Genomic DNA, 129,020 nt, shown 5'->3' on the forward strand with positions numbered 1-129,020 from the left:
GTCTAATAGACATGTTGATGGTTTGGATGAAGTAAACAAATGAAAATAACTCAGACAGAACAATCTGAGAGAAAGAGTCTAACCAAATACCGGCATCACTGAAAGCAGCCAAAGATAACGATACATCTTTGGGATGGTTATGAGTAATTTTTTCTCTAATAGTTAAAATTTTATTAGCAAAGAAAGTCATGAAGTCATTACTAGTTAAAGTTAAAGGAATACTCTGCTCAATAGAGCTCTGACTCTTTGTCAGCCTGGCTACAGTGCTGAAAAGAAACCCTGGGGTTGTTCTTATTTTCTTCAATTAGTGATGAGTAGTAAGATGTCCTAGCTTTACCGGAGGGCTTTTTTTTTATAGAGCAACAGACTCTTTTTCCAGGCTAAGTGAAGATCTTCTAAATTAGTGAGACGCCATTTCCTCTCCAATTTACGGGTTATCTGCTTTTAAGCTGCGAGTTTGTGAGTTATACCCACGGAGTCAGGCACTTCTGATTTAAAGCTCTCTTTTTCAGAGGAGCTACAGCATCCAAAGTTGTCTTCAATGAGGATGTAAAACTATTGACGAGATACTCTATCTCACTTACAGAGTTTAGGTAGCTACTCTGCACTGTGTTGGTATATGGCATTAGAGAACATAAAGAAGGAATCATATCCTTAAACCTAGTTACAGCGCTTTCTGAAAGACTTTAGTGTAATGAAACTTATTCCCCACTGCTGGGTAGTCCATCAGAGTAATGTAAATGTTATTAAGAAATGATCAGACAGAGGGGAGTTTTCAGGGAATACTGTTAAGTCTTCAATTTCCATACCATAAGTCAGAACAAGATCTAAGATATGATTAAAGTGGTGGGTGGACTCATTTACATTTTGAGCAAAGCCAATTGAGTCTAATAATAGATTAAATGCAGTGTTGAGGCTGTCATTCTCAGCATCTGTGTGGATGTTAAAATCGCCCACTATAATTATCTTATCTGAGCTAAGCACTAAGTCAGACAAAAGTTCTGAAAATTCACAGAGAAACTCACAGTAACGACCAGGAGGACGATAGATAACAACAAATAAAACTGGTTTTTGGGACTTCCAATTTGGATGGACAAGACTAAGAGTCAAGCTTTCAAATGAATTAAAGCTCTGTCTGGGTTTTTGATTAATTAATAAGCTGGAATGGAAGATTGCTGCTAATCCTCCGCCTCGGCCCGTGCTACGAGCGTTCTGGCAGCTAGTGTGACTCGGGGTGTTGACTCATTTAAACTAACATATTCATCCTGCTGTAACCAGGTTTCTGTAAGGCAGAATAAATCAATATGTTGATCAATTATTATATCGTTTACTAACAGGGACTTAGAAGAGAGAGACCTAATGTTTAATAGACCACGTTTAACTGTTTAGTCTGTGGTGCAGTTGAAGGTGCTATATTATTTTTTCTTTTTGAATTTTTATGCTTAAATAGATTTTTGCTGGTTATTGGTGGTCTGGGAGCAGGCACCGTTTCTACGGGGATGGGGTAATGAGGGGATGGCAGAGAGGTGTGTAAGACTACAACTCTGCTTCCTGGTCCTAACCCTGGATAGTCACAGTTTGGAGGATTTAAGAAAATTGGCCAGATTTCTAGAAATGAGAGCTGCTCCATCCAAAGTGGGATGGATGCCGTCTCTCCTAACAAGACCAGGTTTTCCCCAGAAGCTTTGCCAATTATCTATGAAGCCCACCTCATTTTTTGGACACCACTCAGACAGCCAGCAATTCAAGGAGAACATGCGGCTAAACATGTCACTCCTGGTCCGATTTGGGAGGGGCCCAGAGAAAACTACAGAGTCCGACATTGTTTTTGCAAAGTTACACACTGATTCAATGTTAATTTTAGTGACCTCCGATTGGCGTAACCGGGTGTCATTACTGCCGACGTGAATTACAATCTTACCAAATTTACGCTTAGCCTTAGCCAGCAATTTCAAATTTCCTTCAATGTCGCCTGCTCTGGCCCCCGGAAGACAATTGACTACGATTGCTGGTGTCACTAACTTCACATTTCTCAAAACAGAGTCGCCAATAATCAGAGTTTGTTCCTCGGCGGGTGTGTCGCCGAGTGGAGAAAAACGGTTAGAAATGTGAATGGGTTGGCGGTGTACACGGGGCTTCTGTTTAGAGCTACGCTTCCTCCTCACAGTCACCCAGTCGGCCTGCTTTCCTGGCTGCTCGGGATCTGCCAGAGGGAAACTAACGGCAGCTAAGCTACCTTGGTCCGCACCGACTACAGGGGCCTGGCTAGCTGTAGAATTTTCCACGGTGCGGAGCCGAGTCTCCAATTCGCCCAGCCTGGCCTCCAAAGCTACGAATAAGCTACACTTATTACAAGTACCATTACTGCTAAAGGAGGCTGAGGAATAACTAAACATTTCACACCCAGAGCAGAAAAGTGCGGGAGAGACAGGAGAAGCCGCCATGCTAAACCGGCTAAGAGCTAGTAGCTGCGCTAAGCTAGCGGATTCCTAAAAACACACAAAGTGAATAATGTGTAAATAATTTAGAGGTGATTCAACAGAGGGAGTGCTTTAGTTAAGGCACGTGAAGATTACACTGTGAAACAAATCGTTATCTAGGTAACTGGATCAATCTAACTGCGCAGATTAAACAGCTAACAGATACAGCAAAACACCGCTGTGCTCCGGAACAGGAAGTGATACAATACCGCAGTGAGAGCCAACCACCAGTAGAGGCATCAAATAAACCAGTTAATTATGAAGATAAGCTTCATTTTAAACATTATTATTATTATTATTATTATTTATTTTGTCAGTGTACATGACAACAAAAAGAGGTGCCAGCTGCTAGAAATTTTTTGTAAAAATACACACTCTTGCAGGCACACAAAAAAGGTCAGATTCAGTCACTTCAGCTAGTAATGTGAACACAGCATAATAATGGAGCGTTTGAAGCAGGAGGGGACCTCACATAGCTCCAGAGATCAGTTGAAGATCCGGGTGAAAATGGGTGCCACCTGATCAGCAAAGGCTTTCAGACATGAGGGGGGAGACACCGAATTCTCCTCTCCAGTACTCTGGAATAGACCTTACCGGGGAGGACTAAGGGCAGCTCCGAACCTCCATGACCAGTGAAAGATCAAGGACCGAGACGTCGCCCAGTATGGCGGAGCCGGGGTCCCACCCTGGAGCCAGGCCTGGGGTTGGGGCTTGCGCACGAGCGCCTGGTGGTCGGGCCTTAGCCCATGGGGCCCGGCCGGGCTCAGCCCGAAGGAGCAACGTGGGCCCGCCCGCCTGTGGGTTCACCACCTGCAGAGGGGGCCATGGGGGTCGGGTGCAGAGAGGATTGGGTGGCGGTCGAGGACGGGTGGCCCAGCGGCCCGGTCCATGCTCACACACAGGCCACTCCCCTTTTATTATATGGACCTTTTCATTGGATAGCCTGTAATTCTAAGATAGATGTCGACTAAATGATTAAATTTCTCTGTTCAAATACTGAGCATTACTTCAGAAACATGACATGCTATAATTCTTTTGATAAGCCAAATCAACATGCATGTGCCTTGACGGAGCTAAATCTTCCGCTCAAAGTTCACGCTTCCCCACTTTAGCAAAAAAGCATAGAAGCTGCATTAATGGAGTACGTGATGAATTTATGTCTTGCAATCAAAGTTAAATTAGCAGCTTTAAACAGTGTTAAAGCAGCAGGTCCACATTGTTCCATGGATGGGATGTGTGGGCTGCAAAAGTGGAGGTTATAAAGTTTCTTTTTTCTGTGGTGTATTCTGTGGTAAAATATGTGCAAACATGCAGGAAATGGCAACTAAAAAAATAAAAAATTCTAGGGGAGCATTCCCCAAGACTTACACCTTACTAGTTCACAAGTCCACCCCCCCCCCTGTCCCCTTTACAAATTCTTGATCCGCCCCTGCTGCTGTTAAGCAAGGCCACAGTTGGTTTGAATTTACTCACACGCTCGGAACGAACAGTGTCACATTATGCCCTGTAGATGGCAGTGTAACACTTGCTATTGCAGTTCATGGCTCTTTCCAACATCATTTTTCCTTCACCAGCAGATTCAGCAGAACCACAGTTATCACGTGATGCAGTCTCGGTCTCCTGTCCCTGAGATGATGGATGAATGGGACTCTGTCCAACAGATTCTACAGTAGTTCTTTTTGTTTTGGTGCAGTCTGTCAGCTTAGATACACCATAATATGAACATGTTCTTTTCTCTATCTTTTATCATTGCATATAATAGGGATTTTGTGTTTAACACCCTAAAAAGTCATCAAATTCTTTGACTGTACATGGATTGTCGAGACACCTCTGTTTTAAGTTGTATTTATGTTGTGAAGCAAGAAAGTATTTGACATCAATCTAACTTAAATTAAAAACAATGTCCAAAATGATGGCGATTGTATTACCCACTCATTAATCAAATTCAGTTTTACAGATATACAAAATAAAATTGCCCTACCCAAGTAAAAATAGTATGAGAAAAAGATGCTCTCACTTGCAGTTGTAAGAAATGCAACAAGACATTTCTTAGTTTTTTATTTGTTAAATAGTTTTAAATTTGTTAAATCTTAAAAAAAAAAAAAAACTTTTTCACATTGTCATTATGGGATATTGTGTGTAGAATTTTGAGGAAAAAAAAATGAATGTCATCCATTTTGGAATAAGGCTGTAAGATAACGAAATGTGGAAAAAGTGAAATGATGTGAATACTTTCCTCATCTACTGTATAGTGGGGCAGCATGGCGGCTTAAGCGGTTAGCACTGTTGTGTCACAGCGAGTAGGTCATGGTGTTGCTTCCCTCCTGCTCATTTCTGTGCGGAGTGTACATGTTCTCCCAGTGTTTGTGTGGGTTCCCCTCCAGGTGCCCCGGCTTCTTCCCACATCCAAAGACATGCAGCTTAGTGAACCCGAAGCACTGACTGTACGTAGATGTGAATGAGTTTGTCTGTCTAAATGTGGCCTTGTGATGGACTGGTGTCCTGTCCAAGGTGTATCCTGCCTCTCACCCGACCCGGCTCCAGCCCCCCCCCCCACTTGACCCTGAATACAGAATGAATGAATGAATACTATATGAAATGATGCAAGCCATAGTAAGTTGCAAATAATATCTAAAAGTAGTCACACATGCATTTTTTTTTGCATGTGTGCATATTATAAAAGATGGAGATCAAAGCACCCCCCCCCCCAACACACATACAGAAGCTGTGTACGCCCCTGAGTTTTGTGAGGCTTTGTTGTGTTCAATTAAAATATTCAGCACAAGATCTCAGGGTTTGATTTTGGGTGAGCCGACATGTGTGACAAGTTCATTTTTACTGATGATGATGATGAATGAAACTACGTTGTATCCGGCTGCAGATGCGGAGGAGAATTCCTCTGCACGCGCTGTCACAGACCACGTGACAGGACAATTCAGTGAGGCTCGTCTTCAGACCGGTTCGGCTCAGCTCCTCCTCCTGGACTCCTGGACGCCGAACACGGGGCAGGTGTGAATGTAACCTCTGTTTTCTCCTCCTTCATTGCTGTCTCCTGCTCTCTCCACATGGCTTGGCCGTGCATCAGCAGAGTGTGCTGTCTGGCTCGCTTCTGGAACCAGTTCGACAAATCGGACCTCTCGGTCCCGCTGACTATCCAGAACTACTCGGACATCTCGGAGCAGGAGGTGAGGTCCGTCACCAAGCAGGTCACCTCCTCCTCAGAAGGAGCACCTGGGAATTACTCCTCGAACCCAAACCTGCGGACCGGCGGCTCTCCTCCTTCTCCTCCTGCGCCCGGTGATGGCCCGGGCACCCGGGGGTCTGTCCGGGGCCGGAGAGAGAGCCATTATAAACCCCGGGAGGACTCCCAGCCGCCCGGGGTGCCTTTCCCCGGTGTCACCCAGTACAAGCAGGATTTCAAACCTTGGCCCATTCCCAGGAAGGAGAACTTCCCGTGGATTAATAACGGAGGGGGCAGAGGACAAAGTGTTTCGGACATTCCGGGTCACAATGTCATCCACGGACAGCCGGGGGTCAGGGATCAGAGGTGGGGAGGACAGCAGGGGACCGGGGACGGCAAAACCAGCTCCTACAGGTAGGACACGTCGTCCTGTTAGACTTCAGCACCAGTCGCTGTCCACCCTGTCCCCACAGGGACTAAAACTGCACTCAGACTTCATTAGATGCGGGTATTAAAGGGGTCATAGTTCCTGTTGGTTATGGCTGGGGTTTTATGTTAAAGCTACAGTGTGTGAGGTTTAGTGTCATCTACTGGCAAGGTTGCAGATTGCACTGTGCCATCGTCATTTACAATTTTGCTTTCCTTCACATTTTTGCTTCTTTGGTGACAGAGGTTCACACTCCCTCGCCTTCTCTTGCAATATGCAATATTTATGATCATCCATTTGATTAAAAATTAGGTTTCTCAAGCTTGTTAGCTGCGCTAGCAACCGGTAAACAGGAGAATTCAAGGATCCGGAACATGACACCGCATAGCGCACTTTTGGAGATGGTGTCACTCCATCATGTTAATGAATTCACAACAAATCTATATATTTAAAAACCAAGTGGCTTCTGTGTGCATATATGCGTGCATGCACATTTGTATGGCTTTGATCATGGAGAAACTGGGGAGAGCTGACATTTTACCGTTTGGTATGCTTATGTGTTTTGGGTCAAGGATGAACGCGGCAAAAATGGAATGTTGCTAGGACTAATATTTTTGGAGAAACTATGGATATTAGCTAACAACAGTGAACAATGGACATTGATATTTACATTCTGGACTCAAACACAATTCCAGCAGGGGGCAATAAATAGTCTTTCTAGTTAAAGCAAAGTGGCATCTGTGTACATGTATGTGTGCGTGCATGACTTCATTTAGTAAGTTCAATGTAAGTGCATAATATGCATGTAAATATGTTCAAAATACATGGATGACACAAGAAAGTGAAAACACTTATATCCATTGTGGTCCATTTAAAAATCAAATGACAAAATAGAAGTAAAAATAAAATAATAATGATAACATTAAATAATATTATTAATAATAATAATATAATAATAGTGTATATATGATAACAAGTGCCTAAACAACTTATAAATACTTTAAAGCAGTAAATTAACATAAAGACATTATGTAATTAACAGGAAATAAAAGTGTTGAGTTCTTCGTCTATAAACTGTTGAGGTCTAAGGTTCTAAAAACATTCTGGACTCACACACCATTCCAACTCATTATAGAAACTTTGAATAATTTATTAACACCCTTGAAAAATGTCAGCTACCTATTTTATAAACACTACCCAATCTAGAGCCCATGGATCCCCACGGGCAATACGCTAGTTAATTATATGAAGGGACAACATTTGGACAGAAAATGTACCTTTGATGAAGCGATTGGTCAGAAGTCGCGCTCCTTTGCTGTCTGGCTCCCATTGTTTTTCCTACTGGGTCCATCCTGTTCTTTTCTCCTTGTAAAAATCCTTTGGAATTCTGTGAAACCTCTGGCCCATTTGCTTGTCTGTATGCATATTTGTTCATAAATGATGCATTCCTTCCTCACTGCCCGCTTCAAGGTTGAACACTAAAATGCTAAAGGGTGATTCTTAGACTACAGGCACTTATTATGTCCTTTGATCATATTGTATTAAAAACAGAAAAAAGGGGAAATTTCACACTTTTATAGTTATCTTTACAATGAAAGTGTTTTAAGAAATTTGTTCTAGTAGTCTATGATGACTTTTTCACCTTTTTTCAGCATCATTATATGCAAATATTGCCGTTTTGTGCTTGTCCCACACCCAGACTTTTGATCTTCAATGATAAAAATGAATGGTAAAAAAAGAGTTTTTTCTAATGTTTTAAATGATCTCTGAATAAAATATCAGTAAAATAATCAAAACATAATTGGGGTATTCAATGTCATACAACTGTTGTGATTTTTTTTAAACAAAATGTAGTTGTCCCACACTATTGCCGTAATTTCCACCACAACACTGTAATGTCCCTTTAAACAGTTTGTATGAAAGATTGTTTGGGTAGTTTCTATGGAGATAAACAGTGACATCAGAGCACATGTATATAGCGCCAAATCACAACAAACAGTTGCCCCAAGGCGCTTTATATTGTAAGGCAGTGGTGTGGTGGAAATTACATTTACAAGGCCAATAGTGCCCATAGTTAAAGAATCACCTTAAAATATTGTGTAAACACTATGGAGTATGGCGGCCACACGCTGGCTGACATTGCGCCAGATTTTCCTTTCGGGGAACAACCACTGCATCTTTTTTTCCCCCCGAGTCTTCCACTCACAATACAAAATGCAAAAGATATAGTAAGTATGTCCCTTTCGGGCTACTGTATTAACATGGTGGAGCAGCATGGCAGCCTCCTTGATGGGACCCATTCCCATGTAGATATGACAGGTTCATTCTAACCTTATGAAAACACATTGGTTCAATGTTGCAGGTGATTCTTCACTAATGAACCAATGGTTATGAATGCTGTATTCCATTTCTATTATTTTGTAGCTTTAAACATCCCACTGGTCCTACAGTTTTATGCTAATTTACATCGAAAATGGATTGTTTAAATGACATGTCATAGAACCCCATATCTGGACTCCTGCCTGCGTTTTGTGTGACATGTTCACAAGGTGTGTGGGAAAGGCAAGATACAGTATCTCCTGTCCAAAGGTAGATGGTGTAAAGTGCACCATCTCCTTTACATTTAAAGAAAAAACAGGGCATTTCCTACAGATGTGGAAAATTAGACATTGTCCATATCTGTAATATATAAACACCATGTCACAGTTTACATCAAAACCTTTGCCCTGGATGCCTCCCTCTTCTCTGCAGAAGCCTATTTATGGATTTTTCTTCCTGTAGACAAGCGTATCAACCATGGACAGGAGCAAGACCAGCTAAAAGTGGAAGAAAAAATGTTCCAACTCAGCATACCAGTCCAGGTACAGAGGCCACCCACATTCCTCCTGAAACAAGCTACCAGGCTGCCTACAGCGGAGAGATCCACAGATCTGTAGATGTACACCACGGCGAGCAGATGATTCCCTCCACCCCTAATGTACACCCTGCCTTGGTCCCCCAATCTGTCCCAGCTTCCCTGCAAGCCAGCGGCTCCTACAGCACCAACCTCCAGGTAAGCACATGAATCTTGATGTTAGTGTATTTGTGATTTTTAGGCTGAAATTAACTGTAATTACATTTGCCAATTTACCTGTCTTAGTTTGGTCACATTAGTTTTGTTATGCAAACCTAATGAACTGACTCTGGTGATGCCTAGAAGGGATTGGGTGACATGGGCCAAGACAGTGAGGAAGTCCTATGTAGACCTGAAGCCTATTAGTGCTTGTCCTCCGGATTCCGTAGTGTGATGTGGATAAGACTCTATGACTCCCCCCTAAACAGAAGGCAGTCCATCAAAGGTTCCATCTCCAGGCAAGGCTGGTACCCATTTACAGCTGGTGGACTGGGACAATGCTGATGAATTGGGTGCACAAGTTCAAATTTATTTGGGTTCTTCTCTAATCCACACAGGGTCATATATTATCATATATGAGTATCACTTGCATTGTGAGGGAGCATCAGCTATGATGTTTTCGCCATGTGACGCTTTTCTCTATGCATGATCCACGACATAGATGCCTAAATGTGAGGACCCCAGGAGCTGGAGAAGGTAAAAGAGATGCCCATGCTTGATCTGGCTGCAGCAGATAGATGTTATTGGATCCTGGTGGTTGCCATCCAGGACATTTCCCTTCAGTGGTAGCTTGACTTGACTTGAATATAAAGCAGATGGACCTCCACCCTCTACCCAAAGCACCCCGCCATCCAGTAATGCACATTTCAAATATCCAAAAGCTCCAATATAGACTGCAAATGGGTGCACGTTCCCAGCCAATCATACATGTGACATCGATGTGGCAGAGAGAAATATGTTTTCAGACAGGAGTGGTCCACTGGAGTGGACTAAGGATTGAAATCATTTTGGCCTTGATGGAGATATGCACACTACCAAGTGCCCGTGGAGTTTTCTGAGCTCTTCACTCTCTTGCAGACTGTAGCCTTAATCCATATTTCATACCAGGTTCCAGAATTCACAGGTGCTGCAAACAGCCATTGTGACTTATTCAGCTGGAGGACTGCCTACGTTACAGAAAGCACTGCAGCGATCCCCACCTGAACGTCAGCTTTACTCATCAGCTTTCGGCTGAGCAAAGTGAGACAGCATTCTGTCCCAAAGCAGCTGGAAGTGACCCAGCGATTAAACCAGGACAAGCGCTGGATTTAGCAAGTCTGATGGTGCACTCCTTTCTCTGACCTCAATACAGCAGGATTGATGGATTTCTAAGAACACGTGCACAGATAACACAACATTTGTTTTGGAAGAAGAAAATATCCAAACATAAAATATTTTTAATGTCCCTCCTGACAGTAGAATTTGTAAAGCATAAGTGTAACTCATAAAATGAATGGCTTCAATCCTGCTAAGTGTCTAAGTGCGCTGACAGAAAGCATGTGCACGTCAGGCCTGTGCACCACAATGACCTAAATGGAATGCAGCTATTATTAAAGTTAATCATGACACCTGTGATGCTCATGCTGCGTGACACCTCAAAATACCCACAACTAGAAGCACTCAGAGAGTTCAAACCTCCGCCAAGGCCATGGGGTCACTGACGCCATAACATCTACACGCCGTGGAATCATTGAACCTAAAAAAGTCTAACAATGATGTTTGCTCAGTAGTAAAAAAAGTTTCATCTGCTGTGACTGGATAGCATGTATCCTTAGCGCTTGGCATCACAGTTTCTTGCAACTTTATTGCACCTTTCCCAGAAGCTACTGTCATCTGAACACTGATATTGATAACTGCATGTGCTTTTAGACAAAAACAAATAAGAGACAAAATTCAATTTATTATTCAACTAAACTGCAAATATATGAATTTTTTACCATTTATGAAACACTTCTCTAAACAAGGCCATAGGGTCATTGACCCTAAAGAGATTCCCTCCTTGGCACAGTGATCTATTTCTTTTTGTCTCTTTCTCTAAAATTATATAATAATCATTAGATTATTAATATATAAACAAAAATAAATTTAAGAAATATTACAATTTGAAAATAACCTCCTTGGCGGAGGTAACAAATGCACCCGAACATGATGACAGCTGCAACTGCTTAATGCTAACTTTTAACACTGAAAATGCCATAGACATGCTAACGCATTAGCATCGGGATCCGGATCGTGATCCGGATCACCACTAAAATTTAATCACTTGTTCCTCTTGTCATTTCCAACCACTCCACAAAATTTAATCAAAATCCGTTCAAAGTTTTTTGAGTTATCTTGCTGACAGACAGACAAACAAACACGACCGAGAACATAACCTCTTGGTGGAGGTAATTTTATATATATATATATATATATATATATATATATATATATATATAAATATATATAGTAACAGAGGTAGAACAGTTCATCACCACCCATCAACTCATGTTTGCTGCCACGTACCTTCATCCTAGATATTCGTAATTTCACATTAATGCATGCTTCAGTATATTGGGCCTTAATAGTATTGTCCAAGTAGGTTGAAGGGAAAATATGTAGAAAAAATATACCTCAAATAACTAGAACTGGCATTCAGTACCATCATATATGGTTCTGTGTGGCCTTGCCAGGTGATCAGTTGACTTTATCCTTGGTTAACATTTACCTCTTTAAGCCAGATTGGCTCCAAATTGTTTGAGTTAAACCATCTGAGCCATGAGTTTGATCTTTCAAGGTCACCCAATCTCACAGTTCATGTGACCAACAGAAAGGTGATGGAGTATGAGGGTAGGCTGAAAAGTTCTAAGGCTCACTATAATGCAGTTAATGCATTACTCCTTCATGGGGAGCCTTAGAACTTTTCAGCCTACCCTCGTACTTCATATTTGTGTTTCTTAATAACCACAGGTGTATCTTTGAGTCATTTGTCGTAATAGCCATTCTAAATATCACCCATATGTAAGCACTGGGCCAAAGGTTTGACCTTGGGTTGTGACCTTGACTTTTAACCAATTTTTTTCAAAATCAGATAATTTTGTCCTTGGCCTCCCCTCATGCATTCCACCATTTTTGGTCAAAATTGAAAACACAGTTATTTTGTTCAGTACAAGATGGATTGAAGGACACACACAGGACTGAAAATAAAACCTTCACTAAGACAACAAAAAGAGCACGTAGGTTAAGAACCAATTTTATTTAATTTACATACATTAAATTGCAAGCACTTTCTCAAAACCACCTATGATATGAGACCACAAGGCAAATAGTTGACAGATGGACATTCTTACATTTTGTCCCAGAATTAAGCAAGACAAAAACACACGGCTGCACACAGAGACAGATGTGTAGCTCTGCTGAAACTGAGAGACAAACAAAATCTGCCGTGAGAAGATTTGTTCTCATAGCTGGAAGCCCATCAAGGTTGTTTGAGATTACAGTCAGGCCAAACCGGCCGCCGTCACCCAGGCCAGCTGCTGTGTGACAGTCAGCAAAAACACTTTTTTTATGGGGAATCTCCAGAGTTTTAGCCTCACCCACATAATTTGGTACCATCTCACAGTCTGTTTCCTCTGGGACGAGCTAAAGTACCAACAGCTTGACCGGTTCAATCTAACACCAAAAGACATCTGGGAACATGTTCGTCATCGTTTCTGCAACTTTAATCGGCTTAAACAGTGAAAGAGAACGATTGGATTTTTGAATAATTTAATTAAAATTGCATAGCTGCATGACACCATGAATAGTAATTAGTGAGGGCGTCATGAAGGATGGTGGTGGTGGAGGTCGAAATGAGTGAGGTCAAAGGCAGGTCACAGGCTCTATGAATATCTCTGTTCCAGTTTGAGTTCACTACACTGTAACAGTTAGTTTGTGGCACAGCACGCTGCACATCACCCACGTCCTCAGCGTTCAGTCTGACAGCCGTTTAGATGTTCCCCTCCACTCCGTATGTCATTATGGAATCATCTATTATTCTCCAGTTTGGCATAAAACTCATTTGTACAATTTTTAAAACAATGAATATCTCAGGAAGACACTGTCCAGTGTTCTGTCTGCTTATTCTAAATGACACACAAATTCAAAAGGATCGCTTCGTAAATTCACTTTTTTTTTTAAATGTGATGAGGTCATTAAAGTGCATTCAGGGAATCGGCGGGTAAGTTAAAGTCAGGCCGAGTTTGGGAGCCTGCACAGGTCCCAAGCAGTGCCGGTTCCACCACACTGTGGACCCTCTCCGGGTCCTGCCATCCATCTGTTACAGCTGTGTCAAACGTGGGCATCCCATCAGACTCCTCAACATTGACGCACCTACGTGCTGGATCACACGCAGCGAAACGCACCGCTTAGACAGAATGTCATAGATGATGTTCCCTCAAGATGCAAGTGATACTCCTCATCCGAGTCTCCTTAAGTAACTGTTTGCTTGACACAAAGTCATTCCAGTAGTAATGACCCTCCAAAGAGACCTAGTATCAAAGACATGGTGACAGGAAGTGCCAGGACGCTAAAGGCCTTCAGACTCTTGCAAACATTTCAGCATCACCGGACATCTCTTTCCAGTGACCTCAAGACTTCATAAGCTCTTCCCAGGTGATCTCAAAGACCAAGCATCCAGAGACATGAACATCACTGCTGGGATAAGAGAATGCCTCTACAAAATCAACACCTTGACTGCATACAAATACACTTGAGATTGCAGAGTCCAGGTAGAATTGAAAGACTGGATCTTAGTCTTCACATCAAAATCACAAACTCACATACTCTCTGACTACTCACTAAGTTTCTCAATTAGCGTGTTCATTGATTCAGCAAAGACCACAGAATCATCAACAAAGCCAATATCAGTGAACGCTTTCTCACCAACAAAGCTACCTCAGCCACTGGACTCCACAGGTCTACCCCAACACCCAGTCAGTGACAGTACTAAACAGTGCAGGAGCCAGAACCTATCCCTGAGGAATGCCAAAATTCACAGAGAAAGAAAAAAAAAAAAAAAAATCAGAGATTCTGACTCTGTTCTACAAAGCAAGTGCCCACAGATCCATCGGACTACTCTGTGAGCCATCCTGGGAATTTGTGGGACCCTATACACCGGTACTGTGAGCGCTCTGCAGAGTGGGAGTAGAATCTCAAAGTTTGTTTTAGGGTCAGCCTGATTCCATTAGCAGCATAGGGGTTGTTGTTTCATCATTTACTGGAACAACAATTCCGATGAAACACATTTGGCAACCAAAGTGCCACAAGACAAGAATAACCGGTAGGTGGTAAAGGTCTGGGTACGTATTTGACCCATTGCACATGCCTAACCAGAAAGGTTCAGAAGAACAGCAGGACATGACTTAAGGCAAGTCAGCAGCGCCTTTAAACAAATGGACTGATTCTTACAAAACTCTGTAATTGCAACCATTAATGTTTGTGGCTGTAAAAACAGGTGGAGCCAAGAAATGTACAACATCTAAATGTCAATACAGGTCATATCAAATCAAACTAATTAATCTGTATAAGACATGGTGAAAAGTTTGGGAATTGAAACCTTAAAATATCTTTAAAAGAGGGAAACATTTGGTTGCTTCTGTCCCTGGGACCTCTGGACTTTTCCCATGCTGCCTCTGGGAATACAAGAGGAGCATCCTTTGCCAAGTTGGCAGGGAGGAGAGGAGGGGTTGACAACAGATACACTGACACAGAGGAATGAGGATGAAGAGGAGGGGGCAAGCATGAAGAGAGAGCAGAGGACTGAGTGACAGGGGATGGATCACGGGGGGCGGGGCTAATGAGCAGCATTTGCTGGATTATCTGTTAAAGCGTGATGTTGTGAAGAGCTGCACCCTTCTTTGGCACTGCTGTAATTTGGGACAGAGGCAGAGCTGGCTGTTGGGCAGAACAGAAAAATGTTTGGGAAGGGGGAGGAGGTGAATGTAAATGCAAGCGCACAACAATCTGACTGCTCCAACATTTACCGCCCACCCGCGGGGCTGCATTACCACATTCAAAGTGCTGCCGGGTAGCGAGTGCTGTGAAGTCCTCTCCTGCGGCTGTCACACTTTGGCAATTGTGCCGCCTATTTTTAGTGCTCCAGGCCGTGTATGCGGCACAATCCAGACAGATTTTTGGTGAAAAGTCGAGAGTCCAGTCCAAATCAAGGCACTCTGGCTGCAGATGTTAACTGCACGGGTCGACCTGCCTCCTCTCATTTCACAGGTTCCAGGCTGCACTTTCTGATCACAATAGTCAAACCCACATGTCTCTTATCTTTGTGTCTCTCAGGAACAGCTGGTGAGGACGAAGCTCACACCAAACCCTTCTGCTGTTTTTCAAAGTGGACCACGAGTCTTCAACATCTGACAGCTGCGTTCTGTTCGAGTTGTTTCAGTGGTAGGAGTGATCGGGAGCTTGGTGGGACAGAGAGGTGTCAGTCCATTCCCCAACACAAGAATCTATGCAAAGGAGCTCGTTGCTCTGTCTGTCCAATGGGCAGGTCTGTGGAGCTGCAGTATTGGATCCCGTGCTGACAGAACAACAATAATCCTGTGTGGATGCTCTCCTCTACTGCTTTTTCTCCAAATGGTGATCGGAATGAATATGCATGAAACTCACTAGTTCTATTTGTTTTTGTAGTTTCAGAACCACTAGAACCACTGTTCCATGTGACTCCGTCAGCACCGGCTGGTTTGTCCTTTGTTATTCTCCTCCGGCTCAGTCCGTTATTTGGTTTGTTTTCTATAAGCAAATATGGTGTTGCTCGATTTATTGACCGAAAAGCGAAACAGGCTTTCTTCCCTCAGTATTTGCTTACGCTGTTGAAAGTTTTCATGCTTTTATTTGTACGTTAAAAATAAAGAGCAACTGTATAATTGACACAAAACTACAATAAAATGGCAGTAGGATCTTAACACGTTCAAATGTCATTTTATACTTTTCCGATGTGTTTTTAGTCAGAACTGTGGATGTTGTTAGCATTTTCACTTTTGGATGAACAGATCACAATTAACATCACCTCTGACTATATTAGAGCTCTGTATATGGAAGTAAATCTGTGCCATCAATTTGAATTTTTAAGGTTGAATGTTTTAGCATCAAAATCAGTTTGAAGTTGAATTTCTCTATGGTTGAATTTGTTTAGCATCAAAATATTCAGACTTAAAAAAATCAACCTCAATAAAATTCAACCTAAAAAATTCAACCTTAAAAACATTCAACCTCAAAAAATAGAAAAGCAGGGAGAAGCAATCGATCCCTGTCTCAATCATCCAACATCACAGATTTACTTCCATAAACGTTGGATGATTGAGCCAAAGATCGATTGCTTCTCCCTCCTTTTCTATTTTTTGAGGTTGAGTTTTTTTTTAGGTTGAAGTTTTTGAGGCTGAATATTTTGATGCTAAACAAATTCAGCCTTAGAAATTCAACTTCAAACTCTGATTTTGATGCTAAAAACATTCAACCTTAAAAATTCAAATTTTGATGGCACAGATTTACTTCCATATCTGTATCAATTTTTATATGCACACCAGTAGGAACTTGACATGTGTTCAAGGTAATTACAGTCATCAGCCACTTTATTAGGTACACCTGTTATATTGCTTGTTAACACAAATAACTAATCACCCAATCACATGGCAGTAGTAACTCAATGCGTTTATACAACCCCTGGCAAAAATTATGGAATCACCGGCCTCGGAGGATGTTCATTCAGTTGTTTAATTTTGTAGAAAAAAAGCAGATCACAGACATGACACAAAACTAAAGTCATTTCAAATGACAACTTTTTGGCTTTAAGAAACACTATAAGAAATCAGGAAAAAAATTGTGGCAGTCAGTAACGGTTACTTTTTAGACCAAGCAGAGGGGGAAAAAAAAATGGAATCACTCAATTCTGAGGAAAAAATTATGGACTCATGAAAAACAAAAGAACGCTCCAACACATCACTAAGTATTTTGTTGCACCACCTCTGGCTTTTATAGCAGCTTGCAGTCTCTGAGGCATGGACTTAATGAGTGACAAACAGTACTCTTCATCAATCTGGCTCCAACTTTCTCTGATTGCTGTTGCCAGATCAGCTTTGCAGGTTGGAGCCTTGTCATGGACCATTTTCTTCAACTTCCACCAAAGATTTTCAATTGGATTAAGATCCGGACTATTTGCAGGCCATGACATTGACCCTATGTGTCTTTTTGCAAGGAATGTTTTCACAGTTTTTGCTCTATGGCAAGATGCATTATCATCTTGAAAAATGATTTCATCATCCCCAAACATCCTTTCAATTGATGGGATAAGAAAAGTGTCCAAAATATCAATGTAAACTTGTGCATTTATTGATGATGTAATGACAGCCATCTCCCCAGTGCCTTTACCTGACGCCCCATATCATCAATGACTGTGGAAATTTACATGTCATCTTTATCTAATTGGAACGGCACCAAACAAAAGTTCCAGCATCATCACCTTGCCCAATGCAGAGTCGAGATTCATCACTGAATATGACTTTCATCCAGTCATCCACAGTCCACGATTGCTTTTCCTTAGCCCATTGTAACCTTGTTTTTTTCTGTTTAGGTGTTAATGATGGCTTTCGTTTAGCTTTTCTGTATGTAAATCCCATTTCCTTTAGCCGGTTTCTTACAGTTCGGTCACAGATGTTGACTCCAGTTTCCTCCCATTCTTTCCTCGTTTTGTTGTGCATTTTCGATTTTTGAGACATATTGCGTTAAGTTTTCTGTCTTGACACTTTGTCTTCCTTGATCTACCAATATGTTTGCCTTTAACAACCTTCCCATGCTGTTTGTATTTGGTCCAGAGTTTAGACACAGTTGACTGTGAACAACCAACATCTTTTGCAACATTGCGTGATGATTTACCCTCTTTTAAGAGTTTGATAATCCTCTCCTTTGTTTCAATTGACATCTCTCGTGTTGGAGCCATGATTCATGTCAGTCCACTTGGTGCAACAGCTCTCCAAGGTGTGATCACTCCTTTTTAGATGCAGACTAACGAGCAGATCTGATTTGATGCAGGTGTTAGTTTTGGGGATGAAAATTTAAAGGGTGATTCCATAATTTATTCCTCAGAATTGAGTGAGTCAATATTTTTTTCCCTCTGCTTGGTCTAAAAAAGTAACCGTTACTGACTGCCACAATTATTTTTCCTGATTTCTTATAGTGTTTGTTAAAGCCAGAAAGTTGCCATTTGAAATGACTTTAGTTTTGTTTCATGTCTGTGATCTGCTTTTTTTCTACAAAATTAAACAACTGAATGAACATCCTCCGAGGCCGGTGATTCCATAATTATTGCCAGGGGTTGTACATCTAGATGTGGTGAAGACAACCTGCTGAATTCAAACCGAGCATCAGAATGGGGAAGAAAGGGGATTTAAGTGACTATGTACGTGGTATGGTTGTTGGTGCCAGATGGTCTGGTCTGAGAATTTCATAAACTGCTGATCCACGGGATTTTCACACATAACTATCTCTAGGGATTACAGAGAATGGGCAGAGTGCTTTAATGGGCAACTGTGTGATGCCATCATGTCAGTATGAACATCTCTGAAGACTTTTTCCAACACTGTGTTAAATCTATGCCAGAAAGAATTAAGGCAATTCTGAACAAAAAAAGGGGGCCCAACCCAGTACTAGCAAGGTGTACCTAATAAAGTGGCCCGTGAATGTTGATAGGTCATGCATCAATGGTGTTAATCAAAAATAAATCATTACCCCTCCAAAAAAGAAAAATAATAACCCCAAAGAAAAACACTTCACAAATGTATCCTTAATTAGACTTTATTACAAGAGTATCAATGATATTTTTGGTTTGCACTGAAACATAGAAATTTGTTTGGGTTTCTCCTAAAAGCATCACAACCACGCGCAGCACTCATCCGACACACACATTAAGAAAAAGCAAAAGCTGGATTACAGCGGACTTGATCGGAAACACACATCTACTGTCCGACGCATTACTGTGCAAGATGATGACGTCCACATAACAACACAGACACACACTTTACTGGTGCAGAATTACACTTTAGGAGTCCACATCAGATAAAAAAAAAAAAACAGGACTACTTGGTCATAATGTACATATTATGTGCATAATTACATGACGGTTGTTAAAAACAGCTCTTAAAAACAGTTGACCTACTTTCTTCAAGAAGAAGAAATTTCTAGAATTCAGTGTCAGTTATATTTTATTTACTTGTGAAATTTCTCAACAGATTAGTTCAATATCTTACCAGAATACGTACTCTACATCAGTTATCTCTTCTATATGAACGTTCGATAACAGCAGCCGTTTTTGGTTTGTTTTTTCTTTTCTCATCAACATGTTGGCTGTCGGACACTTTCGGAAAGTATCTGTGTAACACTGACACAATCTTGATCATTTCCACTTCAAACTTGGATTCAGACTGATGTGTGTTGATGAACAGACTGCGCTCTCCTCAACTGTGCAGAAGAGGAGGCAGCGAGATTAAGCGTGGTGGCGGGGACAGGTGTCTGATGTGATTACTTACGCCTGGAAGTCATTCTGGGTACATTCCCCCAAATACTGGCTGTCAGTCTGACAGGAACCACTTCATCATTACAATAATCTTGTTATGAGGTACACCAGGGCACAACAGCCCCTTCAAAAAAACAAAAAACAAAACCATCTAATAACACAAGTCTCTTACTCTTTTCCTGTAGCAGCAATCCAGAGTCCTCGCCCCTCTGTCGGTTGGTGTCAGTCAGTGCTGTTGGGTCAGTTGCCTTTAGCCATGTAACCCATGTGTGCGTTGGTGAAGAAGTCACAGGTGGGGATGCTGCTGACCGCCTGGTGGATGTTCATGGCTGTGATCTCTCTCGGAGCCCTGCGAACGCCATGTCAACAGCTTTAGGACTCAGTGTGAATAAACAGCTTTGAATACGTATCACATGTGATCTGTTCAGTCCTCAGATGAGTATTTAGCTTATTAATTAACGGCACTTAGAGACTGTTTCAGCACAACTGTGTGGTCCGAACTCTGTGACCCTCACAAGGAGGACATAAACGCCATGACAGAATGCATCACAGACTACATCAACTTTTGCTTTGAAAACACCGTACCTACCCGGACAGTGCGGTGTTTTTCAAACAACAAACCATGGATTAACCCTGACATAAAGACTCTGCTGAAGGAGAAGAAGAGAGCCTTTAAGTCAGGGAACCGAAAGGCCCTGAAGAATATACAAAGAGAACTGAGGAGGGAAATTCGCAAGGCTCAGACCACCTACAAGAGGAAGTTGGAGGAGCAGCTTGAAGACCATCTCTGGGTTCAAACCCCCTACCAAACAGGTGGAAGGTGACCATCAATGGGCAAATGACCTCAACAAGCACTTCCTGAGGTTCGACACAACCCCTCCTCCTCCTCCTCCCCCTGCTCTGTCTTCTGTGCCTCTCCCCAGGATCCCCCCTCCCCCTCACACCGCTGCCAGACTGTTTCATTCCCAATACACATCCTGGCACCAGCCAGACCTCCTCCCCCTCCTCCACCCCTACCTTCCCCCCCACCTGCTCTCTACTCTTCACGGCAGATCAGGTCAGGATTCAGCTGAAGAGACAGGCCCAGACCAGATTAGCCCAAGGCTCCTCAAATCCTGCGCAGATGAGCTGTGTGGGGTCATGGAGCGGGTCTTCAACCTGAGCCTGAAGCTTAGGACAGTGCCACACCTCTGGAAAACGTCACTGTGGTCCCAGTGCCCAAAACACCGCATGCCAAGGACCTCAACAGCTTCAGGCCAGTGGCACTTACATCCCACCTGATGAAGACGCTAGAGCGCCTCGTCCTGTGTCACCTCCGCTCCACGGTGAGCTCTGCTATGGACCCACAGCAGTTTGCTTACCGGCCTGGCATCGGAGTGGAGGATGCCATCATCTCCCTGCTGCACCACTCGCTGTCCCACCTGGAGAGGCCCACCAGCGCTGTGAGGATTCTTTTCTTTGACTTCTCCAGCGCTTTCAACACCATCCAGCCGCGGCTCCTGAGGGACAAACTGGTGATTGCAGGAGTGGACGAGGATCTGGCTGAGTGGGTCCTGGACTACCTCACAAACTGGCCCCAGTTTGTGAGGCCCAAGAACAGCGTCTGACCTCCTGACCTGCAGTGTGGGGGCCCCCAGGGGACGGTCCTCGCGCCCTTCCTCTTCACTCTTTACACTGCAGACTTCAGACACAACACAGACAGCTGTGTCCTGCAGAAGTTCTCCGACGACTCCGCCGTCACAGGACTTATTATGGACGACGATGACGCGGAGTACAGAGGACTAACGCAGGACTTTGTGGACTGGTGTCAGAGGAATCACCTCCTCATCAATGCGGAGAAGACCAAGAAGATGGTGGTGGAATTCAGACGCCGCCCCACTACACTCCCCCCAGTGAACATCCAGGGAAGGGACATTGAGAGAGTGGACTCGTAAGTACCTGGGTGTTCATCTGAACAACAAACTGGACTGGACTCACAACATGGACACACTTTGCAGGAAGGGTCAGAGCTGCCTCTACCTCCTGAGGAGGCTGAGGTCTTTTGGAGTGAGGGGGCCACTCCTGAGGACCTTCTATGACTCTGTGGTGGCTTCAGCCATCCTGTACGGTGTGGTCTACTGAAGCAGCAGCATCACAAAGAGGGACAGGAAAAGACTGGATAAGATCATCAGGAAATCCTGCTCTGTCCTGGGCTGTCCTCTGGACTCTGTGCAGGAGGTGGGGGACAGGAGGGTCCTGGCTAAACTTAAATCTATGCTGGACCACCCCCTGTAGGACGTTCTGTCTGCTCTGGAGAGCAGTTTCAGTGACAGACTCATCCACCCTCGCTGTGTGAGGGAGAGATTCCGCAGATCATTTCTCCCGGCTGCTGTGAGACTGTACAATGAACAATGCTAGTACTGTGGTAACCGTAGTAACCAGGACAATAATCATGTCATTACCTGCTGTATTTATTAGGTGCAATAATTTAACTTATGGTGCAAACTCAAGTCACTTTACCTACTATATTTTAACCTGTCCATATTGTAAATATCAGAGTAACTTATCGTACATATCACGCTGAAGTCACTTTATCTGATCACTTTTACATCCCGACAGTGTACATCATCCCGGCAGTGCAGCATTGAACTGAACAATGGTAGCCTTAGCGTTACCCAGCACTCAATGCTTTTTTTAGTTCTTGTTTTTTAGGGGATACTTGTCTGTTTTATTGCATGCCCTTCTGTCTATTCCTACTGTTCTATGCTGCGATGTGACACTGAAATTTCCCCAATGAGGGATGAATAAAGGCTTTTCTTATTGAAATATATTCGGCTTTATAAATAGTTGCGGGTCAGCAGCAGGTTGCTGTGTTATACACTATCAAGTGCCAAAACGTATTCTGCAGACACTGAAGGTGAAAAGGTCACCACAAACATCACCTAGAGAGAGCAATGTGTTTACAAGTAGAATTTTACGAGACCTTTTAGGACATTAGGACTTTGAATAGTTGGTGATCTAATGCTGGGGCACCCAGGGACGTGTGTTGGTTCTATTTTGACCTTTCAAGTCAAAAAATAAATATCACAACATCCATGGAAACTTTTCAGACTGCTCAGGCAGTATCTGCTGCTGCCTCTTAACATTTAACAATGTTAAAAAACATTCTATACTCTATGTATATATATTCTAAACTGCACCTTGATTTACATTAACATTAAAATGAGCCTGCTCTTGGTGATGACGCTTGTTTGGCTAGAAGACAGAAAACAAGTTTTCTGGCACAAAAACACTTTTTGGTGTGTTAATATATATGCAAAATGTAAAGTAAATGCTTCTCGTGATATCCGTTATTTTATTTGGAGAAAGAAATAAATCTGTGAGAGAATGGTAGAATTATGTGGGCCTTCTCTTGTCCGCCCTCAACCAATCTCTGTGTCCTAAGATTGGATAGGAACCTACCACCTGTCATTTAACAAATTTTTGTGGGAGTGATGCATAACAGCTCAAGAAAACACAATCGTAGATACGGTCTGAAAACTATTATACAGATTTTTGCCAATGTACAGGAAAACACATAAAATGTGGAAATAAAATACACTTAAGCTGAAAATTTTCCCAATATACACAGACTCATTCAAATAGTGGTCTGTGAAGATTTGGAAAATGGAAGGCCACGCTAGGTTGAGCAGCTCCAGTCCTATTCAATGATCGCTTCGCACCATTTCAGCAATTTTGAACAACAGACAGAAAGACAAGCGGAGGCCATTGGGCTGTCCTCCTTTTCCACTCTATGTTGGGACATAATTGTCTATACTTAAAGGTTTTGTTGTAAATAAATAAGAATCTTCTTGAGTATCCAGCTGGTAGTCTGGTCACATCCTACACACGACAAGTGAAGTGAAACAACAAAAAATAACAAATATGCGCCATGTTATGAGGAGGCTGTTTGTCTCACCTGTTCTGGGATGATTTGGTGTAAGCTCCAGCCAGAGCTTCTCTCAGGATGTCACTGGCTAACTGTTCTGTAGCCTGCAGAACACACACAAACACACACACACACACACACACACACACACACACACACACACACACACACACACACACACACACACACACACACACACACACACACACACACACACACACACACACACACAATCAGTCATAAAGAAACTCATTCTATAAATGGCACAAGTTGAATCTTAGAACATTAACCATTCTAGTCAAGAGGATGTGGGGCAAGGATGACACAGTATTTTTTTTTTTATTTAAATTTGGCCTTGGCCCATATAGCAACCGACCTTCAGAATCATGGCTTCAACCACCGAACTGAATACATTCTTCTCCACTTCCACCGGTTGGAAGGTCACCCCGATCTGAGTGAAAGAGATGTAAGTGAAAGGAGGAGTCATGGTGTAAAAGTCGACTTCTAACTGCTATTTGATGCAAACAGTAAAAGACAATCAGCCTCCTGTCAACAGAACACAAATACTACTAGTAACGTGAACATTGTAGTTGAGCTCCATCCCATCTCACAAAACCCAGAGGAGGTCCTGACCTGCTGAGCTGTTTCACTGACAAACTGAGCGGACAGGCAGGGGCAGAGGAAGAACTTGGGCTCAGAATCAGAGTCTTGCTCCTCCTCTTTGAGCTTTAGCTTCTGGCAGGCTGGAGTCACAGTGGTGATGTCCACAATTTCATTGTCTGTATCTTCTGGTTCGGTCTTCAGCAGGGTTTGCACCTGCTCCAGCCGCAGCACCAGCTCCTCACAGCCACTCAGGGTGGACGGGCACTCTGTGGAGAGAGACTCACATCAGCATTTATCGCATCATTACACACACAGCAGCAGCAGCAGTGATGACAAAACTGCAACTGCTTTGGTGCTTCACTCAGATCACAGCCACCTGAGCTGTAGGATTAAAGGAAGGAACAACAACAAGAGCTGATTGAATCTGTCAAACAAGAGGCATGTCCTGCTAAGTTACAGGGTTCCTCGTGCACGTACATAGCATACAGACCAGCGACTGCAGCCTTTCAAAATAAATTCCAAAAACAGTGTGATCACAGTTCACTCACTTGCGTTTTAATCTTTAAACACCTAATCACCTGTAACATTCTGAAGCATTCGTGTTGAGTCAGTCTCCATTCAACACATCTCATGACATCTTTGTTTTAACATGGACTCAAGGACATTTTTTTAATGTGGTTTTCAAGATACTATGGGCCAAACTTTCAAGTTAGCCGTCACTAATTTGTGGAAGTAATGAAATGTTTGGTACTATTCCGAGTCACACACTCAGACAACAGCTGCTTGTAATTTCCCACAATCCACCCAGAATCTTCTAACCACCCAGCAGATGGCAGAGACATCTATGAGATATTACGCAGGCAAAACAAAGCATTTTTGATTGATCTGGTTCATCAAGGTTCACTAGATTCAGCGTGCATGTTCTTTTAATGTGGTGACTGAAAAGATGAAAGCATTTACTGTTTTTGAGTTATTGCCTACAAACCACAAACTAACTCGTCTACATTTTTGCTGTACAAGAACTACACTGTTACCAGTCCAGGGAAAATCAGTCTTTTAATTTGTACATTTTCCCCATCTTTATTTGTGGATTTGCACTGTGCAGTGAGCTCCTTCAGACCTGCAGAATGCTGTCAGTTCAATAAGTACGAGCCGCTGAAGTACTCCACCAGAGGAAAAGGTACACTGAGCCAAACGACAAAGGAGTTAGAAGACAGACAGAAATGTATATGTTTGGCAAATGGGTTGAAGGCCTGATTGAGGACCACTAATACTCTTCAAGCTCTATGTAGGTGCTGAACATGAGTGTACCAGAGGGTACATTGCTCGAGATACAGATTCAGCACATAAAACTATAAAATGAGTATTTAACCAATATTTAAGTATTAATATAAGATCCTTTACAGAGACTAAAGGTTGGTTCATGTCCCCCAGACAGAGAAACACAGCCAAAATACACAACACACACCCTGCTTTTGACACTGAAAGTAGGGATCAGGTTCCAGTTTTGGTTTGGTAAGCTATTTTTTGTTTTTGTTTTTTACATCAGAATCAGAATAGCTTTTACTCACCAAGTAGCCACAGAATACAAGGATTTTTTTGACTTCGGTTTGTGCTTATGTTTGTGTTTATACATGCTGCACTCTCTCTGTACAGCATGTATAAATATACACTCAACACTGAATAATTCACAGTAATAAAGTGTGCAAATGAAATGTGCAAGTAAAATAAAATGTGCAATAAGAGGGAAAAAAACAGACAAAAAGATTGAAGTTAAGTTGTACACAGGGTTGGGTATTGAAAACTGGTTCTTTTTGAGAATCATTAAGAAATTATTCGATCCACTGGTATCAATAGCCTTTTTAATTAACAATTCCCTTATCGGGCCTTCAAAGCGGCCGTTGTTTTTGAGGGTGTTTATCGGGAAAATGATCATTTCATCAACCGCTTTTGCAGCAGCTCTACTTGAAGCTTGAAGAAACGAAGCAGTGCTCCGACTCGCTGCTTCGTTTGTTCTTTGCTTCGCTGCTTTTCAGAAGCGGCAAGTCCGCTCCTTAACCCCTCTCAAAGCCATTTAAGGATGTCAATTGTGAGTCACTTTTGTGACGATTAAAGTCACTAACTGGGACTCTTGTCTTGTTGTGGGCAAGAAACGAGAATCGTCCTCTGTTCTGTTCACACTGCTCCAAACGATGCGCCGCTCTCTGTGCCGAGTCAAGTTAGAAAGATAGCGTCCGGCCGGAATTAATAACTTCAAAGCAAAACACCGTTTTAAATGAAATGACACCTCTTTCCAAACACTGTAACACAGACAACAAACTACAACAGACTGAAACGTTTTTTTTTTTCCTCCCAAAATGAAACATCCTGCATTCTTTATGAATTACATTGATTTTGACTTGCAGTGCAGCCACCTGAGCTCAGCTCAGATGGAGTCTCATTAATGTCTGAAAGGAAATGCTTTTGACAAAAACTACAGATTTTGTTTATTTTATGTCCAGAGATCAAGGACCCAGTGACGAATTTTATATTTATTTACTTTAAGACTCAATAAAATGTTGTCGACATAGAAAACCTGTAAAGCCTACTTTTAATACACAGAAAATTTACAGAAGGTATCGATAACGGAATCAATAACGAATCGGCTCGATAAGCGGAATCGACATCGATAAAATCTTATCAATACCCATCCCTAGTTGTACATGAGGTATATCTCCATGTTTTATTGTGAAGGACACTGAGGAACTGCTGACATTGCAAACATCTCACAAATACTACTTAAAAGTTCCAACATCTGCACAATTGTCCACATATACAGTGGTGAAGCAGCACAACTGTATGTTTATATTTCAGTTAAGGACCAACTTTGTTTGGTTTAGTTAATCCTGCAAGTACCCAACAAACAGATAGACAGGCAAACACCTTATCTCTATGGTGGAGGCAGCAATAACAATGTCAAAACACACATTCACACACACAAAAAAAAAGAAACTTGAGAAAATCACAGACAAGAAAAGCAGATTTTACACGGTGTGGCTCCAGGAAGCTCTGGCTGCTTTACGATGCACATCGAATAGCAAACACACCGAGACCAACTAGTACCTGCAGAAACACTTAAACCCACACTGACGGGAAACTATTGATCTGCTTTTAGCTGCTAAGAAAAGAGCCACACCACGACTTCACAAACCACAGCAAATTATCTTCCTGTAAAAGCTATATGCACTAAAGCGAGCACATGCACGCGCATACACAAACTCACCAGGCTCGTTGTCTATCTGTGTGAGGATGTCCTCGATGGACTCGTCATCATTTTTCCGTTGGGGCTCTGGGTCAGGTGGGGTGTAGCCTCTCTGCCGGCACCACTGCACCACCTCTCTTGTCTTTGGAGGAGAGAGGGCCTGCAGGCGGGGCGAGCGGTCCAAAACATCTTGGATAACCCGCTTTACTGCAACGGCTCGCTGAAGCTACATGGAGACATTATAATGTCCATTATAATGTTACGTTAAAGTGCAAATTAGGCCACAAAGCTTTGAGATCATCTGATTAGCATTTTGTGACTGCACAGCTCTGACAGGGATCAATACGTTCCGACCCAGTAAGAGATACTTCCCAGCCTACTCATCTTTCTCTTAATACCATCCATCCATCCATAAATCCATCCATTTTCTTCCGCTTTATCCGGTTGGGTCGCGGGGGCAGCAGCTCAAGCAAAGCCGCCCAGCCCTCCCGATCCACACACACCTCCCCCAGCTCCTCCTCTCTTAATACTCTACAAGTAAATTAGTGATGTGTAGATATAAATATCCACGTCTGACCAAAACCTTTTAAGCCATACAAAAAGAGAACAGGGAAAAAAAACACAGGTTGGTCTGTATGAGCCACCGATGAACCCATTAGGAACAACTGCAAAGAGACAACCAGGCTGAGATGCACATCTGATGGGAAGACATGAGGTGAGCAGAAACTGGACTGAGTCAGGGGTCCAGAGACAGATTACAAAGACAACCAAATTGCAAACAATATAAATTATTACTGACAACACAAACACCCTAGACCTGGATTATTAAAGACATGAGTGCAGCCACTCTGACATCATGACGGATTTAAGAATCAGCCTTTACTTGAAGAAATCAGTCTGAATGCTCCCAAAAAAAGGTGTAAATGTAGAGCTGCAACTCTTGATTTTTTTTTTTTTGCCACTAATTAATCTGTGGATTAATTTTTGGATTAATCAATTCATCAAACGCATATTCTACTATTAATTCATGATTAGTTGGATAATCATTTGGGCAATTCCACCATGACGTTACATTTGTAAGGAGTCTGAGCCATTTCAACCAGTCTCAGTCTTTAACCAGTTGAAGCCATAAATCCCTAATCTTGCATGCGGGTATAGTTAAGATCTTGAGGTATTTAGACAAGAAAGAAAAGATATTCAGTCACCTCAAAAACTGATATCTAAGAAAGTAAAAAACAAACAAACAAACAAAAAAAAAGACTTGTTTAAAGAAAATTTGACTTAATTTTTTGTCTAAATAGAAAAATAATCTTGTCAAACATTTTTTTTTACCTAAGAACAAATGTCTTATTTTTAAGTTTTTTCCAGCCAAAATCAAGCTGTATTTAACTAGTAACAAGGAAAGGCAATTGAAATTTGAATTCAAATCAACCAGGCAAAGGAACAAGATTGTTTTCCTTATTTAAGACAGAGGCTAATCTTAAAATAAGAATTCTGTCCAGTTTTAAGGCACATTGTGATTATTCGGTGCCTAGACAGTTTGCTAGTTTTGAGAAATCTACCAAGTAAATTTTTCTTACCCCACTAGCAGATTTTTTATTTATTTATTTCTGAAAAATTCCATGTGATAGATGTTACAAGATGGACGTTACAGCTGATTCATTAGCATGACTTGTAGATAAAAAGATGTATTCTGAAACATTTTACTGCTTTGCTTATACCCCCATCATATTAGAGGCCAAGTGGTGTCCAAATGAAAGTTTAGCGCACATTCCGGAAGTGTTGAGGTGCATTCGAGGACATCGGACAGCATTATGAGAGCAGTCTAAACAGTCGGGCAGATTCCTGCCACTGCCCTGAATGTTTTGCACATGTGCAAAACAGTCGAGGTGCAGTCAAGTTGGAAAAATATCGAACGCTGGTCGGACTGCAGACTGACCGCAATCTAAATAATCGTACGGCATGAAAACGGTCTTCGAAGCATTCTGACCATGTTCAAGGGGCGGTTCAAAATTGATCGGCCATTTCGAATCCTGGCCAAATGTCCTGTGCCTGAACGCACCACGAACGCATCTCCAGTGCTCCTGGATTATTTTCTCCACCTGCAATCGGACCGCACTCGTACGGCAATGTGAGTGCATTCGTCATATTCTCACTGCATTCTGACAGCTGTCTGGGTAATCCTAATGTGTTCCACCTACATTTATACTGCGTTCAGGAGCTTAATGTGCATGGTGTGTGCACGAATCATTTGGGGCGGGTCGCAGCGCAGTCTGTGTAGTCGGACGGCTGTCTATCACAATTCGTATTCCCTCGCAGATGTGGCACGAATTATGGCTTTTTTGACATTCCGCCTGGGTCGGTTTGATTCGTGCTAAGTGTGACAGGGCCCTTAAGAAAAGATTAGATAATCCAATTATTGACGATTTTACATCAAGTTACACCCTTTCCTGCATTTCTGGGTTTAAAAAGGTTTTAGAAAATCTGAACAAACGGTTTCCACTCCCCCTACATGCCTGACCTTTCATGAAATGCATTTTATAACATATCTCAAATCAAAAAATCAACCATAAACAAATTAGCAAAAATTGATAACCAACTAATTTAACTAATTATTTAACAGTCAAAATTCATGTGGGAAATGGATATTTCCTAATGAATTCAACTTGTATTGTAAAGTTGAGAAAAAGCCTTTATTTTACAATAACTAAATAAATAAATAAATAACAACATTAAACACAATATAAAGTGCCACAAATTAAAAAGGCATCTATGAAAAGAAAGAAAGAAACAAACAAACTTGAAACGAACAACCTCACAAACAGCTTTGCCTCTTCCCAAGAGGCTAAAATAAAATAAAATCAGTGACATTTTTACATGAACTCTATGACTGACAGAATTGTGGCGTATTTTATTTTTTGCCAAAGGCAGACGACATGCTAATGACAAACTTATCATGATGATATGCAAATGCCAGAAAATGGTGTTGTTGTGCAGTACAGATAACCGTTAACAGGTGTTTAGAGGGAAATATGTTGTGTGCAAAATGTATGTTTTCTCTAAAAGGAAACTATAAGGTCAGAATTTGGATTTAAGGGTGTAATTTGAGTAAAGCACTTAATTTTTGAAGAAAATGAACATACTGGTGAAAAATGGTGATAATTTGGGTTTTGCAGGAGGGGAAAATGTCCATGACAACAGGCCTGATGACCCAGAGTTGAACTCTCAGGCCTGGTGATTTTCCATGAAGTGTCTCCTCACATCTGCATAATGCTGGACAAATGATATCATTTTTATTCGTGTACGATTTGCTAATTTTGGAAAGTCCACCCACTTGGGGTGGAGGCACTGACCCCTGAACTGTTTAAAAGTGGCTGTCTTTTCGAAGTCTCCATCATAGAATAATTTCAAATTTACCTCATCACAAAAATTAAGGTCTAATTAGCAAAACAGTTGATTACTGTTGTGACCAATGTCAGACAGACTGGGGGTGTTTGTTGTTTATCTGCAAATCAAAAAAAAAAAAAAAAATTGTTGACATTGTTGTACAGCATAATGGGAAAGGAAATCCAATATCTGGTCCATTAGTATTTGGGCAGTAAGATGATTTTTATAACTTTGCCTCTGTACACCAACACAATGAATTTGAAATAAAACAATCCATATGAGCTTGTAGTGAAGACTTTAGGCTTTAATTCAAGGCCTTGAACAGAAAATATTGCATGAACCATTTAGGAATTACAGTCATTTTAATACTTGTAGCCTCCATCTACAGAGCCATTAAGTAATTGGATAAAAAAAATATACTGATTACCCTGTGATAGATGGGTGTCCTGTCCATTGTGTACCCTGCCTCACGCCCTATGACTGTTGTGATAGGCTCCATTTCTAGCGCCCCCCAACCCTTAATTGGAGTAAGCAGGTATAGAAAATAGATGGAAATATAAGGATTATTTTTAATCCAAGTCATTTTTTTTATAACCAGTTTTCTTTAGACAAGTCATGGGACAGATATATCAACATTTCCAAGTCTACGTATAACTCTAACACTAAATGCAACAGTATGTCACACCCCATAACTTAGGCGACAAGCTGTAAAGCCTAGCAGATGCTTGTGATGCAGATAAAGTCATGCTATGAGAAGCTTGGAGATGGCCATGGAGTCATACAGCAGAAATGTGCCTTGCTGTGAAGCTCTCTTCTGACCAACGGAATGTCGACCTCCCACATTTAGCTCTGCTGGCTACTGTCATTACACAGCTACAGGAGGTAATCCAAACCTCGACTGAAAATATTCTGGCTGTTAGAATTCGCAATAAACTGCATGCATGTTCATCTAAAATGAGAACTTTGCACACCACAAAATGGCAACATTTTTAAAAGGATGAGCCAGAACTTGGCTGAAATTGCTAATAGGTTGCCTGGCGTGAAGCGTAGGGCCTTGTCGTTTCAAGACATGAGACTGACTTGACAGGGATTTTGTCACAGTGAGAGTTTATCAGGTTGCACTTTTACAGTGCTTTGGTAGTCTCATTATTCATGACCACATAGAAAAGACACAAAACACAACCCCGTTACCTCTGACGCTCTGCGCTTTCCAATGTTCCAGGAATAATACTGCTCTGTGGAAGAGGCACAGAACGGATGGGAGTCTTCAGCTAAAAGAGAAAGAATTAAACCATTTAACTCATGCCAGATTGACAGGGATGTTTGGTTTTTTATATAAGGTGTTTGTCTTTTTACTGCTTGCTTACTCTTATTTGGCACAATCAGAGGGAACTTCTTCACCACAGCTGTCAGCAGCTGCATCATGGTCTCTATGTGCTCAGTACTAATGGGAATGCAATCACAAAGATAAGGATTAACACCACCAAAAATAAAAAACAAAAACAACTGCTATGTGATAGCTTTAATAAAATAGCTTTACTGATCTTCATGGTGGACACATTAATCATAACATCGTAATATAAATTATGCAATGATGCTGGAGTACGCTGATAACTAGCTGCAAAGACTTGCCAAATGCCAAAACAGACTTCCTGAAAACAAAATCATCACTCCTGTTGTCCTTACTTGATGAGGTCATGTGTTGAATTATCCAGCCCTTGCTCTTGCTTGACAGCAGTCATGGTTGAGGCACCGTGTACAATGCTGAGAGCAGAAGCGGTCACCGGTGGCACCAGGCCAGCTGTGCCAGCACCTGGCTCCATCTTTACTGTTAAAGATACACATCACAACAAATGAAAAATTTGATTAAAACATGTATTTTGTCTCATGTGCAGAGAGAATGTGCAATGATGGATTTTTTTTTTTTTTTTGCAAGAATACATTGCAGCTAGAGCCACAAAGCAAACCTCAGTACATTTTGCACTACTTGACTGCACATTTAAAGTGCACACATTACACATGCATATATCAAATATTAATTTATATAGTATAACATAGTATAACTAGTTTAGGCCAGTGGTTCTCAAACTGCAGTACAAATGCCACCAGTGTTTCATCAAACACTGCAGTACAAAACCAAATCTGTCAGGAAATGTCTGCAGGGAGAATAAGACGAACTGAAACAGAATGACACCCAAGCTTACCTTTGGCAGTTTGGAGGAAAATTATAAACTGGGAATGAAGAAGGATAGCTGAATGAAGAGAGGAGAGTAAAGTGTGGATGGACCTGTCTCACCTTGTGCCAAAGACACAGCAAGTGAGGTGGCAGCCTGGCCACCAGGACCTGGAGAGGCTCCGGCTCCACCTGCTCCTGGGGTGGTGCTGACAGATGAAGGAGTACTGGAGACTGGGCCTTTAGACACAACTATATACAACAGAGTACACGATGGGTCACTGTCCCAATAGGCAAACAGGTTTACCAGGTGATATGTAAATAAAATACAAGTAGCAGCTTGCTAGCAAGAAAGGAAATAATACACAAACCAACAGAAAATATAGCATGTGCCATACTTAACAGAGCATTTCTAATTGATTCATTTAAGTTTTTCTTCAAAAATCGTCTTCACTAAAAATTCTTCTGTTTAACTGACAAGTTATCTACATAATTGCCACATTGCTAGCTCAACGTGTAATTTACATTGCTCAGTATTGCTCAGTAAGTTTATATGTAGACTGCAGGGGTCCCGGAATAATCTCATTATGCAGTTGACCAATCCCAGGTGCAGTTCTGTTAGATACCAATCCCATGTGTGGAAACACTGGTATTTGTGCCTTTTATAGAATGTGTATGCACTTTTTTAATGGCATTTTTTACTGCTTCTATTTATTAGATGCCTTTTTATTGAATTTGCATAAGCACTTTTTTATGTATGTATGTATTTATGTGTGTGTACATGTGTGTGTGTGTATGTATGTATGTATATATGTATATGTATATATATACGTATATGTGTGTGTATGTGTATATATATTTATTTATTTGGGGTTTTTTTTTATATTATGTGATAAAACACCTTTTCTTATACTATATATTTGCTTTATGTTTTGTATGTGATGGTATGTCTATTTGGACGTTGGAGTCTGCAATAAAGTTTGACTATAGCCAGCTAGTGCGTTTTAAAGTCAGGTAACTACCTTTTCCAACAGGCATGAGAATGGTCTGCAGCCCTCCGGACCCAGCACTGACACCCAGCTGTTTGAGCTGGTTGGCAGGAATTGTCAAGACTGTCTGCTGGGAGCTGGAGCCCCCAGAGTGGATCTTCAGCATACCTGAAGAAAACATGATGCATTTAAGACACAGGAAGGATAAGTATTTAAATGCAGGCGGACACATAAGATTATTTACCTGAGAGAGTGGCAGCCGTCTTTCCGCCTCCTGCTGCCATACCGCTGACTAGAGAAGCTGCTGTGACCAATGACGTATTGGCACTTTTAGGCACACCCCCCACATTCCCCGTCCCTCCTCCTTTAGACATACTGATGCCTGGCATGCTGGTGACACCTTTTGCAACTGTTACTATACTCCCAGTTGAACCGGCAGCACCTTTGGTCAACGTGGCAGAGCTGCCCGCACTCTTGATTAAAGTTGCCATAACACCCTTTGACAGGTTGCTGCCAGCAGCAGCACTGGCACTCTTGGCTGCATTGATAACTGCTGCTTGGTTGGCTGCCACCAAGAGTGATGGGTGCTGAGAAGCAGACTTCCCTCCGTCAGCAACCTGTTAAGAGAGTGGGAAAAAAAGACAGCTGACAATGAGAAAATGTAGAGCGATGTACAAATAAATACAAGTCCTCTTTCTGTATGTAACTGTAATGTCGACACATATTGAGCAGGTCTTATGTGAACGTTAGCTGACAAAGCAAAACTGAAAAGACTACAGTTATACACCGGAGGACTAGCTTTGAGATGGTAGATGGTTTTAAAATTCACTTTAGACAGAGTAAAACTGTTAGGACCTTCTTTAACTTCCCTCATATGAATATGATAGATTTCCTCAGGACTTTATGTCAGCGTTTTGTTCATTTTGTGATATGACAGTGGGCCTGACGTGGCAACATGAATTCTGTGCTGCAGTCTGATGCACAGGGATGTTCCTGCTTTGGACACTGACTGCAATATATATGTGCTGCAACTTATTTTGTATCAAAGTGTAGGATAAAAGTATTTTCAACTTAGCTAAATACTGCATGAAGATGGCATCCCATCGTGGAAGAAGGCCCCATCTTGAGCCTCTAGAGACTTTTGTTTATGGGTCAGCAAAATCCCCCCCGCCAACAAATAATATTTTGAAGTACCCTTGTATGTGCATGTTCAAGTCAGCCTCGAAGATCAAAAATGACACTGACTGCTTCTTTTGTGCTCTGTTCTCTTTGCTGTGGAGTTCAGTGCAGCTCCCAGAGTGAGCCGTGCTGATCAGGTCACTGGTTAAATGGAATTTTAAAAGACAAAGGAGTTCATTTCTCTTTAGTTGAGTCTCCACAACTGATCCTATATCCCTTCATGTGCAAGGTTTTTGTTGAGGTCTGGTCCTGACAATGAAGCTGTATTCAAAGACAAAGAAGACTGTGATACTGGCCTGTTGCTGACTCCCTGCTGTGGCCGCGCTGACGGAACTTGCTGTGGAGTTAGCGCCAGTGACGAGTCCTGATGCCATCCTCAATGTGGTTGCTCCAGACTTGGATAAGTGACCCGCTGTTGCTGCAGTTACTGCCTTAACAGAGCCGTCGGACAACTTCACCTGTGCACTTGAGTTTCCTGCCATCTATCAATGAAATAAAGATGACAAAATCCAACAAAGAATCATCTGCCTAGGTGGCACAACATTTAGCAAGTGTGTTGAGCTGTTCATGTCAGCCAGTGTCACGGTTAGCCAGTAAAGTGAGCTGTCCCAGCTTATGGAGATACTGTTTTTACTTGTAATTGGGGGTAGGGAGCACAGTATACTACACATATTAAGTGCACTGACAGACAGCAGATACACCTCTCAGTGGACATCATCCATATACTGCTGTAATGTATAAAAGTCCCTTTGGCTGAATGAAAAATACTTGGTCGAATACTTGATTATGAACGTAAGCAAAAGATGCAACCTTAAAACAGTACTGTCAGTGTTGTGAGGATTCTTACTGAAAGAAAGACTGGTAAGTTAGCATGAGACACTCCATGTAACTCTGAAGTCTTTAAAGGTCTGAAACAGGTTCCACACACTGACCTGAGCCAGAATGGCTGCCTTCTGTCCAGGCGTCACTCGGATGGCCTGTTGGGTAACACTCGCTGAAGATGATGTATGACCTGTTGAACTGGAGCCACCCTGCTTCCCTGAACTCTGTCCTGGCTGGCCAACCAGAAATGTGCCCTGATGGGGGGAAAGGACAATTGGTTTGTGGGTTAGCAATATAGCCCTAAATCAGTATTAATATTATTTAATTAAAAGTGCATCATAAGTCCAGTTCTCAAAGTTCTGTTCCCATTTCCAAAACCCCATCTTAAGGATAAGACAATCATGAAATTCATATTATACACTGTACAGCAGAGGTGGGACGAAGTCACCATCAAGTCACTCTCAAGTCATCAATCAGCAAGCCCCAAGTCAAGTCTCAAGTCATAATGACCACCAATTGTTTGCAAACTGACTTGAGACTTGCAGACTGATAACTTGAGAGTGACTTGATGGTGACTTCGTCCCACCTCTGCTGTATGGTAGAGTAGGTTACATATCAGGTTCATAATGTAGCAACTGTGATGACTCTAAGCAAGTAAACAATTATTTGTTAGAATAGTTTCTTACACTTTTAGTACTGTGCGAAGGATTTAGGCACTTCAGAAATTGGATAAAAAAAATTATAATTCCCCCTTCCTAAGTGTGTAAAATATATATATATATATATATATATATATATATATATATATAATCGAAATATTAAAACATTTGTCCTACTCCAGCCAAAACATTTAATGCGAGATTTTCTTTTGTATTTCAATAAAGAAATAACTCAATTATCAAGTTGAATGAATGAATGAAAACTGTTTATTTCGAACATTTGATACAACAACAATTACAAGATAGATCAGTAAAGACAACAACAAAAAAGTTCCTACTGTGTACCCAACATGTCCGAAAAGGGGTAGGGTGAAGCATCAGCTTATTTATCTCTACCCCTTCTTCCCCACAACCAGTAATACCCTTTGCCACATATACACATAGATTCCTACACACCTAAACCGATAGCTATATCTATATATCTATATCTATATATCTATCTATATATATATCAACATACATACACACATATATACATATATATATAAATATACACATATATATACACAAACATAAATATACACCTACACATACCTACTTACATACAAAATACTATATATTTACAAGCCGAAGCAAAAAACAAAAACACCCTAACCCTCATTACCCTTCCTCCTCCCTATACCTAGAAAAAAAACATATTTTTGTACCGCTGTTTGAACTGGTTCATGCTTGGACATTGCTTGAGCCCCACTCCCAATCTGTTCCACATCCTCACCCCACAGACAGAAATACAGAAACCTTTTAATGTTGTTCGTGCCCACTGATGCTTTAAATTAAATTTCCCCCTCAGACTGCAATCCCCTGATCTGTTAAAAAACAGATCAGGGGATTGCAGTTACTCACCTTATCCACCAAAAAGCAAAGCCTGGCCAATATAGATTTGTTTGGAACCGATACAGATATTGGGGAACTTTACCTGCCCATATACACAGAAAAAAGGGCAATGATTCTTAAAATTTCATTATCAAACCATCATGACAAAGAAATGCAACTGAGGCTTTATGTTTTACAGTTTAAACATGATTATTAGAAATAGTAATAATATCAATATAACCAACAGCCAACCAATGTACATCACGCTACCTTCATTTGGATTGGCAGTCGCTGTGTCACACTGCTCAGCATTTACATAAAACAGAATTGTCTATTTTGGTGCCACCAGCCTCGCGGCATAGCGACAACTTGTTTCTTGTCGCTGCAAAATGCCCACTCTGATTGAAAAAGTACATTAAGTGATTGCTTTGTCTCTGTCTCTTGTTACTCATGTGATCAAGGGGGGTGATGGGGGTCCCACCCATTCTTGACAGCATTTTAAATAATGGAAGTGGACAAGCTACATAATGACAATAATTTCAACAGCCAAAGTGTTTTTCTGTATTGTTTATTTTATTTATTGTTTTCATATCTGCAAAAAATAAAAGTGCTGATACAGGTATGTTTATGAAGGACTCGTATCGGCCGATATTATCAGCCAACCAATATCTCAATTGTACTCTACCAAAAAGGAAACATCATACACTTTTGCACATAGAACCTCTGAGTTGATACGAAGTACAGTCTGACTGGTGAATGAATAATGATCTACTTGGCCAGAAAAACAAGGTGAAAGTCCCTAATGTTCAATACATTCATTGTTGTCCATCACAACATGTAAGAACCTCTGAGTTGATACGAAGTACAGTCTGACTGGTGAATGAATAATGATCTACTTGGCCAGAAAAACAAGGTGAAAGTCCCTAATGTTCAATACATTCATTGTTGTCCATCACAACATGTATCAATGACATCAAATTGATAAACACCTCTTAGCCTTACCTCATAACTGACCAAGTTATTCTATTATCCCAGAAATAGTAGGTCATTGTGACCAATCTTCAGGATGCTTCTGGTGCATCTTAAGCTGCATCACTGACATCAAAATGATGAACATCTCTTAGCCCATTAAAGAAATAATGTGTTTGCATCGAGACACACACACACAAAAAATGATGACAACACTCCTTTGTTGCCAGAGAAGTGGTTAAAACCAATTTTTGTTCCATTATATTTCAACTTCAGAATAGTTTCAAATGGATTCTTCAACCATTTAACACCACAAACAATATTAAAATGCTCCAAAAAACAACATGCTTTGTGATTCAGATTGTTTCGAGAGATACATAATAAACATACTTCACCACCCAATCACCTCAATGATTACTCAAATGTGCTGGCTGATGTGATGGGTCAGGTGTGGACATTATTCATGTACAGCTCCTTGAAGTGACTTATGATTTGGTGCAGTAAATTGAACTGAAATATTCAGAAACAACCAACACTGACAGTTCATTGAAACATCAAGAGAGCTTTAGTAACACAGGAGAAGTACAGTGTATTTAGCAAACACTGATTCCACATCAGAAACATGGCAGTTTCTCTGAGTTTTTGGACAAATTACACAGCAAACAAAGTGAAAATGCAAAGAAAAAGTGACGATGAGGTGGAAAGCGGACTTGTGTCGTGGTCTGTTTATGACCTGGAGCACAAACATATCGAGGCAGTTGTGAAGGCGAGAGAATGGAGCTACTCTGTCAAGGTGTGTAGAATAAAACTTACAGACACCACCTCTCCCATTTGCCTCGTCTTCCCTTCTCCACTGGGAACCGAAAAAACTGCACTCTTTGCAACTGCTTTGGTGATTGCAGCCGAAAACAAAACAGTACATCATTCTTCTGTTAGAAGTAATGCTGTTTGTATTGTGCAACGGCAGGCTGTCCCCTGAAATGGTCAAATCCTGCGATATCACACGGGGGCTCAAACGAGACTGCGCTGCCCTATTAAGTATAAGTATAATGGATAAAGCTTGAGTTTTCTTACAATTCTATGAGAATGTTTGGTAAAGTGCTCAAATCATGTCATATTTAATCATTAGTGATTGATCTCTGCTCCCCTCCACAGCATGTCTTTTTCCTGCTTCTCTCCCTCAGCCCCAACCAGTCCCAGCAGAAGACTGCCCCTCCCTGAGCCTGGTTCTGCTGGAGGTTTCTTCCTGTTAAAAGGGAGTTTTTCCTTCCCACTGTCGCCAAGTGCTTGCTCACAGGGGGTCGTTTTGACCGTTGGGGTTTTTACGTAATTATTGTATGGCCTTGCCTTACAATATAAAGCGCCTTGGGGCAACTGTTTGTTGTGATTTGGCGCTATATAAATAAAATTGATTGATTGATTGATTGATTTAGAGAAGAATGTCTAAGGGAGTTTTTCCTTACCACTATTGCCAGTGTGCTTGTTTAGGGGGGTGGGTAAGGTTATACCTTACATTTGTGAAACGCCTTGGGGTGATGTATAACGTGAGTTGGTGCTATATAAATAAAATGAATTTAACTGAAAGAAGAATTAGAACAATTAAGTCCTATATAGTTCCTGAGGCCCACTGCTGCCAGTCAGAGAGAGGTTACTTCCCCAGCCATCACCAGTACCCGTTTACAGCTGGGTCAACTGGGACAAGGCAGATGAATGTCCAAGGTCAAAGACAGGCAGCATGAATGGGATTTGAAGCCAACTTCTGCATACTGTCATGGCAGCTCCTTATCTACTGAGCTACCTGCTCTACAATAATTACAGACCAAAGTGAGGTAAGAAAAAAACGTTTAGAAAAAAGGCACATCTGTAATGTTTGTACGACATTATGTATGCGTTTTGAGTTACCTGGGGGGTCTGTTTAAGGATATAGGATGTGTAGGAGAGATTAGAAGGCTGACTGCTTGACGAGGAAGAGGAGCTGGTAGTCTGAGAGCCTCCGGTACCTGCCGATGAGCTGCTCTGGGAATGCTGACCTAACACACAGACAGCCAGACACATTTGATTCTACACAGTTGTTTTCTGCATCCAAATGACAACACAATTAATCAAGCCTTAATCTTGAGTAATTTCAAAAACCTAAGGCACATTCTTCCTAAATTGCATTTGAAGCAGAAAGTGCCGGCAAGTATCTTACTACAATAATTTTTCTGTTCAAGATGTCACAGAAGGATTTTGAAAAGCAATATTATCAGAAATTTATATTATTCAGGAACTGGATTTGAAATGTGGAAAAAGTGTTAACATTTTCTCAAAAAAAAAAAAAAGTAAATAAACACCAAATAAAGTGAACATTTGAGGTTCTGTTCTGTTGTTGAGGTTCTGGCTTTTAATAGTTGACATGTCGATACGTGTAGAATGAAGAAGGGAAAGTACTACAAAACACTATTATTTTGTGACTGTAATAAGAATTATGCAAGATTAAAAATGCCTGACCTGCACTGGAGGCTCGGAGGATAGCACCCTGTGGGATGAGGAGTAGCTTTCCCTTCCCCGATGGGCTCTTACTGTTGGTGGTCAGATAGAGCTTGGTGCCCGGAGGCAAACTGGCCAGATTAGCCAGGTTGTTGGCTGGCAGCTGAAGGGTAGCCATCACTAAGGACAAATACACGCAAACAAACACACAAAAATTCTTAATTTTAGCAATTTTGAAAACAAGTAGTTGTTCTTCTGCAACTCAATGAATCTAAATTTAATTGATTTTAATTAGCATTCTGGTTGAAGTAAAGACCTGAGCATGCTCATTCAACCAATTTACACGTGGCATTAAAATGCATTTTTAGTGATCGGTTTGAAATCGGTTCGTGCTTGGCCACATGAACTGACAGGTGTCAGTACAACCACAACACACTGAGGATGGACTGGGTTCCGATCAACTAAACCACCTCCGGAGGTGGTCAAGGACACAATGTGACCACAATGAACAGCAGTGTAAAACACTCAATCAATCAACATTTATTTTTATAGTCCTTTCCAGCAGCCAGTCGGTGTCCAAAGTGTTTTACAGTAAAATCAAGGAACAAGAATTCACAAAAATAAAAGAAAAAACATACAATAGAATTAAAGAGGCACATCAAAACAAAAAAGTCACAGCACCACTAGGTATTAAACACCAGTTTAAATTAATAAGTCTTGAGCCTTGATTTAAAAGTGCTGGGTGAGAAATATTGTTAAAATCAGCAGGTAACTTGTTTCACAGTCTGGGGCCAGCTACCAAAAAAGCACGATCACCCCAGAGTTTCTATTTTGACCTTGGAACTTCCAAGCAAAGTTGACCAGACACTCGTAATGTCCTACTATAAGTGCGGAGAGTTAAAATTTCAAACAAGAAGGATGGTGCAAGGCCAATGATTGCTTTCAAAATAAACATTAAAACCTTAAAATCAATTTTAAAACTGGAAGCCAGTGGAGTGAGTAAGGTACAGGCATAATACGCTCACGCCTGTAAGTGTTCATTAAAAGATGAGCTGCGGCATTCTACGCAAGTTGGAGGCATACAAGAGAAGACTGGTTAACGCCAGCATAAAGTGCATTACAATAATCAAGTCTGGAGCCAATGAAAGCATGAACGGCCGTCTCAAGATCACGTCCACTGAAAGGGCTTTATTTTAGCCAGGAGACGTAGCTGGAAAAACACTTGCTTTGACAAAAGAGTTTATCTGTTGAATGAACCTCAAACAACTGTCAAATATCACTTCCGATTTCTTCACAGCTGGTTTTAAATAATCAGCCAGAACACCATTGTTTAAGGACACAACATTCTACATGGCAGAATGTCCAAACACAATGGTCTGGATTTTACAATCATTCAGACAAAGGAAATTTTGACACAGCCATTGCTTTACATCATGAATACAATTACAAATAATGAAGTCAAAGCACTGCGACAGACTGGTGTCCTGTCCAGGGTGTACCCTGCCTTGCTCTCTATGACTGCTGGGATAGGCTCCAGCCCCACGCAATCCTTAACTGGACTAAGCGGTTGAAGGTGTGTGTGTGTGTGTGTGTGTGTGTGTGTGTGTGTGTGTGTGGTGTGTGTGTGTGTGTGTGTGTGTGTGTGTGTGTGAAGTCAAAGCATTACTTTCATTAGTCCTGTTAGGCAGATAGATTTGCAGATCATCTGCATAACACTGAAAGGACAGATTGTGCTTAGACATAACTGACCCCAATGGCAACATGTACAATAAAAATACAATAGGGCTAAGAATAGAACCCTGTGGCACACTACAACAAAGAGGAGCATTTAATGAGGTGAGGTCAGCGACCATAATGAAAAATTCCTCTCAACCAAATATGATTGAAACACTTAAATACAATGCCATGAATGCCAACAAGATGTTCTACCTGGGAAGCAAGTACTTTGTGGTCCACAGTGTCAAAGGCTGCTGTGAGATCCAACAGAACCAACAAAGTAAGATTCCCTGCATCCACCGACACAGCGATGTCATTAGGTACTTTTAAAAGTGCTGACTCAGTGCTGTGCCTTGATCTAAATCCAGATTGGATTGTTTTCTAAAACTGACTGTAACTATATAAACCTTAGAGAGAAATGGCAGATGTGAGACAGGTCTAAAGTTGGATAAAACTGACAAGCAAGGTGAGGATTTTTAAGAAGGGCTGAACCACAGCATGTTTAAAAGCAGCTGGAACAGACCCTGAACTAAGACATGAAACGTTAGGAGACCCGACAGTGTTAAAAACCTCTTTCAGCACCTTAGCTGGAACAACATCTAGAGGACAACTTGCGGGTTGTAAATGGGAATGCATTGCTAATCCATATACAACAACTACATAGGCAGTTGTGAAGTATTTTTGCCCCCTTTCTTTCTTTCCAAATGGCAAACTTATGACTGTGTGGCTGAGGGTAGGTGCATGTCTGTTCTGGATAACCCCAACCAGTCTTCCTCAACTAAAATAAATAAATAAAATAAGTTTGATGGAGAATACAAGTTAAGAACCTCATCCTCTCCCACAAGTCTTGCCTTCCCATATCCAAATCAGTCTTAAGCATTCCGGCTGATGAAGACAGCTTCTTCCCATACTTTAAAAGCAAAAACCACAAGTGAAGTGGTGTGACGTCAGCTGCATGCTGGAGCTTAACTGGATTACAGTGTGATCACCGGACACATATATTAATTAAAGGTCTAAATGGGATGAGGTTAAAATCATATCTGAATATGAGACACATTTTAATGCCAGGTGTAAACAGGGCCATTGTAGATGACTGTGACAAGCAATATTTCTTTTGAACTATTAAGTACAACGACACCAAATATATTTTCATTATCACTTTAGCAAAACTAAGTAAAACATATAAGTACATAAAGTGCATCAATAATAGTAGATTGTCGTAATCATGACATACTGACTGAGATTTTGTGTGTGTGTGTGTGTGTGTGTGTGTAAACCCTGACCTCCACTCTTACTGCCTCCTGATCCTCCTCCTTTGGAGGCAGTTTGCTGACCAGAGAAGCCACTGGGTCCAGTTACGATGGCCTTTGCAACTCCCTGAGCCAATACCTGCTTGCCACCTATCACCTTTGAGGCAGAGGAACTGCCCTTGGCAACCAGAATTTGCCCACTGCCAATAGCCACCTGTCTGACTGCAGACTGGAGTGTTGAGCTAACTGGAATACCAAACATCTACAAATAAGAAAAGTTTCAAACAACCCATTTAAAACACCATCTCAACACGAGGACCAGATGTGTGTGTGTGTGAGTGAGTGAAAGACACTGACTTTACTAGTTGTGGCCCCTCCTGACTGTTTCTGGCCTGACATGGAGATCACGTGGCCTCCCTTCACTGTGACAAACTGGTGTGCTGCTGAAGCAGCAGGTTGCTGTTGGTTGGTTACTGTAGAAACCATCTGCTGCTGTTGTGTTGAAACCTCCCCTGGTTCCTGCTTGATAATAACCTGTACACGTAATGAGTCCACATGAAGAGATTAACTCAAAGCCACCATGTTTTAGAAGAGCAACAAGAGGTCGAGACTTTGACATTTAATGCAATGTAGAGCCCCAAAACAAATTATTGTGGATATTTTGAATACAAATTAAAACCCTCAGCTTTTTTAAAAACAGTTCACAGATACTAGGAGTGTGTGAATTGTTTGAAATGAATGAATCATTGCATGTTTTCATGTTTCCATTAGGCATGGGCTTTAACAGGCTTCAAGAGACAGCACAGCTAAACCTCAGTCATCATTATCATTGGAGTGAAACTGAAATTAAAGTGACATTGTGTGGGAAGATGTGAGAGTGGGTGGCATTGAGTTCAGCACTGACACTGTAAGAGTGATACACAATGAGGTAATGCTCCCTGCAAACTCCCTCCCCTCTTCAACGTATTGTCCCAATTAAATAGCTTGCCAAGGATATGCTGAAGTCAGCAGCAATTTGTCTTATAACACCAAACTGCTTCGTTAAAGACACAGATACTACAAGGAGATATACTTTCTTCAAATCCTTGGGACATATATCAGTAGAGAGATACTGTATGTTGTCTGATAATACTGTCACTGGACAATTCTTTCTGACAATATGCTGCAAACTCACCTTCACGCCTGAGGAGAGGAAGGTCCCTGTGTGAACTTTGGGGGCAGGAGACCGAGTCCCTTGGGCAGCTGACTGCTTAGCCGATGGGCTTCCTGTAGAATCACACAAACAATCAATAAGTGCAGAAAGAAAAGACTGCAGTGCTGATGTCTCACTGCTCTTGCTGCCTTTGGTTACATACAGTATTCACTCAGACTATTGTGGTCCAGGGTGGCAGGTTTTTCAGGGTTACACAGTGTGGGTGTGGAAGTGAAGCTTTGGCTACACTTCACTAACTCAATGAATTGAGTGCAGGTGAAATTTCTGTGCCTCAGGGGGAAGAAAAAATTTTTTTTTTTTTTTAAAAGCCTGTGAATCAGCCACAATGCCCACACCAACCTCATCCAACTTTGCAAAAATAGCACTGAACAGAATTCCAACCCTGAGCGGGTGAGATAGAGAAAGCAATTTATCAATAAGACCTTTTATGTGGAAGTGACTGGAGGACATGAAATACAGCTGTGAAAGTGACGCGAAGAGTAGAACCGAATGACACATTTTGAGTATTGATAAATTACGAACTTAAAACTTCATGCAAATGTGTAATCCTGCCCAGAAATAGAGCAGCAAAAATCACCATAGTACCATGTAGCTACCTCACCATGAGTTGCAATTTATGAATGCAAAATATCGAGGGAGCATGAGACAGAAAAGAAAAAAGTGGAGCAATCAAAAGGGGAGACTGATGCTTGATAAAGAGTATCGGAAAACAAAACAGTACTAAGTGGTTAAAAAAGTGTGAGCTAAAGGGCTGTTATGCACAGACATTTATGTGGGCAACGCAGACTCTGCTTCTTAATTTCAATGCAGATTCACTTCCTTTCCATACATCCTTCTAACATCAAGTGGGAGATGTGTACTGTACCTGAGGAGGCCATGCCGGTAACTTGACCTGGCTTGTCAACAATAACGTAAGGGTTGCTGAGAACTGAGGAAGAGGTCTGTTTGGCATGGACAGGAGTGGAGGGGGTCGAATGTGTGGGGCAGTGGCGAATGGCTTGGTGTGGAAAGTGGGGAACCTGAGGGGAGAAAACAATCAACTTAGGAAAGGTTTCCACCAATGCCTTGACACCACCCCCTCACCACCAACCCGTTCCTTTTAGAAGCATGTCATTTTTTATCAACGTCAGGTTAAAGAATGTTTAAAATCAGCAAAATCCAGTTTAACAAAATATCTTACTGTGAGTGAATAATATGAAATAAAATCCCGTGGAAAATGTTGTGAAAGAGCTACAGGTCACTATATGAGATGATCACCTGACACTATTTTGCAGCTCATGGTGATTGGTTGGAACGATTTTCCAGGAGACTCAACAGGGCTGGATGCCTGGCTTTGGGGGGCAATCTTACAACTTGCTGTGATAGGCTGGAATGCAGAGTTTCCATGGGAACCCAGAGTGATCCGGTCACTGGCTTTGGGTCTAGTTGGGGTGCGTTCACCACACGAAAGGCTGATACTATGACTCGCTGCAGACCTCCCTGCCTCTGCTGTTAGGAAAATGGGAAGTTAATGGAAAGTAAGACATGGTTCAAGTACTGAGTTACATTTACTGACATAGAAGCCGAAAAATAAACTTTCTTATAACACAATAAAAATGCTGTTTCTAGCTGAGCAAAATACCTATCAATATACAGTATAATCGAAAGACATAATACAAAATCTTTATCCCCCCCCAAAAAAGTTATGTGAACTTAACCGAAGCTATATCTAACCCTGGCAGTAACTAAGTGTTACAGACCTACGAGACAGCGGTCTCACCATAGGTTGCTTAAATAAATTCATCAAAACATATGAACTTATTTTCTTGAATTCTACAATATTCTTAACATTTTAGTCCTGTCTCAGCTCAGACAGTGCCATATGGTAGAGGTGCAATGTATTTTCATTGAGAGAAGCCCTGCTTGCATCAACGCTATTCTCAGCTAGGAGATCAACATTGAAGACCTAAGCCTGCTGAAGGTTCCATTTCTATACCACTGCACAATGACAGTATCATTGGTTGACCTGAGCAGCGTGCTTTTTTCTGTAGTGAGCAGGAACATCATTCCTGGTGATAGATATATCTGTTTCAGTAATAGATCTCAACTCGTATGACATACACCATGTTTTCAAAATAGCTCTACAGCAGCACGGTGAAGGTTTTTTGTAAAAAATAAAATAAAATAAAATAAAATAATCGCAAAAAATACAGGAGATGCAGAAATCTAAATACAACTCATTAATCGACATATATTTGGCAATAGAAAGATGTTTTTCATTGAGCTAGGATGAAAATCTTTTGAGATTTTTTTTTTTTTTTTTTTTTTACACAGGGCAGTATTTTTTTCATTTCATTCAACTTCTGATATGGCTGGCTGTCTACTTTGTGACATAATCACACTGTATTTACCAATAGATAAAAAATTATTATTTGTGTGTTAACATATTATGTTCACAGTGTTTGTGTGAAATATCAAAATTTTACCATGAATAATTTGGAGTAGACAAGTATTAGAAGTTCCCGCTCCAATGTCTAAATTTTGTTGTGATTTTCAACTTTGCTTGTTTGTCATTGGCAAATGATTTTTTTTTTTTTTTTTGACAATGTAATGGAATACCTAAAAACTGGAGTTTTGAAATTTCAAATATGGTTTTGTGAGTGCCATGCATAACTTTTTTGGGTGCCTATATAAATAGAAATGTATAACAGGTCAAAATAGGTGGCACTGTCTGAAAATTTTCCAACTCAAAAAAACAAAAAAAAACAGCAAATTGTGATTTTCACCATATATCAGTACTTTTTTTTTTAATAACAACATATTTTCATGACTACAGAAAGGTTATAGATCGAAAGCCAGCTATTTTCTGCTAATAATGCCACAAAAAGAACGATATCTAAAAAAATTGGTTTCCTGAGATATTTTTCACACCATGTCAGTAAAATGTAACTCAACGCTTGAAGCTTGTCATAAAGATTAATAGTGATATTAATTTTAAGAGAGGGTCAGGGACAGTGTTACAGTTAAAAGTGTTCTTTTTTCTTTTGGCTGCTCCTGTTTGTTCAGGGTTGCCACTGGAGATCCATTATGGCCTGCGTATTGATCTGACCTAAATTTTGTCCTGAATGCCATGGGATGAAAGAGTGTAACAACGTCCAAATGCATCACTCAAAAAAGAGGCTTTTGGAACAGATCTGAAATGTGCCAAACCCTGGGTAAAGAAAACAAATAAAACACACAGCACAGTAAAACTCGCCTAAACCGCCCATCATATAAACCAGATACTCGCACTCGCAGGACAAAAGCCCAATGCTTTTGTGTGGTTTTCCATGTAATAAACACCGTATATACTGGATTTGCGCTCAGATCAGACAAAACGTTCCACACCTGTCACAGTGCAATTCCATCAAAAACCCCTCGCATGTACCGGACAGAGGAGTCTGGGTGTGCACAGTCACAACAGAGGTACGAAATTAAGTTCAGCACTGACACTCACCGATTCGAGGAAAGTGGGTACTGTATTTCCTTGATTGAAAGCCCGGGTGTTTATTTTTTTCAAACAAAAGCTCAGAGCCAGCGCCTAAAAGAGGCAGGCCTTATTCAAGGCTGGTGATTATTAACAAAATGCGTGCTAGCTGCCGTACTGTAATATGGTGTTAAATTTCACACATATCCCTGGGTGTGACAAACCAAAGACAACCACGTTAGATCAGAGCCCTCTGCGTGGCTGTGAACCCTGACCGCGCACCTGCTTTAATGACGAGACCCGCAGGGCTATGATTTGTCACTTTTACATTTTCACTCATGTTTGTACTCATGTCCAACTGCTTATGGGCCTGACTGTACACACCAATCGACCAGCCATTCTGCCTTAATTCCTACAATGCAAATACATTATTTGATGATTGTTTTTAATGATAAAATAAAGCATGTATACCTTTTCAATAATGGAATAATGTGACATAGGAGACATGGGACGTCCATAGCTGTGGGTCATGGAGGTGACTGACATTGGACTAGATGCTCTTTGACTCCCTTTGGAGGAAGAGGGCTGAGGGATGTAGTCCTCCTCCAGTGAGTTCCTGTGCACTCCACATCAACCACCTGGAAGCAGCAAGGTCCTCATCAAAGTAAACCTCTGAAAACAAGTGATTTTAACAGAAACTTATCAGGCACAACTTACAGTTTCTGCCCCCAGCGTCTGCAGCCCAGTGTATGTTCTGTCCAGCTGTAAGAAAACATAAGTTACAGAGTAAGCCCAGCTATAATGTCATCCATCCATGTAGCTAACAAGCCACTTACATCCAATCCACAGTGGCTGCAAATGTTAACAAATATTAAATGCTTTGTAACTAATTCTGTTTGAAGAAACAGCAAAGTTAATGATGCAAGTAATGTTTGAATCAACAGCTCTCACATTCCACAGGGGTGATTGAGCTATTAGACCTAATTTCTAGATTGCATAAACTTTAAAAAACATTTCATAAGATTCTGACCTCACAGAAATAAGCGATGAACATTTCTTATTTGGGGCGGGGGGGCGGGAGGAGCACAGCAACAGATTTCATAAGGCAGTGAATTTAAAAAATGCATAGACTGTAGTATTTAAGTGGTTAAGGGGCCTGTGCAGACGCCAAGGAGTACAGTGTCTCATACACAATTTTACAGTAGCAAAACAGAAGTCAAGACAGAAAAAGAAAAATCGGACACGTCAGGGTGTGTATAAGCATCAAACTGAAATCTGCATGTGGAAATACTGCATGAAAAGAAGACAAGCTGTGTGATGATGTGCTCTGTAACGTGATCTGACCTTTAGTTGGTGGATGATGTCAATACGTTTATTGCAAGGGTCTTTGAAGTGGATCTGGATCCTCACAGGAAACTCGCCCCATCCACGACGGGTTAAATGAAAAGGAGGCTCACTGAGGACACACATTCAATAAGTGCAAATCTGGGAGGAAAACCAAAAAAAAGCTGCGGGACAATTCTATAAAATAATACAAATGGCACAACTCACTAATACTTTCTCAGACTGTGAATCTGTTAAAATCAATTTTCTGAAGATTTCTTGCATCTACTTCAGTTTTGAAGCTTGAGGGACATTTATGAAAATTGTATGAGCAGATGTGTGTGTGTGTGTGTACTTTGGTGCATTTGCTTCTGTTACTTCCACTGATCTCTACCTCTACAGTGAGGATATGTCAGGAGTCAGCACGGGGCCTGAGTGGAGTTCACAGTGAATGCAGACCTGAGTCAGTTAGTGGGAGATTATTTGAAATTTGCAACTACTAATGCATCTTGCCACCTGAATCATGAGGTTGCATGCTCACGATGAAAATGGCTTACTGGTATAAAAGTTAAAATATTAAAACCCACAGGCAAACTGAATCATGTGCCACAGTTAGTTTAACACACTAGAACTCAGAAATCCCTCCAGCAATCAAGGATACACAAGTTTTGGTCAATTGGAAATTATTTAAGTGCAACACCAATGTACCACACCCCTGTTGTTTCACTCAGTGAGGTCTTACACGTGTTTAAACTGTGGGTATGATTTATGTGTGTCTACAGTAGTTAGTCATGCAGATGTTGACTTCCATGTCTGACTCATTATGTGCTAAAATGATGTCACAGGCTCCACCTAACGACGGTGTCCAGCCGAGTCGAGCAAAATGAACAACTCTTAGCTTTCACAATAAAACCACAGGGCAGGTCTTAACTAACTGGACTATCACAGACAGACACAAATATTACTTGTGCCTTTGAGCTATGAGTAATGGGGATTAGAGTGTTGCATCCACAAGAGTGTGCTGGCCAATGCAGGATTTTTGCAGCAGCTTGTTACTGCTGAGACCGGCGTGGTACACATTGTGATCTTGCCATGAATCAGAAACGTCAGCTCATGCAAACTGGCCCTTACGCATGTGCCATTATCTAAAAGAGTTTCCTTTTACTTTGCCAGTGTTTTCATGGAAAGGTGTGGGGAAACTCCAATCATAACAAGTTTAACAATCACCCCTACTCCATCTACATATTATTACAAGGGCATAGGTGTGAGTAAAGCTTAAACTGGTACAAACCTGACTTCCACCAAGTCATTGGGTTTATAGCTGGGTGCAGAAGAACCAGACTTTCTTTACAAAGTGGTTGATGCTGGGTTCCCTCCTGGAGCCTCTGACATACACCATCCACTTATGGGTTGACTGGTCATTGTCTTCCCGCTTGTCTGGGGGAAGTGTACCTGCATGAAAAGCAAAACATTTTGGTTTTTTTGCCTCTGTACACCACCACAATGGTGTTTAAATGAAAATTAAGATTTTCAGTTCCACAGACTTCAGCTCTTATTTAAGGTTTAAAAAAACTGCTGCACTGACTATTTAGGAATTACAGCCATTGGCCAAATCAAATATAAGGATTCATTTAAGGCTGGGCATACACTGTACAATATTTTCAAGTCGTTGTACTTGGCCCCAGCTCACACTGTGCGCAAAACCGCAGGGTTTAAAGTTCAGCGCGCACGATTCATGGTCTCACACTGTACGGCCCGATGCTCTGACGCGATCTGACTGCTCACACTGTACGTTCAAAACCACGTCGGGGTCGCGTTTCTTTTTTTTTTTAAATGTATTCATGCCTATCAGCGTGCACAGTGAGTGAAATCAGGTGGGGAGACTGAACATATATGCAGGCGTGCGCACTCACAGCAGACAGCAACATGATTCACGAGAGGAAGGTAAAAAGACAACATAACATTCATAACAGGTGTTGCTACTTACACTGTTGTATAAATAAACTATATTTCATACGGAGTCTTACAGCTGCGCTCATCTGTCTTAAATCTGTTGTTGTCTGCTGTGTGTGTGTGTGTGCGCGCGCGCATGCGCATATTGCGTTCAGTCTCCCCCCACCTGATTCCACTCACTGTGCGTGCTGATAGGCATGAACTTTAATATGATATTAGGTTATTCGAGGGAACGCAATAAAAAAAAAAAAAACCAGACTTTACATGAGATCACTGCTTGCTCTCCTGCCGGTGTTTGCACATGCACAGTGAACGAGGTAATCAGTGCGTAAACGCTTGTAGCACTGCTTCAACAGCGCGGAACCCTCACGAGTCACAACGGCCGACCAAAATATCAAACAGGTTTGATTTTCATCCGACCATACGATTCCCCATCGAGAGGTGGTCGTGAGATGTTAAACGCAGCTCGTTACTCCATGTAGAGTGCACGACGCAGGACGCACGATTAAGCTGAAACTCGGCGCGATCCAAAAATTCTTGCACGAGTGAAAAATAGGCTGAAAAAGGGCCAAAAATCGCACAGTGTAAGCCCAGCCTAATACAAATCATCTCTTTTACAGCCAGTTTTCTTGAGACAAGTCAGGGGAGAGATCCAAGTGAAGACCTCATTTACATCAATCTTTAAGAAATAAAAACAGCATGGTACTTGGTGGTAAATCTGTATGGAGTAGGGTGATCTAAAATACTGAGTAACCATTCAAGGACAATAGTGAGGGAAGCCAAAAAGACAACTCCAAAGGAGTTATAGGTTTCTGCGGCTCTGACTGCAGAAACTGTGCATAGTCACAGCTTTAAGGTGGAGTAAAGCAGAGAAAGATTTTCATGGAAGAAGCCTGATCAAACCTGGACTTCAGTCTCTCGTATACCTTCTGGAAAAAATGTAGAAAAAACCCCAAACCAAACAAACAAAAAAATCTGACATATGAGTGCAAAACTTTTTTTCTCATGACTTCCTAAAAGGTAAATGACCTCTACACTGAATCACTGTTCTACAAAGCACCAAAATAATCAAATGAAAAAGTGAGGCAATTTTAGCAGTCTGAACTTCTGAAATTTCTGAAACTTCTGAAATTCTTCTGAAAGCTTCTGGGGAAAACCTGGTCTTGTTAGGAGAGACGGCATCCATCCCACTTTAGATGGAGCAGCTCTCATTTCTAGAAATCTGGCCAAATTTATTAAACCCTCCAAACCGTGACTATCCAGGGTTGGGACCAGGAAGCAGAGTTGTAGTCTTACACACTCTCTGCAGCTTCTCTCCCCCTGCCATCCCCCCAATACCCCATCCCCGTAGAGACGGTGCCTGCTCCCAGACCACGAACAACCAGTAAAAATCTATTTAAGCATAAAAATTCAAAAAGAAAAAATAATATAGCACCTTCAACTGCACCACAGACTAACAGTTAAATGTGGTTTATTAAACATTAGGTCTCTCTCTTCTAAGTCCCTGTTAGTAAATGATATAATAATTGATCAACATATTGATTTATTCTGCCTTACAGAAACCTGGTTACAGCAGGATGAATATGTTAGCTTAAATGAGTCAACACCCCCGAGTCACACTAACTGTCAGAATGCTCATAGCACGGGCCGAGGCGGAGGATTAGCAGCAATCTTCCACTCCAGCTTATTAATTAATCAAAAACCCAGACAGAGCTTTAATTCATTTGAAAGCTTGACTCTTAGTCTTGTCCATCCAAGTTGGAAGTCCCAAAAACCAGTTTTATTTGTTATTATCTATCGTCCACCTGGTCGTTACTGTGAGTTTCTCTGTGAATTTTCAGACCTTTTGTCTGACTTAGTGCTTAGCTCAGATAATTATAGTGGGCGATTTTAACATCTACACAGATGCTGAGAATGACAGCCTCAACACGGCATTTAATCTATTATTAGACTCAATTGGCTTCGCTCAAAATGTAAATGAGTCCACCCACCACTTTAACCATACTTTAGATCTTGTTCTGACTTATGGTATGGAAAGTGAAGACTTAACAGTATTCCCTGAAAACCCCCTTCTGTCTGATCATTTCTTAATAACATTTACATTTACTTTAATGGACTACCCAGCAGTGGGGAATAAGTTCATTACAGTAGAAGTCTTTCGGAAAGCGCCGTAACTAGGTTTTAGGATATGATTCCTTCTTTGTTATGTTCTCCAATGCCATATACCAACACAGTGCAGAGTAGCTACCTAAACTCTGTGAGTGAGAGAGATTATCTCATCAATAGCTTTACATCCTCATTGAGCACAACTTTGGATGCTGTTGCTCCTCTGAGAAAGAGAGCCTTAAATCAGAAGTGCCTGACTCCGTGGTATAACTCACAACTCGCAGCTTAAAGCAGATAACCCGTAAGTTGGAGAGGAAATGGCGTCTCACTAATTTAGCAGACCCTCACTTAGCCTGGAAAAAGAGTCTGTTGCTCTATAAAAAAGCCCTCCGTAAAGCTAGGACATCTTACTACTCATCACTAATTGAAGAAAATAAGAACAACCCCAGGTTTCTTTTCAGCACTGTAGCCAGGCTGACAAAGAGTCAGAGCTCTATTGAGCCGAGTATTCCTTTAACTTTAACTAGTTATGACTTCATGACTTTATTTGCTAATAAAATTTTAACTATTAGAGAAAAAATTACTCATAACCATCCCAAAGACATATCGTTATCTTTGGCTGCCTTCAGTAATGCTGGTATTTGGTTAGCCTCTTTCTCTCCGATTGTTCTGTCTGAGTTATTTTCATTAGTTACTTCCTCCAAACCATCAACATGTCTATTAGACCCCATTCCTACCAGGCTGCTCAAGGAAGCCCTACCATTAATTAATGCTTCGATCTTAAATATGATCAATCTATCTTTATTAGTTGGCTATGTACCACAGGCTTTTAAGGTGGCAGTAATTAAACCATTACTTAAAAAGCCATCACTTGACCCAGCTATCTTAGCTAATTATAGGCCAATCTCCAACCTTCCTTTTCTCTCAAAATTCTTGAAAGGGTAGTTGTAAAACAGCTAACTGATCATCTGCAGAGGAATGGTCTATTTGAAGAGTTTCAGTCAGGTTTTAGAATTCATTATAGTAAAGAAACAGCATTAGTGAAGGTTACAAATGATCTTCTTATGGCCTCAGACAGTGGACTCATCTCTGTGCTTGTCCTGTTAGACCTCAGTGCTGCTTTTGATACTGTTGACCATAAAATTTTATTACAGAGATTAGAGCATGCCGTAGGTATTAAAGGCACTGCTCTGCGGTGGTTTGAATCATATTTATCTAATAGATTACAATTTGTTCATGTAAATGGGGAGTCTTCTTCACAGACTAAGGTTAATTATGGAGTTCCACAAGGTTCTGTGCTAGGACCAATTTTATTCACTTTATACATGCTTCCCTTAGGCAGTATTATTAGAAAGCACTGCTTAAATTTCATTGTTACGCAGATGATACCCAGCTTTATCTATCCATGAAGCCAGAGGACACACACCAATTAGTTAAACTGTAGGAATGTCTTACATTCATAAAGACATGGATGACCTCTAATTTCCTGCTTTTAAATTCAGATAAACTGAAGTTATTGTACTTGGCCCCACAAATCTTAGAAACATGGTGTCTAACCAGATCCTTACTCTGGATGGCATTACCCTGACCTCTAGTAATACTGTGACAAATCTTGGAGTCATTTTTGATCAGGATATGTCCTTCAATGCGCATATTAAGCAAATATGTAGGACTGCTTTTTTGCATTTGCGCAATATCTCTAAAATGAGAAAGGTCTTGTCTCAGAGTGATGCTGAAAAACTAATTCATGCATTTATTTCCTCTAGGCTGGACTATTGTAATTCATTATTATCAGGTTGTCCTAAACGTTCCCTGAAAAGCCTTCAGTTAATTCAAAATGCTGCAGCTAGAGTAACGGATGGGAGTCTTCAGCTAAAAGAGAAGAATTAAACCATTTAACTCATGCCAGATTGACAGGGATGTTTGGTTTTTTATATAAGGTGTTTGTCTTTTTACTGCTTGCTTACTCTTATTTGGCACAATCAGAGGGAACTTCTTCACCACAGCTGTCAGCAGCTGCATCATGGTCTCTATGTGCTCAGTACTAATGGGAATGCAATCACAAAGATAAGGATTAACACCACCAAAAATAAAAAACAAAAACAACTGCTATGTGATAGCTTTAATAAAATAGCTTTACTGATCTTCATGGTGGACACATTAATCATAACATCGTAATATAAATTATGCAATGATGCTGGAGTACTGATAACTAGCTGCAAAGACTTGCCAAATGCCAAAACAGACTTCCTGAAAACAAAATCATCACTCCTGTTGTCCTTACTTGATGAGGTCATGTGTTGAATTATCCAGCCCTTGCTCTTGCTTGACAGCAGTCATGGTTGAGGCACCGTGTACAATGCTGAGAGCAGAAGCGGTCACCGGTGGCACCAGGCCAGCTGTGCCAGCACCTGGCTCCATCTTTACTGTTAAAGATACACATCACAACAAATGAAAAATTTGATTAAAACATGTATTTTGTCTCATGTGCAGAGAGAATGTGCAATGATGGATTTTTTTTTTTTTTTGCAAGAATACATTGCAGCTAGAGCCACAAAGCAAACCTCAGTACATTTTGCACTACTTGACTGCACATTTAAAGTGCACACATTACACATGCATATATCAAATATTAATTTATATAGTATACATAGTAGAACTAGTTTAGGGCCAGTGGTTCTCAAACTGCAGTACAAATGCACCAAGTGTTTCATCAACACTGCAGTACAAAACCAAATCTGTCAGGAAATGTCTGCAGGGAGAATAAGACGAACTGAACAGAATGACACCCAAGCTTACCTTTGGCAGTTTGGAGGAAAATTATAAACTGGGAATGAAGAAGGATAGCTGAATGAAGAGAGGAGAGTAAAGTGTGGATGGACCTGTCTCACCTTGTGCCAAAGACACAGCAAGTGAGGTGGCAGCCTGGCCACCAGGACCTGGAGAGGCTCCGGCTCCACCTGCTCCTGGGGTGTGCTGACAGATGAAGGAGTACTGGAGACTGGGCCTTTAGACACAACTATATACAACAGAGTACACGATGGGTCACTGTCCCAATAGGCAAACAGGTTTACCAGGTGATATGTAAATAAAATACAAGTAGCAGCTTGCTAGCAAGAAAGGAATATACACAAACCACAGAAAAATATAGCATGTGCCATACTTAACAGAGCAGTTCTAATTGATTCATTTAAGTTTTCTTCAAAAAAAATCGTCTTCACTAAAATTCTTCTGTTTAACTGACAAGTTATCTACATAATTGCCACATTGCTAGCTCAACGGGTAATTTACATTGCTCAGTATTGCTCAGTAAGTTTATATGTAGACTGCAGGGGTCCCGGAATAATCTCATTATGCAGTTGACCAATCCCAGGTGCAGTTCTGTTAGATACCAATCCCATGTGTGGAAACACTGGTATTTGTGCCTTTTATAGAATGTGTAGGCACTTTTTTAATGGCATTTTTTACTGCTTCTATTTATTAGATGCCTTTTTATTGAATTTGCATAAGCACTTTTTTATGTATGTATGTATTTATGTGTGTGTACATGTGTGTGTGTGTATGTATGTAGGTATAGATGTATATGTATATATATACGTATATGTGGTGTATGTGTATATATATTTATTTATTGGGGTTTTTTTTATATTATGTGATAAAACACCTTTTCTTATACTATATATTTGCTTTATGTTTTGTATGTGATGGTATGTCTATTTGGACGTTGGAGTCTGCAATAAAGTTTGACTATAGCCAGCTAGTGCGTTTTAAAGTCAGGTAACTACCTTTTCCAACAGGCATGAGAATGGTCTGCAGCCCTCCGGACCCAGCACTGACAACCCAGCTGTTTGAGCTGGTTGGCAGGAATTGTCAAGACTGTCTGCTGGGAGCTGGAGCCCCCAGAGTGGATCTTCAGCATACCTGAAGAAAACATGATGCATTTAAGACACAGGAAGGATAAGTATTTAAATGCAGGCGGACACATAAGATTATTTACCTGAGAGAGTGGCAGCCGTCTTTCCGCCTCCTGCTGCCATACCGCTGACTAGAGAAGCTGCTGTGACCAATGACGTATTGGCACTTTTAGGCACACCCCCCACATTCCCCGTCCCTCCTCCTTTAGACATACTGATGCCTGGCATGCTGGTGACACCTTTTGCAACTGTTACTATACTCCCAGTTGAACCGGCAGCACCTTTGGTCAACGTGGCAGAGCTGCCCGCACTCTTGATTAAAGTTGCCATAACACCCTTTGACAGGTTGCTGCCAGCAGCAGCACTGGCACTCTTGGCTGCATTGATAACTGCTGCTTGGTTGGCTGCCACCAAGAGTGATGGGTGCTGAGAAGCAGACTTCCCTCCGTCAGCAACCTGTTAAGAGAGTGGGAAAAAAAGACAGCTGACAATGAGAAAATGTAGAGCGATGTACAAATAATACAAGTCCTCTTTCTGTATGTAACTGTAATGTCGACACATATTGAGCAGGTCTTATGTGAACGTTAGCTGACAAAGCAAAACTGAAAAGACTACAGTTATACACCGGAGGACTAGCTTTGAGATGGTAGATGGTTTTAAAATTCACTTTAGACAGAGTAAAACTGTTAGGACCTTCTTTAACTTCCCTCATATGAATATGATAGATTTCCTCAGGACTTTATGTCAGCGTTTTGTTCATTTTGTGATATGACAGTGGGCCTGACGTGGCAACATGAATTCTGTGCTGCAGTCTGATGCACAGGGATGTTCCTGCTTTGGACACTGACTGCAATATATATGTGCTGCAACTTATTTTGTATCAAAGTGTAGGATAAAAGTATTTTCAACTTAGCTAAATACTGCATGAAGATGGCATCCCATCGTGGAAGAAGGCCCCATCTTGAGCCTCTAGAGACTTTTGTTTATGGGTCAGCAAAATCCCCCCCGCCAACAATAATATTTTGAAGTACCCTTGTATGTGCATGTTCAAGTCAGCCTCGAAGATCAAAAATGACACTGACTGCTTCTTTTGTGCTCTGTTCTCTTTGCTGTGGAGTTCAGTGCAGCTCCCAGAGTGAGCCGTGCTGATCAGGTCACTGGTTAAATGGAATTTTAAAAGACAAAGGAGTTCATTTCTCTTTAGTTGAGTCTCCACAACTGATCCTATATCCCTTCATGTGCAAGGTTTTTGTTGAGGTCTGGTCCTGACAATGAAGCTGTATTCAAAGACAAAGAAGACTGTGATACTGGCCTGTTGCTGACTCCCTGCTGTGGCCGCGCTGACGGAACTTGCTGTGGAGTTAGCGCCAGTGACGAGTCCTGATGCCATCCTCAATGTGGTTGCTCCAGACTTGGATAAGTGACCCGCTGTTGCTGCAGTTACTGCCTTAACAGAGCCGTCGGACAACTTCACCTGTGCACTTGAGTTTCCTGCCATCTATCAATGAAATAAAGATGACAAAATCCAACAAAGAATCATCTGCCTAGGTGGCACAACATTTAGCAAGTGTGTTGAGCTGTTCATGTCAGCCAGTGTCACGGTTAGCCAGTAAAGTGAGCTGTCCCAGCTTATGGAGATACTGTTTTTACTTGTAATTGGGGGTAGGGGAGCACAGTATACTACACATATTAAGTGCACTGACAGACAGCAGATACACCTCTCAGTGGACATCATCCATATACTGCTGTAATGTATAAAAGTCCCTTTGGCTGAATGAAAATACTTGGTCGAATACTTGATTATGAACGTAAGCAAAAGATGCAACCTTAAAACAGTACTTGTCAGTGTTGTGAGGATTCTTACTGAAAGAAAGACTGGTAAGTTAGCATGAGACACTCCATGTAACTCTGAAGTCTTTAAAGGTCTGAAACAGGTTCCACACACTGACCTGAGCCAGAATGGCTGCCTTCTGTCCAGGCGTCACTCGGATGGCCTGTTGGGTAACACTCGCTGAAGATGATGTATGACCTGTTGAACTGGAGCCACCCTGCTTCCCTGAACCTCTGTCCTGGCTGGCCACCAGAAATGTGCCCTGATGGGGGGAAAGGACAATTGGTTTGTGGGTTAGCAATATAGCCCTAAATCAGTATTAATATTATTAATTAAAAGTGCATCATAAGTCCAGTTCTCAAAGTTCTGTTCCCATTTCCAAAACCCCATCTTAGGATAAGACAATCATGAAATTCATATTATACACTGTACAGCAGAGGTGGGACGAAGTACCATCAAGTCACTCTCAAGTCATCAATCAGCAAGCCCCAAGTCAAGTCTCAAGTCATAATGACCACCAATTGTTTTGCAAACTGACTTGAGACTTGCAGACTGATAACTTGAGAGTGACTTGATGGTGACTTCGTCCCACCTCTGCTGTATGGTAGAGTAGGTTACATATCAGGTTCATAATGTAGCAACTGTGATGACTCTAAGCAAGTAAACAATTATTTGTTAGAATAGTTTCTTACACTTTTAGTACTGTGCGAAGGATTTAGGCACTTCAGAAATTGGATAAAAAAAAATTATAATTCCCCCTTCCTAAGTGTGTAAAATATATATATATATATATATATATATTATATATATATATAATCGAAATATTAAAACATTTGTCCTACTCCAGCCAAAACATTTAATGCGAGATTTTCTTTTGTATTTCAATAAAGAAATAACTCAATTATCAAGTTGAATGAATGAATGAAAACTGTTTATTTCGAACATTTGATACAACAACAATTACAAGATAGATCAGTAAAGACAACAACAAAAAGTTCCTACTGTGTACCCAACATGTCCGAAAGGGGTAGGGTGAAGCATCAGCTTATTTATCTCTACCCCTTCTTCCCCACAACCAGTAATACCCTTTGCCACATATACACATAGATTCCTACACACCTAAACCGATAGCTATATCTATATATCTATATCTATATATCTATCTATATATATATCACATACATACACACATATATACATATATATAAATATACACATATATATACACAAACATAAATATACACCTACACATACCTACTTACATACAAAATACTATATATTTACAAGCCGAAGCAAAAAACAAAAACACCCTAACCCTCATTACCCTTCCTCCTCCCTATACCTAGAAAAAAAACATATTTTTGTACCGCTGTTTGAACTGGTTCATGCTTGGACATTGCTTGAGCCCCACTCCCAATCTGTTCCACATCCTCACCCCACAGACAGAAATACAGAAACCTTTTAATGTTGTTCGTGCCCACTGATGCTTTAAATTAAATTTCCCCCTCAGACTGCAATCCCCTGATCTGTTTTTTAACAGATCAGGGATTGCAGTTACTCACCTTATCCACCAAAAAGCAAAGCCTGGCCAATATAGATTTGTTTGGAACCGATACAGATATTGGGGAACTTTACCTGCCCATATACACAGAAAAAAGGGCAATGATTCTTAAAATTTCATTATCAAACCATCATGACAAAGAAATGCAACTGAGGCTTTATGTTTTACAGTTTAAACATGATTATTAGAAATAGTAATAATATCAATATAACCAACAGCCAACCAATGTACATCACGCTACCTTCATTGGGATTGGCAGTCGCTGTGTCACACTGCTCAGCATTTACATAAAACAGAATTGTCTATTTTGGTGCCACCAGCCTCGCGGCATAGCGACAACTTGTTTCTTGTCGCTGCAAAATGCCCACTCTGATTGAAAAAGTACATTAAGTGATTGCTTTGTCTCTGTCTCTTGTTACTCATGTGATCAAGGGGGGTGATGGGGGTCCCACCCATTCTTGACAGCATTTTAAATAATGGAAGTGGACAAGCTACATAATGACAATAATTTCAACAGCCAAAGTGTTTTTTCTGTATTGTTTATTTTATTTATTGTTTTCATATCTGCAAAAAATAAAAGTGCTGATACAGGTATGTTATGAAGGACTCGTATCGGCCGATATTATCAGCCAACCAATATCTCAATTGTACTCTACCAAAAAGGAAACATCATACACTTTTGCACATAGAACCTCTGAGTTGATACGAAGTACAGTCTGACTGGTGAATGAATAATGATCTACTTGGCCAGAAAAAACAAGGTGAAAGTCCCTAATGTTCAATACATTCATTGTTGTCCATCACAACATGTAAGAACCTCTGAGTTGATACGAAGTACAGTCTGACTGGTGAATGAATATGATCTACTTGGCCAGAAAAACAAGGTGAAAGTCCCTAATGTTCAATACATTCATTGTTGTCCATCACAACATGTATCAATGACATCAAATTGATAAACACCTCTTAGCCTTACCTCATAACTGACCAAGTTATTCTATTATCCCAGAAATAGTAGGTCATTGTGACCAATCTTCAGGATGCTTCTGGTGCATCTTAAGCTGCATCACTGACATCAAAATGATGAACATCTCTTAGCCCATTAAAGAAATAATGTGTTTGCATCGAGACACACACACACAAAAAATGATGACAACACTCCTTTGTTGCCAGAGAAGTGGTTAAAACCAATTTTTGTTCCATTATATTTCAACTTCAGAATAGTTTCAAATGGATTCTTCAACCATTTAACACCACAAACAATATTAAAATGCTCCAAAAAACAACATGCTTTGTGATTCAGATTGTTTCGAGAGATACATAATAAACATACTTCACCACCCAATCACCTCAATGATTACTCAAATGTGCTGGCTGATGTGATGGGTCAGGTGTGGACATTATTCATGTACAGCTCCTTGAAGTGACTTATGATTTGGTGCAGTAAATTGAACTGAAATATTCAGAAACAACCAACACTGACAGTTCATTGAAACATCAAGAGAGCTTTAGTAACACAGGAGAAGTACAGTGTATTTAGCAAACACTGATTCCACATCAGAAACATGGCAGTTTCTCTGAGTTTTTGGACAAATTACACAGCAAACAAAGTGAAAATGCAAAGAAAAAGTGACGATGAGGTGGAAAGCGGACTTGTGTCGTGGTCTGTTTATGACCTGGAGCACAAACATATCGAGGCAGTTGTGAAGGCGAGAGAATGGAGCTACTCTGTCAAGGTGTGTAGAATAAAACTTACAGACACCACCTCTCCCATTTGCCCTCGTCTTCCCTTCTCCACTGGGAACCGAAAAAACTGCACTCTTTGCAACTGCTTTGGTGATTGCAGCCGAAAACAAAACAGTACATCATTCTTCTGTTAGAAGTAATGCTGTTTGTATTGTGCAACGGCAGGCTGTCCCCTGAAATGGTCAAATCCTGCGATATCACACGGGGGCTCAACGAGACTGCGCTGCCCTATTAAGTATAAGTATAATGGATAAAGCTTGAGTTTTCTTACAATTCTATGAGAATGTTTGGTAAAGTGCTCAAATCATGTCATATTTAATCATTAGTGATTGATCTCTGCTCCCCTCCACAGCATGTCTTTTTCCTGCTTCTCTCCCTCAGCCCCAACCAGTCCCAGCAGAAGACTGCCCCTCCCTGAGCCTGGTTCTGCTGGAGGTTTCTTCCTGTTAAAAGGGAGTTTTTTCCTTCCCACTGTCGCCAAGTGCTTGCTCACAGGGGGGTCGTTTGACCGTTGGGGTTTTTACGTAATTATTGTATGGCCTTGCCTTACAATATAAAGCGCCTTGGGGCAACTGTTTGTTGTGATTTGGCGCTATATAAATAAAATTGATTGATTGATTGATTGATTTAGAGAAGAATGTCTAAGGGAGTTTTTCCTTACCACTATTGCCAGTGTGCTTGTTTAGGGGGGTGGGTAAGGTTATACCTTACATTTGTGAAACGCCTTGGGGTGATGTATAACGTGAGTTGGTGCTATATAAATAAAATGAATTTAACTGAAAGAAGAATTAGAACAATTAAGTCCTATATAGTTCCTGAGGCCCACTGCTGCCAGTCAGAGAGAGGTTACTTCCCCAGCCATCACCAGTACCCGTTTACAGCTGGGTCAACTGGGACAAGGCAGATGAATGTCCAAGGTCAAAGACAGGCAGCATGAATGGGATTTGAAGCCAACTTCTGCATACTGTCATGGCAGCTCCTTATCTACTGAGCTACCTGCTCTACAATAATTACAGACCAAAGTGAGGTAAGAAAAAAACGTTTAGAAAAAAGGCACATCTGTAATGTTTGTACGACATTATGTATGCGTTTTGAGTTACCTGGGGGGTCTGTTTAAGGATATAGGATGTGTAGGAGAGATTAGAAGGCTGACTGCTTGACGAGGAAGAGGAGCTGGTAGTCTGAGAGCCTCCGGTACCTGCCGATGAGCTGCTCTGGGAATGCTGACCTAACACACAGACAGCCAGACACATTTGATTCTACACAGTTGTTTTCTGCATCCAAATGACAACACAATTAATCAAGCCTTAATCTTGAGTAATTTCAAAAACCTAAGGCACATTCTTCCTAAATTGCATTTGAAGCAGAAAGTGCCGGCAAGTATCTTACTACAATAATTTTCTGTTCAAGATGTCACAGAAGGATTTGAAAAGCAATATTATCAGAAATTTATATTATTCAGGAACTGGATTTGAAATGTGGAAAAAGTGTTAACATTTTCTCAAAAAAAAAAAAAGTAAATAAACACCAAATAAAGTGAACATTTGAGGTTCTGTTCTGTTGTTGAGGTTCTGGCTTTTAATAGTTGACATGTCGATACGTGTAGAATGAAGAAGGGAAAGTACTACAAAACACTATTATTTTGTGACTGTAATAAGAATTATGCAAGATTAAAAATGCCTGACCTGCACTGGAGGCTCGGAGGATAGCACCCTGTGGGATGAGGAGTAGCTTTCCCTTCCCCGATGGGCTCTTACTGTTGGTGGTCAGATAGAGCTTGGTGCCCGGAGGCAAACTGGCCAGATTAGCCAGGTTGTTGGCTGGCAGCTGAAGGGTAGCCATCACTAAGGACAAATACACGCAAACAAACACACAAAAATTCTTAATTTTAGCAATTTTGAAAACAAGTAGTTGTTCTTCTGCAACTCAATGAATCTAAATTTAATTGATTTTAATTAGCATTCTGGTTGAAGTAAAGACCTGAGCATGCTCATTCAACCAATTTACACGTGGCATTAAAATGCATTTTTAGTGATCGGTTTGAAATCGGTTCGTGCTTGGCCACATGAACTGACAGGTGTCAGTACAACCACAACACACTGAGGATGGACTGGGTTCCGATCAACTAAACCACCTCCGGAGGTGGTCAAGGACACAATGTGACCACAATGAACAGCAGTGTAAAACACTCAATCAATCAACATTTATTTTTATAGTCCTTTCCAGCAGCCAGTCGGTGTCCAAAGTGTTTTACAGTAAAATCAAGGAACAAGAATTCACAAAAATAAAAGAAAAAACATACAATAGAATTAAAGAGGCACATCAAAACAAAAAAGTCACAGCACCACTAGGTATTAAACACCAGTTTAAATTAATAAGTCTTGAGCCTTGATTTAAAAAGTGCTGGGTGAGAAATATTGTTAAAATCAGCAGGTAACTTGTTTCACAGTCTGGGGCCAGCTACCAAAAAAGCACGATCACCCCAGAGTTTCTATTTTGACCTTGGAACTTCCAAGCAAAGTTGACCAGACACTCGTAATGTCCTACTATAAGTGCGGAGAGTTAAAATTTCAAACAAGAAGGATGGTGCAAGGCCAATGATTGCTTTCAAAATAAACATTAAAACCTTAAAATCAATTTTAAAACTGGAAGCCAGTGGAGTGAGTAAGGTACAGGCATAATACGCTCACCGCCTGTAAGTGTTCATTAAAAGATGAGCTGCGGCATTCTACGCAAGTTGGAGGCATACAAGAGAAGACTGGTTAACGCCAGCATAAAGTGCATTACAATAATCAAGTCTGGAGCCAATGAAAGCATGAACGGCCGTCTCAAGATCACGTCCACTGAAAGGGCTTTATTTTAGCCAGGAGACGTAGCTGGAAAAACACTTGCTTTGACAAAAGAGTTTATCTGTTGAATGAACCTCAAACAACTGTCAAATATCACTTCCGATTTCTTCACAGCTGGTTTTAAATAATCAGCCAGAACACCATTGTTTAAGGACACAACATTCTACATGGCAGAATGTCCAAACACAATGGTCTGGATTTTACAATCATTCAGACAAAGGAAATTTTGACACAGCCATTGCTTTACATCATGAATACAATTACAAATAATGAAGTCAAAGCACTGCGACAGACTGGTGTCCTGTCCAGGGTGTACCCTGCCTTGCTCTCTATGACTGCTGGGATAGGCTCCAGCCCCACGCAATCCTTAACTGGACTAAGCGGTTGAAGGTGTGTGTGTGTGTGTGTGTGTGTGTGTGTGTGTGTGTGTGTGTGTGTGTGTGTGTGTGTGTGTGTGTGTGTGTGTGAAGTCAAAGCATTACTTTCATTAGTCCTGTTAGGCAGATAGATTTGCAGATCATCTGCATAACACTGAAAGGACAGATTGTGCTTAGACATAACTGACCCCAATGGCAACATGTACAATAAAAATACAATAGGGCTAAGAATAGAACCCTGTGGCACACTACAACAAAGAGGAGCATTTAATGAGGTGAGGTCAGCGACCATAATGAAAAATTCCTCTCAACCAAATATGATTGAAACACTTAAATACAATGCCATGAATGCCAACAAGATGTTCTACCTGGGAAGCAAGTACTTTGTGGTCCACAGTGTCAAAGGCTGCTGTGAGATCCAACAGAACCAACAAAGTAAGATTCCCTGCATCCACCGACACAGCGATGTCATTAGGTACTTTTAAAAGTGCTGACTCAGTGCTGTGCCTTGATCTAAATCCAGATTGGATTGTTTTCTAAAACTGACTGTAACTATATAACCTTAGAGAGAAATGGCAGATGTGAGACAGGTCTAAAGTTGGATAAAACTGACAAGCAAGGTGAGGATTTTTAAGAAGGGCTGAACCACAGCATGTTTAAAAGCAGCTGGAACAGACCCTGAACTAAGACATGAAACGTTAGGAGACCCGACAGTGTTAAAAACCTCTTTCAGCACCTTAGCTGGAACAACATCTAGAGGACAACTTGCGGGTTGTAAATGGGAATGCATTGCTAATCCATATACAACAACTACATAGGCAGTTGTGAAGTATTTTTGCCCCCTTTCTTTCTTTCCAAATGGCAAACTTATGACTGTGTGGCTGAGGGTAGGTGCATGTCTGTTCTGGATAACCCCAACCAGTCTTCCTCAACTAAAATAAATAAATAAAATAAGTTTGATGGAGAATACAAGTTAAGAACCTCATCCTCTCCCACAAGTCTTGCCTTCCCATATCCAAATCAGTCTTAAGCATTCCGGCTGATGAAGACAGCTTCTTCCCATACTTTAAAAAGCAAAAACCACAAGTGAAGTGGTGTGACGTCAGCTGCATGCTGGAGCTTAACTGGATTACAGTGTGATCACCGGACACATATATTAATTAAAGGTCTAAATGGGATGAGGTTAAAATCATATCTGAATATGAGACACATTTTAATGCCAGGTGTAAACAGGGCCATTGTAGATGACTGTGACAAGCAATATTTCTTTTGAACTATTAAGTACAACGACACCAAATATATTTTCATTATCACTTTAGCAAAACTAAGTAAAACATATAAGTACATAAAGTGCATCAATAATAGTAGATTGTCGTAATCATGACATACTGACTGAGATTTTGTGTGTGTGTGTGTGTGTGTGTGTGTAAACCCTGACCTCCACTCTTACTGCCTCCTGATCCTCCTCCTTTGGAGGCAGTTTGCTGACCAGAGAAGCCACTGGGTCCAGTTACGATGGCCTTTGCAACTCCCTGAGCCAATACCTGCTTGCCACCTATCACCTTTGAGGCAGAGGAACTGCCCTTGGCAACCAGAATTTGCCCACTGCCAATAGCCACCTGTCTGACTGCAGACTGGAGTGTTGAGCTAACTGGAATACCAAACATCTACAAATAAGAAAAGTTTCAAACAACCCATTTAAAACACCATCTCAACACGAGGACCAGATGTGTGTGTGTGTGAGTGAGTGAAAGACACTGACTTTACTAGTTGTGGCCCCTCCTGACTGTTTCTGGCCTGACATGGAGATCACGTGGCCTCCCTTCACTGTGACAAACTGGTGTGCTGCTGAAGCAGCAGGTTGCTGTTGGTTGGTTACTGTAGAAACCATCTGCTGCTGTTGTGTTGAAACCTCCCCTGGTTCCTGCTTGATAATAACCTGTACACGTAATGAGTCCACATGAAGAGATTAACTCAAAGCCACCATGTTTTAGAAGAGCAACAAGAGGTCGAGACTTTGACATTTAATGCAATGTAGAGCCCCAAAACAAATTATTGTGGATATTTTGAATACAAATTAAAACCCTCAGCTTTTTTAAAAACAGTTCACAGATACTAGGAGTGTGTGAATTGTTTGAAATGAATGAATCATTGCATGTTTTCATGTTTCCATTAGGCATGGGCTTTAACAGGCTTCAAGAGACAGCACAGCTAAACCTCAGTCATCATTATCATTGGAGTGAAACTGAAATTAAAGTGACATTGTGTGGGAAGATGTGAGAGTGGGTGGCATTGAGTTCAGCACTGACACTGTAAGAGTGATACACAATGAGGTAATGCTCCCTGCAAACTCCCTCCCCTCTTCAACGTATTGTCCCAATTAAATAGCTTGCCAAGGATATGCTGAAGTCAGCAGCAATTTGTCTTATAACACCAAACTGCTTCGTTAAAGACACAGATACTACAAGGAGATATACTTTCTTCAAATCCTTGGGACATATATCAGTAGAGAGATACTGTATGTTGTCTGATAATACTGTCACTGGACAATTCTTTCTGACAATATGCTGCAAACTCACCTTCACGCCTGAGGAGAGGAAGGTCCCTGTGTGAACTTTGGGGGCAGGAGACCGAGTCCCTTGGGCAGCTGACTGCTTAGCCGATGGGCTTCCTGTAGAATCACACAAACAATCAATAAGTGCAGAAAGAAAAGACTGCAGTGCTGATGTCTCACTGCTCTTGCTGCCTTTGGTTACATACAGTATTCACTCAGACTATTGTGGTCCAGGGTGGCAGGTTTTTCAGGGTTACACAGTGTGGGTGTGGAAGTGAAGCTTTGGCTACACTTCACTAACTCAATGAATTGAGTGCAGTGAAATTTCTGTGCCTCAAGGGGGAAGAAAAATTTTTTTTTTTTTTTTAAAAGCCTGTGAATCAGCCACAATGCCCACACCAACCTCATCCAACTTTGCAAAATAGCACTGAACAGAATTCCAACCCTGAGCGGGTGAGATAGAGAAAGCAATTTATCAATAAGACCTTTTATGTGGAAAGTGACTGGAGGACATGAAATACAGCTGTGAAAGTGACGCGAAGAGTAGAACCGAATGACACATTTTGAGTATTGATAAATTACGAACTTAAAACTTCATGCAAATGTGTAATCCTGCCCAGAAATAGAGCAGCAAAATCACCATAGTAACCATGTAGCTACCTCACCATGAGTTGCAATTTATGAATGCAAAATATCGAGGGAGCATGAGACAGAAAAGAAAAAGTGGAGCAATCAAAAGGGGAGACTGATGCTTGATAAAAGAGTATCGGAAAACAAAACAGTACTAAGTGGTTAAAAAAGTGTGAGCTAAAGGGCTGTTATGCACAGACATTTATGTGGGCAACGCAGACTCTGCTTCTTAATTTCAATGCAGATTCACTTCCTTTCCATACATCCTTCTAACATCAAGTGGGAGATGTGTACTGTACCTGAGGAGGCCATGCCGGTAACTTGACCTGGCTTGTCAACAATAACGTAAGGGTTGCTGAGAACTGAGGAAGAGGTCTGTTTGGCATGGACAGGAGTGGAGGGGGTCGATGTGTGGGGCAGTGGCGAATGGCTTGGTGTGGAAAGTGGGGAACCTGAGGGGAGAAAACAATCAACTTAGGAAAGGTTTCCACCAATGCCTTGACACCACCCCCTCACCACCAACCCCGTTCCTTTTAGAAGCATGTCATTTTTTATCAACGTCAGGTTAAAGAATGTTTAAAATCAGCAAAATCCAGTTTAACAAAATATCTTACTGTGAGTGAATAATATGAAATAAAATCCCGTGGAAATGTTGTGAAAGAGCTACAGGTCACTATATGAGATGATCACCTGACACTATTTTGCAGCTCATGGTGATTGGTTGGAACGATTTTCCAGGAGACTCAACAGGGCTGGATGCCTGGCTTTGGGGGGCAATCTTACAACTTGCTGTGATAGGCTGGAATGCAGAGTTTCCATGGGAACCCAGAGTGATCCGGTCACTGGCTTTGGGTCTAGTTGGGGTGCGTTCACCACACGAAAGGCTGATACTATGACTCGCTGCAGACCTCCCTGCCTCTGCTGTTAGGAAAATGGGAAGTTAATGGAAAGTAAGACATGGTTCAAGTACTGAGTTACATTTTACTGACATAGAAGCCGAAAAATAAACTTTCTTATAACACAATAAAAATGCTGTTTCTAGCTGAGCAAAATACCTATCAATATACAGTATAATCGAAAGACATAATACAAAATCTTTATCCCCCCCCAAAAAAGTTATGTGAACTTAACCGAAGCTATATCTAACCCTGGCAGTAACTAAGTGTTACAGACCTACGAGACAGCGGTCTCACCATAGGTTGCTTAAAATAAATTCATCAAAACATATGAACTTATTTTCTTGAAATTCTACAATATTCTTAACATTTTAGTCCTGTCTCAGCTCAGACAGTGCCATATGGTAGAGGTGCAATGTATTTTCATTGAGAGAAGCCCTGCTTGCATCAACGCTATTCTCAGCTAGGAGATCAACATTTGAAGACCTAAGCCTGCTGAAGGTTCCATTTCTATACCACTGCACAATGACAGTATCATTGGTTGACCTGAGCAGCGTGCTTTTTCTGTAGTGAGCAGGAACATCATTCCTGGTGATAGATATATCTGTTTCAGTAATAGATCTCAACTCGTATGACATACACCATGTTTTCAAAAATAGCTCTACAGCAGCACGGTGAAGGTTTTTGTAAAAAATAAAATAAAATAAAATAAAATAATCGCAAAAAATACAGGAGATGCAGAAATCTAAATACAAACTCATTAATCGACATATATTTGGCAATAGAAAGATGTTTTTCATTGAGCTAGGATGAAAATCTTTTGAGATTTTTTTTTTTTTTTTTTTTTTTACACAGGGCAGTATTTTTTTCATTCATTCAACTTCTGATATGGCTGGCTGTCTACTTTGTGACATAATCACACTGTATTTACCAATAGATAAAAAATTATTATTTTGTGTGTTAACATATTATGTTCACAGTGTTTGTGTGAAATATCAAAATTTTACCATGAATAATTTGGAGTAGACAAGTATTAGAAGTTCCGCTCCAATGTCTAAATTTTGTTGTGATTTTCAACTTTGCTTGTTTGTCATTTGGCAATGATTTTTTTTTTTTTTTGACAAATTGTAATGGAATACCTAAAAACTGGAGTTTTGAAATTTCAAATATGGTTTGTGAGTTCCATGCAAACTTTTTTGGGTGCCTATATAAATAGAAAATGTATAACAGGTCAAAATAGGTGGCACTGTCTGAAATTTTCAACTCAAAAAAACAAAAAAAAACAGCAAATTGTGATTTTCACCATATATCAGTACTTTTTTTTTAATAACAACATATTTTCATGACTACAGAAAGGTTATAGATCGAAAGCCAGCTATTTTCTGCTAATAATGCCACAAAAATGAACGATATCTAAAAAATTGGTTTCCTGAGATATTTTTCACACCCATGTCAGTAAAATGTAACTCAACGCTTGAAGCTTGTCATAAAGATTAATAGTGATATTAATTTTAAGAGAGGGTCAGGGACAGTGTTACAGTTAAAAGTGTTCTTTTTTCTTTTGGCTGCTCCTGTTTGTTCAGGGTTGCCACTGGAGATCCATTATGGCCTGCGTATTGATCTGACCTAAATTTTGTCCTGAATGCCATGGATGAAAGAGTGTAACAACGTCCAAATGCATCACTCAAAAAGAGGCTTTTGGAACAGATCTGAAATGTGGCCAAACCCTGGGTAAAGAAAACAAATAAAACACACAGCACAGTAAAACTCGCCTAAACCGCCCATCATATAAACCAGATACTCGCACTCGCAGGACAAAAGCCCCAATGCTTTTGTGTGGTTTTCCATGTAATAAACACCGTATATACTGGATTTGCGCTCAGATCAGACAAAACGTTCCACACCTGTCACAGTGCAATTCCATCAAAAACCCCTCGCATGTACCGGACAGAGGAGTCTGGGTGTGCACAGTCACAACAGAGGTACGAAATTAAGTTCAGCACTGACACTCACCGATTCGAGGAAAGTGGGTACTGTATTTCCTTGATTGAAAGCCCGGGCGTTTATTTTTTCAAACAAAAGCTCAGAGCCAGCGCCTAAAAGAGGCAGGCCTTTATTCAAGGCTGGTGATTATTAACAAAATGCTGCTAGCTGCCTGTACTGTAATATGGTGTTAAATTTCACACATATCCCTGGGTGTGACAAACCAAAGACAACCACTTTAGATCAGAGCCCTCTGCGTGGCTGTGAACCCTGACGCGCACCTGCTTTAATGACGGAGACCGCAAGGGCTATGATTTGTCACTTTTACATTTTCACTCATGTTTGTACTCATGTCCAACTGCTTATGGGCCTGACTGTACACACCAATCGACAGCCATTCTGCCTTAATTCCTACAATGCAAATACATTATTTGATGATTGTTTTTAATGATAAAATAAAGCATGTATACCTTTTTCAATAATGGAATAATGTGACATAGGAGACATGGGACGTCCATAGCTGTGGGTCATGGAGGTGACTGACATTGGACTAGATGCTCTTTGACTCCCTTTGGAGGAAGAGGGCTGAGGGATGTAGTCCTCTCCAAGTGAGTTCCTGTGCAGCTCCACATCAACCACCTGGAAGCAGCAAGGTCCTCATCAAAGTAAACCTCTGAAAACAAGTGATTTTAACAGAACTTATCAGGCACAACTTACAGTTTCTGCCCCCAGCGTCTGCAGCCCAGTGTATGTTCTGTCCAGCTGTAAGAAAACATAAGTTACAGAGTAAGCCCAGCTATAATGTCATCCATCCATGTAGCTAACAAGCCACTTACATCCAATCCACAGTGGCTGCAAATGTTAACAAATATTAAATGCTTTGTAACTAATTCTGTTTGAAGAAACAGCAAAGTTAATGATGCAAGTAATGTTTGAATCAACAGCTCTCACATTCCACAGGGGTGATTGAGCTATTAGACCTAATTTCTAGATTGCATAAACTTTAAAAACATTTCATAAGATTCTGACCTCACAGAAATAAGCGATGAACATTTCTTATTTGGGGCGGGGGGGCGGGAGGAGCACAGCAACAGATTTCATAAGGCAGTGAATTTAAAAAATGCATAGACTGTAGTATTTAAGTGGTTAAGGGGCCTGTGCAGACGCCAAGGAGTACAGTGTCTCATACACAATTTTACAGTAGCAAAACAGAAGTCAAGACAGAAAAAGAAAAATCGGACACGTCAGGGTGTGTATAAGCATCAAACTGAAATCTGCATGTGGAAATACTGCATGAAAAGAAGACAAGCTGTGTGATGATGTGCTCTGTAACGTGATCTGACCTTTAGTTGGTGGATGATGTCAATACGTTTATTGCGAGGGTCTTTGAAGTGGATCTGGATCCTCACAGGAAACTCGCCCCATCCACGACGGGTTAAATGAAAAGGAGGCTCACTGAGGACACACATTCAATAAGTGCAAATCTGGGAGGAAAACCAAAAAAAAGCTGCGGGACAATTCTATAAAATAATACAAATGGCAACACTCACTAATACTTTCTCAGACTGTGAATCTGTTAAAATCAATTTTCTGAAGATTTCTTGCATCTACTTCAGTTTTGAAGCTTGAGGGACATTTATGAAAATTGTATGAGCAGATGTGTGTGTGTGTGTGTGTACTTTGGTGCATTTGCTTCTGTTACTTCCACTGATCTCTACCTCTACAGTGAGGATATGTCAGGAGTCAGCACGGGGCCTGAGTGGAGTTCACAGTGAATGCAGACCTGAGTCAGTTAGTGGGAGATTATTTGAAATTTGCAACTACATAAGCATCTTGCCACCTGAATCATGAGGTTGCATGCTCACGATGAAAATGGCTTACTGGTATAAAAGTTAAATTATTTAAAACCCACAGGCAAACTTGAATCATGTGCCACATTTAAAGTTTAAACACTAAACTCAGAAATCCCTCCAGCAATCAAGGATACACAAGTTTTGTCAATTGAAATTATTTAAGTGCAACACCAATGTACACACCCCTGTGTTTCACTCAGTCGAGGTCTTACACAGTGTTTAAACTGTGGGTATGATTTATGTGTGTCTACAGTATTAGTCATGCAGATGTTGACTTCCATGTCTGACTCATTATGTGCTAAAATGATGTCACAGGCTCCACCTAACGACGTGTCCACCGAGTCAGCAAAATGAACAACTCTTAGCTTTCACAAATACAAACCACAGGCAGGTCTTAACTAACTGGACTATCACAGACAGACACAAATATTACTTGTGCCTTTGAGCTATGATTAATGGGGATTAGAGTGTTTGCATCCACAAGAGTGTGCTGGCCAATGCAGGATTTTTGCAGCAGCTTGTTTACTGCTGAGACACGGCGTGGTACACATTGTGATCTTGCCATGAATCAGAAACGTCAGCTCATGCAAACTGGCCCTTACGCATGTGCCATTATCTAAAAGAGTTTCCTTTTACTTTGCCAAGTGTTTCATGGAAAGGTGTGGGGAAACTCCAAATCATAACAAGTTTAACAATAACTACTCCATCTACATATTATTACAAGGGCATAGGTTGAGTAAAGCTTAAACTGGTACAAACCTGACTTCCACCAAGTCATTGGGTTTATAGCTGGGATGCAAGAAGAACCAGACTTTCTTTACAAAGTGGTTGATGCTGGGTTCCCTCCTGGAGCCTCTGACATACACCATCCACTTATGGGTTGACTGGTCATTGTCTTCCCGCTTGTCTGGGGGAATGTACCTGCATGAAAAGCAAACATTTTGGTTTTTTTGCCTCTGTACACCACCACAATGGTGTTTAAATGAAAATTAAGATTTTCATGTTCCACAGACTTTCAGCTCTTATTTAAGGTTTAAAAAACTGCTGCACTGACTATTTAGGAATTACAGCCATTGGCCAAATCAAATATAAGGATTCATTTTAAGGCTGGGCATACACTGTACAATATTTTCAATCGTTGTACTTGGCCCCAGCTCACACTGTGCGACAAAACCGCAGGGTTTAAAAGTTCAGCGCGCACGATTCATGGTCTCACACTGTACGGCCCGATGCTCTGACGCGATCTGACTGCTCACACTGTACGTTCAAAAACCACGTCGGGGTCGCGTTTCTTTTTTTTTTTTAAATGTATTTCATGCCTATCAGCGTGCACAGTGAGTGAAATCAGGTGGGGAGACTGAACATATATGCAGGCGTGCGCACTCACAGCAGACAGCAACATGATTCACGAGAGGAAGGTAAAAAAGAAAACATAAACATTCATAACAGGTGTTGCTACTTACACTGTTGTATAAATAAACTATATTTCATACGGAGTCTTACAGCTGCGCTCATCTGTCTTAAATCCTGTTGTTGTCTGCTGTGTGTGTGTGTGTGCGCGCGCGCATGCGCATATGCGTTCAGTCTCCCCCCACCTGATTCCACTCACTGTGCGTGCTGATAGGCATGAACTTTAATATGATATTAGGTTATTGCGAGGGAACGCAATAAAAAAAAAAACACAAGACTTTACATGAGATCACTGCTTGCTCTCTCCGGTGTTTGCACATGCACAGTGCACGAGGTAATCAGTGCGTAAACGCTTGTAGCACTGCTTCAACAGCGCGGAACCCTCACGAGTCACAACGGCCGACCAAAATATCAAACAGGTTTGATTTTCATCCGACCATACGATTCCCCATCGAGAGGTGGTCGTGAGATGTTAAACGCAGCTCGTTACTCCATGTAGAGTGCACGACGCAGGACGCACGATTAAGCTGAAACTCGGCGCGATCCAAAAAATTCTTGCACGAGTGAAAAATAGGCTGAAAAAGGGCCAAAAATCGCACAGTGTAAGCCCAGCCTAATACAAATCATCTCTTTTACAGCCAGTTTTCTTGAGACAAGTCAGGGGAGAGATCCAAGTGAAGACCTCATTTACATCAATCTTTAAGAAATAAAAACAGCATGGTACTTGGTGGTAAATCTGTATGGAGTAGGGTGATCTAAAATACTGAGTAACCATTCAAGGACAATAGTGAGGGAAGCCAAAAAGACAACTCCAAAGGAGTTATAGGTTTCTGCGGCTCTGACTGCAGAAACTGTGCATAGTCACAGCTTTAAGGTGGAGTAAAGCAGAGAAAGATTTTCATGGAAGAAGCCTGATCAAACCTGGACTTCAGTCTCTCGTATACCTTCTGGAAAAAATGTAGAAAAAACCCCAAACCAAACAAACAAAAAAATCTGACATATGAGTGCAAAACTTTTTTTCTCATGACTTCCTAAAAGGTAAATGACCTCTACACTGAATCACTGTTCTACAAAGCACCAAAATAATCAAATGAAAAAGTGAGGCAATTTTAGCAGTCTGAACTTCTGAAATTTCTGAAACTTCTGAAATTCTTCTGAAAGCTTCTGGGGAAAACCTGGTCTTGTTAGGAGAGACGGCATCCATCCCACTTTAGATGGAGCAGCTCTCATTTCTAGAAATCTGGCCAAATTTATTAAACCCTCCAAACCGTGACTATCCAGGGTTGGGACCAGGAAGCAGAGTTGTAGTCTTACACACCTCTCTGCAGCTTCTCTCCCCCTGCCATCCCCCCAATACCCCATCCCCGTAGAGACGGTGCCTGCTCCCAGACCACGAACAACCAGTAAAAATCTATTTAAGCATAAAAATTCAAAAAGAAAAAATAATATAGCACCTTCAACTGCACCACAGACTAACAGTTAAATGTGGTTTATTAAACATTAGGTCTCTCTCTTCTAAGTCCCTGTTAGTAAATGATATAATAATTGATCAACATATTGATTTATTCTGCCTTACAGAAACCTGGTTACAGCAGGATGAATATGTTAGCTTAAATGAGTCAACACCCCCGAGTCACACTAACTGTCAGAATGCTCATAGCACGGGCCGAGGCGGAGGATTAGCAGCAATCTTCCACTCCAGCTTATTAATTAATCAAAAACCCAGACAGAGCTTTAATTCATTTGAAAGCTTGACTCTTAGTCTTGTCCATCCAAGTTGGAAGTCCCAAAAACCAGTTTTATTTGTTATTATCTATCGTCCACCTGGTCGTTACTGTGAGTTTCTCTGTGAATTTTCAGACCTTTTGTCTGACTTAGTGCTTAGCTCAGATAATTATAGTGGGCGATTTTAACATCTACACAGATGCTGAGAATGACAGCCTCAACACGGCATTTAATCTATTATTAGACTCAATTGGCTTCGCTCAAAATGTAAATGAGTCCACCCACCACTTTAACCATACTTTAGATCTTGTTCTGACTTATGGTATGGAAAGTGAAGACTTAACAGTATTCCCTGAAAACCCCCTTCTGTCTGATCATTTCTTAATAACATTTACATTTACTTTAATGGACTACCCAGCAGTGGGGAATAAGTTCATTACAGTAGAAGTCTTTCGGAAAGCGCCGTAACTAGGTTTTAGGATATGATTCCTTCTTTGTTATGTTCTCCAATGCCATATACCAACACAGTGCAGAGTAGCTACCTAAACTCTGTGAGTGAGAGAGATTATCTCATCAATAGCTTTACATCCTCATTGAGCACAACTTTGGATGCTGTTGCTCCTCTGAGAAAGAGAGCCTTAAATCAGAAGTGCCTGACTCCGTGGTATAACTCACAACTCGCAGCTTAAAGCAGATAACCCGTAAGTTGGAGAGGAAATGGCGTCTCACTAATTTAGCAGACCCTCACTTAGCCTGGAAAAAGAGTCTGTTGCTCTATAAAAAAGCCCTCCGTAAAGCTAGGACATCTTACTACTCATCACTAATTGAAGAAAATAAGAACAACCCCAGGTTTCTTTTCAGCACTGTAGCCAGGCTGACAAAGAGTCAGAGCTCTATTGAGCCGAGTATTCCTTTAACTTTAACTAGTTATGACTTCATGACTTTATTTGCTAATAAAATTTTAACTATTAGAGAAAAAATTACTCATAACCATCCCAAAGACATATCGTTATCTTTGGCTGCCTTCAGTAATGCTGGTATTTGGTTAGCCTCTTTCTCTCCGATTGTTCTGTCTGAGTTATTTTCATTAGTTACTTCCTCCAAACCATCAACATGTCTATTAGACCCCATTCCTACCAGGCTGCTCAAGGAAGCCCTACCATTAATTAATGCTTCGATCTTAAATATGATCAATCTATCTTTATTAGTTGGCTATGTACCACAGGCTTTTAAGGTGGCAGTAATTAAACCATTACTTAAAAAGCCATCACTTGACCCAGCTATCTTAGCTAATTATAGGCCAATCTCCAACCTTCCTTTTCTCTCAAAAATTCTTGAAAGGGTAGTTGTAAAACAGCTAACTGATCATCTGCAGAGGAATGGTCTATTTGAAGAGTTTCAGTCAGGTTTTAGAATTCATTATAGTAAAGAAACAGCATTAGTGAAGGTTACAAATGATCTTCTTATGGCCTCAGACAGTGGACTCATCTCTGTGCTTGTCCTGTTAGACCTCAGTGCTGCTTTTGATACTGTTGACCATAAAATTTTATTACAGAGATTAGAGCATGCCGTAGGTATTAAAGGCACTGCTCTGCGGTGGTTTGAATCATATTTATCTAATAGATTACAATTTGTTCATGTAAATGGGGAGTCTTCTTCACAGACTAAGGTTAATTATGGAGTTCCACAAGGTTCTGTGCTAGGACCAATTTTATTCACTTTATACATGCTTCCCTTAGGCAGTATTATTAGAAAGCACTGCTTAAATTTTCATTGTTACGCAGATGATACCCAGCTTTATCTATCCATGAAGCCAGAGGACACACACCAATTAGTTAAACTGTAGGAATGTCTTACATTCATAAAGACATGGATGACCTCTAATTTCCTGCTTTTAAATTCAGATAAACTGAAGTTATTGTACTTGGCCCCACAAATCTTAGAAACATGGTGTCTAACCAGATCCTTACTCTGGATGGCATTACCCTGACCTCTAGTAATACTGTGACAAATCTTGGAGTCATTTTTGATCAGGATATGTCCTTCAATGCGCATATTAAGCAAATATGTAGGACTGCTTTTTTGCATTTGCGCAATATCTCTAAAATGAGAAAGGTCTTGTCTCAGAGTGATGCTGAAAAACTAATTCATGCATTTATTTCCTCTAGGCTGGACTATTGTAATTCATTATTATCAGGTTGTCCTAAACGTTCCCTGAAAAGCCTTCAGTTAATTCAAAATGCTGCAGCTAGAGTACTGACGGGGACTAGAAAGACAGAGCATATTTCACCCATATTGGCCTCTCTTCATTGGCGTCCTGTTAATTCTAGAATAGAATTTAAAATTCTTCTTCTTACTTATAAGGTTTTGAATAATCAGGTCCTCATAGTACCATATCACCCCAATAGAGCGCTTCGCTCTCAGACTGCAGGCTTACTTGTAGTTCCTAGGGTTTTTAAGAGTAGAATGGGAGGCAGAGCCTTCAGCTTTCAGGCTCCTCTCCTGTGGAACCAGCTCCCAATTCAGATCAGGGAGACAGACACCCTCTCTACTTTTAAGATTAGCCTTAAAACTTTCCTTTTTGCTAAAGCTTATAGTTAGGGCTGGATCAGGTGACCCTAAACCATCCCTTAGTTATGCTGCTATAGACTTAGACTGCTGGGGGGTTCCCATGATGCACTGAGTGCTTCTTTCTCTTTTTGCTCTGTATGCACCACTCTGCATTTAATCATTAGTGATTGATCTCTGCTCTCTTTCACAACATGTCTTTTTCCTGATTCTCTCCACTCAGCCCCAACCAGTCCCAGCAGAAGACTGGCCCTCCCTGAGCCTGGTTCTGCTGGAGGTTTCTTCCTGTTAAAAGGGAGTTTTTCCTTCCCAGTGTCGCCAAGTGCTTGCTCACAGGGGGTCGTTTTGACCGTTGGGGTTTTTCTGTAATTATTGTATGGCTTTTGCCTTACAATATAAAGCGCCTTGGGGCAACTGTTTGTTGTGATTTGGCGCTATATAAATAAAATTGATTTGATTTGAACTTCACATACTTGGACACATTTCCCACAACAATTGTCTTCTTAGCATACAGTCTAGATGCCTCATCTCCAGTGGTGTGGTAAGTCACTCTTTGTTCAGCTGTTACAGATGACTGCACACCAAATGTGTCCTAAGATAGAAGGAAACAATGCAGCATAAATGGTGAAGTTTCCATCCATTAATTAAATACTCAGGAACAAATCTGTCTGTCATCTGAACTCACTTTGCCTGTATTGCGTCCAGGTCTGTGTTCCTTCCTGCCATTTTCTTCTCCCCACACGACGTCTCCATCCCTCTCTGCACCCTCTCCTTGCTGTGAAATAGATTCAGACTCTGAGTGGACCAGAGATGGAGTCTCAGAGCCCTGGTTGAGAGGGGAAGAGGAACGGGATGGCGACTCCAGGAAGCGCTTGATGGCAGGATGGTTCAGACCCGCAGCATCACTCTTACTGGCCTGTTAGGACGCACCACAATAATGGTTACTGGTTCCAGTGCAAACCACTGCCTTAGAGCTGCAAACACCAATCTAGTGCCATAAAATTTACCCCTGGAACCTTTGTCATTCCAGCACTGGCATAATAATTGGCTACTATGCATGCCCTTAGCTTGTCCATCATTCTCCTGGCTTCATTGAGTCGCTGCAAAAAAAAGAAAAAGAAAAAAAAAAGAAAAAAGTAAGCAATTAATTAAAGCACTCTGCTTTGTGTTGTCAAAATCAGAGCTACATAAGAGATGGGCACCATGTTGCATAAGAGACAAACAGTTTGCAGGTCTTTGTTCCAACTGTTTACCACAGCAGGTGGTTTCACTGATCAGCACACCTGGAATTGTGGACAGGAACTCATTAGGAAAATAGCCCACTGATGTGATTAGATGGAACAAAAACCTGGACACTGCTGGCCACTCATGGCACATAATTCAAAATCTGTCAGGTGATGTTTTCACCTGTGATAAAACCATAAGAGTGCTGTTCAACAAAACTAAGAATAAAAAAACCCCCACAACATCCTTCAGATACCTGACTAATCACATCTATCTCATGCTCTTTGTTCTTCATCTCTAAAGAAAACTGTTCTCTGATGATGGCTTCGATCTTCTGTACTGTTTCCTCACGGGCTGTTAAACAAACAGCAGAAAGGAGTCAAACACATACGCCTGCTACAGAATACAACAGCTTGAAGAAGTTGCCAAAATAAAATGAGCATCATCTTACCATTATCTTCAGCCACTTTGTTTCTTTTACAATCTTGAACCATGGAAATATCTTCATAGTCGGGATCACTGCCCTCTAGTTTTCTTTTAATTCCTGACATGGTTGCCTGCAAGGGAGGAAAATATCAGCAATGCAGAGCTTGGGAAAAAAAAAAAAAACTATAAGTGCTCCAAGAGCACATACCACTGCCAAGACGTACATATTTTAAACAGAGGTTCAATAAAGAGAAATCTGAGGAAGAAGAAAATACTGTAATCTGCTCATGCTGTACTTGGGATAATGAGAACACTGAACTGAAAGCTGGCTTCTTCACTTTTACTGAGAGTAAAATAACAAATTGGGCTTGAAAACCTGCAACTCTTATTTTTCCCTTATTCTGTGAGCATACAAATATATTTAGTTCATACCTTGAAGGTTGAATCATTTTGTTGCATTCAATCCATCAACAATAAATATTTAGTTTGCATGTTCACAGACTATGTGAAAAAATAAGAGCTGCAGGTTTGTAGTTGAATTTGTTCTTACGCTCACTCAACAGAAATGTAACCCCTTAAATAAATAAATAAATAAATAAAAATCAGATTTTAACCCAAAAATCTGGATCTTTTTAGAGATATACACCAAAATAATTGCATTGTTGAAATGTCTCATAATGTGAATTCTTAAATTTTGTAACGATGGTCAAAAATTCAAATAAATCCCTTTTCTATACTCCACTCTTCCACCAAGTTTCATGAAAATCGGCTAGTTTTTGCATAATTCTGCAAGCAGACAGAGAAACTGCACTGAAACCATTACCTCCTTTGTGAAAAGAACAACAGAATAAACCGTTTCAAAAAAGATTACTGATGCAAGGGCATTGTTTGTTTGTCTTTAACAGTAGGTCAACAGACAATCGAATGAAAAATGTATAAAGAATCCTATTTATAACTGAAAGATGCTCAGAGAGCAAATACCTCAGCTGAGACCACATATGTTCTGGATCAAATGCAAAATAAAATGCCTCATTTTCTAGGCCGGACATTATCCATCTGCTCAACAAATTTCATCAACATCCTCGCAACTTTCTGAGTTAAATGTTACTACGTGCCAAACATTCTTCTGGGTCTCAGTTCCAGCATATATTCTGGATCGCCTCTAAAACTGAATTTCTTATTTCCTAAAACATTATCTATCTGTTCACAAAATTCCTTTGAAATCTGTTCATGACTTTTTGAGTTGTCTTGCTAACAGTCAAACAGACAGACCAACACTAGTGAAAACATTACTTCCTTGGTGCAAGTAAAAATCGAATTAATTTTTATTGATATGACTAGAAAGTAGAAACTATTGTAAAGTTACAAATCCAATTTCTATGTACTGAAAATAAACAAGCAACAATGTATTGGTGGCCACCTGCAAGGCGTTGGAAAAGAAACTGTCAAACAAGCTCATTTCAAGCTACATATTTTTTCAAAACCACACATACACTGCGACAAAGATGAAAGAAGCATCTGTCGAGGTGTGTCGATTGTGACCATGGTATTTCAGTTTTAAATCATAACTACTGTGAAGCAATCACAAAATAAGGGATTCTTTCTCTGCTTTTACGAATTTATAATAGGAAAAGCACTCTCTCTCTCTCTCGCTGACCCATTCACTGTGTACCTAGCTCAACCTAGCCTAATAAACCAGACCCGCTATACACTTTGCAAAGGTTCTGGTCCCCTTCCCATTCATGACTGTTTCCTCTCGACCAAAAACAGGCTGAGCCAATCACAGCCATTATCTCATATGGGGTGGGCTTTATGCATTGACTCATTGACAAATGTCAAAGCGCTACAGTGTGGCTCCCGCCAATATGGAGCAATTATTTGAAACACCACTCGTTTTGGTTTTGAACAAACTCTGAGAAAGATGTGTTTGCCTTGCTCCCTTCTGCAAGTTTGTTGACACTAGTCTGGTTGTCACTTTGCCTACGTCACATGCTTCAGTGTTCTGACTGGGTTGTGTGTTTATCCAATAGCATCCAGAGGGAGTTTTGACTGTGTCCAATGATACTGGCCCTGGGAATGAAATGTGAATGGATAGGTTGTGTGCCAGGCTGTGCCAGGCTAACTTCAACCATCTTCCTCATTTTCTTTTCCTTTCAAGACTAAATTCATACACAATTCTTCCCATTGATTTGTGTGGAGATATGTCCATTTTGAGTTTTTGAACATAACCACTATGAAACAATCAGAACATAACAGTTTACTTCTCTGATTCAATTTCTCTGTGGGGAAAAAAAAAAAATCTATCTTGTTCCCACACCTGCTCCTAATCCATCTTCTAACCATCTAGCAGGTGGCTGACATGCATTTGGGACATCACATACTAGGCAAAAACAACTGAATAAAAGTTAATCATATGTGACAGGACTTGTCCTCATTAGCTGCCCTTTTATTTTGGTGAGTTATTGTTTTTGAGTTATGTATTAACAAACTGAAAGTGGTGGACCCCTTTATTCACTTGTATTTCACAGCGTACTGACAAGATAATTAAGAAGCGCGAGAAGCTGCCAATCCCTCAATAATAAAATAATTGTAAAAATATTATCGAGTACAATCGAATTTCTTCTTAAGTGTATAATACTAACTAAATAAAGTATGTAGTTCCACGACCTAAACAAACATGGATTTTGGAAAGTGTAAAGTGGTCAGACGTTTTAATTTTGTATATTTATTTACTAATAAACAGATATTTAGCAGTTTTGTAAAACTTGACAACTTTCTCTCACTTGTGTTGACAGCAGTAAAGAACGACCAGAGCTGCTAACCTGCTAATTATGCTAACGTGGTATGGGGCTCTCTTGAAAGCTAGCCGTCTGTTACCTACGAATGTTTGGTGTATTGCTAACAGACACTTTTAAAACATTTTCCCAGCAAAGACATGCTCACTGGAATATTATAATGTTTCAGTTTCGCAGTCCGTTCGATATCTGTCACGAAGCTAGCGCTATGCTAAGCTAGCACTCACATACCGACACCGAGGCACTAGCGTTACGTTTGGAAGCACCAACTTACTGGAGAAGCGCTGTGGAGTTACGTTTCTGTCTGGGGAGTAATCTTTAATTCCGTTACAGCACATCCGTAACGTTTTACTAAATAAACATCACAGGCTCCTGTTAATAAATATCCAGGTGAACATGGAGGCTAAATAATGCATGTTTGGCCCTATGTAATCTGTACAACTGCCACCAGGCACCGCTATTTTACAAAATAAAACTGTCCAACACGTTATTCACTATATAATAATAATAATAGTAGTTTTATTTATATAGCACTTTGACAAAACCAAAGTACCTCACAAATCAAACCACATGTTCACAAATGAATAAAAAGTAAAATAGTTTAAAATAAATTACATAAAAACAGTCAATTCCCACCATCAAGGCAGCACAGTAGCTTAGTGGTTAGCACTGTTACTTCACAGCAAGAAGGTCAAGGGTTTGATTCCCACCTGTGGCCTTTCTGTGAGGAGTTTGCATGTTTTCCCCGTGTTTGTGTGGGTTTCCTGTGGGTGCTCTGGTTTCCTCCCACATTTAAAGACATGCAGTTTAGGTGAATTGGAAACATTATAATTGTCCAGGTCTCTCTTCCAAAAGAGATCTTGATCTCAATGGGACTAACCTGGTTAAATAAAGGTTAAATTAAAAAATTAAATCAATAGTTGTAGGTAGCCAATCTAGGTTTAAATATGTCAAAAGAACTCGACTGCTTAATCTCAGCCAGCAGTTTGTGGTGAACGATTCTGTCCGTCCGTTCATCTATCCATGGCTCTTGCAAGTGCGACTGCTCTTATGGATTTAAATGAAACTTCACCTGCCATTTGTCTTCCATGGGAGATAATCAAATCAAACTGGCTGCCATCACACCCATTCAAAAAAAAAAAAAAAAAAAAAAATCCAGCGTGACCCAGCTGACCTCAATCACTACCAGCCCATCTCCAACCTCCCCTTCATCTCCAAAACACTTGAAAAGGTGGTTGCAGCACAACTACAGTCCCACCTCAAGACAAACAACATCTGTGAACCTGTCCAATCCGGTTTCCATCCAAAACACAGCACTGAAACAGCCCTGGTTAAAATTATGAATGATCTCCTCTGTGCAGCTGACTCCAGACTACTCACCATCCTCATCCTACTTGACCTCAGCACAGCATTCAACACCATCTCTCACCCACTGCTCCTGGACCGTCTGGCTGGCATTGGGATCACTGGTGCTGCGCTCTCCTAGTTCACATCATACCTCACCGGCTTTCAACAATTCCAAATCCACCCTCACTAAATGGCAACACACCCCAACTCCACCCATCACTGTCGATAGATTGCCTGTACCCTTCTCTCCCCAAGTCAAAAGCCTAGGCATCATTTTGGACAGCACCCTCTCATTTGCACCTCATGTTCAAAACATCACCTTGACTGCATCCTTTCACCTCCGCAACATTTCCAGACTCCGCCCATCCCTGTCCCAATCCAGCACCGAAATTCTGGTTCACTCCTTTGTCACATCTTGCATTGATTACTGTAACACCCTCCTCTCTGGACTCCCTAACAAACTCATTAACAGACTGCAACTCATCCAGAACTCGGCTGCCCGGATCATCTCCTGCACCAAATCATCTGATCACATCACCCTTGTTCTCATCCAGCTTCACTGGCTCCCTGTACAATACCGTATTCAGTATAAAAACCTTCCCCTTGCCTACAAAGCTCTCCATAACCTAGCCCTTACCTCTCTGATCTCCTGCATGAATACCCCCCCTCCCGCACCCTGCGCTCAACCTCTGCTGGACTGCTTACCATCCCCACCTCACGCCTCAGTATCATGGGTGCCAGGGCCTTCAGCTGCTCAGCACCCAGACTCTGGAACTCCCTCCCCCCACACATAAGACAATCAAACTCCATCACATCATTCCAGTCCCAACTCAAAAGCCATCTGTTCAAACTGGCATAGGACCGCGAACTGGAGTCTTTTACTTGTTTTTATGTCATTTGTGGGTTTTTTCCTCCGCCAAGGAGGTTATGTTTTCGGTCGAGTTTGTTTGTTTGTTTGTTTATCTGTCTGTTTGTCAGCAGGATAACTCAAAAGGTTTTGAACGGATTTTGATGAAATTTTGTGGAGTGGTTGGAAATGACAAGAGGAACAAGTAATTACATTTTAGTGGTGATCCGGATCACGATCCGGATCCAGGAATTTTTTAAAGGATTCTTCACCATTGCGGGATAGGGGGAATTTTGACATTCTAGTTTCTAACTCCACTAAAACAAGGAAGAAAGGCTTGAAAAAAAATTAGGGTGTAACATAGTCAAATGTTCTATCAAACAACAAAGTTTGGTGATGATCGGATCCGGATTCCGGATCTGGTGATCCAGAATATGCAAAAATATAGGGAAAATAGAAAATGTGTCAGTGTGAGGTGACAAATGAAGCTACAGATGCACAACTAACACCAAATTGTAGCTGAATCTGTACTGATTCAGTAAGGTGTCATCAGATTTGATGTAGCTTCAAATGTTATGGAGCCAGAGCCAGAAGAAAACCGCCATTACCGAAAAATCATTTTATACAATAACTTTTGAACTAATAAAGACATAAAAGTGATTCCAAGTTCTAGTGGTATGTTTTCATGGTCAAGGATGTCAAATATAAAGGAAAGAAAAGTGTATGTATCATAGTTTTGGTTGTAACACTGAATTGTTGAATAGATCACTGTGCCAAGGAGGGAATCTCTTTAGGGTCAGTGACCCTATGGCCTTGTGTAGCACATGCAACACTTAAAAATAGTTCTATTTCAGAATTTACTGTTATTTATTTAGAGAAGTGTTTCATAAATGTTAAAAAATTCATATATTTGCAGTTTAGATGAATAATAAATTGAATTTTGTCTCATTTGTTTTTGTCTATAAGCACATGCAATATCAATATCAGTGCTCAGATGACAGTAGCTTCTGGGAAAGGTACAAGTTGCAATAAACTGTGATGCCAAGCGCTAAGGATACATGCTATCCAGTCACAGCAGATGAAACTTTTTTTTACTACTGAGCAAACATCATTGTTAGACTTTTTTAGGTTCAATGATTCCACGGCGTGTAGATGTTATGGCGTCAGTGACCCCATGACCTTGGTGGAGGTTTGCACTCTCTGAGTGCTTCTAGTTTTTAATGCTTTTACTTTTTGTAAGGTGACCTTGGGTGACTTGAAAGGCACCTCCAAATAAAATGTATTATTATTATTATTTATTATTTGCCTTTTGTGTTTAACTGATGGATCAGATGGTAAATGGACTGCATTTATGTCACACATTAATAATGAAAGTGCTTTAAACTGATGCCTCACATTCACCCATTCACACACACTAATGTTAAAATTGTCTAAGGCTTGTAATTCATAAACCGAAGGCTGAATGAGTAAGAAGCCATATGTGGCCTTTTATAATATGCATATCCCAGCAGACACTTGGCACAGACGTGGGGTACATCATGGTCAGGCTGCCAGTCTGTGGCAGGGCCGACTGACACATACAGACAGAAACACTTTCATACTCAATTTAGAGTCACCAGTTAACCTCAATTGCATGTCTTGCATGGAAGGAAGTTGGCTGATGCTAGGGGGAACCCACGCAAACACGGGGAGAATGTGCAAATTCCACACAGAAAAGACCGGGTCGGAAGCAAACCTGCGACCTTCTCGGTGTGAGGTAACAGTGCTAACTGCTGAGCCACTGAAGCAGAATATACATACGTCACCCACTAATGAAGTATCCCTGGCACTGGGCATTGCACTCGCTAGAATGTTGCTGTTTAACATGGACAATTTAAGTACAACTCCCTCTAAATCAGTTTGTGGTTTTCAATGAAAATTCACAGTGGTGGCACACCGTAAGAAGATGTGCATATAGGAAAGTAATCCTGGCCGATCCATTCAAAGTGAGATAAGTGGACTTTTGTTTTGGGGTGGGGTTTCATCATTCATCATCATAATTTGATTTTTATCAAAAAATCATCATACGTATTTGCGAATTACAAGTACTTTTGCCTCTTCAATACAGAGGTTCACAGTTTGTTAATTCAGGTATTTCATCACAAATTTCCTCCTGCAGCTATACTGTAGAATAGCAGGGGGTATAAGACAATGGTTTCCTCACAGAGCTCTAAATTTCATTACTCTGTGATTGTGGTTGTGAGGAAACCCTAACCTTCTGGGACATATAAACAACAAAAGATGCTTTGTGTCAGAAGTTGCATCATCTTAAAATTGTGTGTGTGCACGCATGTTCAACACAAAAACATTGGCTGTCATTCCACTGTAGTGATTGATTCACCCCTTGATTAAATGAAACATTGAAAAGTCACATAGACTTTAATCATTTTAAAACCATCTCGTCTTGTTAACTACAATCAGTGGCAAAAACAACTGTGGGCAAAGTCGTGGCAAGTCACATAGCGAGGGCACAACTATTGTTTTCCATCTTCATTGAAGTGAAGATGGACCGTGTTGATTTTTTAGTAAATTGAATTAACCAGTAACTGCTGTTGAGATGAAAACAACAGCCTTTCCAGCTATTTGGTTTCAAGTATTCATGACAAAAGACTTCTTCCTCTGAAAAGTTGAATATGGAGCTGGCATGAAGAAGAACTGCCTTCCAGTACAAATTGTATAACCACACAACCATCAGGCTGGTAAATAGTAAAGTATAAGAATTCAGCACTTTTTTTAAAATCAGAAAGGAAAAACTTTATTCATGATTCTCTTACACAAGTCCACTATTACAGCTCACCATAGTGCCAGCTTTCTCATCTTGGGAAAGAACATTGGAGGAGTAATGTGTGTTATATTACACCATACATAATATTATTTCATCTCAACATCACGCCCTTATTTCATTTCCAGGTTTGTTCATATTTTTATTAAGGCACACGGGGCAAACAAAACACACCAAATCTTGCATGCAAGCAGTATTTACTCAGCGACACATTTTCAACGGACTGTCCGATAATATTAAAAGTCCATTGTTCAAATTCTATTGCTCAGCCCTTCAGAGCTTTTTTTTTTTTACAATTCCTTTGACATCTGGGAGTCAAAGTATTTCATCAGCACAGTTACACAACTCACCCCAACAAGCAAATGGGACAAAAACAGCACATACAAATGTAGTTAATGATTTTAACAAAATAAATGTATTAAAGCCTCTGCATAGCTATTAATGAAAATTAACCAATCAACAAAAACAGGACACTGTTCGCATATCATTTTGAATAATTAGTCAAATCACAGATGCAAACATCTCACAACTCACTTGGCATTCCTTTACCATTTTCTTGCCACTCAGCATCCTCTTGTTGGTCTCAGGTAATCTGACCTATCTAACCTACCTAATCTAACCTTTGCAAATCTCACTTTTTTCTTTTTTTTTTTAACGGTGAGCTTTTGTTAAAAGTCTGCTTTTGTCATTATGACAAACAAGAAAAACCCTAATCCTTGCCACTCCCATGCTGTATAACAGTTGTAACATGGTAGGCACTAGGCAGAAAAAAATATACAAATTCAGTGCCTATTTTCATCACTAAAATGGAAAGTTAAAGGGGTAGTATTGTGCAACATTGCTTTTGAAATTTTTCTTTTACAGTTAAATATAGGTTGGAGTTTCATGTTAAACATCTTTATCCATAGCTGGATTACTGCTTGCATCAGCTGGTCCGTACAATACACTTGGATTGTGTGAGCGAGGGAATAGGTAATGATGACTAGTAGCTCTTTTCCATTAATAATAGTTTAAAAAAGGCACAGAAAGACAGTTATTTATATTGCTTTCATGTCTGCATTGTTTGAACTGAACCTTTGGAATTTTCAGCGCGGTGCAAATCAAAACAGCAGGTGTGAAAGCAGCTGTGGACCATACCAAAGGGAAAAAAACTGGTTTAACCAAAAGAGGTAGTCTTGGTCCGAATCTAACTGAACCATAATCCAATTTGGTTGCTGCATGAAAATACTTCTTGGAGAGTCCGGACCTTCAACCAATCAATGTCAGGACTGAAGCGCCTTATGGAAATCTCTTTAGTGCAGATGCAATATTGCAACATGAAGCCAAAGTAACTGGACCAAATACATGAAAACACAAACCTTAATACAGATCTTGTTCAACTTTCAGTAGTGAAAATGCACTTAGAGAGCTGTGCCTGTGCCTACAGGGAGTTTTGGACTACAAAGTATGTGTTCGTAAGACTCTAGATGACTATTAGATGATAGATGATATTAGTTTGTTGAAAAGGTTCTTAATATGATCCCTTCAAGTTGTCTTACTTTGATTTGCTCTCTTCTAAATATTTGTGGCTTCAAAGTGCCACAGTGGCCAACAAGAGGAGTTGAGTCTCTGATCTGTCCATTACACAAGTCACAAGAAAGCAAAGAACATTTACTGATACAGTAAACAAACAAACAAAAAAAGCAAATCCACATATAATTCTACATTTAACAGGTTTATATCAAAGTGCACAATTGGGGCTCTTGGTTACAAAAACACACAATGTGCAACCAGTATAGAAACACTTTTAAATATGAGTTAAAGAAAGAAAACAAAAACAGAATAATGTTATATTCACAGCAATATCTCTGTCGTAAAAAAAAGGTGATTTTTACGGACGATCTACGCTACTCATAGTCATACAACACTGCAACCATGTCAGAACAGTAAAAAAAAAAAAAATACACTCAATCACACCTGGAGGTATGTACAGTTACCCCGAGTTACTTTGCATTCAGCCTGCAGGAGGACGTTGCCAGCATTAAGCCTAGTTTACACATAGACGGTTTTGTCGGCGGGCAGTACGTAGACCGAAGTTTGTGGTAGTTACGGCTGTTTTCGCGGTGGAAAGGGGCAGAGCATTTCACCGGTGTTTTGGCCGCCGTACTATCCGCAAATACACGGATAAAACACAGCTAAATCCACCGAATAAAGCGGTGTTTTGACGCCGTAGCATCCGGCACACGTCAGGCAACAGGGGTTAATACCCAGTTCTATCCTTTACAATCGCAGGTTAAGACGCGCGTGAGAACGGCGGCGTTCTGCTGCCGCCGATAATGCCCTGTGTACCACTGGTTAATACCCAGGTTTTTATCCAGGCAAATCCTGCTTATTCCAGGATCTTTTGCATATAGGCACCGCCCCCAGAGTATAATAGGCTGAAGCAGCAGGAATACATGCCTCTGTCACTGCAGGGGGAGGGAGATCATCCTCAGCCTTTTCTTCTCCTTCCTTTCCCCCTCCTCAACGTGTTGCTCCGTCTCCACCACAGGCCTCCCTCTGCTTCTGAACCAGACCTCTTGGTAAGTCCTTGTTGCTGCCAATTTTCTTTTAGGAGGCATACTGGAGCTTCTCTGCAAAAATATCTGGAGCTGGCCGCAAATGCATGCAGCGCGCTAGCGTTTTTATACTGACTGCCGCCTATCGGCCGTTTGGAACACTATTTTAACCGGGAGGTGGCGTTTAGAACGGCGTACTGTCCGCTAGCGCCGCCGTTTTGTCTGCCTCTGTCGCCAGTTAAAACGCCGCTGAGGACGCCGATGTGGGCTCTATCGCCGTTTTACACGCCGTTGGTTAGGGATACAATGCTGGCCGCCAATTACAGCGGTGTAAACTGTGGCACTACAGGAAGGGGCAGGATGAAACGGCGATTAAAAAGTATCAAACACCGTTGTTCGTGTTGTCTCCGTCGTCACGCGAACTCTCCGGGAGCGCTCCCGGAATTATTCGACGTTGAATAATTTTTTCGACGATTCCCAGTAAAGCCGGAACTAAGCCACGCCCCCTAGTGCCAGCGTTAACAACAGCGTTTGATCCTTAAGACGGCCAAAACTCTTCCGGGATGCTTCCAGGAGCTCTTACCGTCTATGTGTAAACGGGGCTTTAGTGATGAAGAGTTCCTGCAGGAAAGCAGAGCAGACTGATAGCTCATAATGGCGCACAGTCGCTCAAGCTAACAAATAACTAACAACTCTGAGATAAACCTCCATGGTTCCAACGCAACCCGACAGTCTTAAAAGTCACAAAACGCACGTGCACAACACTTATTCAGAGCAGTCTATGAGTTTGGTCTACAAAGGCATCGCACACCTTTAAAAACCACCCACATACCCACAACATCGATACTCTTCAAAACATTAATATGCATTAGACACACTTTCTAAAGCTACGCATAATACAGCAACATCAAACTGCAATTATAAAAAACAAGCAAGTATAATTAAAAAATTAAAAAAAGTCAGATATATGTCTAACAATAATAACGTTATGGAAAATAAAGCTCAAAATGTGAGGTGATGATGACAACATGAAGAGGAAAAAGTGAAATGCGTGATGTGGGGGTGGGGTGGGGGTAGCAAGAAAGGAAATCTAACTGCCGCTGCTTTAATATTATGACACGACCTCTGCCCTTTAACTCTTCACTGTGCTCCAGGCAGAAGAAGAGCTTCTTTTAAGATTACTGACATCCCGGTTAAACAACCTGTGAGGTGTTTTACGAGATTAGTTCTTTTTGTCTCGGTTAGAATTACAATCGAAGAAACATGTTTTGTTTTATGTCATTCACAATAGTAGGCTATACTGTACCGTATCTAATGAAGTACAAGAGGAACGGGTAAATAAGGCCTGGTGCTTGCAGGTCAGTCTGGTTTCAGTTAGGAGATGTTCTGATTTTAATACAGGTCATTGTTTTGTTCATTAACCCTGTATGTGTTCACTTTAGCTCGTCAGGAAAACTACAGCTCACAGTGACATTACTATGCAGAGTAACAATAACACAAAGTTTGGAAGATTGTTCTCAAAATTCACCTCACTGAGGGATCACCTGATTGGAATTAGTTCACAAGTGTAACATGCAATTATTTCCTATGTTGATCAGGGCCCTATCTTCCATGCTGTGCACAGCATAGTGCAAGTGTTATTGCTTGTGTACAACTGACTCACTTCTTGTTTTCACACCCAGCACTGAGGTCATCTAAGTACCAAGTATTAACTGCACTCAACTCACAGGCGTGTTGGTCTAAAATGAGGCGTGGTCAGGAAAGAAAGTGAATTCAGAAAACAATTACACCACAGACCGGCAAAGACATGGCCTAAAGTCGAGCGCAGTTTCTCTGCTATTTAAGTCAAGTCAAGTCTGAGAGCATGCACTGGTGCTGCACTTCACTAAATCCACAATGCCACAGAAAAACCTTGAATCCTGGATGGCAACCATCCAGGTAGACAGCAGGGCCATTCCCATATCTAAAAATAACTATCTGGCACAGCCAGGTCAACAAAGGGCACTTGCACACTGGATCAAGCACACAGAAATGTGCCACACGTCTTGAGTCACTGACACTTGTGTCTTAAACAGGATGAAAGATGACAATCTGATTTTATTTCATGTTATGCCCAAAACATGCCAAGTCATTAATTGGCCAAATACAATTCCTTTCTACCCGATGCCCAACTTTGCACTCAAATTGTGCACCGTGTCAAATGCACTTGCGTTATGTGCTTCGGACATGTGTCACAGATGATCAAGACAGGGCCTTGAGGCTGAAAATGATTCTAAATATATATTTACTAAATTTGTTGTTTACACTTGTTTGGTCTGTCCAGCAGTCCAAATCCAAGAGATTAATTAAATTTTTTGGGTGGGTGGGGGAAATCATATGTTTAGTATTTTTCCTCGATAAGTGGAATTAAACAAGTAATTGTTTATCAAAGTAGTTGACAATCAGTTTTCTTCTGAATGACTAATTAATTGTGTCAGACCAAAAAAAAAAATAATAATAAAAATAAATAAATAAATAATCAAACTTAGTGGCATAATTAAGAACATTTTGATAATTTACATTTCAGTGAAACCTAATTCACTTAGAAGTTTTAATTCAATATCTGAGAGTATCACCATCCTCTCCAGCAGGATCAGGTATTTTCTTTTTAAATTTGGATGAGCAGAATTTTTCTTCTCTTTATCTTTTCTAAAAAACAGTTTAATAATTTGCACATTTCCCTACAATTTGATCGTGTAAGGTAATCCTGAAACTGTACTGATATGACTAATGTGTTGCACTTCTGATTTGCAGATCTGGGTCAACTTTACCTTAAGCAGCAGACATATCATTAGCATTAATAACCGCTGAGCATTTCCACAGACGGTTTGCTACATCACGCTCTGGGAAAATAAATTAAACCTTGTGAAATGTGTCTGATTTTTAGCAGAGAGCGGCTTTGTTTGTCCTGTGTATGAATGTGCTTTAAGAGCTTCAGTTTCAAAGAGTTTAAGGTCAGACATGTTGGTGTGTGTTCTTGTGCGTGGCTGTTGGCGATCAGGTCCGGTGGTACTTTTCGTTGTAGCGGTGGATGGTCACACAGCCGTGGTAGGAGATTGGTCGCGGCATGGCTGCCACTCCTGTGATGATGCCTGTTGCAGGGTCATAACACAGGATGGTGTCTGTCGCTTCACCGTTTTCCCCTCTGCCACCGAGGACATAGATCTTACCATTACACACGGACATTCCACAACTCTCCTGTAGGAAAAGACGAGAGTGAAATAAAAGGATAGAGGATACAAGACCAGTACTGAAAAGCACATCTCACAGAATTTATCCCTCAAGTGCTCAGGTCCTATGGTTAGTTTATTACCTGTTTGTTGAAGGTGTGAACCACATGCATCCAGTAATCCTCCATGGGGTCGTAGCAGAATATGGACTTGGTGAGACCGCCACACACATAGATCAGATTGTTGAGTGACACTGCTGTGATGCAGCGCTTGGCAATGGGAATGTTTGCCCGCAGTAACCAAGAATCTGTCTCTGGATCGTAGCACTGAACCTGTGACACACGTTTTTGAATGTGATAAAACAAAATACATAGACACACTCTGCTTCAAATAAATAAACAAATAAAACATAAACAACAAGGGGCAAATTATTTCTTATTATTCAGTGCCACCATAATATATGGTTCTATGTGGCCTTGATGTTTCATAAATTATGTGCAATACTGAAACATGTTACCTTTGAATGAAATACAACCCTTCCACTGTGTTTAACACATATTGGCCCTAAACTGTTTGAGCTAAACAGTTATGGTCTCAAGTTTGACCTAAGGTCAAAGGGTCATTCTGACCAATAGAAAGATGATAGATTACTTCAGATTAGTGTTTCATAGTAACTGTAGGTGTATCTATACCCTTTCTAAATATCACCTCTATGATTTTTAACTGCTTTTTTTTCCTCCCCAAAATCAAATCACTTTGTCCTTGGTTGACCCTCAGTCATTCCATGAAGTTTGTTCCAAAACTGGATCAACTGGATATGCCAGCATGGGCTACCATGTGTTGGTGTAATGGGCCGGTAGATTGCAGATACATAGCTTGCAGGGTTGGGAGGGTTACTTTAAAAATGTATTCTGATACAGTTACTAGTTACCTGTTGAAAAATGTAGTCAGTAACGTAATCCAAGTACCATAATATTAATGTAATTTGATTACTTTCAATTACTTCTGGATTACTCCAATATCAAATATGCTAATACAGACAAAAGAAACTAAATATAAATAGTCTTGACCACATAGTACAGTTTATTAAGCAAAAAATAAAACTGTTTCTTTTACATGGCATGCTCTGTTTTACTTCACATTATGAATTAAGAGCACCACAATATTGTTTTAAACACACCCAGTGTTCACCTGCTAAATTTTCAACAAAAAATGCCAAACAAATGAAGGATAATGAAAACTCAGGCGGTGTGCGGATGAATTTGTAATTAAAAGTGGCTTGCAGAACAATATACAAAACAAAAAAAGTCTACTACTTGTTCAGTAAACATAAAATTATCTTACTTTAGTCTTTCACATAGCATTCGCACCATGTTTAACATATCAGTCCACTTATTGAACTTTCAAAATAAGAACAACAGCATAATGAAAACCATTAAGTAAATACTGTCAGTAAGGAGGCGTGATCGCCATTTTAATTCCGGGCAAGTTAGTGATTTGCGTGAACAGAAGTTCAAGAAACAGGTGGAATATGCCGGAAAGCTGCGCATGTTGGCTAAGCCACAAACGGAGGAACAAGGGAGGCAATATTTCCTTCCATAAGTAAGTGGTTTTGGTTCTTTTTGTCACTTTGTCCGTGATATTTGGATGATAAACAGCTGTGTTTCCTGCCGTACCTGTGTCGCCCGATGACACGGTCCATTAACTCTTCACTTATGTCTAGTTGATATTTTCCACTGCTAGACCAATGTCTAGTTAAAATACTTGTCGTTAGTGATTAAAATTGTTCGACAAGACTGGGGATTTTTTTTTTTTAAATTTGCATCTTAAAATAATGAGATTATAATGACCCGCGCTGTGCCGCTCACAGTCACACCCACATATAGAGATGTGTAACCACACCACTGACTTCATGAATGAAACTCGGTCAATAAAGGATAATTGAGCCGCGCTGCGTTGAACACAACAGCAGCTGCAGCAGGATGCCTCAGCTCAGCAGCTTGAACAGCGCAGATCCGTGTAACTTTCAACACTAATATTTGGGAATGTGTGTGTGTCAGAGTAAGTTTAATACTTTCCTGACATAATTTAATGTAAATAAATTACTGGCTCGATATCCAGGTCAAAATGGCATTTTAACACATATTTTACAAGCATTTTTCTGAGTGTGTTCAGTCGTGGAACTCCACTGAAAATGCATTAGCATCCTGGAACTTCATCAATATTTTGCCCAGTTAGGAGACATGTCGCTGTCCATGAAGGAACATTTTCGTTTCAAAGAAAAAATATATATTATATACAAATAATATCATGAAATGCATTCAAATTGTAATCCTGTGAACTAATCCCCATTTTTACTAAATATACCTGTAATCTGAATACGTCTTTTTTCTGTAACTGTAGCGGAATACAGTTACCTTTTTTTTTGTATCCTAATTACGTAACGCCGTTACATGTATTCCGTTACTCCCCAAGCCTGATAGCTTGAACCGGAGCATGAATGACGTATGGCCCCAAAGACAAGACTCAGACCGCCAGTTAGACACATAGATTCCTGCAGACTGTTATCAAACTGCTGCTCTACCCGTAGATGTAAACAAGCTGGGCACCGCACACATAAATGAGCTATTCTATTCTAGAGAAAAGAGGTACTGTTATAGTTTGGGTTCCTCTGAATGCAGCCGTATTCCAGTTTAGCTTATGTAGGTTACCGACATATTAAATCCACATTGGTACATCTCAGCGAGGCAGACAACAGATTACACAGTCTGCCCTTCTTTATATTTATTTCTATACCCTGTTCATTCCCAAACCTTGATTGTTTACTGATAACATTTACAGTATAACATATTTCTTTTAACCCTCAATGTTTGTTTGTTTGTTTTTTTAACTTCTGTTCTTGTTGGATCACATTCATGGTATAACACTTCCTATTTCCATCAGTGACATGTCTCAGCAGGCCAAAAACATCTCATTGAGTAAATGTGTTTCCATCATTGACTCATTGATGAGTAATTAATCCTTAAGTACAGCACAATAAATAAATTGGTGTTGACAGGAGGCAGATTTTACCAGGCAAACAATCAGGAGATGAGGTGTAGTCTCAGCTTTTACAACTTAACATGTTTGTAATCAGATGGTACTCAATAATCACTTTTATTAATTATTAGCAGCCAAATATTATTATTACCAGCTAATTACTGGCAGCCAAGGTTCTGTTTTCTGTGGCATTTCTTCTTCTGTCACAAGCAAATCTTAATACTAAGATTTTTCATGGCTATTTGGTGGAAGGGTGAGACATCCATAGAAGTCTGTAACTCTTTCACATTGGCATTGATGTCTTGATGGCTCCCCTCACTAATAATCACTGTGCAGGTAGTTTGTGAGAACTGCCTACTCCAGACAGTTTTACTATACAGTACCATACTGTCTGTATTTCTTACTGATTGATGTAAATGAAGTTCAAGACTTATTCAGTGACTTAGAAATGTTTATGTATCCATCCCCTGATGTGTCTCAAAAACTGACTGTAAATGTGATGATTTACTATCAGTTAATCAAAAGGCATCAATGACTGTCATGTAGGCATTTTATGATTGTATTTTTTATTTCATGACATGAAAGTATTTTACTTTGTTGTTATTGTTTGGTAATTTTAGATATTTTTCACACATTCTTATTATAAAAAAATGGTTCATCTACACCCCCCACCATACTTTAAATTATGTGTTTACTGTAAAATATATAAACTGCACAGCCTAAACTTAACATTGAACTTTTCTGAAACCAGCTGATTTGACTTTGTTGTTCAGACATCCTACTAACTGGGGGAATTTAAAGACCTAATTTAGGTTCATAAAATATATTCAATGAAATTCTTGAACTGAAAAAGAAAAAATGCTATCATCACTATGTGACATATACGTTTCCCACCTTGTCTGAACAGGTGTTGTCATCTGGTCCTCCTCCAATCACAAACAGTTTGCCTGCACAGCTGGCCACAGCCGGAGAGCTGACCGCCTCTTTCAATGGAGCCACTTCCGTCCAGCGGTTAGAGAAGGAGTTATAACACTCCACACTACTGAGGCGATTTTGGCCATCATAACCACCAACAACGTACACCTGAGGGGAAACACAAAAACATATTTAGATTATCTGATGAGATACATATTATACAACCCCTGGCAAAAATTATGGAATCACCGGCCTCGGAGGATGTTCATTCAGTTGTTTAATTTTGTAGAAAAAAAAGCAGATCACAGACATGACACAAAACTAAAGTAATTTCAAATGGCAACTTTCTGGCTTTAAGAAACACTAAAAGAAATCAGGAAAAAAAATTGTGGCAGTCAGTAACGGTTACTTTTTTAGACCAAGCAGAGGGGGAAAAAAATATGGAATCACTCAATTCTGAGGAAAAAATTATGGAATCATGAAAAACAGAAGAACGTTCCAACACATCACTAGTATTTTGTTGCACCACCTCTGGCTTTTATAACAGCTTGCAGTCTCTGAGGCATGGACTTAATGAGTGACAAACAGTACTCTTCATCAATCTGGCTCCAACTTTCTCTGATTGCTGTTGCCAGATCAGCTTTGCAGGTTGGAGCCTTGTCATGGACCATTTTCTTCAACTTCCACCAAAGATTTTCAATTGGATTAAGATCCGGACTATTTGCAGGCCATGACATTGACCCTATGTGTCTTTTTGAAAGGAATGTTTTCACAGTTTTTGCTCTATGGCAAGATGCATTATCATCTTGAAAAATAATTTCATCATCCCCAAACATCCTTTCAATTGATGGGATAAGAAAAGTGTCCAAAATATCAATGTAAACTTGTGCATTTATTGATGATGTAATGACAGCCATCTCCCCAGTGCCTTTACCTGACATGCAGCCCCATATCATCAATGACTGTGGAAATTTATATGTTCTCTTCAGGCAGTCATCTTTATAAATCTCATTGGAACAGCACCAAACAAAAGTTCCAGCATCATCACTTTGCCCAATGCAGATTCGAGATTCATCACTGAATATGACTTTCATCCAGTCATCCACAGTCCACGATTGCTTTTCCTTAGCCCATTGTAACCTTGTTTTTTTCTGTTTAGGTGTTAATGATGGCTTTTGTTTAGCTTTTCTGTATGTAAATACCATTTCCTTTAGGCGGTTTCTTAGTATGTTTGCCTTTAACAACCTTCCCATGTTGTTTGTATTTGGTCCAGAGTTTAGACACAGCTGACTGTGAACAACCAACATCTTTTGCAACATTGCGTGATGATTTACCCTCTTTTAAGAGTTTGATAATCCTCTCCTTTGTTTCAATTGACATCTCTCGTGTTGGAGCCATGATTCATGTCAGTCCACTTTGTGCAACAGCTCTCCAAGGTGTGATCATTCCTTTTTAGATGCAGACTAACGAGCAGATCTGATTTGATGCAGGTGTTAGTTTTGGGGATGAAAATTTACAGGGTGATTCCATAATTTATTCCTCAGAATTGAGTGAGTCCATATTTTTTCCCTCTGCTTGGTCTAAAAAGGTAACCGTTACTGACTGCCACAATTTTTTTTTCTTGATTTCTTATAGTGTTTCTTAAAGCCAGAAAATTGCCATTTGAAATGACTTTAGTTTTGTGTCATGTCTGTGATCTGCTTTTTTTCTACAGAATTATACAACTGAATAAACATCCTCCGAGGCCGGTGATTCCATAATTTTTGCCAGGGGTTGTGTATATATATATATATATATATATATATATATATATATATACACACATATATACACACACATACATACATACATACATACACACACACACACACACACACACACACACATATATACACACACACACACATATATACACTTACTTTTTTGGATTGGTACAGGTGTACCAAATGAAGTAATTGCACGTGGACAACTTTTTTTGTGTCTGGTACTCTTCTTTCCAAGTCTGCATTTCCCCTGAGTAACTTTAGCATGTTGACATTTCAGCCCATGTACATAGCGAAGGTGTGTTCATTACTTAATAGTTATGATGCATCAGATGCAAGCTACACATGTGCCAGAATTGTTCATCTACAGTCGGGTATACTTTGAATATCAGCTGAAGTGAATGTCAGAGAAAGTTGAGTGTAGTGCAATCCAAGTGAAGGCAGTGTTGCTTAGATTTGCAGTTATTTATAATAAAGTCCATGTTCAAAGTGTAAAACATCAAGCCTCAATTACATGTCTTTGTCATAAGGGATTGATAATGAAATGCTATGAATAATTGGCAATATCGATACCAAAAATCCATATCGGTCAAGCGCTTTACACATTCTTTGTGTGTGTGTGTGATGTTTAAGATGTAGCAACTAGGGCAGTGTGATGTCAGTTGAAATCACTTCAAGGGATTCTGCCATTTGGACTGATCAATCCTTTGTGCCATCCACTATGTCATAAAACGATCACAGAACTCGCATGTGAAACTCTGAATCACTATTAATTGTATGTTCTTGTGATATAAAACTTTCCACATACAATATAAACACGCACACATGGGCACACTGTTACGCACATTGTGCAGCATCACAAGTCTGTGAGTAACAATGGTTTCTACATCAGCAAATGGAAAACCAGTCTGTCAGGTGTACAACAATAGATGGCGTAGTACTGCTGAACATGTGGCCTTGTCCTGAGTCTGTTTTCCACTTCTGTACACTCTACCCTGGATCAATGCAGGCAGACACATCAACAACGTCAATATCACGTCTGACTGAGTCACACGACACACAAACATAGTCCTACCTTAAACTGCGGTGTTGGATTGACATACTGAGGGCTCACAGTGACATCACGTCTATGATATTTACCACAACTCTTTTTGCACTGTAGAGTCACAGAGTGGTGAGCTTGCAGACTGCATTATACTGTCGCTGATCACTCGTTATAGATATTGTTTCCCTTCAAGTTTTTGCTTCTTTTTGTGAAGGGAATTTGTGCTTTCTTGCCGTCTGTTGTAATAAGCAATATACATGAGAATCTATTTTACAAACTTGCAACCCAACCAGCAGACACCAGACAGCCACTGATTCCTCTTTATTTTTCTGCAGTCAAAATGCAAAAGATGGAATAAATATGTCCCTTTTTGGCTAATATATCAACATGGCGGTGCAACATGGCGGTCTCCACGAGAGGGTCCCCTTCCATGTAGATATGAAGGAGTCATTCTGGGCTCATCAGTTCATTATTGCAGGTATTTATACACCAATTAACAGATAGCTGTACGTAAATGCTATATTCCATTTGTGCTAATAAACAACCCCAAATCATACAAACTGTAGCTTTAATATGATATTTTTGTGTTAAACCCCTTGAAGTTAAAAGTGTACACTACAACCTCATCTTGACTTTATTTCAAGAATATTTTGGTGGGGTACAGAGGCAAAATTACAAAAAGTGTGTCACTCTCCAGCTATGGAATTCACTGTATCTTACAAAATAAATAACAACATATTGATTTTGCTGAACTTTGGCAGGAAACAAAAAGCAGGGAAATATATTGCCATATAATCAGTCTTCCAGGTTTAGAAAAGACTGGACTGTTTCCTATTTTGTAACGTTTTATGTCTTTATGTACTAAAGGCCAAGTGGTTAGCGCGCTTGGTTTCAGTGTGGAAGGTTCTCAGTTCAAACCCCACCCCTGCCACATTTCTCCATGTAATGTGGCGCTGTGTCAGGAAGGGCATCCGGTGTAAAACTTACACCAAATCAACATGCAGATCTACCTTGGATCTGATGTGGCAACCCCGAGTGAAAACAAGCAGCCGAAAGGACTTACTATGTACTGAAGAAAGTATGAACATTGACATTTTGCATTTGTTTGGAAAATTCACTGCATTCATGTGTCATTTTGTGAATAGTGAAACATGAACAAATGAATAACATAATCCTTAGAGACTTACAAGAAAGAGCCTTGCTTACATTTGGTATAAACTCCAACAATTCGCTCATTGTTACACGTATTACCCCCCTTGACACAAAAAAAAAAGGCAAATAGGAAACATGTGGCATGAAGAACAACAGAAAAAAAAGTTGAAAATGAGTTGGGGAAGAGAATTGATAACAGACTTCGATTTTCAGAGGATGCCACATTACATCAGAAATATACACTGAACAAAACAACACAGCATTACTCATCAACAAGCTGGCATTATGCAACTGCCAACCTTCAGGCTGTTCCTGTCCTACGCCAAACCCAAAGTGTGCACGCACACACACACACACACACACACACACACACACACACACACACACGGATTACAAATGCAAAAGAAATATAGAAGTTAAAGGGGGAAGAGACAAAGCTGGAAGTGGATGAGACAAAAGGATATTTGCATTCAACGTCTGAGCTTGTTCCTCAACTGAAAAACGGGCATAGAGGAAAACACCTGCAGAAACCCATTCACTGCCTAGGAAAATGAGCTTCTGTTTGAAAGGTGGCTGTACTGATACAGTGATGCATCTTTGTCCATTTTTGCAGTTTTAATGACAGAACAATTTACAGCCACATCCATAAGTATTTGGACAGCAACACACTTTTTTTTTTATAGTGTTGCCTCTGTACACCGCCATACAATGGAGTTGAAATGAAGCAATCAACTCAATGAAGCAATCAAGACATAACTCAGTCAGTTGGAAATGTCCATGTGTCCATCAACTGACTTGTCAGAAGAAAACTGTGAACATGAGTTTGTTTGTCCATGTACTTATGGGCTTTGAAACAGAAGGACTGTGGATAAAAATGGAGTTAATTCCTAAGGGGGGGGGGGGGGGGGGGGGCAAAACAAAACAAAAAACCCCAGTTATTTATGGGCCTGACTCTTCTTTTTTCTTTTTAAGATGAGCTGCATCTCACACCTCTTCATTTGAACACTGGATGTTAATATTCTTGATAACTGAAGAATTTGGTTTTGCTGCATAAATCAAACTGCAGCACAGATAAATGATAAGAAGTAAAAAGACTGGCAATGAAATCGATGGCAAAACGTATACGCTGGATTTTCCTCCCCCCCTCAGCATTCTTCTTCAGGTGATAATATCAACAGCCGATGGAAGCTGCTGCTGCATGTGGATGGGGGTTGCATGCTGCTCTGTTCTTTTCCTTATGCCCTCTTCATTCCACAGTGACTCGATAAACATGCCACATGGCTTCAATACACTATGGAAAAGTATGTATATCAATACAAGCACATTCCACATTAGTGTGACAGCAGCAGTGCACATTCCATATACACTTGAGGTCTGCAGCTATCAAATAAATACAGAGGCAAACATGATTCATGGCTTTTCCCAAGTACCTGAACACGACTTTGACGGCTCATTTTATGACCACATTTAAAACGGTGGCACAGAATGATTTACATCTTCCTTAACAATCACAGAATGGGACATAGTGGCACTGAGAAAGCCAGGCAGAGAGAAAGAATGAGGACACACTGGAAGTGTGAGAGAGAGAGAGAGAGAGAGAGAGGCAATGTGATGGATGATAACAGTTGACCTGCCATAGCAGAGAGGAAAACAAGATGTGGCCTATTTTTGCTCACACGCTATGGAAACCATTACAACAGGACATCATCACAGAATGCAGGACAGTTCAGTTGTGTGTGTGTGTGTCTGTGTATTGTTGTACTTCTGTCAGTGTGAGCGCCAGCAGAACACATTTAAAGTTATTCAAAAAGTATCTGTGCAACAAAGCGTTAAAATCTCTCCGTGCACGTGTGATCGTTCAGACATGTTCATTACACAGGCTTGTTTACAGCAGTTAGGGTTACTTCTTCATGCCAACAACTGGAGTGTCAGCACTGCACATCAAAAGGGGAAATTACAGACTCAACCAGGAAATAACTGCTTGCAAACCATAGGGAAGGGGGACGTTCAGAGTAAAGAAAAAAAAACTGCATGCAGATATGTCCTAACGAGAAAGAATTTGAGATACCATAAGAGGACAGATTAAATCTTGTATGATAAAAAAAGAAGAAGAAGAAATGGAAAACATTCCTCTGGGAGTCTCTTACCATCATCAAATGTGTAATGGGAAGAGGAAATAGGTGCAGAAAATACCAAATGTAGTGATCTGATCACTTCTGATGAAGAGTTCTATGACACTACATGGACAATCTGTAGAACAGGTAGTTAGAAACAAGTTAAAGAGCTGGCAGGAAATCAAAAGGAATGAGACTGCTGGATGACATCTTGGGACTAGATGAAAAGGCATCATCTTAGAAGAAAGAATGAGTGTGACTGAAGAGAAGATGAAGACACATGCGTGACAGATACAGGAAGCCTTTCCTAAGATTTCATGACTCCAAGTGTGTGTGCACAAGCACTGTAGCCCTGTGACTGTAGTGTCTGCACCCTGAAATGTAGATCTAACACATTAAGAGAAATTCATGCAGATAAAACACATGCATACAGACAGGATGGATTAAAACTTCGACGACAGACTTCGAGCTTGACAATGATGGAGAAAGTTGTATTCTAGAAGCACTCTGCTGAAATCCTGCATAAAAATCAAACTCTGCTTTTTGAGCTTGGTAAACTTATACAAATGGTGGCAAATGGTGTTCAAAAACTGCAAATGGAGAAGGTGATGCAACAGAAGCTAGCCAAACCAGCATGCTAATACCAATGCACCACTCACTATGGCTGGCATAGAAATGCACATAGCAAAACCATTCGCTCAACTAGCTCTTGACTGTGTAACTGTCAACTGACATGGCCAGACAATCTAACACATGGAAACATGAAACGACATGAAGACCCATCTGGTAACTCTCAAAACCACCTGTTTAGCCTCGACCATAGAAAACAAGGCCCTCAAACTAAAAACACGTGATTCAGGTGCAACAGCATCTGTAAAACTGGTTTACCTAAGAAAATCAAGGGCGCCAAACCAACTACTTTTGTGGAGACACTCCTGAAAAGAAAATATGTCGCAGAGGTCTTTCCCTCTTCAGCTGTCAGGGCTCACAGAACTGCCACCCCTCGAAGGAAACAAGGTAACTCTCCACATGCATTCATCACTTGGATCCACCATTACCAGACAAAGAAGCATGTCCTGAACTTGGCCAGAGATGCCGCCAAGTATCACGTTTCCCATGGATCTGAAATACATTTACCAGAACGACAGTACTGAGTTCTCCAAGAAAAGAGCAGTGTATTCCGCAGCCAAGCTGCAGCTGAGAAACACTGGACTCACATAGAGGATGTTATTTCCTGTCAAGCACAAAACTCTCCTTTTCATCGACCGATGAAGTTTCCTTTTCTGTTCAAAATAACCTAAAAGGCACACCTCTCACTCAGTCTGCTCCATAAAAAACCTGAATGTATGATCATCACTCAAGCATAACTACATTAAAAAAAAAATCTACAATATCTTATTTTGCACTGGCATTTAAAATCATTCATACTGCATATGCTAAAAAATTCTATCTTTAGACTTTTTAAGAATATTTTTAAAATTTGGTCTTTTGTAAAATACACCCAATGCAAATAGCAGCCATATGATTCTCACTTGTTTTCACCCTGCCTCAATCCATGACTCCTTTCAGTTCATTACTGACTTTTACAGCCAAGCTTTCATGGTCCAGCTGATGACATCACTCTTTAAAAATCCCTGAGCATTTTGCACACATGCACATGTAGTTGTTGTTTCTGTGGCAATTACGCATTTTCAATGTTGATTAGAAGTCCAAAATACAAACTTCAAACTGTAAAGAGAAGAGAAGTTGCAGGATACAGTGCATCTGGAAAGTAATCACAGCGCTTCATTGCAGTATTCCAATCTAGAAGAAACAAATGCATGAATCAGGGTCTCAGCATCAGCCACAGACAGGATGGGATGAATCTTTGCTATATTTCGCAGGTGGAAGAAAGCAGTCCTCATAATATCTCTAATGTGGAAGTCAAAGGACAATGTAGGATCAAAAATTACCCCAAGGTTCCTCACTTTGTCAGTGTGACGTATGACACACGAGCCTAGGCTAAGCGTTAGCTGGTCAAATTGATGCAGATGTCTCACTGGACCAAGAACCATCATTTTCAGTCTTGTCAGAGTTTAAAAGTAGGAAATTGCTCGACATCCAGCTTTGCAAGGCAGTCTTCTAAGGATTTTACGTGGATGAGATTACCAGCAGTTATTGGCATGTATAACTAAGTATCATCAGCATAGCAATGAAAGGTAATCCCAAAATGTGCCCAAGGGGTGCTATATAAAGGGAGAAAAGCAGGGGGCTTAAGACGGACCCCTGTGGAACCCCAAATTTCATGTCACTGAGGTTAGAGGTAGTGTTATTGTACAAAGTAGAGAACGACTATGTTTTGTAAATGGAAGAAGTTCAGAACCGCCAGGACTCTTCCTAGAGATGATCACTCGTCTAAACTGAGTGATCGGGGAAGAAGGACCTTAGTCAGAGAGGTGACCAAGAACACGATGGTCACACCGTCAGACTGTGAGAAACAAAATCTGTATTTTTCTGTATTCTAAAATTCTATGTATTTTGGGTCAAAGTGCATAGAACACTGCCATCTACTGGATGGGAGTGTGAATAGTAACCAACTATCACACAGTCGCTATTTGTTGCAATGAATCACACTTAAACATAATTTTCAATTTTGCAAATGCCTTTTTTTTAACAAATGAAAAATATTACATTTACAAATACACATTTATTTGTAAAAACCAACACACATGTTACAGTAACATGTTTTTTTTTTTGTTTTTTTTACAAATAAATAAACCAACCAGTAATAAAAAGGGACTCATTTTCCCATAATGCATTTTGGCATCTGTGTGCGTTAATGCTCAAACCTTCAGAATTAGCGCATTAATTTAAAACTAAAAGATATGTGCAATATTTTTCACTTTGTAAAAATGACAGGGTTGACGTTAATGTCGATAAACTGTCAGGAATGAGTTTGGTTTATAAATCAAACCATAAGTCAAAACTGCTTTTCTTTTGATGTCTTCTGCCACACGTCTGGGGCACTGTATGTTGAATGTCAATGACTTTTTTGTAGCAATCTGGCAGCCAGGCCCCTTCTTATGGGGTGGGGTTGAGCTCAGCTCCTCACAGTTGCCTGACTGCTGCAAAACATGTAACAGACAGGAACTAAGATATATGATTTTAGGGTTTACAAATGTTTTTGACCATTCGGCTTTACTCACTACGCCAGCAAAAAAACATTAGCGGACTAAAAGTTAGCAGAACTGAATTTTGCTGAAGCTAATTTTTCCGCTGATGGTTTTCAAAGTTAGCTGAAAAGCTAATCCGCTAACAAAAAAGTTACCTTTGCTAAGTAGCGGTTAGAGGATGAGCACAACTGTGCTCACCACTGCATGCTGCATTGTAAAGGCAGACCTGACTAGATTGTACAAAATGTGTGTTTAGCTTTTCTTTGCTGATCGTTAGACTACAACATTCCGCAGAGACACTGAACTTTGAGATACCACATACTGTACGTTCATAGCTACAGAATGTATGTGTCCCAAATGTGTGTTGACCGGTTAAAGCAGTCCTGGTTATTATGTCTGGTCATATGTGTAAGAGAGTCAAGAGGCCAGAAAGTTAATTCGGTGCTTTACTTGGCAGTGTACAATACTTGCACATGCAGTCAATCATCCAGTTAACCATGTCTTATGCGTGTAAATAACTACAGTTCAAAAGCTGAAGTGGTTATTAAGGATCTATGGTTATAACATTTTTTTGGTTTTATTGTTACATGTGACAGTACATAAAAGTATGACATTAAGACACAAATTTATTTATTTATTTTACACATCATCATGACATAACACAGATAAGCTGATTTGCAGAAATAACTAAACACATTACAAAGTTAATTTCTGTGTGAATCATCTCAGAATTTGCTTATAAACCTGTTTTAAATGAAGGCAAACTTCCTTCTCTGTATTGAACCTCCTGTTGTGTTCCAGGATGTGTGAGATGAGCTGGCAGTGATAGCTTACAAACCTGGGAGCAAGAAGTGGACTAAAAAGAAGAATAAAGTGCCAATACAGCCCAATACAGAACATTACTGATCTGATCAAAATTGGTCTTTGTCAAGTGTCTTGGCCTCTTTTATGTCACAGATGAATGACTCGAGACTCAGACTCCATACTATACACAACCTAATGCACATCATATTAACTCTGTAAACCTTTTGGTATGTTTAAATGTATTTTACCTCCTTAGCGGTATCTACAGAAGTAGGTGGAACAGTGGGGTAATACATAAAATTGTGAAATGTACCATTTGAAACCAGCCAGAATGTTTCCTACCAGATTCCATTTATCCTCCAATACAGGCAATCCCAAAAAAGAAAAAAACATTCCCTTATAAATGCCAAAGCAATTTATTTAGTGTTTTTTCTTAGAACAGGTATTAAATAAAACCATGATCCACGGCTCAGCAGCTCATTTTCAACAGCTTATCTGGCATCGAGCCACGGGATGGTACAAGGTAATAAATGAAACTGTACTGTCATGATGCTCTGGAGTACCAGACTCAGATATCTGTAAGTATTAGGAACCTGTAGTAATGCTTTTTTTAAACATTTCTTCTCGCTCTACCCAAACAAAGGCAGCTCTACACCCTCTGCACCCAAAAGGCATCATCAAAAATATGTGCCCCCCCACTCTTAACTGACTGATCACAGCAGATTTGTAATCACAGGTTTACAATCAGACAAATCTAATGGGCCTCTAGACAAACAGGACTGACACAAAGCTACTTTGTTTCAACTGTCATTTGCTTTTTAAAATCAAATGTGTAATGGAATTATAGTTGTTTGTCCTTATTTGTGTATCGTCTATTGTTGTGACTGCTGGATGTGAAACAAACTGTCCCAAGGGGATAATAAACAAATCTTGATCTAGAGGTAGAAAGCATGCATTATTTTGGAACAGGACTGAGATCCACTGGTACTATCTGATAGAGCTGTGCAGAAATACATTTATATACAGCAATGTGCAAAAATCTTTGGCATAATAAGAAAGTAGAAGTAAGACCTATACTGTCTTATCCGCAGATACTGTCGTGTGAAGTGGATAAGCTTCTACTACCCCCAAATACTGTAGGATGAAGGGAATGAGGTCTGACTACCTCAGATACCATAGCGTGAAGTGGATGAGAGTCTACATCTCCTCCTGAATAGGTTATCAGTCCATCACAGGTTACCTCCCCAGCCTAGGCTGGTAACCATTTACAGCTGGGTGCACTGAGACAATGCTGAGGAAGGTTTGTGTCTAAGGACACAAACAGGTAGCCTCATGCACACACTGGGAATTTAATGTACTGGCAGTCCAACTCCTATCCCACAGATCCAGCTATACTGCATATTAGAATATTAATGAGGAATAACAAATGAAAATCCGTAAACATGGTGCGCAATTAATGAGCCTCTGTACAGCAAATAAGGAATGACAAGCATTAAAGTCTAAAAAGGAACAATTTCAGTTTTAACATCACATGAGATAGTTTTCCCATGTGGCTTAAAAACAAAATTCTTTTGGGTGAATGTTCCCAGTTTTACAAGAACACCATAGTAATCAATTCATTATTTGTAAATATACTACACAGCCATTCTGTTAGAGAATTTTTAATCGTTATCTTTCTGGAAATTTCACCAAGCGGTTACTATGCTTGTTTTCAGTGTAGAAGGTTCCCGGTTCAAGCTCCACCCCTGCCCATTTCTCCTTGTAATGTGGAGTTGTGGAAGGGCATACGGTATAAAACATGTGCCAAGTCAACATGCAGATCCACCTCAGATCTGCTGTGGCAACCTCGAGTAAAAAGAAGGGAGCAGCCGAAGGGACTTACTTTTAACAAAAATATGTAGAAGAATCTGAGCCATTCTTACCTTTCCAAGTAGGACGGCCATCTTGTGTCTCCAGCGACCTTTGTTGAGAGAGGCCACTCTGATCCACAGGTTAAGCTGTGAAGTATACATCCACACATCCCTGCTGTTGATACGGCCGCCTTAAAAAAGATATAATAAAAAATTAAGATGCAGTCTGTTATTTAATAAAGAAAACAATACAGAAGCAAATTTTACACCTGACATATTTTTTAATCCATTCAATACTCTCCTCAGGATTTTTGAGTATGTTGGTGCTATGGAAACAACTGAATGTGGTGCACTCGTAGGGCAGAAGATCAGATTGTAATGGGGGGGGGGGGGGGGGTTTCCAAAAGTGTAGCATGTGGGTGCTATGCCCTTATTTCTTTCTTTGGGGAAAGCCCTGCCAGTTGATCTGATCTGACAGAAATAGTCTACAAAGCATTCAATAATAAAGAAACCAAATTTTAAGTGGAGTGTTTATGCCAAGTAACATTTTAACACCTAATGTGGCCAGATTTCTGTCTTATATGACTTTGACACAGGTTTGGCCCCCGTGGTTCACCTTGTAAATAACAGCTTTCCACACTCACACTGAATAAACACACAAACATAGCAGTACACAGAGCAAGGTGACTCTTATACACATAAACAAGCACACAGACACACACCATTATGATCTTTCAATGAAATGCACATGCGCAGACAATCACTATCACAATCACTACCACTTATAAAGTGATTTTAAAGGCAAAAAAGCAAACACGCATAATCAGGAGTTTCTGTTGTTTTCAAAGCTACACCACATTACTTGACTTCTTCATCTGCAATTTTTGGGCAAATGTTCACTGTAGAAGTTCCAAAGACAAACAACACTTGGCAGTCAATCAACAGGTTACTTACTGCGTAATCCAAACACATTTTTAACAAGCGCAGACACCGGCCTGCTCTTTCAACAGCCCCAGAAACACACCTGCCTGCAAACTTGCTACTGACAAACATGTCTAACAAAAACCCCTAATCAAATAAAAAAGCAATTTAACTGTAACATGAGCACTATCAGAAGTAATGTGATTAAGTATAGATCAACAGCTAACTACAAGGCAAACCAAACTCAGTGGTAATATTATTGGATAAAAGCATATGGTTGCATGAAGTCACGTGAGAAAAACTAGAATGGTGGGTTATAACTACAGTTAGAGCTGTCTGCGGTCACCTTGAAGGTGGCAATCAAAAGATGCAGCAAAGGGGTTTTGTAGAAGTCTCCTTGTAGCGTGGATACCACAGACTCACATACCCAAACAGAAAAGACAGTGACAATCTGTGTTATTTTACACTGGGACTTTAATTGATCTCATGGTGGTGATATCAGACAATAAAATATAGAATATGAATATAAACATAATAACCGTTGTGACTTCAAATCACACCTTTCCTCTGTAAACACTGCAGTCCTCCACATAGGTGGAGTTTAGCTGCCTAACACTAAAGTCAAAAGATTTCTTAATCCAGGATGGTTCATTGAGGTAGTGTTTGTTATTGTGTCGTTGGGTGTTTTCTTTTCAGAAGATGTGTGGGAGGTCATATGAAGCCGTCATAAAGGCACAAAGGAAACAAAACTTCTGTGCACACATGTAAGACAAGTTGGAGTTGTAAAATGGATGAGATGGGCTGGGATTTAAAATGGTTTTAAAATGGTTTTTAATCTTAATCTCAACAACAAATAAAAGGTATTAATCCATCAATGGATTTGAGAATTCACCTCTTTTGTTTTTTTGCTGGAGGGTGATAAAACACAATTAACGTTAATTTATTTTAATTACTGTAGGAGACAGACAGAAACAGACACAGGAAGGAATTCACACTGTGTCTGCTCCACCTGAGGCTTCAATTTTAAAAAATATGTATGAAAGAAATAAGATGACAGACTACCTGTCATTAACACCCCTGCCAAAAAAACAAACAAAAAAAACAACACAACTATGATCCAAGAATACTCACTGGAAAAACTTTGAAAGGAGAAGGAGTCTTCGTAATCATTCTACTGTGAAGTCCTGCTGGTTGAAATTGGGAGCAGCATGGCTATTAAACTTCTAATCAAACTCAACTTCTAATCAAACTCAACACAGACTCCAGGATAAAGAGTGACAAATTGGCATCTGTGGTCAAATGTCTGTTCCAGCATTAAAAAACAAAACACAATGATAAGAGGTTTTATATAAAGAGAACGAGGCACATGCTATTTAAGACCATAACAGAGTGCATCTGTGCTACAGTGTGGAGGCCAGCCAAAGTATCTACGCCAGCTCTCAGTGTCCGAATAGAGACAGACAAACAAAATGGAGAGGGGTGATGGAAGGGGTGCAAGATAAAAGGAAAGTTGAGGCAACTGAACTGAGTGTAGCTCGGCAATTACAATAGGGCAATGAAGATAATAACAGGCTATAAAGCCTTTTAAAGTGGTGTTGTGTGCACGGACCTGCATGTACAGTGTGCGTCTGTGTGCACGATAGTGAGATGATGAGGAGGCGGAGGAGGAGGAGGGCTATATTGACTTTTCCAAGCAGAGCTTGAGGGTAAACTGATAGCGGACACGTGAGCCTTGTGCGAGAACACATAAAAAAAGAAAAAAAAAAGAAAGAAAATAAAGAGCATAAACACAGCTGAATCTTTGCTGAAGGGAAGAATATTCCTTCCTCTCCTTTTTTTTTTTCTTTTGCTCATATTTCTATTGCCTTTGCCCAGTTGCAAGTTATAATCAATTTATTATTAGTATTATTTTTTGAAATCATTAAAAAGAATGTTTAAGCATAGACAGAGAAGGGAAGTCCCTTTGGCTGCTCCCTTGTTTTTTTTCCCCACTCGCGGTCGCCACAGCAGATCCAAGGTGGACCTGTTTGCTGAATTGGCACAAGTTTTACACCGGATGCCCTTCCCGATACAACTCCACATTACATGGAGAAATGTGGCAGGGGTGGAGTTTAACCCAGGAACCTTCTGCACTGAAACCAAGCACACTAACCACTTGGCCACCACCCCTGCCTGTTTCATGGAAATAATGTTAGTTGAAAACAATACAACAATAATACAATATGGTAATCAAGGTATTCAACATGGTATAACAATAATGTTATTTGAAAGCAATACAAAGAATGGCCTCAGTTCATCCTGACAACCAGCTGCATCCTGGACACAACAACCCCCACTTAAACCAGTCTCCATGGTTGCCAACTACCTTCGCTCTGCCCTCATTACTCAGGATGAATGATGTCATACTCACGCTTTATGTAATCTGGGTTTCTGTTCACCAAAGCAGAGTGAACTAGATTTTTCACACAAACTATCATTCACATAATGTAGAGCAGGTAGCTCAGTGGATAAGGAGCTAGTCTGACAATATGTAGACCTGGGTTCGACTCCTGCTCGTGCTACCTGTTTGTGTCCTTGGACAAGACACTTAATCTACATTATCTCAGTCCACCCAGCTGTAAATGGGTACTGGCCTCAGCTGGGGGAAGTAATGTGTGTCCAACTGGCATCCCATCCAGGGGGAGTCGTAGACTCTCATCTGCTTGACGCTACGGACTCTGGAGATAAGCACCGGCACAAACGGGCCTCAGGGCCTGCATATGACTTACTAATATCCGCACAGAGCAAGCAGATCAGTGAGATAAGGTGTTGGCTACCAATATATAAACTTGGGTTAGAGTCTTGAGTTATGCCTAGCCTTTTTATGTGGAACAAGGCTAATAAACTCACATTCCCTCTTCACCTGTTGAAGGTGCTATATCACAACAACTATGTGACAAATCCTCCTGCAGGTCGGTAAGATTTTATCATAAATATGTCAACTCGCTATGAGTTTATGGTATTAATTTCTTTTGCAATTCTAAACCTCAGATTGATTTTTTTTAAAAAACAGAGTTTCAAAAAGCCCCTCCACCATTATCGATTTTTACTGTATCAACAAAGTGTAGCTTCATGTAAAGCAGAAATGGTACCCAACATCTTCCATATTTCTAGGTTACATGAACAACACCTATTATTGTTGCAAATTACTGCAGTATGATCTTACCTGACACGAGAACGTCATTACGGAGGGCACAGACGGCATACTCTGACTTTGTGAACTCTGGTAGCTTGGCCAGTGACTTCCACTCTCCTGTTACTGGATCATAGCATTCAGTGTAAGGCAGGTTGAAGCCCCCAATCCTCTCACAACCACCCACCACCACAATCACTTCCGAGAAGCCAGTCGACCTGCACAGACAGAAACAGGAAAAGGTCAGGCAGAACAAGAGGCGAATATTAGAAACAGAAACTGAACACATCTAGATTAAAGGGCAATGAAAAGGGAAGCACAAATTACAGTTATAGTTTCCAATTAAAATACTGTGATAACCCATAAAAGACTGTGACAAGCCATAAACACACATACAGCAACATTTGGAGAGATTTACAACTGGAGCCAGCAGACATTTGTGTCCGGAGAGTAACCGAGTGTTGGTTTCCATGAGAACAGATTCGCTTATCTTTGTGGTAAGTTCACCATACAATGGAAGTATCAATCTCGACACGAAAACAAAGGACACTCGAGGCTACATTTAAGCTCAATTTCAATGAGCACAACACTTTCCTATAATCCTGTTTGAAATACATTCCACGAACATAACCTCATTTCCTATGAGGGTGCAAATCAAGTGCAGCTTCTTTTATGACAGCACCATTCAAAAATCTTGGCCCCAGTTAAAAAGTACTTGTAATTTATACACATAAACAACAACAACAAAAACAAACACACTATGACCTTTGAATGCAATTCTTGTCAAAAAAGTATAATTTCTGAATGTGCTGCCTTAATGCCCTGTTTGTTTACTATCTGAAAATGTAGGTCAAAGTCAGGTTGAAGTTTAAGAGGGTATACTTTGAGTGCATAGATCAATGAAACCATTCACAAGGGGTTCATTTTTACATGTGCATGCCAGGCTGTAACTGTGACATATGAGATCCCACACAAAAGCGGGTGGGGGGGGGGAGCATCTGTTATGAGCATGAGAGGATTTTGGCCCCTCGGGGCAAACGACAGAGACAGTTCGGGAGACAACAGCCTTGTTGATGCATTCAGATCTGCCTGACACCATACACCTGTAACTCGTCACACAGTCTAAAAAAAAAAACTCCCTATTAATCCCCACAGTAGTTCTAAAAGAGAGGCAGCTGCACTGTTGTTTGCTGTACACCACGTGACCACATGGCCTGCTTTGTCTGGTGGTTTCATTTGGCAAACAGCTTTTGTCCTTCATCATCAAATATTAAATTCAAGCATCTAAAGTGAAAAACCAACCTAAGTTAATTTTCTTACAAGACGATAAATCAAAACATGGGTACAGCTGACGCAAAACATCAGCAAGGTGAGATACACAACTGGCACAATATCAACAACATTCAGCAGTTGAGTTGCCCTGTTTCTTTTATAAGAATCTCCATTTAAACAGGAGCTACAAACACAGCTCACGCATCAGAAAATTTCTGAGTTTTGCACAATAAGACTCTCGCTATTTTGCATTTCGTCTCATGCACGCACACACACGCACAGTCACCTACAGCAAGCACAGAGCTCAAGCACAACTTGTACCCTCAAGCTATGAAACAAACAAATGCTTTAAAATCTCACACAAGGTTCTACTTTAAAAAACACCCACAGTTAAAAAAAAAAAATCAATTAGCTTTTTTGAAGTGTGGGTTACAAAAAAAACAAACAAACAAACAAACTGTTATTCTGCCAAATTTTCAGCCTTTACTTGGGCACAATTATATAATGTAAATAAAGGTCAAACCCATGCCCCCATTCACTGTGCAAAAATAAATCCGAAACTGGTGCTGCTATTTTGCATAATCTGGAACTAGGTTTGCATAGTAGACATTTGAAAACAGCCTTGTAAAAAGAAAATGCAGGAAGCTATCACCAAACTCTCTGGTTTTCAAGTATCCCTATATTTGGGCTATATTATGGTTATTTCTCAATTATGGCTTTTCAAAATGCATAATTATCATAAACACATATTTTGGACATGGTTATTTCTATGTAATATAACAACATTTTTACAAAAAGCTTACTGGACATGATCAATACTGCAACCAACCAGTAAGGGGCGATAGAGATATTTTGTCGTCACATTTCAGGACTTCTTTGAGAGTTCTTTTACAATGTGTCTAAAACAAACAAAGATATAGCTGTTACTGGTACTCATTGTTCAAGTGACTACAACCAGTACTTTCTAAAAATAAAAATCTTGTGATGTGATGACCTAATTAGCAGTGTCTATTTTTAGAGTTCTTCTACCTTTGAGTAGCAATGATATACTAGGTTTACTCTGGAAGATATATCACATACCTGCGTGGCCGGGTTCTGGGCGACATCATTTCGTTTCCAAGCACATGGTAACGCCTGGCCTCGTGCAACAGCTGATAGCACTCTGGAGCATTCTGAATGAGCTGATCGCCTTCCACAGTCTGGACAAAGTAGTTTGGTTGTAGAAGGGGCAGGCGCACATGGTGCAGAAGTTCCTTGAGAATGGGCTTTCTGAGCTCCATACTGTGGTACACCCAACGCATGACTGCCTCAAACACCACCTCCTCTTTACTGATGGACAACTCATCACTGCCAATATACTCTTCCAGTTCTTCTTTGTGTAGATCGAGAAATTCCTCATGCTGAGCCACCTCTGAGAAGTTGGCCAAGGCGTAACTGCGGCAGCGACTAGCTAGCTGTTTCAGGGAATGGGCGTCTGCAAAACGCTGGAGGCCCAGGCAGTTGCATGGGTCCAACTGCTCCTCCAGGAACTTTGCACAAGCATCACGCAATGTAGTGATCTGGAAGAGACTGGAGGTCTCAAAAAGGAACTGCACATTCTCTGTGGTGATCTTGGCACGGCCAGTGTACACATAGTTGAGGAAGGAGTCCATCGCTTCTGCCAGGATGCCATTGATCTCCACAAGCATCTCGCGGCTTTCACGGTGATCATTGCAGAACATGGCTCTGAAGTAGGAAGAGCAGGCAGAGAGCACAGCACGATGGCAGGGGAACTCACGGCCTTGCACGCTGATGACCACATCAGTGAACAAACGGCAATCGCGAAATTCATTGAAAACCTGGAGGATGCCCTCTGAGTGTGAAGAACCAGAACAGAAATCCAAGACATCCTGGCTGGACAATGCCTTGGGGTCAACCTCAAACACCTTTGGAGAAATCAACATGATTACAGACAACCTTTCTAAAAGCTGTGTTGTCAACTGAGTCAAAAGTCACTAGTAAACAGTACAGAAAATAACCCTTTGTTTGGCAGCACCTTGCGTTTGACAGCTGGTGAGTCTCTGATCCCGGCATCCTCCCTGTTCAGCCTTCTGCCCAAAATCAGCACCATGGCCACCACCTTCAATGTGTGCCTTTGTGAAATCTTAAGATGCTCTAATGACAGACAACAAACAATAGCACACAGAACCTGGTTTAAATGATATTATTATTATTATTATAATTATTCAGGAAAAAAGATCAAATATTAATAAATGGCAACCTAAACACATCACTGTAGTATAAATGACAGAATTCACCACAGGCACACAAAACACTCAGAAGGTACAAAGTGTTGCTGAAGAGTGATAAAACATGTGAGGTTAGTAAACCATTTCTCAAGCCCATGGAGTAGTAGAAAAATGCCTTACATCACCATACAGGAAAAAATTCTAACACAATGTTGAAATACCTTCAGCCATAGAATGTGACCTTTTGACCTCTTAAAATAGGTCAAGGTTAGCCATCTTTGAACTTGTCCAAGGCCTGTGTGAGAATGAATTTGAAGACCCTGGCAGTAATGGGAACGGACTTATGCTGAGCACAGACAGACAGGCGGAGACAAAGTCTTCACAATGCCCGAATGCCATATTTTGGCTTTGGGTAGCAAGTTTCAAGGTGTGAAAACAGATTGGGGGAAAAAAAAATCTTAATGACCTTCCTCTAGTGCCTCACTTGTGTGAAGCAGTTGTGCCCTGTGGCACAATGAACAGCCTGAGATGAAACAGAGGAGAGATCCAGGTTAAGCAATGCCCTGGGACATAAGGCAACATATCAGTAAGGTTTGTTATGAAAGACAGTGGGGGAAGGGATTTAATCGTCCAACAGATGGCATATCTATTGTTTAAGTGTAATGTCACACTTAATTCTAACCTTGTATTTGTCATCTTCAGAGGATGTGCTCAGAAATAAGGTCCCAGAGTCCTCATCAGTTAATGTTTGTCAGATTATATAGTTTTAGGATATGCTGTTCAAAGGAAATTAGCCCTATGTATGGCCAATGTGGCTATTAATGTTTGCTGACTTTAATGCCAGAGAAAAAAAATTCAGGTTATTTTTAACTTTGACTGATCAACAACAAAGACACCTATTCATGTGCAATACCTGCTTGTATAATTCCTCTTTGAAGTGTTCTTGACAAAAGGACAGGTTTTGTCAGAGGTGTCTGATGCGTGATTTAATAATTCCAATACATTTGGTCCACCTGATCACCCAGCAGCTAATTACAGATAACAGACAGTAAAAAATGCAAATAAATGCTTTATTGCAACAAAACATAGTAAATGTTTGATTGTCTGTCAACACATTTTCTCAGTGTTATTCTGATTCCTAACTTATTCATCAAACTATTGTTGGTTTGATGTCATCTTATTTATGTAAATATATCAACCAAAAATGTATTGAACCATGAATCTTGACATTTTGCATTTCTTTTTAGTCCCCAAAGCAATACAGATGACAGAATATTTATGTATCATGGCCCCTATACCTGAAACAATCTGGTAGAAGATCTGAAACTGGAATCACATATATAAACACACACACGCGCGCGCGCACACACACGCGCTGATGCCATCCTAAATTCAATATTGAGAGCAATTTACACAACATGAAACAAACAAACATCAACAATCACTGAAAACACACTTTACCTTATGTTGACGTTTCCAGACGAAGTTTCCTCTTCCGTTACAAGAAAAAATGGAAACAAACTTGTTTTGCCAGTGTCTTTTACAATATGCTCACTCAAGCAGCTGTGAAAAACAAAACAGGCTGTTATTTGGCCTACACATTTTGATGAAAAACAAAGAACTCACACTAACTGTAAACACAAAACCTATTTATACTTGTCGCCGGAAAAAAAAAAATCCAGCCCACTCGCATCAGCCATGCGATGCATCATGGGAAATGTAGTCCTTTCTGTTGCACCGTGTATTATGTTTTGCTCAATGAGAAACACCATTTCCCAGACTCCTCGAGCTCTACACGTGGCTGTTCTTTGTTTGCAAACAAACGCCACTTTTGTCGAGGAAAAACTTTACGAAAACAAGTGACACACACACTGTGAAACAGACGGTGTAACTATTTTATTGTGTTTAATATTGTCAGGAAAACATGTAAAACACAATGTTAGGCCAGAAGTCGCTTGATGATTTAACAAACATAACATTTACCGTCCGCTAGTATGGCATTATGAGAAATATAACAAGTGATTTTTCTTGGGAATAAACAAACATAATTGTTGTAAGGCGACCCTTGCGACCACGTGAAAAGCAGAGGAAACAACAACAGTTTTGGGCTTTTTTTCAGGTGAGGAAGGAGGAGGAGCCTCGTGGAACAAAGGATGTCTCAATTTCCTCAAACTGTTGCAAAATATCTCTAAGAGCCACCAAAAGAGATTCATGGAAAGCTCCCGTGTGTTTATACTGGAACTGTGGACAAGTCCCAACTATCATGTTCAAGTACAAGACAAAGTTAGAGTAATTGTTGATACATTATAGGGGTCACTGACATGTTCAGAAAACACAAAATAAACAGTGCTCCTCACAGTTATCTACATTTTAAGGAAGAGGTCTCAAACTATCACCCGGGGGCCATATCCAGCCTGCATTACACTCCCCACTTTTAAATGTGTCGTTAAATTGGGCTACCAAATTCACTTCTTATCTTAAATGATAGGTCAGGGCCAAGTTTGGCAGCATCTGCTGATGCCATATCCAACAAACTATGGATCGGATTTGAGCCCTGGATGGCAACCACTCAGGCAGACAACCAGTGGAAGCCCATCTCACAAAAGTAGCCTATATCTGCCGTTGCTTCTACCATTTCTATTTTCTGGGTTTTGTCATCTCATTACTCATCATCTAAATATTCCAAAGTAACCATTCATTTGACACAAAGTAATTTTTGCAGTACTCAAGGATCCTTTATAGAGACCTAATACCAAAGACATACAGTCATCACCTTAGGTCACTACTGTAGTTAGCATCCAGGACTCACACCATACAGTGAGGCCTCTGGGGAGATTCTCATTCATCCAAGGCATGGTATCCATGTAGGATGAGTTAAGCCAACAGGACTAGTTTAGCTCTTTGAAGATATTTCCCCCTTTCATCCAGAAAAGCTTCATCAGTTTTCAAGTCCAGCTTACCTTACTCAGCCTATTTGGACAAAGTGAGACAGGAAGCACCAAGACCCAAAAGACTTGGACATTTGTCCTACTTCAAAGGCATCAGCATTGCCAAACACTTCTGTCCAAGGGCCACATCAGTTCATAAGCTCTTCCTAGGCATGTCTTGATCCAAACTGCATTCAAAGCTGTGTCAGTACAGTGTGGCAGTGGCTCAATGCATCGTTTCAGTACAATATTTCAGCTCGTTTCAATGCATTGTTTCAGTATTGTTTCATTGAGGTGTTTATCGCAGTGTTTCAGTGTAATGTTTCAGCACAGTATTTCAGTAATTTCTTTCAATGCATTGTTTAGTGCAGTGTTTTAAAACACTGTTTCAGTGTAGTGATTCAATGCATTATTTTAGCACAGTGTTGTAAAGCAATGTAGTGTTTCATTACAATGTTTCAGTACAGTGTTTCAAAGCATTGTTTCAGTGAAATGTTTATAGGAGTGTTTCAGTGGAATGTTTCAGCAAGGTATTTCAATGCTGTGTTTCAGCCCGGTGGTTCAATACAGTGTCAGTGCAGTGGCAAGGCATTGTTTCAGTTCAGTGTTACAACACAGTGTTTCAGCACTTTCAATGAAGGGTTTCAGCACAGTATTTCAATGCAGTGTTTTAGCACAGTGTTTATGTGCAGTGTTTCAATGCATTGTTTCAGTGAAGTGTCTATCACAGTGTTTTACTGCAATGTCCTAGTGCAATGTTTTAGCACAGCATGTCAATGCAGTGTTTAAGCACAGTGTTTTAAAGCGGTGTGTCAGTGTTTTAATGCAGTGTTTCAAAGCAATCTTCCAACATTGTGTTTAATTGCATTGTTTCAGTACAGTGATTCAGTGCAGTGTTTCAATGCACTATTTCAAAGCAATGGCTTAATGTAGCATTTTACTGCAGCGTTTCAATGCAGTGTTTCAGCACAGTGTTTGTGTTTTTCAATGGACTCATGAACAAACCCGTAGCGATTCCAATGCACATAAATGACCCATTACAGACCGAGCCAAATCTGTATCTTTGTAAAGCGGTAAAAACAATCTGTGCACTACTGTGAAATGAGTGTTCACCTTTTGCATCACAATGTGACAGCCTTCTGATGCATTGTTTATGTTGTTTAACACATCTAGATATAAATACCAGGAATGAAAAGAAAGCATTCTAAACTGTCATAATATATAATGTTTTAATAGCCGCAAAACCAAATGTTTTCTGTGCCAAATCATAAATTGGCCTTATTGTTCCAAAACCTTTGGAAGGACTGTACAAGGTTGTCGGAACAAAATAATTTGTGGTAAATCCATCATACTTTGCCACATACAAATGTCTGGTACTGAACACCAGAGAGCAGCAGTATATATGTATACCCAGGAGCATATGTAGTAAAGCCTGTTGTGTTTATGCCAAGAGCCCTGGTTAAAGAGCAGTGACACAACCTAGTGGACAAATGGATGCATCCCTCTAGTAGGTCGACAGCTGTTGTAACAGTCAACACACGGCACATTCCAGAAATAGTCATCCTATAATAAACATAGCCAGTGTGCCCCTCTGTCCACCATATCTTTGTAAATGAGCGACGGCACTCCTGCTGTGGATGAGATATTTGCTAATGATCTGCTTGAACATTCAGTGCTTGACAAATAAAGATAAGTGTGGCGTTACGACAGGTATATTAACCAGTGAGGGTAAATGGCATGCCATTTACTGTTTATATCTACAACTGCCCTATCAAGACATGCACACACCCAGGTGTCACAAATATTATGAAGTATTCAAAGGGAATTTCTACCATCCAGCATATTCAATCATCAGAGAACTAATCCACTCTGTCATTTAATTTCACACTACCCGAAAAGTCATGCAGTATATCAGTCTAAATTCTCATTATTTTCTGAGCTTGATCTTTTATTCCAGGTGTATAGATGTAAGCATTAAGTGGCTAAAATATCAGAAATCCCGTCCATTTAAGCAGTCAAGTGATCATAAAACTAATGTTAATTTTTTGTTTGATCTCCAAAGCACCTCATGTTTTGCTTCATTTGAGGTCAACTTTGATTCCAGACAGACAAACCTCATGCATTATTTTGACCTCTGGACACCAAACATTGATACATATTGATGGTCAAAAATCAGTCTGTTGATAAATTTGATGGCTGGTTTGAAGATACAATCAAATGCTGAGAGTGGAATCAAGGAAACATATACACAGCTATGACAATTCACTACACCCTCATGTCAGGAATCAGTAATAATGACATCATATATAGGGGAAACCGGGGCACGGTGAATCATGGGGCACAGTGAATCAGTAGCTATATCTGCAAAACTACATACGAGGTCTGTTAGAAAAGTATCCGACCTTATTATTTCTTTCAAAAACTATATGGATTTGAATCACGTGTGATTACATCAGACATGCTTGAACCCTCGTGGGCATGCAAGAGTTTTTTCACGCCTGTCGGTTACGTCATTCGCCTGTGAGCAGTCTTTGAGTGAGAAGTCGCCCACCCTCTCGTCGATTTTTTCATTGTTTAGGAATGGCTCAGAGACTGCTGCTTTGTTTGATCAAAATTTTTTCAAAAACTGTAAGGCACAACTGAGTGGACACCATTCGATAAGTTCAGCTGGTTTTTGGTAAAAATTTTAATGGCTGATGAGAGATTTTGGTCTGGTAGTGTCGCTTTAAGGACGGCCCATGGTGCCTGACGGCGATCTGCGCTTCGAGGCGGCAGCGTCTCGCTGTTTCAAGTTGAAAACTTCCACATTTCAGGCTCTGTTGACCCAGGAAGTCGTCAGAGAACAGAGAACTTTCAGAAGAAGTTGGCATGAGGAGTTTAAGGATTCAGATTCAAAGAAAGATTCAAAGAAATTTTATTGTCATATGCACAGAAGAACATGTTCCCTGCACAATGAAATGTGTCTACTGCATTTAACCCATCCTAATTGCCAGTAGGAGCAGAAGTCGCCATTAGGCGCCCAGGGACCAGCTCCAGATGTACATCCCTGCCTTGGTCAACAGCAGGGCTGAGCAAACCAACACCGACCCATAACAAACAACACACACACAACACATAGGCCGGCCTGGTACATAAAACATATATATGAAAGAAAAACACAAGGGAAAAGGAGAAAAAAAAAAACCTCATAGCCTCTGCATTACACAGCGGGAATGAGGAAAAAAATCCCCATCAGCACAGAAAAACAATAATCACACAGACAAAAACAAGGACACAGGACGACAACCGAGATTTGAAAAGGACCAGTTTATCAGAACACTCCGGAGGCAGCCTGTTTGGTGCTGTCAACGGCCTTGTCCGACAATCCTGGAGGGGGAGGGAGCAGCCCTGCGCAGTCTGAGTAGTCCTGAACAGTTCTAACACAGTCAACGTCAGAGCTGGAGAAGCTGAAGGGAGGGGGGGAAGACCAGGGAGCGAGGCTTAAGTGTTGATCTTCTGAGGAGGTTTTATCACAGCGACCTTGAAGTACAGCTGTATTTGGGGAGCCAAATGAATAGCCAGATTAGCAGATGCCTGAAAGATTCCACAGTTCTGAGAACAGAGTGGCTCTCAATGCAGCTGAATGTAGAATGAATGTGGTCTTCACAGATGGTCAGAGCGGGTTTCCAGGGCTGCAATCCTGCTCGAGATATTTTCCAACGCGCGGTTAACCCCCGCCGACTGCACAGCCACTGCCTTCCCAATCGAATCAATCATGTAGGGCAGCCTGGAAGGACCAATCAAAGCTGCTTCCACTTTCTTGATTTTCCAGTAAACCAGCAAAGTGCCCGCTCCACACATCAGAAAGCCGGTCACCAGCAAGCCGAATATGTACACATCTTCGATGTCCTCCACAGAAAGCATGTAAAGGCACATGACCTGCCATCTCCTCCACGAGTCCATCACATAACCCATCACATGCGTCCCGGCAGGACAGGTCGGGTCCTCCGCCCCCGAATGTCTTGTAGAAAAAATAGTGTCAATTGCGTTCAGAGACCACTTTAACAGATCCATTTTTGTCATTTTACAGAAGAGCAAAGCTGCAGCCTCACAGACAGCACGCCACAGAAGCAGGAAAGATAAGGAGGGAGGGAGAAGAGAAAAGTGCGTCCGTCTCGGCCGAGTGCAAGCTGGCAAAAAAATTTATTCGGACATTCCATTGTTAACGGACATTTTGTAATGAAAGAACGTGCGGGCAGAGTCGCATGTCGGGACGGACCCGACCGCGAGGGGTCGCAACAGGAAAAACACCTCCATTGGAAACCTTAACGGGCAAGTTGGAACATGCCCAAGCTGTTAAACAATTTCTCAGATACTCACTTGTTGAAAGCCATCAAAAGCCGCCTGAATTTTACAAATGGTTTTCAACACGGAGGTGTTATTCCTGTCGCGGCGCACACAGATTTGCCGAGTCGTCACGGAAACGACTTGGCGAATTTGCGCGCACGTCTTTCATTAAAAAATGTCCTTAAACAGTGGAATGTCTGCATAAAGTCCTCATGCCGGCCTCTTCTGAATCTTCTCTGTTCTCTCACGACATCCTGGGTGAATTAAGCCTTAAATTAGGATGTTTTCAGGTCGAAACAGGCCGACAACGGCGCCTGGAAGCGCTGCGCGACGTCCTGCTCCGTGGGAAGTCCTTACAGCAACAGAAACACCCCATAATCTCTCATCAGCCATTAAACTTTTCACCGAAAACCAGCTAAATTTCTCGAATAGTGTCCACTCGGATATTCCTCACAGGTCCAGAAAAAATTTTGATAAAGCAACGCGCGCCGTCTCGAGCAGCGTGTGAAACAAAGGAATTCAGCCGAGAGGGCTGAACCACATCTCACTCAAGGCCTGCCCACAGGGAAATGACATCACCGACGCGTGAAAAAACTCACGCATGCGCACGAGGGTTCAAGCATGATTGGTGTAATCGCACGTCATTCAAATCCATATAGTTAAAAAAAAATAAAAGTGTCGGTTTCTTATCTAATAGACCTCGTATATATTTGCAGCAGTTAGGCCATATTTTTATTTTATTTTATTGTTATGAGTTAGAAGACGACCCAGTCCAACTGATGAGCATGTGTTATGTCTTCTCCAGACTATCAGCTATTTGATGACATGACTCATGTGTCACATGCACCCGGGGCACAGTGAATCGGGGCACAGTGAATCAGTCTAGAAAGTGTTTTATTAAGCCCCAGTATCAAATGGATGACAAATATTGCTTGTTGAAGCTCATAGATTTATTTTTCCATTAATTATTTCTATAATTTGTGTATATAAACAACTGTTTTCACCTTTGAACAGAAATTATGACAGTTGTATTCATAATAGTTTCTAAAGGACTTATATCACAATATAAGTCACTCACACATTACATAGCTGGTTTGCTGAATTATAGTTTGCATATGCATCAGCATATATTTAATAATTTTGAAGAAATCTTTATAATCATGTGTTTTTTTCATTATATTCTAAGTTGATTCACTGTGCCCGGTGAGTTAGTGTCCGGGGCACAGTGAATCAAAAATTTAAAAATTGATTTTAAACACCTGTAAATTACACTTAGGAAGACATAAATAACACAGCCTTATAAACAATAACTTGGTGTATTAAATCCACAATAGAATGACCTAAACCTATGCATAATGTGTTTATGCTGCCACAAAACAACATTTCTGATCCACTGTGCCCCGGCTTCCCCTATTGTACTTGGCATGTATACTGCAATTACCTCCAAAGAGGTTAAGCTTTCTTTTACGGCTTGTAATTTTAGCAGGATATCCCAAAAAGATGAACAGATTTCATTAAAATTTGGTAATGAGGTATGCCTTTGGAAAAGGAAGAGTGTCTTAAATTTTATTGTGAATCAACTGGTGGACTTTGATTATTGATATCTCAAAAAGACATAAGACATGAAAAAAATACAAAAATACCAGAGTTTCAGTTAAGGTTGACAGACAGATAGACCTTGGGTCAAATAATATTTGACTACATTTTGGTGTGCATCCAGATCAAGGCATGGATCTTAACTTTGACTTGATTTTGAGTCCTTTATCCTGCCTTTGATCTTTGTGATCCAGATTACAGAAACTGTCATTACAGGGGAGGTGATGGCACAGCCTGACAGGAAATCACTAAGGGCCCTTGGGTAAGGTCCTTAATCCTCTAGTTGCTCCCGGTGTGTAGTGAGCGCCTTGTATGGCAGCACCCTGACATCGGGGTGAATGTGAGGCATTATTGTAAAGTGCTTTGAGCATCTGATGTAGATGGAAAATTGCTATATAAATGCCATTTACCATGACAGGATGAAAGGATTCTGGATCAGAAATGTCCTAAAAGACGGGCAACAAAAACATAACCTTGAGAGAAAGGTTAAAAGGTCAAAGATCAGGATCAAACTTTAGCAATCAGGTTAAAGTGTCAGTGATTGCAGTCAAAGTTCAGCAATCAGGATCAAAGCTTAAGGTCATAGGTCAGCAATCAGGAATGGAAAAAAAAAAGAAAATTTCAACAGAGACCATGTAAACATGTTCATAACATGAGGCAGTGACAGAAAATAAATAAACTTATGAACCTTCTGCACTTAGTTTCAGTGCAGAAGGTTCCCAGTTCAAACCCCACCCCTACCACATTTCTCCATGTAATGTGGAGTTGCGTCAGGAAGGGCATCCGGCATAAAACCTGTGCCAATTCACATGCAGCTCCACTCCGGAGTTGCTGTGGCGACCCCGAGTGCAAACAAGGGAACAGCCGAAGGGACTCACCTTTTACAGTGGACCTGTATATCAGTGAAATATAAGTCAAATATAACAGCAATTCACAAAAAGCAAAAACAATCAAACAAAGTCCCTCCTCCACATAAACAAAACACAGGAGGCAGAGATGTGTAATTAGATATTTATAGTATGAAACATTTTGAACAGGAGTATCTCAGGTTACAATAATCCATTTGAAGTAAAACAAGAATGTACCATCATACAAAGTACACATGTACTATAGTACTGGAGGTGACAGGGAGACATCCTCTCCCAATGACACACACACACACACACACACACACACACACACACACACACACACACACACACACACACACACACACACACACACACACACACACACACACACACACACACACACACACACACACACACACACACACACACCCTGCACGCTTATTTGCAACTCAATTTGAGTTCTGTTTGACAGCTGTTATTTCACCAAATGAGCACAGCTACACCCACATTAAACCCATCAGAACCCTGCCTATGGTTTTTAGTATCATTCTGCTGGATTCACATAACGACAGTAAAGAAACAGTCACAACACTTATTGCAGCAGGATTACAGTCGTCTGTCACAGCAGATGGTAGTGTTAATTCATCAGATAATCATATTAATGGAAAGAAGAAAACGCATTGTTTTGCACAATGTTTTACTAAAACAAGACGTTCTGATTGTTGTCAGCTGTTTTTTTTGTTTTTTTTAATTCAGTTTAATTTCGCTCTGTCTCGGCAGTCAGACCCATTTGTCTGACATAAAACCGAGTGCACTTACATTAAAAGAATAATTTTCTTGCTATGTTTTTGACCATCATTCAGGGTAAATCAACATCTGGTTTGCCCTTGCCACTGTAGCAAGCCATAAAAATGTATAAAGCTTGAACTTTCAATGACACTCCCCATATGGTGTGTTAT

The 129,020-nt window shown here is 40.6% G+C and overlaps 3 protein-coding genes across 5 annotated transcripts; 1 reads left to right on the forward strand and 2 right to left on the reverse strand.

Moving 5' to 3' along the window:
- Positions 1 to 5,410: 5,410 nt before the first annotated feature.
- map6d1 (MAP6 domain containing 1) lies at positions 5,411 to 15,958 on the forward strand. Of its 2 annotated transcripts, XM_034183666.1 has the most exons (6): positions 5,411 to 5,474; positions 5,505 to 6,075; positions 8,870 to 9,117; positions 15,058 to 15,066; positions 15,189 to 15,223; positions 15,330 to 15,958. In XM_034183666.1, the coding sequence occupies exons 2-6, from the start codon at positions 5,546 to 5,548 to the stop codon at positions 15,405 to 15,407; spliced, it is 900 nt and encodes a 299-aa protein (XP_034039557.1). In that variant the 5' UTR covers positions 5,411 to 5,474; positions 5,505 to 5,545; the 3' UTR covers positions 15,408 to 15,958. The 2 variants fall into 2 exon arrangements, with proteins under 2 accessions (XP_034039557.1, XP_034039556.1); XM_034183665.1 differs by lacking the exons at positions 15,058 to 15,066; positions 15,189 to 15,223 and adding an exon at positions 9,957 to 9,977 and having other exon boundaries at positions 5,416 to 5,474; positions 8,870 to 9,147; positions 15,326 to 15,958.
- A 2,866-nt stretch (positions 15,959 to 18,824) lies between these two features.
- yeats2 (YEATS domain containing 2) lies at positions 18,825 to 84,603 on the reverse strand. The gene is given in 45 exon segments (XM_034182591.1): positions 18,825 to 19,906; positions 23,495 to 23,568; positions 23,841 to 23,915; positions 24,098 to 24,333; positions 27,330 to 27,534; positions 31,887 to 31,966; positions 32,063 to 32,139; positions 32,382 to 32,523; positions 32,992 to 33,120; positions 33,891 to 34,025; positions 34,102 to 34,474; positions 35,333 to 35,518; positions 35,969 to 36,112; positions 40,262 to 40,389; positions 40,850 to 41,008; positions 43,828 to 44,056; positions 44,152 to 44,328; positions 44,969 to 45,060; positions 45,873 to 45,978; positions 45,980 to 46,026; positions 46,265 to 46,513; positions 55,802 to 55,878; positions 56,119 to 56,260; positions 56,726 to 56,841; positions 57,620 to 57,755; positions 57,832 to 58,204; positions 59,698 to 59,841; positions 63,763 to 63,773; positions 63,902 to 64,111; positions 64,569 to 64,727; positions 67,548 to 67,776; positions 67,872 to 68,048; positions 68,689 to 68,780; positions 69,593 to 69,745; positions 69,984 to 70,214; positions 72,643 to 72,811; positions 72,890 to 72,934; positions 73,516 to 73,627; positions 74,785 to 74,946; positions 80,202 to 80,320; positions 80,414 to 80,644; positions 80,736 to 80,828; positions 81,209 to 81,306; positions 81,404 to 81,509; positions 84,448 to 84,603. Coding segments are annotated over 44 exon segments (6,531 nt in total). The 5' UTR covers positions 81,504 to 81,509; positions 84,448 to 84,603; the 3' UTR covers positions 18,825 to 19,797.
- An 8,707-nt stretch (positions 84,604 to 93,310) lies between these two features.
- On the reverse strand, positions 93,311 to 120,027 carry klhl24a (kelch-like family member 24a). Of its 2 annotated transcripts, none has more exons than XM_034182778.1 (8): positions 119,823 to 120,026; positions 118,169 to 118,287; positions 117,214 to 118,058; positions 114,895 to 115,079; positions 110,841 to 110,959; positions 98,868 to 99,056; positions 95,078 to 95,266; positions 93,311 to 94,962 (listed from the first exon to the last, which is right to left on the reverse strand). In XM_034182778.1, the coding sequence occupies exons 2-8, from the start codon at positions 118,241 to 118,243 to the stop codon at positions 94,762 to 94,764; spliced, it is 1,803 nt and encodes a 600-aa protein (XP_034038669.1). In that variant the 5' UTR covers positions 118,244 to 118,287; positions 119,823 to 120,026; the 3' UTR covers positions 93,311 to 94,761. The 2 variants fall into 2 exon arrangements, with proteins under 2 accessions (XP_034038669.1, XP_034038668.1); XM_034182777.1 differs by having other exon boundaries at positions 94,762 to 94,962; positions 118,169 to 118,279; positions 119,822 to 120,027.
- Between the last annotated feature and the right edge of the window lie 8,993 nt (positions 120,028 to 129,020).

This window comes from Thalassophryne amazonica, chromosome 12 (assembly GCF_902500255.1).
Source record: "Thalassophryne amazonica chromosome 12, fThaAma1.1, whole genome shotgun sequence".
Taxonomy (NCBI): Eukaryota; Metazoa; Chordata; class Actinopteri; order Batrachoidiformes; family Batrachoididae; genus Thalassophryne; species Thalassophryne amazonica.

Coding starts and splice junctions, on each gene's coding strand:
- map6d1 (XM_034183666.1), top strand. CDS start 5,546: ATGGCTTGGCCGTGCATCAGCAGAGTGTGCTGTCTGGCTCGCTTCTGG. Junction 6,076..8,869: donor GGCAAAACCAGCTCCTACAG/GTAGGACACGTC, acceptor TTCTTCCTGTAG/ACAAGCGTATCAACCATGGA. Junction 15,224..15,329: donor AAGGCACTCTGGCTGCAGAT/GTTAACTGCACG, acceptor TGTGTCTCTCAG/GAACAGCTGGTGAGGACGAA.
- klhl24a (XM_034182778.1), bottom strand. CDS start 118,243: ATGGTGCTGATTTTGGGCAGAAGGCTGAACAGGGAGGATGCCGGGATC. Junction 110,960..114,894: donor TAATGACGTTCTCGTGTCAG/GTAAGATCATAC, acceptor ATCTTTTTTAAG/GCGGCCGTATCAACAGCAGG. Junction 95,267..98,867: donor ACAACACCTGTTCAGACAAG/GTGGGAAACGTA, acceptor CGTGTGTCACAG/GTTCAGTGCTACGATCCAGA.